This window comes from Megascapheus bottae, chromosome 14 (assembly GCF_031878675.1).
Source record: "Megascapheus bottae isolate mThoBot1 chromosome 14, mThoBot2.hap1, whole genome shotgun sequence".
In the NCBI taxonomy this organism is placed as follows: domain Eukaryota; kingdom Metazoa; phylum Chordata; class Mammalia; order Rodentia; family Geomyidae; genus Megascapheus; species Megascapheus bottae.
The window spans coordinates 30,792,613-30,899,966 of record NC_143522.1 but is presented as its reverse complement, the minus strand read 5'-3'; the positions used below and the strand labels follow the sequence as shown (position 1 = coordinate 30,899,966).

At 50.3% G+C, this 107,354-nt stretch overlaps 2 protein-coding genes and 1 non-coding gene across 5 annotated transcripts; 1 reads left to right on the top strand and 2 right to left on the bottom strand.

The window, feature by feature from the left end:
• Window positions 1–24,995: 24,995 nt before the first annotated feature.
• Window positions 24,996–27,552, top strand: Ankrd9 (ankyrin repeat domain 9). 3 transcript variants are annotated; one of them, XM_090345431.1, is made up of 3 exons: window positions 24,996–25,105; window positions 25,955–26,035; window positions 26,441–27,552. In XM_090345431.1, the coding sequence occupies exon 3, from the start codon at window positions 26,519–26,521 to the stop codon at window positions 27,470–27,472; it is 954 nt and encodes a 317-aa protein (XP_090201557.1). In that variant the 5' UTR covers window positions 24,996–25,105; window positions 25,955–26,035; window positions 26,441–26,518; the 3' UTR covers window positions 27,473–27,552. The 3 variants fall into 3 exon arrangements, with proteins under 3 accessions (XP_090201557.1, XP_090201555.1, XP_090201556.1); XM_090345429.1 differs by having other exon boundaries at window positions 25,799–26,035; XM_090345430.1 differs by lacking the exon at window positions 24,996–25,105 and having other exon boundaries at window positions 25,252–26,035.
• Window positions 27,553–34,198: 6,646 nt separating this feature from the next.
• On the bottom strand, window positions 34,199–103,568 carry Tecpr2 (tectonin beta-propeller repeat containing 2). The gene is made up of 20 exons (XM_090344872.1): window positions 103,458–103,568; window positions 100,728–101,017; window positions 91,424–91,552; window positions 90,635–90,766; window positions 88,399–88,556; window positions 81,575–81,887; window positions 77,062–77,194; window positions 75,602–75,919; window positions 70,823–71,790; window positions 69,166–69,349; window positions 66,487–66,660; window positions 63,499–63,679; window positions 61,954–62,095; window positions 58,560–58,800; window positions 57,154–57,243; window positions 55,943–56,176; window positions 48,846–48,994; window positions 35,630–35,771; window positions 35,302–35,451; window positions 34,199–34,460 (listed from the first exon to the last, which is right to left on the bottom strand). The coding sequence occupies exons 2-20, from the start codon at window positions 100,944–100,946 to the stop codon at window positions 34,306–34,308; spliced, it is 4,212 nt and encodes a 1,403-aa protein (XP_090200998.1). The 5' UTR covers window positions 100,947–101,017; window positions 103,458–103,568; the 3' UTR covers window positions 34,199–34,305.
• LOC150054936 (small nucleolar RNA SNORA40) lies at window positions 47,924–48,049 on the bottom strand. Its single transcript, XR_016537724.1, has one exon. It is a non-coding gene; the product is annotated as a small nucleolar RNA SNORA40 (small nucleolar RNA).
• Window positions 103,569–107,354: the final 3,786 nt, after the last annotated feature.

Sequence of the window (107,354 nt, the reverse complement as noted above, 5' to 3'; positions counted from 1 at the left end):
GGGGCCGGCCGCGCGCCCCGCCCCTGCCCGGGCCCCCGCCCGTCCCGCCGCGCGCCCGCGGCCCCCGCCCCGCGCCCGCAGGCCGTGCGGGGCGGCCCCGCCTCGCCGCTCGGATCGCCCCACGCGGGCCTGGGAGCCGCGGGCCCGGGCGGAACTACTTTCCCCGCGCGGAGGGGTACGGCGGGCTGACGGAGCCGTACAGAGACCGAAAACTAATTGGGAGGCACTAATTGTGCCGCCCGCGTCCCCCGGGGCCCGGCGGGCCGGGGCCGCGGGGACGGCGCCCCCGGGGACGCGGGCGGCCGCGCCGGCGCTAATTGGGTGGGGTGGGTGGGGGGCGCGGGACCCGGGGGGGGCGGGCGTGGAGGAGCCCGGGACCCGGGCGGGGCGGGGGGGGGGGGCGCGGGACCCGGGGGGGGGCGGGCGTGGAGGAGCCCGGGACCCGGGCGGGGCGGGGGGGGGGGGCGCGGGACCCGGGGGGGGGGCGGGCGGGGAGGGGCGCGGGACCCGGGCGGGGCGGGCGGAGGGGGCGCGGGACCCGGGCGGGGCGGGCGGGGGGGGGGGGAAGGACTCCGCCCCGGCCCCACCGGGGACCGAGGTCGGCGGGCCGCGCGGCCTGGGCACAGGGGCTCCGGCGACCCCCGGGGGGCGCTGCTGCGCCCCCTGCGCCCCTCCGCAGACCCCCGAGCGCTGGAAGTGAATTTCTCTTGTTAAAGCACGGGAAGGCTTTTTTCATGGAAGTTCCTTCAGCCCCGGGCGTCTCGCGCGGGGCAGTTTACACCCGCCCAGGATGTAGCTGTCGACACGAATTGATCTGGAGCGTTAGGGGTTTAAAGCCTGAATAAAAGGAGCGGGACTTTGTCCCGGAAGGCGCCGCCTGGGCGCTGCATTCCTGTCACCCCCACAGAAGGGACGTCCTGGGTCAGCCTGAGCTACCTCGTAGAGTGTCTCGGAAATGGAAGAAGGTAGAGAGAGGAGGGAAGAAGAGAGGACTCGGAAAGGCCCCCCCTCTTTTGTTCCTGCGAGCTGGCCAGGGCCGCCTTCCAGGCAGGCTGTGAGCGAGGAGGTGAAGGAAGCCCTCGCTCCTGTCCACACTGAAAAGATGAGCAGCGCACCAGGTGTGAAGGTGGCAGCAGACCTGGGTCACCCCTCTCCACGCACCAAACGCCCAAGCTGAAGGCCACCCCTGAAAACGAGCAAGACAGCCCAGAGCCTCCCCAGCAGGGCTGGACTCAGGGCCTGGGCTCTCAGCTTCCATGGAGCTCCAGGCCAGCCTGGGCTCTGTCTCGCTCGTGAACATGGAGGACCAGGCCTGTCTTTCCCACCCCGTAACCCAGACCTCAAATTCCAGTTAGGTCGTGAGTGCCTCACTGGGTCCTTCCACGCCAGACCCTACTCTGGTGTGACTCAAAAGCCATGTGGACACCATATTGACTGCAGCCTCAAGCCAGAAAAGAGGAGTGACAGGTGCTTCCAGGTTTGGTAGATTTTTTGTGCTTGGTTTTGTTGTGGGCCTTGAACTCTGGGTCTGGCGCTGTCCCTGAGCTCTTCACCTCAAGGCTAGTGCTCTGCCACTTGAGCAACGGCGCCACTTCCAGTTTTTTGGTGGTTAATTAGAAATAAGAGTCTCATGGAGCCAGGTACAGTGACTCACGCCTATAATCCTAGCTACTCAGGTGGCTGAGATCTGAGAATCACAGTTCAAACCCAGCCTGGACATAAAAGTCCTCAGGACTCTCTTCTCCAGTTAACCACCAGAAAACTGGAAGTGGCACTGTGGTTCAAGTGCTAGAGCAGTAGCCTTAAGCTGAAGAGCTCAGGGATAGTACCCAGGCCCAGAGTTCAAGCCCCATGACCACCAGGCGGCTGGTAGGTATTTTTAAAGTCCATCTTCAGGCTCAGATCAAGGTTCAGAGCCGGCCCAGGCACTTTTAAAAGGACCTGACACTGTTCAATTAACCTCTAGAAAAGGGAAAGTGGGGCTTGGCTCAAGGGTAGGGTGGTAGCCTTGAGCTGAAGAGCTCAGCAACAATGCCCAGGCCCAGGGGTAGGACAGTAGCCCTGAGCTGGGACAGTTCAAGCTGAGTTCAAGCCCCATGACCGCCCCCCGCCCCCCCACACGCACACACAAAGCTGGAAATGGTGTTGTGGCTCAAGTGGTTGCGCTCTAGCCTTGAGAAACCTCAAGGATAGCACTCAGGCCTTGAATTCAAGCCTCAGGACTGGCACACACACAAAAATTATATATATGGACAGGGCTGGAAGTCCTTGGCCTAGTGGCAGTACACTCACGTAGCATGCACGAAGCCATGGGTTTGATCCCCAGAACCACGTGCAGAGAAAAAACTGAAAGTGGTGCAGGGGCTCAAGTGCTAGCCTTGAGCAAGAAGCGTCTAAGGCCCAAGCCCTGCATTCAAGCCCCAGGACAGCAGAATCCTCATCATTCAATATTTTGATTATTACCTTATAATACCGTGTGTATGTGCGTGTGTGTGTGTGTGTGTGTGTGCCTGCTTTAAGCCAAAACTCCACTTCTGGTTTTCTGGTGTTTAATTGGAGATGAGTCTCACAGATTTTCGTGCCTAGGCTGGCTTTGAATGGTGATCTTCAGATCCCAGCCTCCAAAATAGCTAGGATTATAGGCGTGAGCCACCAATCCCTGGCTAAGGTTCATTTCTCTGATGAGTCCCCAAACCTAGAGATTTCCCTGCCCTAGCCAGCATGCCTCAGCCCTTCACATTGGCTGATACTGAGCTAGTATTTTCTTTCTTTCTTTTTTTAATGCCAATCCTGGGACTTGAATTCAGGGCCTGAGTGTCCCTGAGATTCTTTTTCTCAAGGCTATCCCTCTACCACTGGAGCCACAGCCCCACTTCCCGTTTTCTAGTGGTTAATTAGAGATAAGAGTCTCACAGGGCTGGGAGTTTGGCCTAGTAGTAGAGTGCTTGCCTCGCATGCACCAAGACCCAGGTTTGATTCCTCAGTACCACATATACAGAAAAAGCCAGAAGTGGTGCTGTGGCTCAAGTGGTAGAGCTCTAGCCTTGAGAAAGCCTAAGGACAGTGCTCAGGCCCTGAGCCCAACCCCGGGACTGGCAAAAAAAAAAAGCCTGAGAGATTTTACTGCATGGACTGGTTTTGAACCGCAATCCTCAGATCTCAGCCTCCTGAGTAGCCACGATTACAGGGGCAAGCCACTGCACCCAGCCCCCCCCCCCCCCACCAGCTTGGGCCAGTAATTTCTAAACAAAGGGGCAATGGCTCCGGTACACCCTGCTGAGGCCTTGGCTCCGCCTCTCCTCCTCCAGGAAAGTCTCTCCTCACCCTCCCACAGGGCTTTGCCCCACCCCAGTCTTCCTGCTGCCCAGTCTATGGTCAGTTACTGGGCAGACCACTCCTCCCAGGGACTCCTTCACTTCTCTGGCCTTTAGCACCCCAGGTCCAGCTCTCCTACCCGCCAGAGCCCCACCTCCCCCACACACATGGTCTCCTTTGTAATCTCCACACACTTCCAGCCTATAATTACTACATTCCTGCTTGACCTTCCCTGCCTTCCATCTGTGCTTAAAGCATAGCAAGTGCTCATTAAATAATGTTAAGTGAGGAATGAAGGGATAGGAAGCCAGGTGGCAGGGAGGGAGGCTGCTGTAGGGAGTGGGGTAGAGGGGCCCCGTGAAACAAGTGGGGTCTGACTTGTCTTCCTCCCTGAAGAACACCCATCACCCATCCTCCTTGTGGCTGGCTCCTACTTTCTTGCTAGCATGTGACCCAGGACTGGCCAGCTAGAGCCCCAGCTGCAGGGACTGGTCAGGAATGCACACAGGGTCAACCCAGGCCGAGCAAAACCCATCCCCCAACTGGTGAGACTCTCAGGAGCGCCTCTGCCTTCCTCAGAGGGGGAGCACCCGCCAGGAGACTCTAGGGCAGGTTCTGAAGCCAGCTGCCAGGGCTGGCGGCTTCCATAGAGCAGCTGAGAAAGGGTCTTCATTCTGTACCCCAGCCCGGGATGCCCTCTTCCCACTACCAGGAAGAACAGGAGGCCAGGCCGGGGGGAGCAAGCTGAAGCTCCATAAGTGTAGTCACTTCCTGTTGAAGGACCCCGAAAGCAGGCTGGAAATCTGGCCTTCAGATGGACTGAGTTTCTGTTACCACAGGATTCGAAATGAAACAAACAATTGGACATCTGCCTCACGAACAGGGAGCGGACAAGCAGACATGAAAAAGCTGATGTTTCATCTGGAAAATGTCGAATGCTAGCAGACATCTTTACTATCTGGTTCTGTCTTGAACACTGAAATACAGATTATTAAAAAAAAAATAGTCACTGGCCGGCGAGCATGGCCTAGTGGTAGAGTGCTTGCCTAGCATGCACAGAGCCCTGGGTTTGATGCCTTGGTACCACATACACAGAAAAAGCAGAAAGTGGTGCTGTGGCTCAAGTGATAGAGCTCTAGCCTTGAGAAAAGCCCAAGGACAGTGCTCAGGCCCTGAGTTCAAGCCCCAGGACTGGCAAAAGGAAAGAAAGGAGGGAAGGTACATAGGCCACATCAGCAAACATTACCAGCCAGCTTTCTAGATACTTTTAGATAAGGAAACGCAGGCCCCTAGAGGTAAACGAAGCTGCCCTGGTGAGTGGAGGCGCATGGTGGGTGTGAGCCTGACTAGGCGGCCTCCTGCCCAGGCCGAGCCATCCCACACACGCTGGGCAGCACAGGGAGAGCCAGGAGGCCTATAGAAGGGTTTTTTTTCCCTCTGGCCAGTCCTGGGTCTTGAACTCAGGGCCAGGGAATTGTCCTTGAGTCTTCTCAAAGCTAGCGCTCCACCATTTGAGCCACACCACCACTCTCTGCTTTTTCTATGTGGTCCTGAGAAATGAAACCCAGGACTTCATACCTACCAGGCAAGCACTCTACCGTTAGGCGAGCCTCCCGGCCTATAGCATGTCTTGTGCGCATCTGGACACTAGACACAGCAGTGACCATTAGCGTTGTTGCTTTTCTTTTTTTTTTTGCCAGTCCTGGCCATGAACTCAGGGCCTGAGCACTGTCCTTGGGCTTCTCAAGGCCAGAGCTCTACCATTTGAGCCACAGCACCACTTCTGGCCTTTTCTATGTATGTGGTCCTGAGGAATTGAACCTGGGTCTTGGTGCATGCGAGGCAAGCACTCTACCACTAGGCTAGGCATGCTCCGGCCCTGTTGCTATTTATTGTTGTTAGGTGATGTGTTAGAAAAGTATGCTTGAGGGTGGGGGGGTGCGCCTCAAGTGGTTCAAACCTGCCTAGAAGCCATGGTCCACAACAGCCTGCAGAGCAGCTGCTGCTGCAACTCAGAAACTCTGACGCCAGATGGAGAGGGCCAGTACAGGTGGACACTGCTGCACAGAGAGGACCCCAGGGCCTTCTTCCCTGCCTTCCTGTGTGTGTGTGTGTGTGTGTGTGTGTGTGTGTGTGTGTGTGTGTGTGTGTGTGTGTGTGTGTGTGTGTGTTGCTCCTAGGACTGGAGATCAGGGCCAGGCCCTTCCACTTCAACCACAGTGCCACTTCTGGCTTTTCCTGAGTTTACTGGAGATAAGAATCTCAGGATTACAGGCGTGGCTACCAGAACTTGGCTACACATGAACTTTCCTAAGACATTAAGACATGGCATGGAGACATGGCTAAAAGGCCACCCCTGCTTCCCAGTAGCTCTGGACACACAGCCTGCTGCCCTCCCAAACCTGCAGCGCCTCAGAAAGGGTGATCTTTTTTTTTTTTTTCCCCCAGTCCTGGGTCTAAAAATCATGGCCTAAGCAATTATCCTTTGGCTTTCTCAAGGCTAGCACTCTACCACTTGAGCCACAGCACCACTTCTGCCTTTTTCTGTGTATGTGGTACTGAGAAATCGAACCTAGGGCTTCATGCGTGGTAGGCAAGCCCTCTACCATTAGGCCAGGCTCCTGGCCTGGGGGCTGGTCCTTTTCCATCTAGAAACTGCCTTCCTCGGGTGAGAGTGGGGCTCAGTGGTAGAGTACTTGCCTAACGTGTTCAGTTCCTCAGGACCACATACACAGAAAAGGCCAGAAGTAGTTTTATGAAATATATGTGGAAGACAGTGGATTCAGGAGCGCCGGGACTCATGTGACTTGGATGGCGCTGGTGAGAGCAGTGCCAACACTGGTTTTGGAACTCCGCTGCCAGCTCGCCGTTTCCAGGCAAAGGCATGGAGGGAAAGGTCAGCGCACGAAGGACCTCAAGCAGTGTACAGGACTCTGACAGGCTAGATGCCCCCTGCCCTCTGGACACGGGGCATCTGTGCTCTGCGGGCAGATTGCCACAGGGGTAGCTGAGGCTGTGGCACTGCTGGGGCTTCTCGTGGTCCCTGCGGCCCCTGTCCCTTCAGCTGAGGCGACCTCCTTGCGAATGCAGAGACCAGCATCTCCACCTCGTTTCCTTTTTCTCTCTCCCTTTTTGGGAGACAGAAATTAAAGATAAGACATGAAAACTGCTGGCCACTGAAATGAAATTTCACTGAAGCATCGGAAAGGTTTAGTTACTGGTGTGCTGGGTGCCAGTACAGGGACTTAAACTCAGGGCCTCAGGCTCATCCTGAGTCCTCTTGCTCAGGCCCCTGAGCCACACCTCCCTCCATGTCCAGCTTTTTGCTGATTGGACATAAAAGTCCTTCCATTCGTCTGCTTGGCCTGACTTAAAAACCTCACTTATCAGATCTCAGACTCCTAGGTAGCTAGGCACCAAACCAAAAGATTTTTTTTTAATTCCTAGGACTTGAACGCTGTCCCCCAGGCCTCTCTGTGCAGCAATCTAGCTCTTGAGCTGCAACACTACTTCTGGCTTTTTCTGAGTAGTTTATTGAAGTCTCATGGGCTTTCCTATCTGGGCTGGCTTTGAACTGTGATCCTTCTACCTTAGCTGCCTGAATAGCTAGGACTGCAGGTGCAGGTCATCGGCATCCAACTTTCAAAAGCAGACGTTTTGTATTATTTCTTTATTTTTGCCAGTCCTGGGCTTGAGCTCAGGGCCTGAGCACTGTCCTTGGGCTTTCTCAATGCTAGAACTCTACCACTTGAGCCTCAGCACCACTTCTGGCTTTTTCCTATGTATGTGGTACCGAGGAATCGAACCCGGGTCTTCATGCATGCTAGGCAAGCACTCTACCACTAGGCCAAACTTCCAGCCTATTATTTTTTTCTTTTAAATTAACTGTTATGGGGCCAGCCTGGTGGAGCTGCCCTGGCCACATGCCAGGCCGCCAAGCGTGTGCACATCAAGACGATGCCCACAGCCACCTACCGACTGCTCCAAGGCCAGCAGCAACCCATGTACCTGTGACGACCCTGCCACCCACCCCACCACTGTGCCACAGCCCCCTCTCAGCCAGCTGGGACCCCAACAATTCTCCACGCTAATAATAATTTTTAATATAAAACAATGAAAAGTTTGCCAGGCCAAAAAAAATAACTTATTATAAAAGTGACATAGCCATACCTAAGTCAAGGGATGGTGGATATTTCTTTTTAGACAATGTCACTCCTTCCCTGTTGTCTCTGTGTTCTCTTCCTACCCTACCCATAAGGTGCAGAGTTCATTTAAATGTAGTGTCTAGTGAGTACCGTGGCTGCTTTTGTCTTCCCCTTGTAAAAGCAGACTTAAACATGCAGAAGGATCAGTGAACCGGAAGATAAGACAATGCAAATTAATGAGCCTGAGGACCAAAAAGGGGGTAAGGGAAGATTTACAGGTGCTGGGGGGCCGGGAGTGTGGCCTAGTGGTGGAGGGGCTTGCCTCACACATGCAGACGTGTTAGATTCCTCGGTACCACGTGCATAGGAAAAAAAAAAATGCTGGACTTGGTACTGTGGCTTAAATAGCAGAGCTCTAGCCTTGAGAAAGCCCCAGGACTGGCAAAAAAATAAAATAAAATAAAAAAGATGGTGTGTGGCTTTTTTGAGACCCTACCTTCAAATTTTCTTTCTTTCTCTCTTTTTTTGTGGGTCACGGGGCTTGAATTCTGGGCCTGGGTACTGTCCCTGAGCTCTTCAGCTCAAGGCTACTGCTCTACCCCTTGAGCCAAGGGCCACTTCTGCCATCCTCAGATCAAAGCCTCCTCATTAGCTAGGATTATAAGTGTGAGTCACTGCACTGGGCTCGGCTCCTCCCAACATTTTTTTTAGTTAGCAGAAGCTGTCCGGGAGTTCAGCCTAGTAGTAGAGTGCTTTCCTAGCACCCATGAAGACCAGGGTTCAATTCTTTAGTACCACATACATAGGAAAAGTCAGAAGTGGTACTGAGGCTCAAGTGGTAGAGCTCTAGCCTTGAGAAAGCCCAAGGACAGTGTCCAGGCCCTGAGCTCAATTCCCAGGACTGGCAAAAAAAAAAAAAAAAAAAAAAGTTTGCAGAAGCTGGGCCCCAGTGGCTCATGCCTATAATCCTACCTGCTCAGGAGGCTGAGATCTGAGAATGGAAGTTTGAAGCTGGCTCTGGTAGAAAAGTCTGTGACACTTATTTTCAGTTAACCACCAGAAAAGTGGGATGTGGAGCTGTGGCAGATGGTAGAAAGCTGACCTTGAGTAAGAAACTCGGGGACTGACCCCAGGCCCTGAGTTCAAGCCCCACAAGCTGAAGCGGGAGGGGGAAGAAGGAAGAGAAGTGTGTGGAGGTGGGGTAGCCAGGGTCAGAGCATCCCACCAGCCCTGTGACTGGACTGCATTCCATGGGCCAGCCCCACGTTCCCCAGGCATCTCATCCCAGAACCTGGCTGCCATGTGCCTGCCCTGCGTTCACCGTCCTTCAGGAGGAAACCAGCTTCCTGCTTCCCATCTCTCCTCCAGGAACAGCCAGTGTCCCGGAGGGCCACGGCTCCCCAGGGCCCCAGCTTTGGAATGAGACACCCCCCACCCCCACCCAGAAGCTGCCAGTGTGGTTCAGAAATCCCAGGGGACTTCAGAGACGTTTCTCCTCCATAATCAACAGCATGTGCATCTAGTAATACAGCAGTCTGGAGCACACACGAAGCTCACACTCACAGCAGGACTCTGGTGGTTCACAACTGTAAACCTGTTCTCAGGACCTGGGATCTGAGAATGAAGGTTTGAAGTCCAAGACTTTCCTATCTTCAGACAACCAGAAACATGCTGGAAGCGTGGGGCGTGGCTTACGTGGTGGAGCTGGGAGTGAAGGAGAGAATGAGCCCCCGAGTTCAAGCTTCAGTACTGGCAAAAAGAAAAGAAAAACACACATGACTTTCACAAAAATTTAAAAGACAGGGCTGGGAAGGTAGCCTACTGGTAAGAGTGCCTAGCCCGCATGATGCCTGATTTTGATTCCACAGTACCACATACACAGAAAAAGCTGGAAGTGGTGCTGTGGCTCAAGTGGTAGAGCTCGAGCCTTGAGAAAGCTCAAGGACAGTGCTCAGGCCCTAAGCTCAAGCCCTAGAACTGAAAAAAAAAAAAAAAAAAAAAAAAAGGAACTAAGCCAAAAGGCAAACAGTCCCATAGTGAAAAGCAAAATGGCACCCTTCACACCTGGCTGGTTGTCCTCCTCTCCAAGGATACACAACCAGCTACTTTTACTTAGCTTCCTCACACCCTTCCAGGTCCTCACTCAGCTTGCTTGCTCATGGATGGAGCTCGACCACGTTTTTGATGGGTCATTAGAGATTAGCCTTGTTTCCGCAATCCTTTCACTCAGCCTTTCAGGATTAACAGAGGTCAGAGGTCAGTTGCCACACTGGGACTAGGGTTGTTGTTTTCGGTTGTTTTGGTGGTTGTGGGACTTGAACTCAGGGCCTGGGCGCTGTCCCTCAGCTCTTCTGCTCAAGGCTAGTGCTTTTCCATTTGAGCCACAGCTCCACTTTTGGGTTTCTAATGGTTAACTGGAGATAAGAGTGTCACAAACTCTCATGCCCAGCCTGGCTTTGAACCTTGATCCTCAGAGTTCAGCCTCCTGCGTAGCTAGGAAAAAGGTGCGAGCCACCAGCACCTGACCAAAACCACACCTAAGAAATCCGGGACAAGCTGGGCATGGCGGCTCATGCCTGTCATCCTGCCTGCTCAGGAGGTAGGATCTGAGGATGGCAGTTCAAAGCCAGCCCAGGCAGTAAAAGCCAAGAGCCTCTTGTCTCCAACCACAGAAAACCAGGAGTGGCCCTGTGGCTCTGGGGTCAGGTGGCAGCCTTGAGCTGAGGAGCTCAGGGACAGCGCCCAGCCCAGAGTTCAAGTCCCAGGACCAACAGCAACAGAAAGGGCCGGGGGAGTTTGGCGTGGCGGCAGAGGCTTTTCCTCCTGTGCGCGGGGGCAGGGCTCTTGACTCCTGGTGCCACAGTGGTGCTGGTGGGGCTGTGGCTCAAGTGGCGGGGGGGTAGGTGGGTTCACTACCGAATAGGATTCTTCTCCATGTGTAGGGGCTCACTCGTGGGGTGGCGGGGCCGGACCTCGGGGTGCAGGTTTGCGAGGCCCAGGCACACCGCTGAGGCAGGGCTGTTACTCTCCGTGGTTGGCCAGCTCTGTCCACCGCGTGGAGGTGGGTTTAGCCGTGGAATTCCAGGTTCCTCCCTCCCCCCTCCGGCGCAGGGCTCCTGGGGCACAGGCCTCCCCCGGCGCCGGGCTCCTCGGGGCGCAGGGCTCCTGGGGCACAGGCCTCCCCCGGGCGCCGGGCTCCTCCGGGCCAGGCCTCCTCCCGCCGCGGACCAGCCCAGAGCAGAGGTGGACAGGCCGCCGCGGGCCTCCTGGCTTGGCGCCCTGGCGACCCCCGTGCTGCTGGGGCCTTCCCCGAGCTCCCGAGGGGCCCTGGCTGGAACCCACCACGTCTGCGTGGGGGCGCGGGACTCTCCTGCCCGGTCCTGCCCCGCCTGCCCAGCCCGCCCCGCCGCCGGCCCGGGAGCCCAGGAGCCTTCGGGAGCCCGGGAGCCTTCGGGAGCCCGGGAGCCTTTGGGAGTTCGGGAGCTTGGGAGCCTTCGGGAGCCTTCGGGAGCCCGGGAGCCTTCGAGACCCTTCGGGAGTTCGAGAGCCTTCGGGAGCCTTCGGGAGTTCGGGAGCCTTCGGGAGTTCGGGAGCCTTCGGGAGCCTTCGAGAGCCTTCGGGAGCCTTTGGGAGCCTTCGGGAGTTCGGGAGCCTTCGGGAGTTCGGGAGCCTTCAGGAGCCTTCGGGAGCCTTCGAGAGCCTTCGGGAGCCTTCGGGAGTTCGGGAGCCTTCGGGAGTTCGGGAGCCTTCAGGAGCCTTCGGGAGCCTTCGGGAGCCTTCGGGAGCCTTCGGGAGTTCGGGAGCCTTCGGGAGTTCGGGAGCCTTCGGGAGCCTTCGGGAGTTCGGGAGCCTTCGGGAGTCTTCGGGAGTTCGGGAGCCTTCGAGAGCCTTCGGGAGCCTTTGGGAGCCTTCGGGAGTTCGGGAGCCTTCGGGAGTTCGGGAGCCTTCAGGAGCCTTCGGGAGCCTTCGGGAGCCTTCGGGAGCCTTCGGGAGTTCGGGAGCCTTCGAGAGCCTTCGGGAGCCTTTGGGAGCCTTCGGGAGTTCGGGAGCCTTCGGGAGTTCGGGAGCCTTCAGGAGCCTTCGGGAGCCTTCGAGAGCCTTCGGGAGCCTTCGGGAGTTCGGGAGCCTTCGGGAGTTCGGGAGCCTTCGGGAGCCTTCGGGAGTTCGGGAGCCTTCGGGAGTCTTCGGGAGTTCGGGAGCCTTCGAGAGCCTTCGGGAGCCTTCGGGAGTCTTCGGGAGTTCGGGAGCCTTCGGGAGTTCGGGATCCTTCGGGAGCCTTCGAGAGCCTTCGGGAGCCTTCGGGAGCCTTCGAGAGCCTTCGGGAGTTCGGGAGCCTTCAGGAGCCTTCAGGAGCCTTCGGGAGCCTTCGGGAGCCTTAGGGAGCCTTCGGGAATTCGGGAGCCTTCGGGAGTTCGGGAGCCTTCGGGAGTCTTCGGGAGTTCGGGAGCCTTCGAGAGCCTTCGGGAGCCTTCGGGAGTTCGGGAGCCTTCGGGAGTTCGGGAGCCTTCGGGAGCCTTCGGGAGTTCGGGATCCTTCGGGAGCCTTCGAGAGCCTTCGGGAGCCTTCGGGAGCCTTCGAGAGCCTTCGGGAGTTCGGGATCCTTCGGGAGCCTTCGAGAGCCTTCGGGAGCCTTCGAGAGCCTTCGGGAGTTCGGGAGCCTTCAGGAGCCTTCAGGAGCCTTCGGGAGCCTTCGGGAGCCTTCGGGAGCCTTCGGGAGCCTTCGGGAATTCGGGAGCCTTCGGGAGTTCGGGAGCCTTCGGGAGCCTTCAGGAGCCTTCGGGAGCCTTCGGGAGTTCGGGATCCTTCGGGAGTTCGGGAGCCTTCGGGAGCCCGGGAGCCTTCGGGAGTTCGGGAGCCTTCGGGAGCCCGGGAGCCTTCGGGAGTTCGGGAGCCTTCGAGAGCCTTCGGGAGTTCGGGAGCCTTCAGGAGCCTTCGGGAGCCCGGGAGCCTTCGGGAGTTCGGGAGCCTTCGGGAGTTCGGGAGCCTTTGAGAGCCTTCGGGAGCCCGGGAGCCCTCGGGAGCCTTCGGGAACCCTTCCCCACGCCTCCCCGGCCCCACGCGGGCCCCCAGCCGCCGCGGGCCTCCGCCGCTTCGTCCCCAGGCGCTGGGCAGACGGGGCTGACGGAGCTGGGGCCCTCGAGACCCGCCCCGAGGCTGCTCTGACGGCACCGGTTTGCTCGCCTTGCTCGCCGGGCTCCCCACCCGGTGGAGGGCGGGGGCCGGGCCGGGTCGGGGCGCTCCGGGGCCGCGCGTGCCCGGCTCCCGGGGCAGCTCCGCGGCCGCTCACCTCGCCGCCCCCCCGGGGCGTGTCTGGTCCTGACCAGAACGAGGCCCGGGCCCAGGCCGACCCTGTCATCCTAGCTCGTCCACAGCGGGAAGTGGAGGTCCGCCTCCAGCGGTGGACACGGAGCCTGGAGGGACAGGAGAGGAACGGCGGCCCCAGAACCAGCACCAAAGAAGGGGGGAGAGGAGCAGGGGGAGGGAGGGGAGGAATGGAAGAGGGGGTGGAGGAAGGGAAGGGAGAGGGAGAGAGGGAGGCTGGAGGAGGAGGAGCGGAGAAAAGGAGGAAATGGTGGCCACCCCAAAGGTGAAGAACAGCCCTGTGATCTCAGTAGCGACAGCTCCAGAGAGATCTTGGGCCAGCGAGGCTAGTGTGGGGAAACTGAGGCTCCGGCAGGGGCAGGGGCGGGAGCAGGGCCGGCTGAGTGTCCTCCCCTGAAACCTCCGGGCGCCGAGCCGAGGCCCGCTGGCGGCCGGGGGGTCACTGCGCCTGCGCGTCCCGCCCTCCTCCGCTGGGGAATGGGTCCTCACTACAGCGCGCGTGCGCGTCCCGCCCGCCTCGGCTGGGGAATGGGTCCCCACTGCAGCGCGCGTGCGCGTCCGCGGTGGCATGGGTCCCCTCTGCAGCGCGCGTGCGCGTCCCGCCCTCCTCCGCTGGGGAATGGGTCCTCACTGCAGCGCGCGTGCGCGTCCCGCCCGCCTCCGCTGGGGAATGGGTCCCCTCTGCAGCGCGCGTGCGCGTCCTGCCCGCCTCCGCTGGGGAATGGATCCCCTCTGCAGCGCGCGTGCGCGTCCCGCCCACCTCCGCTGGGGAACGGGTCCCCTCTGCAGCGCGCGTGCGCGTCCCGCCCTCCTCCGCTGGGGAATGGGTCCCCTCTGCAGCGCGCGTGCGCGTCCTGCGCGCCTCCGCTGGGGAATGGATCCCCTCTGCAGCGCGCGTGCGCGTCCCGCCCTCCTCCGCTGGGGAATGGGTCCTCACTGCAGCGCGTGTGTGGGGGGCGCCCTGCAGAGCGGCCGGGCCCCCCCTCCCCCGTGAGCATTCCTTCTCCTCCTCGGGGTCCGGAGCTGGCGACTGCGAGCCCGCAGGCCGCGGTCCTCCTGGGGTGCGGTCCGCCCGGGCCCCGGCCGGGAGGGAGGCCTCGCCGTGGCGCGCGCGCCTGGCGCACGCGAAGCCTTGCGCTCCTCTGCTCGGCACCACGAGCGCAGACCAGGCAGACGTGGCTGAGGCTCCCGTGGTGGAGCTCTAGCTTTGAGGAACCCCGGGACGGTGCCAGGCCCCGAGTTCAAGCCCAGACTGGCGGAACAGAACCCAAGTGCTTACAGAGGCGGAGCCGCGAGGCGGGGCGGGCCGCGCGCTCCAGGCCGGGGCTCTAGGGGGCCACCCCGAGGAGGAGGCACCCAGCTGTCTGCCAGGCCTGGGGTGCTTCCTGGAGAGTGGCGCCTTCCAGGGACGCAGGGGCTGGGGCACAGGGCTGGGCAAGCGGGTTAGACCGGCTTGGCTGGGCATGGCCTCTGGGTGGACTCCTGACTTGCCTCCACCCTTGAGGCCATACCTGGGCGTCAGCTCGGGTGAGACCTGCGTGGCACACAGGACCAAGGCCCCCCCCTCTCCCCACCCTAGTTCCCAGTCTGCCCTGCCTCAGTGGTCCCCTCTGCCCATGGTCTTCCCACAGCCAGGCTGCTCCATGGTGCCCACAGTGCTGCAGTCTCCTCCCTCCCCAAGCCATCTCCACAGCCCCTGGGGAGGGGACCCCCCTCCTGCTCAGCCTCCTCTCCCACATCCTCCCCAGTCTCAGGACAGCCTCCCTGCCCCAGTCACCTCTGGGATTAAAGTAGGGACTTGATCAGAGATCTGAGGATGGAAGTTTGAACCCAGGCAGGAAAGTTCCTGAGACTCATCTCCCACTAGCCATCAAAAAGCCAGAAGTGCAGCTGTGGCTCAAGTGGTAGAGTGCCCGCCTTGAGCACATCTCAGGGACAGTGCTCAGGACCCACACCTGAGTGCACACACAGAGATACTGATTGTGAATGTCTGGCCTGCCTGCTCACCTTCTCCCTCCTCAGGAGTCCAGGCCTGAGCCTGGGCAGTGCTGTGAGGGGAGGGGGGGAGGGTTCCTGCAGCCCTGGGGTGTCTGGGGGAGCAGAATCTCCCCAGGCTGCTCCAGTTGTGACGCTGCCTCCACTGAAGCTTCTGGGATCCTGGGTCAACCATGCTGAGCCACATCTAGCTTCCTGACTCACCAGAGCTGGTGGGGGTGTGTGTGTGTGTCTGTGTGTGTAAGCCAGGGCTGGGAGCATGGCTCAGTGTACAGTGCTCACCTAGAATGCTTGAAGCCCTGGGCTCTATTCCTCAGTACCACATACACAGAAAAAGCCAGAGGTGGTGCTGTGGTTAAGTGTTAGCGCTCTCGCCTTGAGTGAAGAGCTCGGGGGCAGCGCCCAGGCCCAGAGTCCAAGCCCCTTGACCAACAACAACAACAAAAAGAAACGGAGTGTGTGTGACTCACAGGGCAGTGCTCGTTTTCTTTTTGTTCGGTTGTGGGACGGTGTCCTGGGCTCTTCAGCTCAAGGCTGCCGCTCCACACCTTGAGCCACACTGCCCCTTCCGGTTGTCTAGTGGTTAGAGAGAAGAGTGTCACAGGACTTTTTAGTGCCTGGGCTGGCTTTGAACCTCGATCCTCGGATCTCAGCCTCCTGAGTAGCCAGGATGACAGGTGTGAGCCACTGCACCTGGCTTCCAGGGCTCTCCTTACTTTTATTTATTTATCTATTTATTTTGCCAGTCTTGGGGCTTAAACTCGGGGCCTAAGCGCTGTCCTTGGGCTTTCTGAAGGTTCTACCACTTGAGTCACAGTACCAATTCTGGCTTTTTTTCTATGTATATGGAACCAAGTAATGGAACCCTGGTCTTCCTGCGTGCTAGGCAAGCACTCTACCACTAGGCCAAACTCTGGCCCCTCTTTTTAAGGAGGCGCAGGGGAAAAAAAAGAAATCCCGGTGCAGAGTAGACCCTAGGATTCAGGCCCAATATCTTTTGGGGTGCAGAGGCCGACATTCTCATCCAGAGTCAACAGTGGCAAGAACAAAACACCTCTCCCAGAGAGAAAGGGGTGAGCCCCCCAAATCCCCACCCCCAGTCACACCTGGCCTCCTCTCCTGAGGCTCCAGGTTCCTAAAGACCGGTGCATGGCATGGCCAGGATCGCCTTCTCAGAAACACCTGTGGGCACAGGAAGGCAGCCCTCACTGCACCTGCCCCAGGAGACCACAGCACACCTCTGGACTGTCACCCATCGCCAAGGGGGTTCATTTGCCACCTGAGACCGACAAGCCCACGTCCCCCAGGAGGGCGAGAAATGGCGCCCCACCCCACTGAAGGGCAGCAAGTGCTCAGGCAGAGGCAGAGAGTGTGAGGACCTGTGCTGGAGCAGGCTCTTTCCTTGGTGAAGCACAGAGTGGAATTCAGCCTGGGTGGGGTCTTGCTGATGCCCCTGGGGTTAGAGGTAAAACATGGCTCCAGGAAAAAGCAGGACTTGTTGAAGGCCTGTTGCAGTGAAGCCTGAACAGATCGCCTGGTTCTGTGCAGTGCTGGGGACCTGAGAAGGAGGGCATGGTAACACCCACCGCTCTCGGGCTCCTGGGACATGCCTGGACACCCTCGGGACAGGGAGAAGGCGCAATAGGTCCAGCTTAATCCAGGATGCTGCTGCAGCTGGAGTCAGGGAAGCCAGAAAACCTGGCTCCTCACTTCCTGCGAGCCCCTCACCTCCAGCTTGGCCCTCTTCTTCCTGCCTAGCCCCTCACTTTTGGCTTAGCCCCCACTTAGTTTGAGCCCTCACCCTCCTCATTAAATAGAAGTGGATGAGCTCAACCTGCCTGTCCTGTCTATCCCGCCCACCTCACCCCTGCTCTGGGGCTGGGAGGAGATAAGGGGGGGATGCGGGGGAACAGGAGATGACAGGGGCTCACTTGGCTGTGGTCAACCTGGGGCCTCACTGATCCTGTGCAGGTCTTCAGGAAGCTGTCACAAGAGAGTTACCCAAATGGCAGGACCTGTGCATGTGTACTGCGTGTGGTTACTGAATCTTGACCATGGCCTTGTGCCCTTGCTTGGCTTTGGCTTTACCAAGCCACCACTTCCAGAATTTTTGTGTGTATTGGGGGGGTGGGGTTAAACTCTGGGCCTGGGAGTTGTCCCTGAGCTCTTCAGCTCAAGGCCACAGCCCCTCTTCTGGTTGTCTAGTGGTTAACTGGAGATACGAGTCTCGTAGTCTTTAGGGCCCGGGCTGGCTCTGAACCTCAATCCTCAGATCTCAGCCTCCTGAGTAACTAGGATTACAGGCGTGAGCCACGGCACCCGACCTCGTCCAGAATTTTGTCTCCCCAGGGCCAGCCTCCACCTTTCATCCTCGGATCAAGTGGGGAGGGTTGTAGGCTTGAGCCACTGCACCCAGTACAATGCACATGGCTCATTTTACAACAGGAACTCCTGCAAAGGGCACAGGTCAGCGGCACTAAGCACGCTCACATTGTTGTGCCCACGTTACCGTCATCCATCTCCAGAACTTTCTATGTCCTGCTGCCTGGAGTTCTGCTGGCCTACATCAACTGCTCCATTCCTGCTCCTAGCCAGTGGCAGCTGCAGCTGGGGAAGTGACCGGCCTGCTTTATTCTTTATGTCCTGGAATTTCCTTCCCTTGGCTTTAGTTTTTTTCTTTTGTGGGAGGGTTTGGTGCACAAGAGACGAAGATGCTTAGATTTTCCTGCTTAGGCTGGCTTTAAACCTCAGTCCTCAGCCTCCTGAGTAGCTTGGATGACAGCAGAGTCACTGGTGCTCAGTTCTCTCTCCTGGGGACAGCTAGGATTCAGCTCCTGGCTTCCCCAACCCTGACCTGTCCCAGGTGTCCTCTGGGCTTGGGTCAGCGTCTTCCTGCACCTGGCATCTGCTTCCCCAGTGGAGCCCTAGGCCCCTGGGTGCGTGCAGGGGGTCGGCCTTAATTACCCTGCACTAATTGCCCGCCTCACCTGCACAGCTGGGCCTGGGTCCCCTGGGCCAACTGTTTGTTTCTGGAAGTAGCTGCAGTCCCCACTTGGGAGAACGCTGGCTTTGGGGATGCACTTGTGACTTGAAGCACTGCTCATCATTCAAAGCTGCCCTCCCCCCACTCCCAGCAGGCTCCATCTCCATCTGTCCTGACCTAGATGTGAGGTGGCACCAAGCCGGGCTATTGAAGGCTCAGAAGGGTCTGTCTGAAAGGACTCCTCCTCCTCTTCCTCTTTTTTTTGGGTGAGTTTAAGGGCCTGAGCTCTGGCCTGGGCGTGGTTCGTGAGCACTTCAGCTCAAGGCTATCAGTCTACCATTTGAGATAAGAGTCTCTGGGATGTGCATGAGACTGGCCTTGAATCTTGATCCTCAGATCTCAGCCTCCTGAGTAGCCAGGGTGACCTGTAAATGACGACTTCAGGGTCTTCATCTTGCGCTCTAGCGTTCTGCCTGCCGCACATCAGGACAGCCATCTCCATGTTTAGTGTGTCCAGTTTTACACATCCTGATAATTATGGTTTGACTTTGTATTTCTTTTTTCTTTTCTTTTCTTTTTTTTTTTTTGCCAGTCCTGGGCTTGAGCTCAGGGCCTGAGCACTGTCCTTGGATTTTCTCAGGGCTAGAGCTCTACCACTTGAGCCTCAGCACCACTTCCAGCTTTTTCTATATATGTGGTACCACGGAATCGAACCCGGGTCTTTGTGCATGCTAGGCAAGCACTTTAACCACTAGGCCAAACTCCTGGCCCCTCTTTTTTTTTTTTTGGCGGGTTATGGGGCTTGAACTCTGAGCCTGAGCGCTGTCCCTGGGCTCTTCATCTCCAGGCTACCGCCCTATTTCTTCAGCCACAGCCCCACTTCCCATTTTCTAGTGGTTTACTGAAGATAAGAGTCTCAGTTCTTTTGTGCCCAGGCTGGCTTTGAGCCTTGATCCTGAGATCTCAGCCTCCTGAGCAGCTAGGATTACAGGTGAGAGCCACTGCGCATGGCTGACTTTGCATTTCTTTAATGGCTAATGATGCTGAACAGGTTTTCATGTGGGTTTTGACCACTGGAGGATCTTTTTTGGTAAAGTATGGATTTCGATGGGCACTGGTATCTCATGCCTGTATTCAGCTACTCAGAAGACGACAATCAGGATCACCATTCAAAGCCAGCCTGGCAAGAAAGTCTGTGAAATTCTCACCTCCTATAAGCCACCAAATAAATAAATAAGCTGGGCACAATGACCCATGCCTGTAACCCTAGCTACTCAGGAGGCTGAGATTTGAGGGTTATGGTTCAAAGCCAGCCCAGGCACAAAAGTCTGTGAGACTCTTCACTCTAATTAGAAAACTAGAAGTGCGGCTGTGGCTCTAGAGATAGGGCAGTAGCCTTGAGTCTGAAGAGCTAAGGGACATCCAGGCTCAGAGTTCAAGGCCCTCATCCACAAAATAAATAAATAAGCTGGAAGTGGAACTATGGCTCAAGGGGTAGAGCAGTAAGTAATCCTGAGCAAAGAGACTCAGGGACACCTTCAGAACCTAAGTCCAGGCCCTATGAAAGGCACCATTAAAAAAGTATATGTTTAGGGCTGGGAGTTTGGCCTAGTGGTTAAAGTGCTTGCCTAGCATGCATGAAGACCCGGGTTCGATTCCTCGGTACCACATACATAGAAAAAAGCCGGAAGTGGTGCTGAGGCTCAAGTGGTAGAGCTCTAGCCTTGAGAAAGTCCAAGGACAGTGCTCAGGCCCTGAGCTCAAGCCCAGGACTGGCCCATTCACCCGCTCCTGGGCTGGTCTCTGAGGACATGGGTCACTGGACGTCCCCCATGTCCCCTGCCTCGTAGCGGGGTGAGCAGGGAGGCAGGCATCCTGAGACATGGGTCACAGGGTATCCCCCATGTCCCCCATTCCCCTGCCTCGTGGTGGATGGTTTTGATTCAGCCAGGGCTGCTCGTCTCCGGCCTCCTGCCCCGGCTCAGCTCCCTGCTGGACGCGCACCACAGTGGCAGTGGGGGGATGGAGGCGCCCGGTGTCCCCGGTCCGGGCCGGGAGGGCACAGCAGGCCCCGGGAGACGACGGAGGATGAAGAGGAGGATGGAGGAGGATGGAAGAGGAGGAGAAGGATGGAGGAGGAGGATGGAGGAGGAGGAGAAGGAAAAGGAGGAAGAGGAAGAGGAGGAAGGAGGGGGAGGAGGAGGGGGGAGGAGGAGGATGGAGGAGGAGGAGGATGGAGCAGGAGGAGAAGGATGGAACAGGAGGAGGAGGAGGATGGAGGAGGATGGAGGAGGAGGAAGAGGAGGAGGAAGAGGGGAGGAGAGGAGGAGAAGGAGAAGGAGGAGGAGAAGGAGGAGGAGAAGGAGGAGGAGGAAGAGGATGGAGGAGGAGGAGGAGGAGGAGGATGGAGAAGAAGGAGGAGGATGGAGGAGGAGGAGGATGGAGGATGGAGGGGGAGGAGGAGGAGGAGGAGAAAGAAGAGGAGGCCAGGAGCTCCTCCACCACCCCACCCCAGGGGCCGGGGGAGCTCCGGGCTGCGCGCCCGCCGGTGGCCACCAGAGGGCGGGCTGGGCCACCATCGCCCTCCCGCCTGCGGGGACCCTCAGTCACCGGCATTGACGGGCAACTCCTTCTTCCAGGACCGCTGGGAGGGGAGGACCGCGGAGAGGGGAGGACCTCGGAGAGGGGAGCACCGTGGGGAGGAGAGGAGGGTGGGGAGGGGAGGACCGCGGGGTGGGAAGGAGAGTGGGGAGGGGACGGCTTGGAGGACAAGGGAGGCCCTGTCTCACCTCCGTTATGGAAGCCGTGCCAGTCAGGGTTCTCAAAAGAACCAGAAGCTAGCCGGGTGCCAGCCTCGAGCAAAAGATGCGGAACACGCCCGCCCGGTGGCTCATCCCGTCATCCTGAGGTCCCCAGGCCCGGCGGGTCCTCGGAGCACGGTCTGTGGCAGGAATCATCTCCATGACAGGGTCAAGTTCCTGTCTGCAGTGTTGCTGGGACACCTTACCTTCCCAGGGCTGTGGAGAGCGAAGGGGCGCTGGTCTACTGTGTGGGGTGTCTCCTAATGAGGAGATTGTTTCCATCCATGGACCAGCTCCAACCCACCTACAGAAAAAAGAGCATTTACCAAGTCACGGCTTTAACAGGGGTCAGGGCCAGAGCCTTCTAGGAATTATTCCAGGACCCAGGGCAGGGCAGCTGGCGCACGTTGGGACAAGGGCTGCAGGCTGCAGGTTTACACAGTGCTGTCCACGGCTGGGTGAGGTACTGGTGGCTCTCACCTGTAATCCTAGTGACTGGTTCAAAGCCAGTAAAGACCTTGAGACTCTTACCTCCAATCAACCCCTAGAAAACTGGAAGTGGCGCTGTGGCATGAGGGGGAGGGCGGTGTCCTTGAGCTGAAGAGCCCAGGGACAACACCCAGGCCCAGAGTTCAAGTTCTACAACCATCACCACCAACAACAAAAAAGAAAAAAAAAAAGAGGGCCGGGAGTTTGGCCTAGTGGTAGAGTGCTTGCCTAGCATGCACAAAGACCCAGGTTCGCTTCCTCGGTACTATATACCTAGAAAAAGCCAGAAGTGGTGCTGAGGCTCAAGTGGTAGAGCTCTAGCTTTGAGAAAGCCCAAGGACAGTGCTCAGGCCCTGAGCTCAAGCCCAGGACTGGAAAAAAAAAAAAAAAGAGCAGGAGCTTCCTCTGCCATTTCAGGCCTCATCTCTACTAGCCTTCTCCAGGCAGTGCTCCTACAGGCCTGGGTCCTTCACCTGCAGTGATGCCACCTGTCTCTGCGTGCCTGCGTGTGTGCGTGCGTTTCTGTAAGTGTGCATGTGCACACACTTGCACTCATGGCTCAGAGCACATGTGGGCCTGCTCATGTGTACCTCTGTCTTGCCCTCCAGCCTCCCTCCTCCCTCCACAGCTCTCCTGCCCCTCTCTCCAAACTGACTCTTTCCTCTGGTCCATGACCTTTGGCAGAGAACTCTGTGTTCTCCTGCCCCTGCCGGCTGGTGGCACCATCGCAGCTGACCAATCTCGCCTCCCAGCCACCTTTGCTTCCAGGAACCCGGAGTCTTCTTCACCTCCCAGGGTCTGTTTCCTTTGCTGGGGGCCTCCTTGCTTCTCCTCCTTGCTGCTGTCCCTTGCTTTGAGTACCTTCTTTATGTCCAGGACCTCACCTGCTAATCAGCCTTCTCCTCACATCCAGTTGCCATGGACACCTCTTGGCCATTGCCAGACGTGCAGGTGCTCAGTGTGGACTTGCACAGGCACTCAGGCAGCTCCTCCATCATCCTACAGAGAGCCAAGAAAACGTCTGCTGAGAGCCTTCCCAGCTCTAGGGCTGAGGGTCCAGAGACCCCTCTGAACCTGCAGACCCCTGCCCCACCCACTCCACCCTCCCTGAGTACCTGTGCACACAGACCTTTGCCCTTGCCCTCACAAGGGACAAGCTCTCCAGGGAAGGGGATAATGAGCTTAGTTCTAGCACACTAGGATCAAAGGTCACATTCTGTCCCTAGGAAAAAGAACCTCTCCCCTCTCCATCCCAGCCTGAACCCTGAAGCCTCTCTAGGAATCCAAATTCACTGAGGGCCCTTCTCCCCCATGGCTGCCCCCAGTGCCCTGGGCAGCAAGCAGCAACATGGCCTATGATGCGCTGGGAGGAGCTATGACCTGTCCTGGGCACTGCGGTCCAAGGCAGAGACCAGTCTATGACCCCACACAGAAGCAGGGGCTTGGAGACTTACTTCTTAGGGTTCCAGGGCTGGAGAAGGAGGGCCAAGGGCAGGGCAGCTCTTTTCAACAGGAGGGGAGGATCGTTGCTTGTGTGCTCTTCCACCTTCTCTCATGGCTGCAGGGGAAGGGAACAGCCATGGAAAGGGAATGCTGGAGGCCTCAGGTGGCTTGAGCAGCAGGCACTCCACCAGTACGCCCTCCACAGGATGCCGTGCAGGCCTGCAGGCTCTCAAGGGCCATTTTCCTTATCCTTTCCCACCACATGCAGAGGTTTCCAGAATAGGGAAGCTAGGAGAAACCGTAGAGAATCGAAGGCCTTAAAGGGGAGGACCAGATTGAGGTCCCGAGTTCAAACCTAGTAGCTCAAAATAGACAAATATCACTACCTTACATATGTAACTGTAGCCCTCAGTAATCACCTTGTCAATAAAATTAAAAAATATATGGGTCTGGGAGTTTGGTCTAGTGGTAAAGTGCTTGTGTAGCATCACAAAAACCGGGTTTGATTCCTTGGTACCACATACATAGAACATGCCAGTAGTGACGCCATGGCTCGAGTGGTAGAGTACTAGCCTTGGGAAAATCCAAAGACAGTGCCCAGGCCCTGAGTTCAAGCCCAGGACTGGCAAAACAAACAAACAAACAAACAAGCAAATAAATAAAAGTGAACAGTGGCTCAATGTCTGTAATCCTAACTACTCAGGAGACTGACATCTGAGGATCTCAGTTCAAAGCCAGCCTGGGCACAAAAGTCCCTGAAACTCATCTCCAATTAACTACCAGAAAACTGGGCTGTGGCTTACATGGAAGAACCATAACCTTGAGCTGAAAGAGCTCAGGGACAGATCCCAGAGCTTAAGCCCCATGACGACAAAAAAAGTGAATAAATAGTAATAGGGGGAAGAGACATGTCGAAAGACAGGCCCAGTGCCGTCTGAGCATCCTGTTTCCAAACTTCCTCTAAGAGTTGGTCACTTGCAAGATGAGCCTGTACTAAGGTGATCAGGGCTGCTGGGGTTCTGTAGGCACCTGGCACTTCTAACAGGCAACCCAGGCCTCATGAATACTTGCTCCTCTGCCCTGAGGTGACCTGGACTGTCCCCTCTCCAAGCTTCAGAAGCTCTTCTGCTTCCCGGGGCTAGGGGATGGCCTGCTTGGGGTATACATGTGTACTGGGGAGTAGAGGTGCATGGAGTTGGGGACAGATGCCTGCTCAGTTCTCCCCCTGGGGCCCAGAGCTAACTCCCCCAACCCCTACCCTGAGGAGGCAGCGGGGAGGACGCAGAGGATGCAGGGCACAGCTGTGTGCATGCACACATGTCTGCCCTGTGCCCCAGCCCCTTTGCTGGGAAGAAAGCAGGAGGCTGGAAGCTGCAGCCTGGCTGGTCCTGGCTGAGAAGGTGGCTGGGCATTCTGGGTAGGAAACCTGGAAGACTCTGCCAGGGATGTGGAGGGGTTTCACCGTGCAGACACTACTGGCCTCTGGTGAGTGGGGGATTTTAGTGGAAAGGCAGATCTGGGAGGAAGGTAAAAATAGACCCATAATTCCTAGCCACTGCAATGTGATAATGCATATCAATGCTTCTGGAATGCACTCAGGCTCCTGAGTCCCCAAGGCCATGACCCTAAACCTCAGCCTCCATGTGAGGCTGGCTGGACCCAGCTCAATTCGTGTGTCTGAAGAACAGCAGAGGAGATGTTTGGCTTCCTTGCTGGCTCATCTCTCTCAGAGGCCACCTCCACCTGAGGTGGGATTTCCTGGTGGGTGAATGGGGAAGGGGGTCACAATCCCCTGGGGCCGGTGGTGGAAGGAAGTCAATGCTTATTTTTGTGCTGACACTGGGGCCTGAATGCTATGCAGAGCCACAGCCTCACTTCCAGCTTTCCCGTGATTAACTGAAGATGAGTTTCAAGGACTTTCAACTAGGATCCTCGGATCTCAGCCTCCCAAGGCGCTGTGATGAAGGCATGCAATCAAGGGTGCGGCCTGGGAGGACCAATGCACGCCCACAAACAGCTCCTGTCCACCCTTCCATTCCTGGGAGCCGACGCGGAGCAGAGGCCAGCCATGTCCAGGCGGCGAGGTGGGACCTCGGGGACCCAGGTCCTGCCCGTGGCCCCCCACGTGCTCCTGTGTTAACAGCCACGGCCGCCCTTGTTCCTCAAGGTCACGGGGGTCAGGATGGAGGCGCCCAGCCGCCCAGCCCCTGGATCGGGGCGGTCCCGACGCGGAGCCCCGCCCCTCGAGGCCCCGCCCCTCTCCACACCCCCACAAGTTTCTCCGAAGTTTTCCGCGGGTCCCGCTGTGCGCCCCGCCCTCCGGCTCGTGACGTAGCAATGGTGCAGCGAGGCGGCCAATGGGCAGCGGCGGGGACCGGCGGCGCGGGCCAATGGCGATGGCTGACGGTCCCGCGGTCTGTCTGGCCCGGGCCGCACTGCGCCGCCCGCCTGCTGCCGGCGCCGGCACCGCCGCCCTGCGATCCGACTGCGGCGGCTCAGAGCGCGGCTGCGGCGGGTGCCGGCGGCGGCCACCCGCTCCCGGCCGACTGTCGGGGCCTCGCGTGCTGCGGCCTCAGCGGGGACAGGGACGTCCGGCCCCCGCCACCCCCAGGGTGAGTCCCCGGCTCGCAGCCCCGGCCCGGGGCGCCGCCCCCTGCGAGCTGGCGCCGGCCAGGGCGGCCCGGGCCGCGGCGGCCACGGCGTCCCCGCGTCGGGTCGGGCCGTGCCCGCCGGGAGGGCACCGGGAGGAGCCGGCGGGCGGCCCGGGAGCGCTGCCCTTGTTGGCCCCACCCCCCGTCTCCGAGCCGCGGCCCGGACCGCCCAGTGACGTGGGGCGGCCGAACTTTACGTAACCCGCCCGGCGTCCCACCGGTGCCCGCTCAGCACACCTGGGGTGCGGGGCTTGGGCCGCATCCCGCCTCACCGTGTCCACCCGTGGAGCCTCGTAACCCCGCGTGGCCGGGGCCCGCGTGGGTGGGTGGGGCCTGCCAGCCGCCCTAGGCCCCTGGTGGCCAGAGGGACCCTCGCTGAAGGCAGGAGGGCACGCGGCCCGGGGTCGGAGGCCGGGGCTCAGGCCGTGCGCACACCGGGTTTGGAAGGAGCCCCAGGGCTGTGGGTCCCGGCCGCACCGTGAACTTGGTGACTGACCTTGGACAACTTGTCCTTCTGTTGGAGAATGGGATGGCGAAACAGTACCCAAGTCCAGAGAAGTTGGAGACGTGCTCGGGTGCAAGGACTGCAGACTGTCCCCTCGCAGACGCGGCGACCCAGCTGCAGACTGACCTCAGCCTCCTGTCTCCTCGCAGGAGCGCTGGGGAGGACAGATGAGGCCGGGGGCCACTCCCCGACGGGGCAGCCAACTTGTCTGTGGATGAAAGGCCCGGGCCACGCCCTCCTCGCCCTGCCTGGGCTCCTGGCAGCCCCAGCCAGCCACCGCCAGCCACGGTCCACTCTTCTTGCAGACGGAGAAGCCGAGGTTCCTGGAGGGAAAGTGACAACCGACTTCCTCGGACCCAGGTGACTCATCTCGCCACAGGAACCAGGTAGGTCCGGGTCTGGATCCCCCCGCCGCCCCCCCAGATCTCCACTTACCCAGAAAGAGGCCCCAGGAGCCCCCAGGAGTGGTCGGGGCCCAGGTGGACGGGCAAGCATGGGGTGGAGAATGGATCTGGCTCAGACTGCGGTCTGGCCTGGGTCTTCCTACCCTTTACGTGATCATTCTCCCCACGAGGTTGGGCAGATCTGGCCCAGGCGTGAGCAGCCCTTCCAGCGGGCTGCGGGGCCGTGGAGGTCAGTACACAGGCTTCTCAGGCCGCAGTGCCGGAGCGAGCCAGGCACCCGCGTCGGGAAGGTCAGGTGCAGCCACGTCTCCCGGGCCTAGGAGACGCGGCTGGCCAGGTCTCCGCACCGCGTCGAGGCTCTAATCCCAGCCATTCCTCCATCCGCAGGTTGGTCCCCCCCTCCGCCCCGCAGTGGCCGGGGCCCATGTCGTGAGGTCGCGAGGTCGCGAGGCGCCTGTGGTCAGCATGCCGTGGGACGCGCGCCTCGGGGGTGGCGCCCACGACGGGCCTGAGGGCCCGGGCGCCGCCCGCTCGCGGGCGCAGAAGCAGTGCCGGAAGTCGTCCTTCGCCTTCTACCAGGCGGTGCGCGACCTGCTTCCGGTGTGGCTGCTGGAGGACATGCGCGCCAGCGAGGCCTTCCACTGGGACGAGCGCGGGCGCGCGGCCGCCTACTCGCCGTCGGAGGCGCTGCTCTACGCGCTCGTGCACGACCACCAGGCGTACGCGCACTACCTGCTGGCCACGTTCCCGCGGCGCGCGCTCGCCCCGCCCAGCGCGGGCTTCCGCTGCTGCGCGGCGCCCGGCCCGCACGTGGCCCTGGCCGTGCGCTACAACCGCGTGGGCATCCTGCGGCGCATCCTGCGCGCCGTGCGCGACCTCCCGGCCGAGGAGCGCGCGCGGCTGCTGGACCGGCGCGGCTGCAGCCGCGTGGAGGGCGGCGGCACGGCGCTGCACGTGGCCTGCGAGCTGGCGCGGCCCGAGTGCCTCTTCCTGCTGCTGGGCCACGGCGCCTCGCCGGGCCTGCGCGACGGCGGCGGCCTCACGCCGCTCGAGCTGCTGCTCCGCCACCTGGGCCGCGACGCCGGCCCGGCGGCCCCCGCCTCGCCCGGGGCGGCCGCCGCCGGCCCCGGGGAGCCGCGCCAGCGCCGCCTGCTGCTGCTCGACCTGCTGGCGCTCTACACCCCGGCGGGCGCCGCGGGGCCCGCGCGCTCCGAGCTGCTGGGCGACCGGCCGCGCTGGCAGCGGCTGCTGGGCGAGGACAAGTTCCAGTGGCTGGCGGGCTTGGCGCCTCCCTCGCTCTTCGCGCGCGCCATGCAGGTGCTGGTCACCGCCATCTCCCCGGGCCGGTTCCCCGAGGCCCTGGACGAGCTGCCCCTGCCGCCCTTCCTGCAGCCCTTGGACCTCACGGGCAAGGGCTAGGCCCAGGGCCGCCCTCGGCGGGACTGGGGACGGGGCTATTTTTCTGAGCGTTGTACCTGGCACTTTACATACACTGACCTCCGTGCAGAAGGCCCTGTCTCGTGTGTTCATGCACCAGGGCGGGGGCAGGCCAGCAGGCTTCAAGCCCCGGGTGTTCTGGGTCCTGCTGGGCTCAGCTCCCCGGGCTCCTGGCGGGGGAGGGGGTGGGGCCAGCAGGGAGTCCTGACCCAGCTCAGTGGCCGCATCCAGTGTCCCGCCGTGATCTGGAGGGCGCGGGAGGCATCCCAGAGCCGTGACGGCTGAGCCCAGCCGGATCCGCGCAGGCACAGGGGTGGGGACTGACGTGTTCAAGCCCTGGGACAGAATGTGCAGAGGACAGGCCCGGGGTTCTGGTGGCCAACTTCTTGGGGTTTGGACGTGGTCCTGGCCAGCTGGCAGTGGCAGCGCGGGGCGATGTGACCTGCACTGTGCCTCCGGGTTCCCAGCCCCTCGTTGGCCGAGAGCGCCATGGTCACTGTGGCTTCCTACCCAGGCCTGGGTCGTCCCCGCCTGCCTTTTTTGTTACTTAGAGCAGACAGCCGTAGGTTCTGGACTCTTGTTCAGCACTGCCACCGCACTAGGGTAGCCAGCATACCCCCTCACTGGGGTTAGGTGCCTGGGCTCCACTGGGCTGCCCACCCTGGTGTTAGCTGGCGCCATCTGCATCAACGAGCAGGATTCTATTTATTTACTTATTTATTTACTTGTGATCACTCATGGGGCTTGAACTCGGCCTGGGTGCTGTCCCTGAGCTCTTCAGCTCAAGGCTACTGCCCTACCCCTTGAACCACAGCCCTGCTTCCCCCTTTTCTAGATAAATTAGAGATAAGAGTCTCAAGTTCTTTAGTGTTCGGGCTGACTTTGAACTGCAGGCCTCATAGCTCAGCCCCCTGAGTAGCTAGGATTACAGGCCTGAGCCACCATCTCTGGCGTGAGCAGGTTCCTTGCCCAGATGGACACGTGTTAATGATCATGATGCCATTCTGCAGGTACCTGGCTGAGGAGCCTCAGGACCGGGGAGGGTGTCCAGGCAGGGAATTCTGCTGGACCATGAAATTCAACCTCGTGGGCCTGAGTTGGAGGGCCTTGATGTTCTGTCAGGAACCGAGGCCAGCTGTCCGCCTGCTGTCTACTCTGTGTCCAGTGTCGTAGAGGGTGGTGTGCATAGGGGCAGGAAGAGCCTTTGGGTGCCTAGTGCAGGGTCTAAGGTGCTTGGCCACACGAGGGGGGCAGGGGAAGGCCTGCCTCTGGTTTGGAGAGGCATTGGTGGCCTGTGGAACTCAGGCTGGACACCCGCTGGGGGTCTTTTCATTTCCTGTTGCCCATCCCCACCCAGGTCTGGGGGCTGCTTTTCCTCCCCTTTAGCTACTCCTTTACTGACATCCTCCCTTGGGCTGCCTGGCTTGGGGGAGCTGCTGGTTTCTTCAGGGCACCTGCAGCCCCACTGGACCACTGGGGAGCCAAGCCTGGGACTTGAGACAGGTGCAGGGGAGGCTTAGCCAGCGGGTTTTAGTTCCAAGTGGGTAAGGGCAGAGGAAAGGCCACCTACAGCACCAGTCTTGGGTGGCAGTAGCTGGGGCAGACAGGATGGGGCACAGGGAAATTCAATCCCAGGCCTAGAGGGCAGAGGCTAGTCAGCATCTGTAGTGCAGGATGCATAGCTGGGCCGCTTACCCAGTCCCCCGGCATGCCTTGCCCCAGAGGGCCTGACGTGCAGCAGGCAGATAAGCAGGGCCTGTTCTATCATGTGGCTGCTGCTGGGCCAAGGAAGGCTTATCTGTCTCCTGGGCCCTCCAACCTCTGGAAGGGCCTAATTGTGGTACCTTAGCAGTTGTGCCATCCCAGTTGCTGTTATTGCCCAACCCTGTAGGACTCAGGCAGAGTCAGAAAAGGACTGTGAGGGCCACGGTTGGCCAGGCCAGAACTGGTGTCCCTTGGCAAAACCTGCTTTGGCGTTCTCAAAGCCACACTGCTTAGGACAAGCTGCTGCCTCTGGGGAAGAGAAATTGGTTCACTTGTTCAGTCCATGGGTCCTGAACTCTACAGCTAAGAATCCATCGAGCAGAATCTGTACTGCAGTGCCTGTGAGGGAGGATTAATAGGTTGGCCCCTGCCTCGGCATCCAGGGACACCTGCCCTGGGTAGAGCCAGGAGAGCGGCCATGACCCCTGCTCTGGCCATGGCGATGGGACCTGCCTGCCTGCCTGGCTGCACAGGTTCTCCCCTCTGGCTTGTGTCTACTTTGCACATGATTGCTCCCCAGCTGTCCTGGGATCTCCCCCAGTCTCACCAGCTTCACAACACAGCTAGGTGCCCTTTCTAGGTCACTTGGCCAGGCCCAGCTCACTTGTCCCGCAAGTTGGGAAACTGGTCTTAGGGTAGCACTGAGTGCTCAAGCTGTTTCAAAAACATCTCGCTGGAGCTGGGTGGGTGTGAGAGTATGTGTCAATACAGCCCTTGGGATCCAGAGGCAGGAGGGTTGAGAGTTTGAGGCCAGCCTGGGCTACAAAGCAAGGCTGTCTCAGAGAAACAAAACAAAAAGTGAGCAGTTGGTCATGATGCATGCCCCTAAGCAGTGCCTGCCTGTCTGCCCCGTTAAACACCTGGGGCATGACTCAGATGTGAGGAAGAGAGGCACTGCTTCTGTAGCTTGGTGAGTTATGGCCAGCGTCTGCTCATGTGTCACCACCAAGATCTTTTTCTTTTTCTTTTTTGGTCATGGGATTTGAACTCTAGGCCCGAGTGCTGTGCTTGAGCTCTTCAGCTCAAGGCTACCACCCTACCTCTTGAGCCATAGCACCTCTTCCAGTTTTCTGGTGATTAACTGGAGATAGAGTCTCATGACATTTTAATGCCTGGGCTAGCTTTGAACCATGATCCTCAAATCTCAGCCTCTCACGTACCCAGGATTACAGGCGTGAGCCACTGCGCCCGACTCATCCCAAGATTTCTTTGCAATGCATTTCCCACTTAGAAGTGCTCTGGGGCAGTGGGAGGGCAGGGCAGGAGACTGGGCTGCACTGCTTTCCTTGGGCAGCCGTGGGGCATGGGACTCAGTGCCCACCCCAGGGGCTGGCTAGCTGCTGATGCTCACACCCATACAACCACTGCCAGCCCTTGAGTGTATTCTGCACCAAAACCTGCCCTTTCTCTCAATTCTTTCCTCCTTTCCCATTCCTGTTTGTCAGCTGTGGAGCTTGAACGTAGGGTGTGCGTGCCGCCCCTGAGCTTTTGCTCAAGGGTAGCATGCCACTACTTTGAGCTACAGCGCCACTTCCAGTTTTCAGGTGGTTGACTGGTGATGAGTCTCACAGACTTTTTTTTTCTGCTGGCGTTAGCTTTGAACTGTGATTCTCAGCTCTCAGCCTCCTGAGTGGTTAGGATTGTAGGCGTGAGTCATATATGTAAGGCAAGTGCACTGCTTGAGCCATCCCCGCAGTCCCCCCCTTTTTTATGACAGTCTCTTGATCTTCTTGCCTTCACCTTCTGTGAAGGTAGATTACATGTTTTCACTACCATGCCTGACTCTAAACACGTTTTTCTAGTATGTGTACTTTTACATGTGTTAAATCAGACTCCTTTTACAATTCAGTTTTTGGTTGGAGCCCCAGGCCTTTCATGTGCCATGCAAACAAGCTACTTTCTGCCCCACAATTATTTTGAAACTTGCTCTAAGATATTTCTGTAAAAATCACTTTGTAAATGTGATTATTATTTTTTGCCAGTCCTGGGGCTTGAGCTCAGGGCCTGGGCACTGTCCTTGGGCTTTTCTCAAGGCTAGAGCTCTTCCACTTGAGCCACAGCACCACTTCTGGCCTTTTCTATGTATATGTGGTACTGAGGAATTGAACGTGGGTCTTTGTACATTTGGCAAGCATTCTACCACTAGGCCACGCTCCTGGCGCTGTAAATGTGATTTTAAGAAGCTTGGGTGTTCATTTTGTAATTCTTGATTCAATAGTGTTGATATTGGGAAGGTTTAATGTGACTAAAAATGTAAATTGCATTTATTTTTAGAATAAATATTTTCACGGCTCAAAATTAGGAGACTAAAAAAAACATATGCTTAGAGTGTTAACACCACCTTGTCCCATGTGGAGAGCTTTTTTTTTGTTTTTGTTTTTTTTGGTCAGTCATGGGGCTTGAACTCTGGGTCTGGGTGCAGTCCCTGAGCTCTTCAGCTCAAGGCTAGTGCTCTACCACTTTGAGGTACAGCACCACTTCCGGTTTTCTGATGGTTAATTGGGGATAAGAGTCTGACAGACTTTCATGCCTGGGCTGGCTTTGAACTACAATACTCAGATCTCAGCCTCCTGAGTGGCTAGGGTTTCAGGCGTGAGCCACTGTGCCCAGCGCTTTTTTTACAATTTAAATGTCCATTACTGGGATTGAACTCAGGGCCTCCAGCTGGGCAGGTGTTGTAACCATATGAGCCTCCCCCTGCCCTTTGCTTGTGCCTTATGAGATCAGGTCCTGAAACTGCCTCTGCCTCCCTGTATTACTGCTGCATTACAGGTGCGTGCCGCCACTCCCAGCCCTGCTTTTGCCCTTGAGAGCAGAACACAAGGAGCCCTCTCTGCCAGGCACTGCCTCCTTCTCTGCTGTACAAAACAACTGTGACCCCTGCTGAGATTACAAGTGGGCCCCACCACAAGGCCTATAAATGTGCACTTGGCAGTAGCAACTGCAGATCAGGTGTGTATTCAAGTTCACATGGCCCTTCCCAGTGCCAAGTTGTTTTAGTGCTTCAAGTATATATACTTCTGGGGCCCAGAGTCTGGCCTAGTGGTAGAGTGCTTGCCTAGCATGCATGAAGACCTGGGTTCGATTCCTCAGTACCACGTACATAAAAAAATCTGGAAATGGTGCTATGGCTCAAGTGGTGGAGCTCTAGCCTTGAGAAAAGTCCAAGGACAATGTTCAGGCCCTGAGTTCAAGCCCCACCACTGGCAACAAACATATATTTCTGCCACCATTTAGATCTGTTTGAGGACAGAATTCCAGAAGAGGCTTTGCAATGTGAAACAGCCGGTGGCCCTGCCACTGGCCGCTCCTCCTGGGGTGCCGGGCCTGCCAACGCTTGAATACTTTCACGAGGCCCTTTCATCTCCCGTGCCAGTCGTGTGTTACAACATCCCTCTCCTGGCCTGGGCTAGTTCTTACAGGGAACGCCCAGCATTGAAGTCTCACTTCCTGCAACTTCTTGTAATCACCTCCTTTTTGATCTGTTGGGGTTTTGTCCGGAGCTTTGCTCATGCTACGCCAGCATTTCTGCACTGAGGTACAGCTGCAGCCCTAGGTGGTTCTGAAGAAATTAAATCTGCATGGACTTTCTTCACTGGCCTTTTTGAGTCTAGAAAACCTTCTTTGCTGTCCATTTGTTATTTTTGCAATAGAAGTAAACAGTGGTACGGGAAGCTGGTGGCTCATGTGTGTAATCCTAGCTACTCAGGAGGCTCAGATCTGAGGAGGGAGTTTCAAAGACAGCCTAGGCAGGAGAGTTTGTGAGACTCATCTCCAATTAAACACCAGAAAACTGGAAGTAGAGCTGTGGCTCAAAGTGGCAGAATGCTAGTCTGGAGCAGAAAAGCTGAGGAACAGTGTAGTGTCAGGCCCTAAATTCAAACCCCATCACACACACACACACACACACACACAGAGTGAACAGTGGTCACGTGAGTGGTGGGTTTGGGATGCCATGTTCTGCAGACTTCAGGGCCCTTCCAGAAAGGTCTGGGCCATACCTGATTCACCTCCCCTGCTGGGACTACTGTCACCGCCCTGGCTAGCCCTCACCTGGCTTGTGGGGTGGCATCAGCACAAGTCTGCAATCCTAGAGTTTCCAGTGTGACTCAACCCCCTGGCCACCGGGGCCAGGCCCCAGGAAGGATGTGAAATTGCAGATGCAGCAGTGACCTGGGCATTTGTGGGCACTGCCATGATTTGAAGATTTCCTTACTGTGTTCACAAGAAAACCATGCCAGTGGGAATGGCAGGCGTGTTTCCTTAAGTCTGATGCGTTGGCAGGAGTGTAAAAGACTCTTCCTTTCTCCTCTCGTTCTGTCTTGCTGCTTCCAGCCTGGATGTGACACCTCTTGTCAGGTTGTTCTCCATGACCCTGAGGTGAGTTGGGTCTAGTGTTAGTTTTCAGAAGGGCATTCTGGCATATGGTTTTGTCTGGCACAGCTCCTGGGCTCCGGGAGGCCCTGGTCAGCTCAAACATTGGACTCACCACATTTGCAAAAGCCTAGTTTATTGCACAGTCTCAAAGCACAACTAGAAGTTTAAACCAGAAGGAAAATCCTACAGAGCACTGGAGCTAAGTCTACTTTAAAAGTATCCACTAGGCTTGGGTTGGATTGCACTATTGCCCCATAGGCTTAAGAGGGCTGCTGTCTGAGGAGCTTGACAAGGCACAGCATTTACAGAAAAGGCAAGGCCGGCCGGCCGCCTCTGCTGTCACTGACGCGTACAAAAGGGTTCTATGAAAGTGTGAGGCTCAGGGGGGTCAGCACTCATTCTCCTCGTCTCCCGGGGCGTGGGTCCCGCACACGGGCTTGGTCATTGCCTAGTGGCCGGACCAGGCTGGGTAGTGTCCTGGAGCTGCCCGCGGATGAGGTATCATGTGGGTTTGTACTGCCACAAACAAAAAAGGCAGTCCTTGGAACCGCCCGCGCGCCCGTCTGTCTGTCCGCCCGCCCGCCCGTCCGTCCGGGTGCGTGCCGCCGGGGCTGGCTTCGGCGGTGTGGACGGGGAGGTGAGGCGCCGGGCCGGCCACGCCCGGACCTGGCCCCTCAGATGACCTCCCACTCGTCCTCCAGGTCCTCGGGGGGAGGCGCGGCCGCCGGGCCGCCCTTCGGGGCGCCGCGCGCGTGGCCGAAGGTCTTCGTGAGCCTCTGCAGGAGGAAGCCCGGGGGGCCCACGGCCCAGAGCTCGTCCGCGGACGTCACTGCAGGGACACGGGCGCCACGGCCGTCAGCCACGCGGCCGGGAAGGGACAAGGCCACCCCCACTGTGTGCTCACGCCACCTGCTTCCTTACCCCTGTTGTCACCGTGTGAGTGTGTGACCGTGTGTGTGTGTGTGGGCGGAGGGGGGGAATCTACCGTGAGCATCCACACGTGCGCAGTGTCCTCCCCCGTCTCCCGTGAGCGTCCACACATGCGCAATGTCCTCCCCTCCTCTCCCGTGAGTGTCCACACATGCGCAGTGTCCTCCCCTCACTCCCGTGAGTGTCCACACATGCGCAGTGTCCTCCCCTCCGCTCCCCTGAGTGTCCACACATGCGCAATGTCCTCCCCTCCTCTCCCGTGAGTGTCCACACATGCGCAGTGTCCTCCCCTCACTCCCGTGAGTGTCCACACATGCGCAGTGTCCTCCCCTCCGCTCCCCTGAGTGTCCACACATGCGCAGTGTCCTCCCCTCCGCTCCCCTGTGAGTGTCCACACATGCGCGGTGTCCTCCCCTCCTCTCCCGTGAGTGTCTACACATGTGCAGTTCTCCCCTCCTCTCCCCTGAGTGTCCACACATGCGCAGTGTCCTCCCCTCCGCTCCCCTGTGTGTCCACACATGCGCAGTGTCCTCCCCTCCTCTCCCCTGTGAGCGTCCACACATGCGCAGTGTCCTCCCCTCCTCTCCCCTGTGAGCATGCGTCTTCCCTGTGCTCGTCACTTTACAGCCCAGGGCATCACACTTGGTTCCACCAGGGGACTCTGGCAGAGCCTGAGTGTCCTGCTTTTCTCAGGCTGGACTCATCCCTGGCTCTGGTGCCCGCCATGCCCCAGCACCTGCCTGTGACACAGGACACGCATCCGGGAATCTTCTTCCAGTAGTCCCCCGCAGGATTTTTGTCTGTGATACCATAGCGGCGGGCGAGGTCGCCGTTTGGACACCGGGCCCACACCGTCCTGGTGCTCAGTGCCAGCTGGCAGGCTTGCAACCCTGCGGGAACAGTGGGTAATCTGCTCAGCCCCCAAGCTCGTGGAGCTCCGTCAGGGCCTCCTGTGGGCACGGAGCCCATGCCAGACTGGCATGGCCAGGAGTGCGCGAGGCTGAAGGACGGCCATGCCGCTGACAGAGCACTGAGGATGGGAGCTGGATCGTGCACCTGCTTTCTTACCTGGCACATGCTCCCAGTCTGTCCCCACAGGCATCTCCTCGGTGATTCCGGCTCGGACATACACATTCCATCTGCTATCCAGTGCCCACAGCATCTGGTCATTGGGGCTGCAGTGGACACTGACCAAGGTGACCCCAGCAGGCTGGAAGCAGAGAGGGCAGCTCAGTACAGCCAGGCTTACCAGCCTCTGGTGATGGCAGCTGGCCCTACCTATGCCCTAGCTGCAGGCGACAGTCATCTCTGCAGCCCTGCCGGTGAGAGCTGGACAATGGGGCTTCCATGCTGGCCTGCCTGCTCTTCAGGAGGTCTTTGTCCATACTCCTGACTCCTTTTACACCTTCTTCAGGAGACGTGCCTTCAGTGCCCTGTCTGCTGTCCAGTCTGTCCCCCAGCTGTCCACTGTATGCTGGATGAATTCTTGAACTAGACTGGAGAGCAGCCTGGGGATTGGACCGGGCACTCGCTGTTGATACCTTTGCTCTGGTCTTCCGTGTCCCTGCTCCTTCGGTGCTCTCAGGTGCCCACAGTGAGTGCCTGTTATAATGCAGGTGCCCCATCCCTGGTGCTGCCACCCCAGCCCCACATCACTCCAGGCACCTGTGCAAAAGGCTCCAAGAGGGCTTGCAGAACACATGTTGGGAGTAGAGGCTGCAGGCCCTGCTGAAGGCCCGAGGAGTGACCTGTGGAGTGGGACTCTCAGAGCAGTGCCTGACCAGCCGCAGCAGTCCGGCTGACAGTACAGCCAGCATGAGCAGCAGCTGACCCAGGGGCTGGGCTGGACCAGGCTGAAACTGACTGGCATTCTTTTCAAGAGACGAACATGAAGTGCTGCCAGGAGTTTGGCCTAGTGGTACAGCGCTTGCCTAGCAAGCATGAAGAGCTGGGTTCCACTTCTTGGTACCACATACATAGAAAAAGCCAGAAGTGGTGCTGTGGTTCAAGTGGTAGAGCTCTAGCCTTGAGAAAGCCCAAGGACAGTGCTCAGGCCCTGAGCTCAAGTCCCAGGACTGGCAAAGAAAAAGTGCTTACAGAGCTGAGGAGCTGGGGAGGTAGGGGTGGGCAATGAGCACTCCAGGCTGGGGCTTTATGCCTGCTAGGCCTTTGGGACTAGGCTGGCCAGATGTCTGTGAAGTAGCTTAGCAGGCCAGAAATACTAAGAACCCCAGGACAGCAAAGCAAATGACTTACTCATTGAACTTCCTTAGGAGGAGAACAGGCAAGTGTGTGTGTGTGTGGGGGGGGGGGGAGACAGGGAGCTCTGCTGAGCCTGTTTGGAGTAAGAGCCCAGCGTGTCTTTTAAAAATAGGTTGTGACAGGCGACAGAGGGCTTATGCATGTAAACCTAGCTACTTAGGAGGCTGAGATCTGAAGACTGTGTTTCAGAGCCAGCTGAGGCACGAAAACTGGAAGTGGTGCTGTGGCTCAAGTGGTAGAGTGCTAGCCTTGAGCACGAAGAGGCTTAGGGACAGCACCTAGGCCCTGAGCTCAAGCTCCAGGACTTGGCGGGGGGGGGGGGGGGGGGGGGGGGAGAGGGGACATAGGTTGTGGAGTATCCTCCCTTTCTGGGAGTTGCTAGCGAGTTAGACATCAAGGTCTTTGATGTTCCAGATCAAAGAGGCACTGGTGAAGTGTGAAGTTTCTGGAGCGAGCGGCTGCTGTAGCACTGTCAGTCGCTGCAGTGTGCACTGCATGTGATCAGCAGGATTGAGTCAAGCTTTCTTCCAAGCCATGGCTGCTACAGGGAGGACAGTGTTCTTTTTTTTTTATCATCCAGAGATTAGGGTTTGAACTCAGGCCTGGGCCCAGTCCCTGAGCTTCTTTTGCTCAAGGCTAGTACTCTATCACTTCAGCCATGGCGCCACTTCTGGCTTTTTGCTTATGTGGTCCTGAGGAATTGAACCCAAAGCTTCATGCATGCTAGGCAAGCACTGTACCACTAAGCCACCTTCCCAGCCCAGCAAGTCCCATTTAAACACTACCCTGTCTGCAGAGCTAGGGCTCTCGGCTATCTGCAACTCCTTCACTTCCCGGTTTACTCATGGCCACGCAGCTGCACTGATGCTTCTCTGCATGCTGGAGGCATGCGTCACCTTCACGTGACTCCACCTGGGGTTCGCGGCAATCTCTCCAGGCTGGAGGCATAACCAGGCGGGAAGCCCTTGCCTAACCTGTGGGAGACTCCGTTCCATCCCAGCACCACCATGCCAACACAGATGAAGAGTCTGGTGGAGCAGATATGTCAAGTCCGTTACATCATGCCAGGACTTCATTTTTGTTTAACCCTCTAGTCCTGGGGCTTGAACTCAGGGCCTGAGCACTGTCTTTGGGCTTTTTCCTCAAGGCTAGCACTCCACCATTTGAGCCACAGCGCCATTTCTGGCTTTTTCTATGTATGTGGTACCGAGGAATCAAACCCAGGTCTTTGTGCATGCTAGGCAAGCACTCTACCACTAGGCCACACTCCTGGCCCATGACTACATTCTTTTTAACTTTTTTTTTTTTTGTCAGTGCTGGGGCTTGAACTCAGGACCTGAGCACTGTCCTTGGGCTTTCATAGCACCACTTTGGGCTTTTCTATGTATGTGGTACTGAGGAATCAAACCCAGGTCTTAGTGCATTGCTAAGCAAGCACTCTACCACTAGGCAAAACTCCCGGCCCCCCGTGACTATATTCTTGAAGGGAAGTTTTCTTTCCAATTCATATGGACAAGTATTTTTTGAGGGGCCAGGAATTGGCCTAGTGGTAGAGTGCTTGCCTAGCATGCATGAAGCCCTGGGTTCGATTCCTCCGCACCACATACACAGAAAAAGCCAGAAGTGGCGCTGTGGCTCAAGTGGCAGAGCACTAGCTTTGGGCAAAGTGTCCAAGGACAGTGCCCAGGCCCTGAGTTCAAGCCCCTGGCAAAAAAAAAATAAAGATGTTATTTTTGAAAGAGTAATTTAGTTTTTCAAGATCTGTTGGGAAAGTAGGAAAAGCCAATGAACATTTATTGTGAATTTTCTTTGTCAGGCATTTCAAATACATTATTGAACACCCTCCCTCAGTTTACTACAGAAAATTTCAAGCACGCAGTAAAGTTAAAGGGAATACTCATATCTTGTACTGTCTCTATATCACAGCCTGGAGATGCACCCTTAGGTCTTCCTGGTTCACACAGTGGAGCCAGGTTGCATGGCAGCAGTCTGCCCTCTACACTTCACAGTGCCTTCCCCAGAGGGCCCCTGGGCCAAGGATGGCTGCCTGTTTAGGATCTAGTCTTCCCTTCCATCCTCTCAGCTGTGACCTTCCTCCCAGAAGCAAAAGTGTGGGTGGACACTTAATATGCCACCACACTGCTTGCATATGCGTGCACGGCGGCTTGTTCATGTCTGTAATCCTAGCTACTCAGGAGACTGGGATCTCAGGATCCTGGTCAAAGCCAGTCCGGGAACTAAAGTCTATGAGATTCTTATCTCCAATTAACCACCAGAAAACTAGAAGTGGTGCTGTGGCTCAAGGGTAGAGCACTAGCCTTGAGCTGAAGAGCTCAAGGACAGTGCCCAGGCCCAGAGTTCAAGCCTCATGACAAAAGAAACAAAAACAAAACTAAAAAGCATGTCACCTACCCTACCTCTGGAGCTGCTGTTTTCTGGCCTCATATCCTGCTGGCCCTTGTCCGGGGCACTGGGCTGGGTGACAGTTTGTAACTAGTAGGTCAGGGCAGCTCTGCTGCCCCCAAGCCTCTGCATGGTGGACACTTGTGAAGCATCTGCGTTTTGTCATTAAGGAAAAAGCCAACAAGTATGAAAAAAGAGTTTCTCTTGTGAGTCCCCAGTCCAGAATGTCACCAAGCTCCTAGATGTGGCAGTCCTGAGACCTTGGTGCTCCTGAGAATGGAGATGAGGCCACCCCAGCCATGCACTGCCTAAGCCCACTCTACTGCTCCATTGCACCCAGACCTCCCTAGCCACTTCATCTAGTAATTTTTGTCTTGGTCTTGGTGAGAAGCACCACACAGGAAACTGCAGCTCAGGAGCTGGAGCTGGGGACAGTTCTTGGTGCTGGAGACAGCAGGATGAAGAGGCGCTCCTGTGCTGCACTGCTGGCATCACACCACCACCACCACCACCACCACCACCACCACCACCACTCACGGCTCCAGCTCTACCCAGGGCCCTCCCCCCTCTTTCCTATTGGCTGTCATGGGCCAGGCCCCTCTATTACCTCCTGATGTACAACTCACCAGCTCTCCAAGTCCTTACCTCACTGAGCTCTCCCTTCGCCTTTGCTGTAACTGCAGGCATGTTCTAGCAATCCTCTTTCAGGTCGATTGCTCCTTCCCTGCCTAGCAGATGACCTGACTGCTCCACAGCTTCTGATCAGGCCCCTTCCCTGCCATCAGAGCAGGGCCGTCCACCTGGGACCTACTTTCAGCTTTGTAGTAGCTTTCAAGTCGACAAGTCACCCGGACTTACTGTGCTGCCTGCCACTCAGGCTCCTCCCTTCCTCCCCCCACCCTTCACCTTCTTTCTTCTCCTGCCACCTTTGGGCTTCTGTGTTAGTACTTCTCCAGGAAGAGCGTTCTGGTACCTTCTTGCTCCAGTGGCTCTACTGCACCCTGACTGAGCTCTAAAATCACAGGAAGAGCATCTCTGGATAGCACAGTTTGTCCTGTGTCTCTATGACCATGTCCCTCAGTGTCTCTTGCACAGCAGGCTTTGAAGGACAAGGGCTGAGTTCTGCTGTGGCTATGGTACCTGCTTGCCCTCCAGACCAAGGAGCCTGCTTTCCTCCCCTATAGAAAAAGGTGGCTAGCAACATGCTTCTTCAAGTCTCCCAGAGCTTTTCAATGCTTTGGTGGCTGTGAGTGCAGAGGAGGAGGGGGCCTTCAGAGATTCTCATCACTCAAGCACACTACTGAGAGATCAGAGGGTGACATGGAGCAGAAAGTTGCACACTGATGCACAAAAGATGGGTCCTTTGGGACCAGTAGTGTGGCCTAGCGGTACAGGGTCTGCCTGGCATGCCTGAAGCCCTGGGTCTGATTCCTGGGTACCACATACACAGAAAAAGCCAGAATGGTGCTGTGGCTCAAGTGGTAGAGCTCTAGCCTTGAAGAAGTCCCAGGACAGTGCCCAAGCCCTGAGTTCAAGCCCTAGGACTGGCAAAAAAATAAAATAAAAATAAAACAAACAAATCAAAACAAAAGATGGGTCCTCTGCCAGGCACTGTTGTGCATGCCTACAGGCCTAGCACTTTGGAGCCAGAAGCAGAATTGCTTGAACCTAGGAGCTCCAGGCTAGCCTGGGCTACATAGCAAAACACCATTTAAGAAAAAATAGGTTTTGTTTTTGTTTTTTGTGGGTCATGGGGCTTGAACTTAGCCTGGGCACTGTCTCCTGAGCTCTTCAGCTCAAGGCTACCTCCCTACCCTTGAGCCAAGCCCCAATTCTATTTTCTAGAGGTTAACTGGAGAGTCTCAGGGTCCTTTTGTGTCCAGGCTGGCTTTGAACCTCGATCCTCAGATCTCAGCCTTCCCAGTAGCTGGGATTACAGGCGTGAGCCACTGCACTCAGGGGAAAAAAAAAAGTTTTAATGTTCCTTACCCCTGGTCCCCGCTTCCCTGACAGTACTCTTGAGAGCTTATCACTCGGCATTTTTTTATTCTTTGCCAGTTCTAGAGCTTGAACTCAGGGCCTGAGCACTGTCCTTGGGCTTTTTCTTCAAGACTAGCACTCTGCCATGTGAGCCACAGTACCACTTCTGTTTTTTTTCTATGTATGTGGTACGGAAAAATGGAACCAGGATCTTCGTGCATGCTAGACAAGCACTATACCACTAGCCAAACTTGCAGCCCTCGTTTGGCATTTCTATGTGTACTATGTATTTTCATGTTCTGAGTACTGTATTTTTTCTTGTTCCTATAACCCTAAAACACCTACAGCAGCTTGCCAGCTCTATCAGCCTCAGTCCCACAGTTCTGCTAGGCAAAGCCTGTTGTCTAGCAGAGAGAATGACCCCTGGATAGGCAATGGTGCCAGACCAGAGAGAAGTTGGCTGGATGCAGGTGGCATAGCATGTAGGCTGAGCACTGGGGTGAGGGGGAAGCAGGGCCTACTTAGGTGGTAGTAGAGGTGGGTCCCCCAAAAGAAGAGTTGGCCATGGGGGGTATAGTGCTTGAGGATTGTCAGCTCTGTGAAAAACCACATCGCTGTGGTACCTTCAGAATACAGACAGAAAATCCTCTGACACAGCAAACTCCAGTCCTGTAAACTGCTAAACAAAACTAAAAATACTTCTTCCAAATCCTCCCAAACATTAGCAAGTCTGAAAACTGAGTCATTTGTTTTGAGTACTTTGTTGAAATTTCACCCCAAAGCTTCTTCAAGAGGGAGGTTTTGCCAGAGAAGAGAAAACAAAAATAGAGGAATTGCTGCTAGTTTAAGAAGGTTTTTGCAGTGTTATTTCATGTGCCCTGTGGCAGCCAATCTGTGAGTGTGATGTGTGTGTCCTGTGTCCTGCGTGCAGACACAGCCGCCTGTGTAGGGGCGGGAGCACATGCTGTGAAGGACGAGTGTGACCTGGGTGTCCTGTGTCCTGGCACAGCCGCCTGCGTGGGAGTGGGAAGAGATGACGTGAAGGACCAGCGTGACCTGCGGGTCCCATGTCTTGTGTGCCGGCACAGCCGCTTGCACGGAGGAGATGGACTGAAGGGGAAGGTTCTCTGTTGTGCCATCCTGCTGTCCTGCTTTACTTCCTCATGTGTGGAGGCTATCAAGCTCCCTAGTATTTCAAATCCTTAACTGAGTCATCTCTCTGCATACTCCTGGGCGTGCTATTTTCAGGACCCGCTGTAGAAACTTCCCATGGGCTTTACCCTAATATACCTCTGTGAGGTGACCCTTGACACGCTCTCCTCTATTTCCCTCAGAGCTCCTGAGGTGCAAGTCCAAGGCACAAGACCACAGGAGGGAGCCGAGTCAGATGTTAGAACCTGCTGTGCCTTCTCTCTGCCCTGGGCTAGAGATAATGCCTCGGGCAACTTTCTAAAGAAACCCTGGAGGGGGCTCTGCCATGACAGAGAGGCAGGTAGAGCTGGAAGAGTGGCTAGAAGCACTGAGGCCGGCACAGGGGCATGACCACCTCTCAGCTTAGCATGTAAGGCAGCTGGTCGCCAGGGAGCCACTCAGGGACTGTGGAGGTCCAATGTGAGTGCAGCCTCACAGCGAGGGTTGCGATGTTGGAAAAGTTGCTCAAGGGTTCTGAGAAACACCCTTCCTTATACAGTGGGGAGGAGTCTCTCTGACTTTTCCACTTCCTATGGCAAGAACAGGATTAAGGACAGGGCAGAGCTTGGAAACATGCAGTTGGGAGGCAGGCACACTCATGTGGGCACACTCACGTGGGCACATGCACGTACAGCCCCTCCTTCACCAACTGGAAAAGCATTGTGCATCTACAAACTCTGCAACCAATACCAAAGCTAAGGGAATGAGGGAACGTGGCTCTACTCAATACAACTACTTCAAATAGTTGAAGCTTAGAAGCCCACTTAGCAGTCACTACTTGATTCAGAGCGTGGCTCTGAGGTCCTTTCGTGAGAATCTGTTCTATGTTGGCCAGTTTCCTGGAAAAAGCTGTTGATCACCATGGGCAATTAAAGCTTTCTTTTTCCTTTTTGGTGTTGTTTCTGGCAGGTCACTCTAGAATCTTGATGGACACAGTTCTCGCTGTAGCACTACTGCCAGGTATCCACAAGCTCCCTACCCCAGGCAGAAGCCAGGGCAGCCCGCCCCACGGCACTGGGTTTACGAGCCTACTTCCCACCCCAGTCCTCTGGGCTAACAAGAGATGGCAGTGTTGAAGACCTTTCTGCCCAGGCTGGCTTTGAACTCCTGAGTAGCTAGGATTACAGGTGTGAGTCATTTTTTTTTTTTGGTTGGTCGTGGCAGTACTCATCCTGGACACAGTTAAATATGATATCAAAAGCACAAAAAAACAAGTAACAAAATAATCTGTACTGCATAAAAATTCAAGGCTTCTGTGCATCAAAGGATATTCAAAAGACACATGAACAGGGGAGGAGAAAATATTTTTGAACCATAGAGCTGATAATGTCCTAGTATCCACAATATAAAAAGAACTCTAAAAACTCAAAAGTTAAGAAATAATTCATGGGGCCAGGATATTGGCTTAGTGGTAGAGTGCTTGCCTAGCATGCACCAAGGCCTGGGTTCGATTCCTCGGTACCACATAGGTAGAAAAAGCTGGAAGTGGTGCTGTGGGTAGAGTGGTAGAGCTCTAGCCTAAAGAAAGCCCAAGGACATTGCTTAGGTGAAGAAGAAGAAGAAGAAGAAGAAGAAGAAGAAGAAGAAGAAGAAGAAGAAGAAGAGGAGGAGGAGGAGGAGGAGGAGGAGGAGGAGGAGGAGGAGGAGGAGGAGGAGGAGGAGGAGGAGGAAGAAGAGGAGGAGGAGGAGGAAATAATCCAATAAAAATAAGTAAAGTGGGGGCCGGGAGTTTGGCCTAGTGGTAGAGTGCTTGCCTAGCATGCACAAAGACCCGGGTTCGATCCTTGGTACCACATACATAGCAAAAAGCCGGAAGTGGTGCTGAGGCTCAAGTGGTAGAGCTCTAGCCTTGAGAAAGTCCAAGGACAGTGCTCAGGCCTTGAGCCCAAGCCCAGGACTGGCAGAAACAAACAAACAAACATGTAAAAAGATGCTTAATATCATAAGTCCTTAAGTAAATGCAACAAAAACCATAAGGCAACACCACTCCACAACTATGAAATGATAGAATGAAAAAACCCAATAAATCAGACAAAATATTTTAGAGTTTGAGAATACAGAAAAATCGGGAGCCATATACATGTAAAGTGGCTGTCACTACAGAAAATAGTCTGCAGTTCCTTAGAGGTTAAAGCCTCTTTAATCACTAGATGACTCTGCAATTCTTTTTTTTTTGGGGGGGGAGGTTGGTAGGTCATAGGGCTTGGACTCTGGGCTTGGGTGTTATCCCTGAGTTCTTTAGCTCTAGGCTACCGCCCAACCCTTTGAGCCACCGGTTTTCTGGTGGTTCACTGGTGGTTCACTGGAGATTAGAGTCTCTCAGACTTTAGTGTCTGGGCTGGCTCTGAACTTTGATCCTCAGCTCTCAGCTTCCTGAGTAACTAGGGATTATAGATGTGAGCACCACACCTGGCTTTGACTCTGCAATTCTGATGGGTAGATGCCCAATGGGATGGAAACATCCTTCCCACGATTCTCGCGCGCACACACACACACACACACACACACACACACAGAGTAACCACAAAGGAGAAACAATTTAAGTCTACCAACTAATGAATGAATAAAATAATGCACAGCCTCTCAACGGAATGATGTTCCATTGTAAAAAGGAATGAAAACTGATAAACACTGTATTATGGAACTCTGGAAACAAGATACTAAGTGAAAGAGGTCAGACAAAAAAGCCGCATACTGGGGCCTGGAGTTTGGCCTAGTGGTAGAGTGCTTGCCTAGCATGTACAATGACCCAGGTTTGATTCCTCAATACCACATACATAGAAAAGCCGTAAATGGTGCTGTGGCTCAAGCCTTGAGAAATCCCAAGGACAATGCTCAGGCCCTGAGTTCAAGCCCCAGGACTGGCAAAAAAAAAAAAAAAAAAAAAAAAAAAAAAAAGCCACATATTGTATGATTCTATTTATAGGGAATTGACAGAAGGCGAAAAGAATCTATAGAATTAGGGTCAGGTCAGCAGCTGTGATGGGATGAGGGGTAAGGGTTTATGGAAGAAAAGGGAATAACTGCTAATTTCAAGGTGATAAAAATGGACTGGACTTAGATGGTAGTGATTATTCTATAAAAGGATTAGTTTTATATTTGACTATAAATTTATATTTAATTATAATGTTGTTTTTCAGTTTTGCCAGTCATTTTGGAGGTAAGAGTTCAACAAACTTTTCTCCCCAGGCTGACCTTTGAATAGGGATCTTCCAGACCTCAGCCTCCTGAGTTGCTACAAATATAGGTGCAACCCCTCAGTGCTTGGCTGTGAACTAAGATTCTTTTTTTTTTTTTTTTTTGCCAGTCCTGGGCTTGAGCTCAGGGCCTGAGCACTGTCCTTGGGCTTTCCTCAAGGCTAGAGCTCTACCCTGAGCCACAGCACCACTTCCGGCTTTTTTTCTATGTATGTGGTACCGAGGAATTGAACCCGGGGGTCTTCGTGCATGCTAGGCAAGCACTCTACCATTAGGCCAAACTCCCAGCCTTGAACTAAGATTCTTATATAAAACCATTAGAAGGAGAAAAAAAAAAGAAGAATGTATTGACAGTAATAGACCAAAAGAATTTACTTAGGTATAGGCAACAAGAGACAGTGAAACCAACAGGGATGGAAGGGTCTGCTTTTCACTATCACTGTACAGAATGGCCATACTCAAGGTCTGTGATAAAGTATTCCTCTTTTTTTTTTTTTTTTGGCCAGTCCTGGGCTTGAGCTCAGGGCCTGAGCACTGTCCTTGGACTTTCTGAAGGCTAGAGCTCTACCACTTGAGCCTCAGCACCACTTCCAGCTTTTTTCTATGTATGTGGTATTGAGGAATCGAGCCCGGGTCCTCATGCATGCTAGGCAAGCACCTTAACCACTAGGCCAAACTCCCGGCCCAAAGTATTCCTCTTTATGTGGACTGCTCCCACAGTCTATTGTTAGTTCTCACCAAGTGCAGAGAAAAAAATGGAGCAGTGTTGCAGCTCATGGCATATACCTTGTGTCTACATGGTGCTGTGCAACTAACAACACTCTTGCCAGCTGCAAAGGGGAAGCCCGCTGCTGAGGTGCACAAATGGCTGGACTCCTGACTAGCCTCCCGGTACAGGCTGTTGGTCACCTCACCCTGAGGGGACAGGACACCCAAACACACACAGCTTCCCCCAGGAACTTCCCCAGACTCCTGCTTTCCCCCTGCCCCACTGCTGCCTCTGCGTATGGTAACTTCAAGTATTTTCCAACAAAGTCACAAGACAGAGATTAGCATAAATTTGAGCAAAAAACTCCTTAGAAAAGTTGCTGCCTCTAACTATAAATTTTAATAGAAATATGTGGGCCGGGAGTTTAGCCTAGTGGTTAAAGTGCTTGCCTAGCATGCATGAAGACCAGGGTTCAATTCCTTGGTACCACATACATAGCAAAAAGCCAGGAATGATTCTGTGGCTCAAGTGGTAGAGCTCTAGCCTTGAGAAAGCCCAAGGATAGTGCCAGGCCCTGAGTTCAAGGCCCAGGACTGGCAAAAAAAAATTAATAGAAATATGTGTTGCACAGGAAGTAAACCCATAAGTCCTACAGAATTGTCAGATAACAATGTAAACTAAAATCTGACAGGAATAGGGACAGGAAGACTTTAAAAGGAAATTCCTAGCTCAGGAAGTAGACCTTGTTTTGCTAGACAAGCACTCTACAATGGTGCAGAATATAGTTCCCTCCCCAAGCCTGCCCCTAGCCAACCTAAAACTTGCAATGCAACTCTAATGTAGCTCTCAAATTCTGTGTGTGTGCGCGCGTGGACGGATCCTGGGACTTGAACTCAGGGAGTAGTGCTGTTCTAAGCTGTTTTGCTCAAGGCTAGCACTTGAGATACAGCTTCACTTCCAGCTGTTTCAGTGGTTAACTAGAGGTATGAGTCTCCTGGATACTCTTGTCAGAGCTGGCTCCAAACTACAATCATCAGATTTCAGTCGCCTGAGTAGCTAGGATACGGGGGCCCAACTTCTATTTATTTGTTTTTGTAAGTAAAATAACAAAGACTTACTGAAAAAGATAAGCACAGGTCCCATTGGAAGGGGAGTACCGAGGAAGGGTACCACTTGGGGTTTGTTAATAAACTATGTGGCTCTGAAGATCATTGCACAGCTATTCTACTCAGGCCCCATCAGACTCAAAGGCTCCCTGTGGATGAACTTGAAGCTCTTAAAATAAAGGCACTCACAAAATACTTATAATAGGTATCTCCATGACATTTTATGTGACTTTTATTTTTTTATATACTTTTGAAGGTGTATATTGAACTCAGGGCCTTGTGCTTTCATTTGGCCTTTTTTCCCCATATTTTTAAATTGGAATTAACAGAAGGATTACACTTATATTCTCCAGATAGAAGAAACATTACTTCACAAACACTGATACCCCTTCTCATGTTATTGTCCCCTTTTCCCTCCTCTCCCCCCTCCCTTTTTTTAGCTTTTACATCAACTTTATTCTCAGAGCCAACCTGTGAGTTAACAAACCCCCACACTGCCAACTATTGTAGGAATCCTTTTCTTTCTTATATGTACCAAAATCTCATATTCAGCAATGAGTTCTGGGTTGCAAAAGAGTATTTACTGTTTGCACCTGTCTGTAATCATTTGGCTTTTTTATTAAAGACTGGCATAAGAGTCACATGGACTTTCCTTCCCTGGCTGGCTAAAAACCTCAATCCTCAGGCCAGGAGCATAGCTTAGTGGTAGAGTACTTGCCTAGCATGCACAAAGCCCTGGGTTCGATTCCCCAGTACCACATACTCAGAAAAAGCCAGAAGTGGTTCTGCGGCACAAATGGCAGACGACTATCCTTGACCAAAAAGTGTCCAAGGACAGTGCCCAGGCACTGAGTTCAAGCCCCAGGAGTGGCAAAAAAAAGAACTCAACCTCAAATCTCATCCTGAGTAACAAGGATTATAGCACCCAGCTTGATTTTTTTTTAAAAAAATGTTCAATTTCTAAAATGTCAAAAACAATTTTTTTTCTTTTTCTTTTCTTGTTGGTCCTGGGGCTTGAACTCTGGGCCTAGACCCTGTCTCTGATCTCTTCAGCTCAAGGCTACCGCCCTACCCCTTGAGCCACAGCGCAACTTCTGGTTTTCTGGTGGTTAACTAGAGATAAGAGTCTCACAGACTTTAGTGCCAGGGCTGGCTTTGAACCTCGATCCTCAGATCTCAGCCTCCTGAGTAGCTAGGATTACAATCGTGAGCCACAGTGCCTAGCAGAAACAAAATATTTTTGTTTTCAGTGTTGTCTCAAATCATCCTTAATTATGTGTGTATCTCTAAACTTCATATAAAATTCCAAATATTGGATGGCAGTGATAGAAAGACATTGATTGTGGATACAAGTGCCAGGAGGCCAATGGGACCAGCTCGTGTCCTAAAAGCTTGTCTTGCTAAAGAGCAAGATTCTACAAGATAACTTGGTTTACCTGGACAGGTGGCTCAATCATAATCCAGGCTGGAAGCATCAGGCTGGGATTCAGAGGCTGGGTTCCCACACGGAAGTAAACTCCACCCTTGGAATCACACGCCCAGATGTGCTGGTTTCCACATGCCAAGCTTATTAATTTTATGGCTCCTGTAGAGACAGAGGAAACACACACACACACACACACACACACACACACACACACACACACACACACACACATTGCAATTAGTTTTGTGGAATGACTCACTCATCTGTCCTTTAGCCTATGAACTTGATCTTATACCTTAGAGGAAGACAGGAAGCTATACTTGCAATTGAACTCTGGTGCATTTACCCTTCCCAGTGAGTCCTTTGATAGCCAGTGTGGAAACCTGGGGTTTGGGGAATAGTCACCAGGCAGCCAACACAACGCCCCAAGCTACAGCATGGGGATAAAGATCTGGGTATGGGTCCCAGCATGACTTCATTCCACATGTACCTGTTGCCACTTAATTTTGGATTTTTGGAGAGGGAACCCATGTTTACTGGTGGAATTAAGATGAACACAATCTCTTAAAGAAAGTATTTTCCTGGCCTAGTGGTAGAGTGCTTGCTTAGCACGCACGAAGACCCGGGTTTGATTCCTCAGTACCATATACACAGAAAAAGCCAGAAATGGTGCTGTGGCTCAAGTGGCGGAGTGCTAGCCTTGAGGAAAAAGCCCAAGGACAGTGCTCAGGCCCTGAGTTCAAGCTCCGGGACGGGCTCAATTCTACTCCTCAAACCATTTTTAGGTGCAGTGCACACGCCTATCATTCCAGCTACTCAGAAGGTATAGGCAGGGGGCCAGGAGTTTGGCCTAGTGGTTAAAGTGCTTGCCTAGCATGCATGAAGACCCGGGTTCGATTCCTCGGTACCACATACATAGAAAAAAGCCGGAAGTGGTGCTGAGGCTCAAGTGGTAGACCTCTAGCCTTGAGAAAGTCCAAGGACAGTGCTCAGGCCCTGAGCTCAAGCCCACGACTGGAGAAAAAAAAAAAAAAAAAAAAAAAAGAAAAGAAGGTATAGGCAGGAAGATCTTCAGTTCAAGACCAGTCCAGGCACGAATACTGAGCCTGTTCCAAGATGAAAATACAAAAAAACGAAGGGTATGGCTAGAGTACTTGGCTCAGAATGCCTAAGGCCCTACTTTCACTCCCCAGTTTGAAAAAAATCTTTGATTTTTACAAAAAGCAAAGGATAACTTTGATAACAGCATGATAATATATATAAGACCTAGAGAAAGTGGCTCTGTGTGTGGCTCAAGTGGTAAGGGGGTAACCTTCAGTTGAAAAGCTCAGGGCCAGAGTTCAAGTCCCACAACTGACAAAAAAAAAAAAAAATTATGCATAAGACCTGGAATATTGGGGCTGGGAGTTTGGCCTAGTGCCTAGTGGTAGAGTGCTTGCCAAGCATGCACGAAGCCCTGGGTTCAATTCCAGTACCACATACATGGGAAAAGCAAGAAGTGGTGCTGTGGCTCAAACAGCAAGGCGCTAGCCTTGAACACTTAAAAACTGTTCAAGGACAGTGCCCAGGTCCTGAGATCAAGCTCCAGGACTGGCAAAAAAAAAAAAAAAAGGGCCAGGAGCTTGGCTTAGAGGTAGAGTGCTTGCCCAACATGCATGAAGACTCGGGTTCAATTCCTCAGTACACATACATAGAAAAAAGCCAGAAGCGATGGTGAGGCTCAGGTGATGGAGCTCTAGCCTTGAGAAAGTCCAAGGACAGCGCTCAGGCCCTGAGCCCAAGCCCAGGACTGGAGAAAAAATAATAATATTTTCCTTATTTCTATGTGTGTGTGTGTGTGTGTGTGTATGTGTGTGTGTGTGTTCGCCAGTTCTGGGGTTTAAACTCAGGGCCTGGGAGCTGTCTGTGAACGTTGCTCACAGCTAAGGCTCAACCACTGGAGTCACAATTCCTTTTCTGGTTTTTAGTTTAGTTTTGTTTTCTGAAGTTAACTGGAGATAAGACTCTCACAGACTCAGTTTTCTAACTGAGATCTTTAGATCTCAGCCTCCTGGGTAGCTAGGCTACAGGTATGAGCCACCAGCTCCTAGCAAGAACGTTCTTTTCTTAGTTTTGTTTTTCCCTTTGTTAATTAAGCTGGTTGTAGGGGGAAAGGAAATGAGAGGTAGAAAGCACCTCAAAAATCGTATTTGGAAACAGTCTAATAAAAAGTGCCACTGTCAGTGTTTACTACATGACACCAGGCAAACTTTAAGCAGACTTACTTAGCCTCACAAAGAGATTTGCCCAGGTTCACAATGTTAGATGCTCAGCCAGGAGGCAGAGGAAAAAGAATCAGATGATCTGTGCAGCTTGGTAGATAGCATAATCCATAGTCTGAATTCTAGTACCTTTGGGGTCTGAACTCAAAACTCCCCACTTGAGGGACAAGGAGTTTGGCCTAGCAGTGGAGTGCTTGTCTAGCGTGCGTAAAGCCCCGAGTTCAATTCCTTGGTTACCACATATACAGTAAAAGGCAAAAGTAGTACTGTGGCTCAAGTGGCAGAGCACTAGCCTTGAGAAAGCTCAAGGACAGTGCTCAGGCTCTCAGTTCAAGGCCCAGGACTGGCAAAAACCAAACTAAACCAAACCAAACCAAACCAACAACAACAAAAAAAACCCCACTAACAACAAACATTCTGTACTTGCTTGGTGGGAGCCATATCTCTAGTCCAGTTGTTTAGCTGGAGATGTAGTTTGGTGAACTTTTTTTTTACTGGGCTGGCTTCTAAGTATGATCCTGATTTAAGCCTTCTGTGCAGTAAGGATTATGGGAGTGAGCCACAAGCACTGTGCTCAAATCTAGTTTTGATAAATTAAACCATAGAAGCAATTCAATCCACAAAGCCAATCCCTCTTTCCCTATCAGTGCTCTGTGCTCTCAGGTTATCCCTGCACTGGCTTCTGCCGTGTAAAGTTAGGCCCGTCTGCTCTGGAGGCTTATATTCACAGAGTAGAAGTGCATCCACTCCAGTGTGAGAGGGCTTTCACTACACATCACGCCTTTCGCTGCCAAGTATTGTTATGGAAACACCATAGTGAGTTTCTGCATTTACTAGTGGGTATTAGGGCCATTTCCACCTTTTGCTATTAGGAGTGAAGTTGCTATAATTTTGTTTTTTTCCTGGCACTGGACATGAACTCAGGGCCTGGGTGCTGTCCCTTAGCTTTTTCATTCAAGGCTAATGCTCTACCACCTGAGCTATAGTTCCATTTCTGGCTTCTTGGTAGGAATTTGGAGATTAGAGTCTTATGGACTTTCCTGCCCAGGCTGGCTTTGGATGAGTAAAACCTTGGGATCCTTGGTGCTCTCTTGGGTAGGCAGTGGTGACCAGTTCTAGAGAGCAGAAGCGATCATCTGTCATTTGGAACCAAACCAGAAGAGTGCTAGCACATGGGCTTTATAGCACTTCTGTCCTGCATGGAGTAGGAGGTGACATGTCCAGGTCAGTGCTGCATTACCATTACAGAGGCCCACCACCCTCAACGCACAGAGTGCCTGCGCTGTGGGGGAAGGGAAAGCTGGCATCCCATGAAGCTGCTGATGTGGGAGCTTTCTGTAACACAAAACCCAGCCTACATAGCCTGCCTTCCCTGCTTTGATTTTGTTTCTCCCATTAACAAAAGTTTTAATGAATAACAATGTAGTCCTAAGGCACTGAGATTACTGCACATTATAATCCTGCTTATCACCTAAGGCATATACTGACACTGAATATTTATAACGTTGTGTCCAGATGAATTGAACTACAAATTACATTAGTATGCTGAACAGTCCAGTGCCTGACATAATGTGTATTTATGCATACTGGGAAACACAGTCTTAGGAGCTTCTTAAATTATCTGTTAAATAATGCACATTTTTCTTCCCAAGCAGGACTATAATAAATCTGATAAGAAACTGTATAATCTTAAAGACTGAGTTCAGCAACCAATCATCTAAGAATTCTCTTGTCAGGCACAGTGGTCACACCTATCACCAGTGATTGAGAGCTAATGATACAAACAAGGCCAGCCCTGGCAAAAATGAAGTTTGCCAAGACAAACAGCTGACCTCAATCTTGTGACTCTCCCATCTTATTCTCCATAGCACTGGGGTTATAGTAATGCACCAGGAAGCCAAGATTTATGTTAACCTTAAGGAGGCAAATGATTGGCACTGGGGTGCACAAGAAGTACCTGAACCCCTACTTTACACAAACATCTGGCCCACATGCTTTTCCACAGGGACCACAGATCACATCTGGAGAGGGCCTGACAGCAGAACGCTGGGGTCCTTGCCTGGATGACAGGAGCAAAAGCTCTAGCATAGTGAAGGTGCCACATGGCAAGGACCAGCTCCCCTCCTCATCACTCACTTGACTACAGCCCTGCCCCAGCAGGAGTCTGTGGACTCTGGGCTTGCTACATTCTTAGAAAGTGGAGAAAATAGCACAAGAAGTCCATCCATCATTTCAGCATCAACAAGAAAACTCTGTAATTTTTTTTCCCCAGTCCTTGGGCTTGAGCTCAGGGCCTGAGCACTGTCCTTGGGCTTTTTCCTCAAGGCTGGCATTCTACCACTTGAGCCACAGCCCACTTTTGCTTTTCTATGTATGCAGTACCGAGGAATTGAACCTGGGTCTTTATGCATGCTAGGCAAGCACTCTACCACTAGGCCAAACTCCTAGGCTGCCCTCCCCCCCCGCATTTTTGTTTTAAAAGTGGACAAATCTAAAGCACAGAGCAGGGAAAAAGAACAGAATGGGGTGTTAGGATGCTTGAGCTGGAGCCTTGCTGAGAGGCCAGTGCACGGAGGTAACTTGTTCAGTACAGAAGAGGTCAGGCAGGCAGGCCTCCATCTCTTCTTGACTCTTCTCCTTTTTTGTTTTTTAGGACCAGTTCTGGGACTTGAACTAGGCCTGGGTGCTATCCCTGAGGATTTTTTTTTTTTTTCTTGCCAGTCCTGGGGCTTGAATCCAGGGCCTGAGCACTGTGCTTAGGCTTTTTTCCTCAAGGCTCTACCACTTGAGCCACAGCACCACTTCCGGCTTTTCTATGTATATGGTACTGAGGAATCAAATCCACTATTCATGAATGCTAGGCAAGCCCTCTACCACTAGGCCACATTCCCGGCTTCTCCTGAGGCTTTTTTGCTCAAGGTTAGTGTTCTACCATTGAACCACAGCTCTTCTTCTAGCTTTTTGGCGGTTAATTGGAGATAAGATCTCATAGTTTTCTACCTGGGCTGGCTTTACGAGCCTCAGACCTCGGCCTCCTGAGCAGCTAGGACTACAGATGTTAGCCACTGGCATCTGGATAACTTTTCTCCTCCTATTTTTTGTGAACATATGTGACTGAGTTCTTTTCTTGGGGGGGGCTGGGGGGTTGAACTCGGGGCCTGGGCATTGTCCTTGCATTCTTTAGCTCCAGGCTAGTGCTCTACTACTTGAGCCACAGCACCACTTCTGGTTTTCTGGTGGTTTAACTGGAGATGAGTCTCATGGACTTTCATGCCTGGGCTGGCCATGAACTGAGCTCTTCAGATCTCAGCCTCTCAGATGCTAGGGTTAGAGGCGTGAATCACCAGCACCTGCCTGTGACTGAGTTCTTATACACTAAATATTTGTCCAATTCCAGTCCACAAAACATTGACTGTAGGAAATGGAAAGACTTAGAAAAAATCATATTAAGTGAAGTAAGCCAGACTCAAAGGAACTTAGGCTCAATGGTTTCCCTCATTCGTCATAATCAGTAGAAACCTTGGGCTCTACTAGCAGAGATCTGCAATAGAGCAAAATCTTGATACACAAGGCCATATAGTATGAAGCTAATTGAAAGGACCTCCAGGATATTGAAACAAAAGCCATATAACGAATGATTGTTGTCCTTAGTGTACTATGATGTCTCTCATCTCCTTTGCTGTCCCTTGGGTATCTCATATTGTTATAGTATCTCACTTTGTTATCTGATATATTGAATTTATTTGTATTTGGTTATTTGAAATTTGATAGGGAAGGGGGGAAAACCAAGGCGGGTGGGGGGGTGGGTAATGGGTACCAAGACATGTGAAAGGGTATCAATGTATGTGAATTAATGCACCTTCTATCTGGCAAATATCATGTAACCCTTTTATTAATTACAATAAAAAATTTAAAAAAAAAACAAAAAACAAAAAGCATTGTCAGTATACAAGGAAACTGCAGCTAGAAGTCTCTCCAGAGAGTACTTCTGGGAGTTCAAGGCTCACCCAGATTCCTGGAAACTCCCAGTTTGTGCTCTGCCTGAGACACTTGTGCTTCTGGGCCAATCAAGAAATAACTCCAAGAATAATGTCATGTGGGCTTCTTCCAGTACTTCATACAGAAGGAATAAATACTTCATAGGGTCTCTATACTTTGGGTAGTTCGGAGTCAAGCAGTCGGTAGCAGCACATTACCTGCCTGAATGGAAGCTTACACCTCACACGTTGTGCACCACCTCCTATGCTTAGCGCTCTTCCTGGGGTTGAGGAGGCAGAGACATGCCCTATCTGCTCTGGGGCACACAGCCTTTTCCCACTGAAAGGTCGTGGAGTGCTTCTCCGTATTTACGAAGAGTGACAGAGGCAGCTGCACACCTATAGTACTATTTCTTTTTTCTTTTTTTTTTGCCAGTACTGGGCTTGAACTCAGGGCCTGGGCACTGTCCTTGGTCATTTTTTGCTCAAGGCTAGCACTTGACGGCTTGTGCTACTGTGCCACTTCTGGCCTTTTCTGTGTATGTGGTTCCAGGGAATAGAAATCAGGGCTTCTTGCACGTTAGGGGAGCACTTTATCTTTAGGCCACGTTCCAAGCCCTACAGTACTATTTCAAGCAATGCTAGGAGGGCAAGTTCTTTTCTTTTCTTTCTTTTTTTTTTTGGCAATTACTTAACACACTATAACTCTTCAGGTTCTGAAAACCTGCAGACTGTGGGCAATGGGCAGACTGAAACTTCTTATAAACCCAAGGAACAACTAACAGTCATCAGCCAAAAATTCACCCATTCAGCTACATCCTGTCTTGATCTTATGGCAGACAAGACTGCAGTCACAGGAGACACTGTACCTAGTTGGGAGAGGTCCAGCTTCGTCCAGTGCATGCCTGTAGGGCAGCTCTTAGACAGTGTCCTGATAAACACCTGTCCCAGGCAATCCAAGGCCCACAGTGCATCCTGGCAGGCGGCGTAGGCCCTCATCTCGGCGTCAGGGGGCAGCTGCACCGTGGAGGGGCGGCACTGTGGGCTCTGGGCGCTGATGCTGCACAGGTCCTTGCTGCTCTGGCACAGCCACAAGGAGCTTCCTGTGGAAAAGGTTCATACATGTGACCACTTGCTGTCTGCCCCAAGGCAGCCTTTGCCTTCAGGGAGAAACCTGACACCTGGCTGTATACGCTGGCTCACTAACCCAAACCACACAGACAGGAGGGCAGGAGCTGCCAGGTACTTCGAAGTTACAGGGAAACACCACAACCAGCACTTAAGATGAAGGCTGAGACATCTTTTTTTTTTTGGTCATGGGACTTGAACTCTGAGCCTGGGTGTTGTCCCTGAGCTATTCAGCTCAAGGTTATCACCCTACCCCTTGAGCCAAAGCACCACCACCACTTCCACTGCCACCACTTCCACTTCCGGTTTTCTATTGGTTAACTGGAAATAAGAATCTCACAGATTTTCATGCCCAGGCTGGCTTTGAACATCAGATCCTTTGATCCTCAGATCTCAGCCTCCTGAGTAGATAGGATTACAGGTGTGGACCACCAAGACTGGCTGACATTTTTAGAAATGGAAAGAAAGCAGAGCTTATGAGCCTCCATGAAGCTACGATAGAGGCCTAACATCTTTGGGCTAGGAGGTCTTTTCTCTCCCTCTCCATCTCCCTCTCTCTCTGTTGGTTGTAGGGCTTGAACTCAAGGCCTGGGCACTGTCCTAGAATTCTCACACTCCAAGCTGCACTTTGAGCCCCAGTTCCACCTCTGGTGTTTAGGTGGGTAATTGGAGATAAAGAGTCTCAGACTTTCCGGCCTAGGAGTCACAATCTTCAGATGTCAGCCTGTGAGTAGCTAGGATTATAGGCATGAGCCACCAGCCCCAGGCCCAGAGCTGCCTCTTCACCTCTCCATCGCCTATCTGGCTTCAGGCCCTCAGCTCAGCCATATGGTCTGTCTGTTGGTCAACAACATTGCCACAGCCCCACTAGGCCATAGTCAGAAAGTGGCCTGAACCTGATTTTAACTGCTAATCCTCATGCTAGGTTTCTCAAGCAGGTGAACTGACTGACCATCCTTGGTGGGTGCAGTGGAAGCCAACACAAAGGCCCACTTTGTTGCAGAAGCTGTCCCCCGGAGAACAACGCTGTTCCAGTAAGTACCTGCAAAGAATAAGTAGGAAGACTGCGTTAAAGGAAGAAAACACTTCAATGTTTCAGCTACTTTACTTTTTAGTACGAGGTTGTGAACTGCAGGCCTCCAGCCTGGCTTTTTGCAGGTTGTTTTGGAGGTGGAACATTATAAACTGTGATTCGATTACGGTCACACCGCACTGGCATCCGATAGTCTTGGATCTTGCTTTTTTTCATATTTTTTATTGTAATTAATAGAAGGGTTTCATTATATTCCCATTATATTTTACTGTTCTTAACTAAGATGGATAAGCCAGCACAGCCTGCTATTCTTTTCTCTGACCATTGTCAAGTAGAGCTACATCCTGCCAATAGAACTCTGGGGAGGTCACACAGAGAAGAGAGCTGGAGGAAACTCAACAGTGGTCATAGTTATTCTCTTCCCCTCCCCAGCCTCTCTCTTTCTCTTTTTGGTTGGTCATGGGGCTTGAACTCCATTTATTTCCCTTATATCTCAATAGATTCTCATAAGAAACTGATTACATACTGTCCAGACACTGAGTCTTAGGAATAGGCTATTGAAGAAAAGAGAACATAATTTAAAGAGCAGATTACTTTTCTCACAGACACACAGTCCTACCACGGTGCTAATTATATCACCTCTTCAAGTTGAGATCTTTTTTTTTTTAAATTGGGATTCTCAGATGTCAGCCTCCTGAGCAGCTAGGATTACAGGCATAAGCCACTGGTGCCTGGCCTTCAAGATGAGAGCTTAAGACTATTCATTAAATGTGTGTGAGGCCTCAGCATAGCAATTAAAATAATTTTTTTTTTTGGTCTGTCGTGGGGTTTGAACTCAGAGCCTAGGTGCTGTTTTTTGCTCAAGGTTAACACTCTTAGCCACAATGCCACTTCTGTTTTTTTTTTTTTTCGGGGGTGAGGGGGAAATTAAATGGAAATAACGAGTTTCAAAGACTTTCCTGCCTAGCTGGCTTGGAACCACAATCCTCAGATCTCAGCCTCCTGCATAGCTAGGATTTTAGATGAGCCATTGGTACAAATTAAAAAGATAAATTAAAAAAAAAAAAATCAAGCCAATATATTGGGGCCGGGAGTTTGGCCTACTGGTCGAGTGCCTGCCTAGCATGCACGAACACCCAGGTTCGATTCCTCAGTACCACATACATAGAAAAGGGCTGGAAGTGGTGCTGTGGCTCAAGTGGCAGAGCTCTAGTCTTCAGAAAATCCCAAGGACAGTGCTCAGGCCCTGAGCTCAAGCCCAGGACTGGCAAAAAAAAAAATAAATAAAAATCACACCAATATAAAAACAAGTATAATCTACTCACCTATAAGGCTCCCCCTGGCAACATGGAATTCATTCTTGCCTGAGGAGATCCAGACGCCACTGTTGTTGACCCCCAGCAGGCTGGGCTGGCACTGAAGCTGCTGGGACCAGAAGGCCATGCGCAGTTTATCTGCTACCTTTTCCACAGGCACTTGGGCTGCGGTGGCCACAGAGTGTGTGGCATGGATGATGGTCTGGAATAAGCTGCACTGGTCAAACACCACGTAGTCTGTGATGCTCACCTATGGGGAGGAATATCAGAACCCACTGTCAGTACAGTTTCAGGAGCCCACCTGCTTCCAGGGCAGGTTCCACGGAACCACAGCCACGAGATTACTTAGTGTACACACACACCTGCACAGGGACTGCAGAGCTAGCAGAACTACTGCTACTATTTTTCCAAAGGTCAGATGTAAAGGAAAATGCCATTTCATTTTACATACTTTTATGTTAAGTGGATCTGTAGAAACAAACAACAGTACCCTTTCACATTCTGTCCAAGAAGCCTTTATTCTACTCAGATTGAGAATAAATAATTTTGCTTTTATTTTTCTGTCAGTTGTGGGACTTGAACTCTGGGCCTGGGGACTGTCCCTGACTCTTCAGCTCAAGGCTACTGTCCTACCGCTTGAGCCATAGCACCACTTCCAGTTTTCTGGTGGTTAATTGGAGATAAGAGTCTCATGGACTTTAGTGCCAAGGCTGGCTTTAAACTTCAATCCTCAGATCTCAGCCTCCTGAGTCGCTAGGATTACAGGCATGAGCCACCGTGCCCAGCTTTAATTTTGCTTTTAAATTCAGGTATGTCCAATAGACAATGGCATATAAGACAGAATCATGAGTTTTAAAAAGTATGCCAGTCTGGTGATGAAATAATTTTGCTGTCACCAGGGACTACTAACAACTGTGCCAGGCCACCAGCTTAGACCAGAATGATTTCAGGCATCTAGAAGGCACTTAGCTGCCCTGCAGTGACTTGCCTTGGAGACATTCCTGAAAAGCAACTGTACACACACCTCCAGAGACATCTGACATAGCAATCATCTCCTTTAGGGAAAACTTGTTCTTGCTGGGTAGCTGAAACTCAAGAGTTCATTATGAGACAGATCAAAGCCTGACTCTGTAAAACTTTCATACCTTTCCAAGCTGCGTTAAATTATAAAGAATAAAACCAGCAAAAATGCCCTGTTTCTACATCACATTTCTAGGATATACACAAGGAGATGCTGAGTGAACATGGTATCATGTCTTGTAGGAAACTTAATTCATAACAGAGCAAACAAACAAAAAAGAAAATTACTGTAAGACTCCTTTATGACACATGCACTAGTGTCCTTCCTTGTCTGTGGAAAGATGCTGGCTGGCTCTGCCTATAGGTGCTGTAGGAAGTTTCTACCACACCAGCCCCTGCTTGAGTTCTTGGTCAGTGTGGCTCCTGTGGGACACAGACCCTCCCAAGGTGCAAATGCAGTGTGTGATAGGTAGATGGGAGCTTTCTACTGCAAACATTCCTCTCATCAGGGCAGCAATGATTTTGCCAAAGCTACAGGCAAATGCACAGATTTGATCCCAAACACTCAAGGTAAGCACCCAAGAGGGTTGCCAATTGAAAGAGAAAGAAAAGGTTTAGCAGCAAAATAGTAACGCTGACTCCAGTTCTACAAAGTCAGAGTCTCAGAGTCTCTAAAATAACTTCCAAGTAACTCAAGACGGTTGTATCAAGTTATATTTCTCTTAAGGTAATGCTCTGAAAACTACAGGAAAATCATATTGAGTTTTCTTTATGCTACTTTAAAAACAGAATTTAGTATATACATACATACGTACACATATAAACTGTGTTTGCATGTATGTATGGTTTTAAGTATAGAACATGCATTTTAAAATTACTTTTTCTTGTATTAAATATTACCAAATATCTAGAATATTAACTCAGAGACACAGTGCATAGTCATCAAGGAGCAAACCTGAATTACTTTCCTGCCTTTTTTTTTTTTTTTTTTTTTTGCCAGTCCTGGGCTTGAGCTCTACCACTTGAGCCTCAGCACCACTTCCAACTTTTTTCTATGTATGTGGTACCGAGGAATCAAACCCGGGTCTTCATGCATGCTAGGCAAGCACTTTAACCACTAGGCCAAACTCCCGGCCCCCTGCTTTTTTTTTTTTTGCCAGTCTTAGGGCTTGAACTCAGGGCCTGAGCACTGCCGTTGGACGTTTCTTTTTTTTTTTTTTTTTGCCAGTCCTGGGCTTAAGCTCAGGGCCTGAGCATTGTCTTTGGACTTTCTCAAGGCTAGAGCTCTACCACTTGAGCCTCAGCACCACTTCCAGCTTTTTTCTATGTATGTGGTACTGAGGAATCGAACCTGGGTCTTCATGCATGCTAGGCAAGCACTTTAACCACTAGGCCAAACTCCCGGCCCCTGCCGTTGGACTTTCTCAAGCTAGAGCTCTACCACTTGAACCACAGCACCACTTTTGGCTTTTTCTGTGTATATGGTAATCAAGGAATCGAACCCAGGGCTTTGTGCATGCGAGACAAGCACTCTACCAGTATGCCAAACTCCTAGATCCATTTTCCTGCATTTTCATCTGAAAGATTTTAGTCAAAACAAGCCTGAGCAAGGCAGGTCAGAGCCAATGGAGACATAAGATGCAAGACGCTGCTCATCCCACGTGTGCCAGAGCAGCCTTCGCCCAGGGTGGGAGACTGAGGAGCGAGGTTAACACCACATGGTACCAAGCAGATTATGTGGGACCCCTCTGGCGATCCCACCCCAGGCCACGCTTACCCAGAGGCACCACACAGAAAGACAATGGGACTAGGCCTCTCATTTCTCACAGCACTGCTCCTCTCTGGGGAATTCGCCTTGCTTTGTTAAAATGCCATTTATTTGGAGGCCTTTCAGGCACCCAAAGCTGAATGAATTTTAATTGTGGGTTGGGTTTCCAAGCCTATTGTCTAGGCCCTTTTCTTAGCACATCTGTACAGATTTAAACATCATTATTACCCCTATCTTCAAATGGGTGTCACTGGTTTACCTAGCCTATAATGACGCATGTCTAAATAACACCCAAATAAATAAATAACGTCTGTATTATTTATGCAAGAAACTTTTACCAAGTTATTTCCTATGATGAAAAGTCCTTGAGCCATAGTTCCACATCTTGCTTTTTTGGTAGTTAATTGGAGATAAGTTTCACACACTTTCCCTCCCCGGCTGGCTTCAAACCTTGGTCTTCAGATCTCAGCCTCTTGAGCAGCTATAAGCCCTTGGCATTTTTAATACACTCAAATATAGTAAAGAGGAACAGTATTAACATAATACAATTCCTTAAGGAAAAGAGAGCGGGTAGGAAGAGAGGAGATTTCCACGGCAGGGAGCCCCTGCACTTACCTGCCACCAGTGGTCATCATCCCCTTGGGGCTTCTTTGGAACCACTCCAGTTCTGAACCACAGCTTACCATGGACATCCAGGGCCCAGAGCGTGTGCTGGTCCCCAAGCGTAATACAGACGGGCTCCAAAGCTTGCCTTTCACTAAAAATGAGCAGGAGCACACCAGAGTCAGTCCCCTCAGTAGGTCACCTCCCCGAGAGTCTCTGGGGAGGCTTGGTGTGGAGAAGAAATATTCCCCTACCCACAGGAGAGGACCATCAAGTGCCAAGAAAGGAGATATGAGTTTGAGACACAGTTGTGCAATATAAACTGTCCAGACACATGGCAGATTCTGAAAGACATACTGAAGGCCCAGAATAATGGGAGCAAGAGAAAACCACCTAAGGCCCATGAGCCACTCCATCGTTCCCTCTTTCCCCAAGGAAGTGACTATAAATAACCCCACAAGCCAGGCTGTGTTGTGCAGGTGTCCCTGAATAGACACGACCCTCTCTGTTGGGTCTGTCCCTCCCCTCTCCCATCCCCAAGGGATGTCCCTGTCAGCTCTGAGGCTTGGCTGTGGCTTCCTCTGGCATGCTGCCACCCTAATCCCTGCAGGCAGTCAAGCTCCTGGTCCCACATGCTCTGTGCTTCGTTTAGAATGCTGGGTCCTAAGTGGTATTTGTTGGTTATGTGGCTCTCCATAGATTGGCAGCGGATGAGAGAAGGGCTGGCTCTTGACCACTGAACACCCAAGTCCCAGATGCTCCCAGGTGTTCTCTGACTGCTCACTGGCTGGCTAAATGCATTCTAATCTGATTTTTCTTTTTTTCCAGTCCTGGGGTTTAAACACTGTCTTTGGACACTTTTTGCTCAAGGCTAGCACTCTCCCACTTGAGCCACAGCAGCTTTTTCTGTGTATGTGGTTCTGGGGAATTGAACCCAGGGCTTCGTGCATGCGAGTTGAGCACATTACCAGTAGGCCACACTCCAGGTCTGCTCCAGGTCCCCTAATCTAATTTTTCTAAGGAAAAAGGAAATTTGATCTCAGAACCTGTAACTCACTTCTGAATTTTTCTAAGTAGTTTTTTGGAGGTAAGAATCTCATGGACTTTTCTGTTCTGGCTGGCTTTGAATTGCGATCCTCAGATATCAGCCTCCTGCGTAGCTAGGAGTGCAGGTGTGTGTCACTGGCTTAAGGATTGATTTTGAATGGTAAAAAGAAGGTTAATGAGTTACAAGTTCTGAGATCAATTTTCATTGATGAGATGAAGATACATTAACTATTTTTTCTGTTGGACTATACTGTCATAGATTTTGAACAGGTCTGCGCCGAGGCACCATGAGAAGTCTTGGATGCTCGGGGTCACACAGAAGAGCTATGCTTTTCAAAGTGAGCTCTGACCCTGACACTCGTTCTGCTGGCAGAGGAGGGCACAGTGTCTCTAGGACCAGACTGCTGACACCTTGGGAGAACTCTTCTCAACAGAAGACCTTCAAGTGTCTGGTGAAGAGGCACATGGATAAAAACACAGGAGGGGGCACATGGTGCCACCCTGCCATACCTGACGATGTCACATTTCCACTGCTCGCCTTCAGGACAGAAGCTGCTCACACCCTCCCGATACAGGAGGGCCCTCTGTTCCGTCAGCGCCCACACCACACTGTTCCGGGTGGTGATCTGGGAGAGTGGGTAGGGACAGTCCACCTTCACAGCACGGGCACAGGGGCGGTCCACACTCAGACCTGAGGCCAGAGGGGGAGGAAATCAAAGGCTCACCATCAGCACTTCTTTTTTGCCAGTCCTGGGCTTGAGCTCACAGCCTGAGCACTGTGCTTGGGCTTTATTCCCCTCAAGGCTAGTGCTCTACCACTTGATCCATAGCACCACTTCTGGCTTTTTTCTATATATGTGGTATCCAGGACTTGAACTCAGGTCTTTGTGCATGCCAGGCAAGGATTCTAGCACTAGGCCACACTCCTGGCCTGGCCCTGTGTATGTATTTTTATTGTTTAGAACTTTGCTATGTCCCTTCATAATAAAATTCTTTTTTTTTTTTTTTTTCCAGTCCTGGGCTTGAGCTCAGGGCCTGAGCACTGTCCTTGGACTTTCTCAAGGCTAGAGAGCTCTACCACTTGAGCCTCAGCACCACTTCCGGCTTTTTTCTATGTATGTGGTACCAAGGAATTGAACCCAGGTCTTCATGCATGCTAGGCAAGCACTAGGCCAAACACCCAGCCCTGAATTCCTTTTCTATTTAAGGTTCAGTCAACAAAAAAAGGGTAAATTTCACTTCAATATTACAATCTATATGAGACTGTCTTAGACATTTTTGGGGAATTAAAGGAGTATCATCCAAAGTGGATTAAAGTTCAGAGGGAACTCTGAAACTGGAAGATTAAGAGAGGACAGCCCTCGCTGGCTGAGTCCACTGGGACAGCATTCTGCGAGGAAGCTGTGATGCCCAGGTTCCTGCTCCTAGATCCGCTAGTCCTCTTCTGCAGAGCAGCTCTAAGGACTGGCTCCTTTCTTCTGGGCTTCATCAAATGAAATCTGAGGGCCGCCACAATGCAAGACTGTGGAAGGACCAGAACTCCTGGACTCTTTCCCTCACTTCTTTGTGGCATCTCAATAATGTATGTCTATGAGCTCAATGGATTCTTTTCTTTCCTTCCTTCCTTCTTTCCTTCCTCTCTCTCTCCCTCCCTCTCTCTCTCTCTCTCTCTCTCTCTCTCTCTCTTTCTTTCCTTGTTGGTAGTGGGGTTTGAACTCTAGGCACTGTCCCTGAGCTCTTTAGCTCAAGGCTAGAACTCTACCACTTGAGCCACAGCACCACTTCCAGTTTTCTTGCAGTTAACTGGAGATAAGTGACTCATGAACTTTCATGCCCAGGCTGGCTATGAACCAAAATCCTTGAATCTCAGCCTCCTGAGTAGCTAGAAGTCAGGCGTGAGCCACTGGGTGCCTGGCTTCAAAGGATACCTTTAAGGGAGCTGGCAAAGCAAGACTGCGTCAGCCTGCAATTAGGTCTTAGTGCTATAATTACAAAAGACATCCATAACCGGTTACAAGGGAAAAAAAAAGCATCCATGGTAAACTATAGATGGTTCTCATCTATTGGAGGTCCTGTTCAAACTCGTGTGCCACCCTGGAGGCTGTACTCCACGGGTCCACTGACATGGTGATTGCTCGCTACTACTGACGGGTCACAGGAGGGAACCTGCTCCCCGCCGCCCCCCCCCCCCCCCTGCCTCATGCCAAGACCCAAACTGAAGTGTCCTGGAAGCTAGCTAGATATGCAAGGGAGCTGCCAGAGCTATTTTCAGTGGATGGAAGACACAGAACTGGGCTGGAGGCCAGCACTAGCAAATGGTCATGAGGCAGGCATGGCTGCCCTCGGGGCTGGAAGTTCCTCCAAACCTGGGAAGAAGTCAGAGAGCCAAGGCTTCAATCTCAAGGGCCATTCCAGTGATGGGTCATATGAGAAACTGTTCTCTGAATCAGCAATATTAAATGGCTGGAAGATGGATTTTTTTTTTGGGGGGGTGGGCCTTGAACTTGCTGTCCCTGAGCTCTTCAAGCTTAAGGCTACTGCCCTACCCTTGAGCCAAGCCCCACTTCTGTCTGTTTTGTAGAGATTAATTAGAGATAAGAATCTCAGGTCCTTTTGTGCCCGGGCTGGCTTTGAACCATGATCCTGAGATCTCAGCCTCCTGGGTAGCTAGGATGACAGGTGTGGGCCAGGCGCTGGCTCTGGAAGATGGATTTTTATATAAACCCAATATATGGCCACCAGACAATTGGAACAGAACTTCCAAGTCCTGATGGATCACACTACTGACAGCAAACTACTTCCCATGTGTGCACAGTAAATAAATACTGATTCATTATAGTTTATTTTTAAAAACCAAGTCCCACTGTGCCACTTCCAGCAGCTAAAGGTTTCCCTAAGGGAAGTTTGAAGTTTCCTAGGACAAGCTGAAGTGCTATTTAAGAAAATTATGTTCACTGAACCCACATGTAAACAAATGCATTAAGAGTTGAACTTTGGCTTGGCTGGCAAAAAAAAAAAAAAAAAATCCAGCTAAGTGCTGGTGACTCACGCCTGTAATCCTAACTACTCAGGAGGCTAAGATCTGAGGATCGCAATTCAAAGCCAGTCCAGGCATAAAAACTCTGTGAGACTCTTATCTCTAATTAACCCGCAGAAGGACAGCACCCACGCCCACAGTTCAAGCCCCATGACGGACCAAAAAAACAATCCAGTTACTTAGGCCTCCAAGGGAAATGATTCTAATATCATTTCTTTATTATGATTATTTTAGGGTTGAATTCAGGGTCTTATGATTGCTAGGCAAGTAGTGCTCTACCACTTGGGTTACACTTCCAGATCCCTATCATTTCCATTCTTCTGTCCTCAAAGCCTCTACGTTGCAGGGATAGGAAATTGACTGTTAGCTGTGCGGAGAGTAAGATTCTTCTTTGTACCCTATGCTCTGCTAGCAGAGCAGGGGTGGTTAGAGGCAAAGCTGCATGGTGGGGCTGACACTACCTGTCTGGAGGTACAGGTCGCCATTGGTTCTGATGATCCAGGCTGTGTCATCACTCAAGGCCACAAACACTGCCTGAGGCAAGGCTTCATACCAATGTCGCTTCCCCTTAATGGTGACCTTTCCACAAGCGAAAGCACGGTTAGATTTCTGTTCAATCTTCCAGAGAAGAGCTCCTGTGGTATTAAAAATTCCATTTATTGCCCACAAAGATCAAAATTACCTATGCAGACACATTGTTCTAGGCACTGTTAGGGTCAAATTCCTTAAATGTACTCTGTTGCTTTCTTGGCACTATGCCAAGGTTTGAACTTTAGGCCAGCACCAAGAAACTGTGCGAATTTGGGCATTGGGTCCCTTCATGTATCCAGGCGTCACTGTCTCCATCTTCTGGGCTGATGGAAAGGCAGAAGGCAAAAAGAGTCATGACCCAGCATGCTGGGAAGAGCAGCAACGATAAAATCAACCTGATGAGTGCCCAGATAGACACTGTGTGACTCAGTGCTTGCCTAAGGCCTGGCTAGGGACTCAAAAGAAGGAACTACTTCTGGACCAGCTAAACAGAAGAGCAGTGTCTAAACTAGGTGGAGTTCAGACAAACAAGTGAAGGAGGGGAGGCAAGAAGAGCACGGAAGAGCAACCACCTTGACTGACATGAGTGAGCTAGACCACAGGGCTAGCTGAGGGGCCATGCCTGCACACCCCCTCCCCCTGAACAAGACATACTGCAAGGGTTCTGAGAACCCTGCAGACATGAATCCTGAGGGACACCTCCACTGAGAATGTGAAATGTCACTGAGACAGAGCTGCAAACAGAGCAAAAAGGGACCAATGAAACAGTAGGGGAAAGATGAAGTAATTAAGACAATCAAGAGCAAACCAAAGTTTCCAAGTACCTAGGGAGATGAACCCTAGTAAAAAAGGTAGAAACAGAAAAGAAAAAACATGAAGTATCACACAGTAATGGAGGGTTATTATCTCTATAGCTCAGCTTGTCTCCAGGGAGCAGCAAAAAGAAAGAAAACAAAATAGGGACTGGGAGTGTGGCCTAGTGGTAGAGTGCTTGCCTAGCATTCACGAAGCCCTGGGTTCAGTTCCTTCGTACCACATACACAAAAAAAGCCAGAAATGGCACTGTGGCTCAAGTGGCAGAGTCCTAGCCTTGAGGAAAAAGTGTGCAAGGACAATGCCCAGGACCTGCCAAAAAAAGAAAAAAGAAAAAAGGAAACAAAATAATCCTAAAAAACTAGTACTTTATTTTTTGGTTGGTTGTAGGGCTTGAACTCTGGGCCTGGATGTTGTCTCTGAGCTCTTTAGCTCAAGGCTACCCACCTACCCCTACTGCCACAGCCCCACTTCCACTTTTCTACTGGTTAATTGGAGATAAAAGTCTCACAGTTTTTAGTGCCCATTCTGGCTTTGAACTACAATCCTCAGATCTCAGTCTCCTGAGTAGCTAGAATTATAGGCGTGAGCTACCGTGCCCAGATTACTTTTTTTTTTTGTCAGTGGTAGGGCTTGAACTCTGGGTCTGGGCACTGTCCCTGAGCTCTTCAGCTCAAGGCTACCACTCTACCACTTGTACCACAGGGCCACTTCTGGTTTTCTGATGGTTAACTAGAGATAAGAGTCTTATGGACTTCAATGCCTGAGTTGGCTTTGAACTGGGATCCTCAGATCTCAGCCTCCTGAGTAGTTAGGATCATTGGCATGAACCCAATGGTTCCCAGCAAGATTTTGGGTTTTCATTTCCCTTTTTACCCAATGCTGGAGGTGGGAACCAGGGCCTTGTGCAAACTAGGCAAGCATTCTGGTTTCTTGTTAGCACATTGAACAGAAGTTAGACGAGGCTGAATCTTGGCTCTGGATCTGTCTTTTGAAACTTCACTGTGAACTTTTAATTCACACTCAGTCACCATGTAAAATACTAGTTTTGTGATACTGACAAGTAGAAATACATGTAATTTTTTGTTTGTTTTGCCAGTCCCGGGGCTTGAACTCAGGTCTGGCCACTGTTTTTGAGCTTTCTCAAAGCTAGTGCACAATCACCTTAGCTACAGTGCCACTTCTGGCTTTTTCTGTGTATGTAGTACTGAGGAATCAAACCCAGGGCTTCATGCATGCTGGGCAAGCACTCTACCACTAGGCCAAACTCCTGGCCCTACATGTAGTTTTTATAGGGACTAAATATGTTGATAATGCCTAAAAACCTTCAAAACCTAAATTATTCATAAGCTTAAAAAATATGTTCAAGTGATATCACCGCAGTTAATTAAAAAACAGAAGTAGTGGTACATGCCAGGAAGCCCAGATACTTGGAAGGCACAAGTAGAAAGATCTATGTCCAAGGAAAGCCCAGGAAGAAGCTTAGAGACAAACTAAAACAAAAAGGCTTGGATGTGTGGCTCATGTGGTCAAGTGCTTGCCTAGCAACTAATGAAAGACACTGAGTTTAATCTACACTACCATCAAACCAAGACAAAACACAACAAAAACTAAAATAAATAGAACAAAAACTAGATACCTCTAGTTGAGTATCTATCATAATATTAGTTAATATGAAAGGAAAGGACTCCTAATCATTGAAGAACTTCCCCCAACCCACCAGATGGCCTGTGTGCTGATGGCAGAGACCACCTGATAGGAGATGGGAATAGGAGCAGGAAGCCAAGGAGGCAAACCTGAAGGGGAGACTGCCACCTGCTGGACAGCATCTTCAAACTTCTGCCAGCGCAGCCCAGCTCCAGGCAGTGCACTGCAGAACAGGCCACCTTTGTAGTCCAGGCACCAGATATACTTCTCGGATACTGCCAAGCTGAGTATGCCATAGCCAGGACCTGAATAGCCCATCCAGCTCTCTGCAAACTAACAAGGAGAGTGGTGAGTTCTACAGCAAGCGGCAAAGATGCATTTGTCATACTACTGTCAACAAGAAAAGTGGGAAAACAGTTAAAATGACACAGCTGAACAGATTGTTGAGAAGCCTTGCTGAGATCCCCCTACCCCTCACCTTTTATTCTATCTCCAAGATAGTAGCTGTGGTTCCTGGAAATGGCTGTGCTAAGCCTGGATAACATTTTTTGCATGGTAATATTCTTCCAAAGTAGTGCTCAAAGCATACATTGGTTGGTCTTTATCATTAATCTTTTTTTTTTTTAATTTTCTTTTCTTTTTTATATTTATTTTATTTTGTGGGTCGTGGGGCTTGAACTCTGAGCCTGGGTGCTATCCCTGAGCTCTTCAGCCCAAGGCTACCTCCCTACCCCTTAAGCCTCAGCCCCACTTCCTGTTTTCTAGAGGTTAATTGGAAATAGTCTCAGGTCCTTTTGTGCCCAGTCAAGCTTTGAACCAAGATCCTCAGATCTTAGTCCCCTGATTCAGGTATGAGCCAATACGCCCAGCTTCTTCCTGAGTTTTTAAGCTTGTGCTCATATACTGCATTGTACCTGATTTCTAACCTGATCCTTAGATCTCAGCCTCTTGAGTAGCTAGGATTACAGGCATGAGCTAAGGGCATCTGGTTCACTTCCAGCTTTTTGATGGTTAATTGGAGATAAGATTCTCATAGACGTTTTATTTTTGGCCAGTCCTGGATCCTTCCCCTCCTCCCCCAACTCCCCTATCATGGGACTTGAACTCTGAGCCTGAGCACTATCCCTACCCCTTGAGCCACAGCACCACTTCCAGTTTTCTGGTTGTTAGTTAGCTGGCCAGGAACTGTGATCCTCAGATCCCAGCCTCCTGAGTAGCTAGGATTACAGGCCTGAGCCACCGCGCTGGGCTCAGCCCTGGATCTTGAACTGTCCCTAGACATTTTTTTTGTTCAAGGCTAGCGCTCTACCATCTGAACCACAGCTCCACTTCTAGCCTTTCTGGTGGTTAACTGGATATATGAGTTTCACAGACTTTCCTGCCCAGGCTGACTTCCAACCGTGATCCTCAGACCTCGGTCTCCTGAGTAGCTAGAACTTCATGTGTGAGCCCTTGACACCTAGCACTAGGATTCTTTTAACAACAAAAAAAATCAAAGCTAAATATACTTTAACAAATTTCTAGAAGGGAAAATAAAATCAACATATTTACACAAATAAAGAAGTGAAGTGTTTCAAAGAAAATGGTACTCACCCCTTTCAATCTGTCTTTGCTCACTGTGGCAACCTTTCCCCCCAACCCCAAAAACTCCACAAAATGCTGAAATTTTCAGCTGCCTGAAGCAGGACAGGAATGTTTCACATAAGGAGGAAAAGAATTGCCCTTGCCCAGGATTCTCCTTAAGGAAAACAAAAACAAACAAAAAACTCCCCAAAACGAACAACCTTAGTTATGCCTCCCACATACCTGGTCTGACTTGAGCAGTATGGTGTCATCTGCACCCGACTGGCCCAGGTCCTGTGGAGAGTGACTAGTGCCAAGCTCTGCCATGCTTGTCTCTGAGGATGAAGACGGGAGCCCCTGAGCATAGATGTCTTCATCATCACTGGATGCCAAGGCCTGGTCCTGGGAAGGCTGCTCCAGCCAAGGCTCATGGGTGCTGGCCACCAAAGCAGAGGTCACTTCACATTCCAGAGTCGATGCTGCTTTCTGGGCTGAGTCCTCATCAGGGACCGAATGCCAGGAATTTGAGCTAAAGAGGCCAGAGATGCCCACCTCAGCCATGGCAACCCAGTCTTGGGTGGCCTCCTCAGTACTGTCTCCACTGGCGTGGGCCCCAAGTGACCACTGCTCATCACCTGGAAGCCAGCTGAGACATGAAGGCACCATGCATGAGTCCAGGAGTGGAGCCTCAGAAGTGCTTTGGGGTTCACTGGGCTCTATCCTCTCTACCTCATGTGCTTCGGCAGAGCTGTTTGGGTCTCCAAGGGGCAACTGTATGTGGCTTGCTGCATTGTCTGCAGGACCAGGATCCTCTTCCAGTCTGGTGATGTCACCAGTGGCCACACCTTCCTTCAGAAACGAGGGTAAACACAACACTCCATCGATTGGCCTTGCTTCACATGTGTGAAGATGCTGTGTGGTCTCAGTTGCAGCATCGTATTCTTCACGTATCATATCAGGGACACATTCTGGCACCTCCAGCACACTGAATGCATCAGGATCATTGTTTTCCTGCGAGACACCATTCACCACACCTCTGAAAGAACCTTCTTGCTCAGGAGACTCTGTGCTCAGCTGATCCATGCTGCTGCTCAGAACACTGGAGGTCACGGACAGCAGGTCTGTGTGCAGGGACTGTGGACTGTCAGCAGGAAATTCGGAGCAAGGGGTCGAGTCCACAGAACTGTGACAGGTGTGCTTGCTTCCACCATCTAAATTAAAATGAGAACATTAAAGTAAGACATGACTCTACATAAATGACAAGACTACTTTTAAAAATAACTATTATTTTTTAGCTTAAGAAGAAAAAATTTCTGGTATTAAGGTTTGAACTTAAAAGCATCACATTTTCTAGGCAAGTGCTCTTAACACGTGAGGCACTCTGCCAGACACCTCCCTCCCCATTTTTTCATTTTGGTCATGGGACTTAAACTCTAGGCCTGGGTGCTGTCTCTGAGCTCTTCAGCTCAAGGCTACTGCTCTACCCCTTGAGCCTCAGCACCACTTCCCATTTTCTAGAGGTTAATTGGAGATAAGAATCTCAGGTCCTTTTGTGCCCGGGCTGGCTTTAAACCTCGATCCTCAGATCTTAGCCTCCTAAGTAGCTAGGACTATAGGTGTAAGCCAAAGGCACCCAGCTTCAGCTCATTTTTATGTTCATTATTTTGAAGGTAAGGTCTCTCTCTATGCCTCTCTTTATGGGCTTACCTAGAGTAGTCATCTTTTGTTACTGGAATGAGAAGCATGAATCACAGTCTTTTGTGATTCCCTGAAGCTTAGGATGACAGATACGCACTACTGTCTACAGTTACTGGATGAGATGAAGACTCAGACTTTTATGATCTGGTCAGTCTTGAACCACAATCTTTCAATCTCTGCTAAGATCACAGTTTGAATCACCACACATAGCTTGCACTGCTTTTCTTTGTTTTTTTTTTTTTTTTTGTTGTTGTTGTTGTTTGGTTCTTTTTGACAGCCCTGGGGCTTGAACTCAGGGTCTAAACACTGTCCTTGGGCTTTTTCCTCAAAGGTGGCATTCTGCCACTTGAGCCACAGCCCCACTTCCAGCTTTTTTCTATGTATGTGGTACCAAGGAATTGAACCCGGGTCTTCGTGCATGGTAGGCAAGCACTGTACTACTAGTAGGCCAAATTCCTGGCCCCTGCACTGGGTATTTTTGATAGGGCCTTGCCTCTTGAGCAGGCATATGCCTGGACCGAAACCCACCTCTTTTTCACTTCCTGCTAAGGTTGAGATGGCACACGGGAGCCACTGGGCCTGGCGTCAGGTTAGAAAGCTCTGGCCAGCACAGAGGATCCACGGGTATGTAACGACCAACACGCTTCTAACCAGGATTCTTCTAATTTCAGCCTCTCTAACCAGGATTATTGCTACTTGATTGGCACCTGTCCGAAAAAAAGACTTTTCTATCTTACATGCGCTTTTTACTTTGAAAAAGATATTTTAAATGAAGGAGGTAAAGAAGGAATCTCTTAAATACAAACTATCCCAATAAAGGGTGGTTTTATATGAATGCCAGGCAAGCACTCTACCACTAAACCACACCCCAAGCTTTCATTCTTTTTAATACATAAATTCAAAATGTTGGCTTATTCGTGTATTGTATTTACTAGACCACAGAGTCCATAAACATGGATTTGGAAAGTTATAAGACTTCCACTGGTATATACATGGCATCTTTATTTGTGGCAGTCCTGGGTCTTGAACTCAGAGCCTGAACACTATCCTTGGGCTTTCTCAAGGCTAGAGCTCTATCACTTGAGCCACAGCACCACTTCTGGCTATTTCTATCTATGTGGTACCGAGGAATCGAACCTGGGTCTTAGTGCATGCTAGGCAAGCACTCTACCACTAGGCCCAACTCCCTGCCAACATGGGACATTTTTGTGTTGACATGTTGGCATTTCAACTTTTTTTTTTTGCCAGTCCTGGGACTTTAACTCAGAGCCTGAACACTGTCGTTGGGCTTTTCCTCAAGGATAGGACTCTACTACTTGAGCCACAGCACCACTTCCAGCTTTTTCTACATATGTGGTACCAAAGAATCAAACCTGGGTTTTCGTGCATGCTAGGCAAGCACTCTGTCTCTAGGCCAAACTCCCGGCCTGAACTTTTCATTTTGTCCGTCGTGGAGCTTGGACTCTGGGCCTGAGCACTGTCCCTAAGTTCTTCAGCTCAAGGATACTGCCCTACCCTTGAGCCAAGCCCCATTTCCAGTTTTCTAGACGTTAATTGGAGGTAAGAGTCTCAGGTCCTTTTGTGCCCGGGCTGGCTTTGAATCATGATCCTCAGATCTCAGCCTCCTGGGTAACCAGGATTATAGGCGTGAGCCTATAATGCTACAACTGGCAGCATTTGAACTTTTTAAATTTTTTACTCTTCTTTTCACTAGCTACAGGAGTATTGAAGGAAATTAGGTATCAGATTCCTAAATGTTTTTTCTCACATCCTTGATGATTGAACTCAGGGCCTTGCCCTTGCTGAGCATGCACTCCTAAGAATTCTAATAATTAAAAAAATTGGTCTGCGACCCAGTTGAACATGCCCTTTTGTTGCTATTGCACTTCCTTAGCATTTCTTGAGTGAGGCCTCTGAACCAGTAGGTGTAAATGGTACTTGCATCCATATATTTTTTTTCAGACATGTGCCAATCAAGTAGCAATAATCCTGGTTAGAGAGGCTGAAATTAGAAGAATCCTGGTTAGAAGCGAGCTAGTCGTTACATACCCGTGGATCCTCTGTGCTGGCCAGAGCTTTCTAACCTGATGCCAGGCCCAGTGGCTCCCGTGTGCCATCTCAACCTTAGCAGGAAGTGAAAAAGAGGTGGGTTTCGGTCCAGGCATATGCCTGCTCAAGAGGCAAGGCCCTATCAAAAATACCCAGTGCAGGGGCCAGGAATTTGGCCTAGTAGTACAGTGCCTGCCTACCATGCACGAAGACCCGGGTTCAATTCCTTGGTACCACATACATAGAAAAAAGCTGGAAGTGGTGCTGTGACTCAAGTGGTAGAGCACTAGCCTTGAGAAAGTCCAAGGACAGTGCTCAGGCCCTGAGTTCAAGCTCCAGTACTGGCAAAAATAAATAAATAAATAAAATAAATTCAAGAAGCAAGGCTCATTCACATTCTTTTGGTGGTTGTGCAGATTGAACTCCAGGCTTCATGTTTGCAAAGTGGGCACTCTACACACAGCCCATTTTTACACTGGCTATGTCAAAGGAAAAGAAAAATAGAAGTGGTGCTGTGGCTCCAGTGGAAGAGATCTAGCCTTGAGGAAAGCCCAAGGACAGCGCAAAAAAAGACTGGCAAAAAAGAAAAAGAAAACACTGGACGTAGTGCTGTAGCTCAAGTGGTAGAGTGCTAGCCATGAGCAGAAGCAGCTCAGGACCAATTCCCAGGCCCTGAGTTCAAGCCACAGGAGACTATATCGGGTGCTGGTGGCTCAAGCCTGTGATTCTAGCTACTTAGGAGGCTGATCTGAAGGTGGTGGTTCAAAGACAGCCCTGGCACGAAAACTCTATGAGATTCTTATCTCTAATTTACCACCAGAAAACAGGAAGTGGCACTGTGGCTCAAAAAGTAGAGTGGTACCCTTGAACTGAAGAGCTCAGGGATAATGCCCAGGCCTAGAGTTCAAGCCCCACGACCAACAAAAACAAAAAAAACAAAAATGCCAGGACTGGGGGGAAAAAAAAGGAGAAGAAAAATGAACTCAGACTACAAGCAGGGCATAACACACAGACAAAATGTTCTGCAATGGTTCAAACCTTACAAAGATGCTTTGTGTGTGTCTGTATGTTCTTGTTGGTTGGTGATACATTTCACAGTGAAACTCCTCTGCAAGGAATGTGTTCATTTTCTGAAGGCCTCTGCTTTTCTCGAGAGTGGGCAAGTGGCTACTCAGGGAGAAGAAGCAGCCATCCTACCTGGGCACCTGTATCTGTCTATCTCTAAAGGGTCGAGTCAAGCCACCCAAGTCAACAGATACTCAGCCATGAGACTACCTGTCCTCCTCTTCCTCTTCTTTTTCACTTTGATAGGTTTCACAATAAGTTCCTGGTCAAAATCTTCTGAGCTGATGACACTGAACCTCTGTGAGGAGGGCTGGCTGTCTTTGCCCAGCTCGGGGCCTGGCTGGAAACCAGGTGGCAGGAGCCCTGAACCACTGTCGGTGGAGTTGAGTGAACTGCTTCTGCTTCGAGGCTCACTGGCCACAGAAGAGCCTCGAAGTCTTGTCTCAGACACTGCGGCCCCCAGTGGCTTCTCCAGACGCTGTATGTGTGCTTGCTCTGAACATCGTGATGTCTCCAGACCATCTCTCACTGAGGAAGAAGAATTCAGATTCACTACTGATTGTCCTAGAGAAAGTCAGTGCGAGCCGTACAGTGGCTCATGCCTGTAATCCTAGTCACTCAGGAGGCTGAGATCTGAGGATCAAGGTTCAAAGCCAGCCAGGCACAAAAGGACCTCAGACTCTTATCTCCAGTTAACCTCTAGAAAATGGGAAATGGGGCTTGGCCTACGGAGTAGGGTGGTAGTCTTGAGCTGAAGAGCTCAGGGACAATGCCCAGGTCCAGGGCTAGGACAGTAGCCTTGAGCTAAAGAGCTGAGGGACAGTGCCCAGGCCAGAGTTCAAGCCCCATGACGCACCAAAAAAAAAAAAAAAAAAAAAAAAAAAAACTTTGGCTAGGGATACAGTTCAGTGAGTGGCATGTATAATAAGGCCTTTGATTTAATACCCCACATTGAAAATCTAGCAAACAAACAAAAAACCAGAAAAACTATGCATGGTAGTGCATACTTGTAATTCTAGCACTCCAAAAGCTAAAAGCACAGGATGGTGAACCAGCCTGGGCTACACAGTAGACCCTCTCCAAAAACAAACAAGCAAAAAGCCAATCTAAATAACAAAAAAAAATGGGTCCATGTGAATTATAGAACAAAAGTCAAAACTACCAATATCTCACAAGAAAGACAGATGTGAGTTTCACATGTTCTGAAGTCTTAGGCAAATCTGTCTTTGGAGCAGTCACCCACATACTGACTCAGTCAGTTACTTTCCTACAGGGAAACAGCCACACCAATTGTGAGAAGCCTGACATACATATAACCCTTCAGGTAGGTAACTTCTAGGCAAAGTGTTGTAAACATGACAAGAAGTCTCCAAATATCCCTTGCCAATATCCTCCTTATAAAAGGCAAAATCTTGGGCCAGGAGTTTGGTCTAGTGGTTAAAGTGCTTGCCTAGCATGCATGAAGACCCGGGTTCGATTCCTCGGTACCACATACATAGAAAAAAGCTGGAAATGGTGCTGAGGCTCAAGTGGTAGAGCTCTAGCCTTGAGAAAGTCCAAGGACAGTGCTCAGGCCCTGAGCTCAAGCCCAGGACTGGCACAAAAAAAAAAAAAAAAAAAAAAAAAAAAAGGCAATATCAAACACAGTGCTATTTAGAATGGATACAAACCTATGGATGCTAGTCCTTCTGGCCTGCTTGAAATCCTTATAATGTTCCTATCTCCCTTTAAGAAAAAGATTTCATTTTCTGTGCAGGAAACAGACACAATATCACCAGATCCTTCCAAACCAGCAATTGTGGCCTATAAAGATAAAGAAATAAAAACATGAAACCAGGCAATAGTAACAGTTGAAACTACAAAAAAACAAAACAAAACAAAAAAAACCTATGTAAGACTGCAACATATCAGCTGGGCACAGTGGCTCACGCCTGTAATCCTCGCTACCCAGGAGGCTGAGCTCTGAGGATCCAGGTTCAAAGCCAGCCCAGACACTATAGAACATGAGACTCTTATCTTCAATTAACCTCTAGAAAATGGGAAATAGGGCTTGGCTCACGGGGTAGGGCAACAGCTTTGAGCTGAAGATCTCGGGGACAACACTCAAGCCCAGAGTTCAAGCTCCATGACCCACCCCACCCCCCTCCAAAAAAAAGATTGCAACAAATCAGGTGGAAGCTAGACTTTGTCACAACCTTCTGCAATGTCTTCAGGGTAGGTCTACAGTCAGGCACTACTGGGCAGGGTGACTAGAGTTGTACTAAGGAAGCTGAGTGTCACGCTCTACTATCTGGCAGAGCCTCTCCCATCTTTTACTACTTCCTGATCTGGGCCTCAGTATGCCCTGGAAGAAAGGACAGGGCAGGGCCTCAGCCCCTTACCTCTGGCTCCACCATACCTTACATGAACACAATGTGCCAGTCCAGACCCCAGCCACCTTCCTCCGTGACCCACATGTGGCATGTGCTTTTTGCTCTATCCTGACACCTTTTCTATCCTCGCTCACTGGGGGAGTTCCAAGTTCATCAGGAAGAACTCTCCGACAAACTCTTCTTTGGCAATGCACAGGAGTGCCAGGAGTTCCCAGTACTGTGTGCCATTTTCCACGTGGCATGTCTCTCCTATGCTGGGCCCCTTGCCATGTGCTCTCCTGCAGGATTAGACTAGTGCCTACAGCTCACTGTTTCTGAACAATATGAAAGGGGAGGGAAGAGGCCCCTATCTGACAAATGGCAGCACACAAGATGTCCTGAGCCCATATGGCCCAGAAACAATTCTTATTTTTTAGCCAATAGTGGGAACAAGAGACCAGTTCACTGTAGAAGGTAGAGCCAAGTTCTCTACTAATCTTTAGGTAGTCTGACAAATGGCTAGAACAGAACATTAGTTTTCTTTTGTTTTTCTTCCAGTCCTGGGGCTTGAACTCAGGGCCTGGGCACTGTCCTTAAGCTTTCTGAAGGCTAGTACTCTACCACATGAGCCACAGCACCACTTCTGGCCTTTTCTGTGTATATGGTACCAAAGGTTCAAACCCAAGGCTTCGTTCATGCTAGGCAAGCACTCTACCACTAGCCACACTCCCAGCTCTAGAACATTAGTTTCAGAAAGCTGTCAATCATAGTGCCCTGAGGTACAGGCTCTAACAGCAGCTGGCAGCATCTGTTCACAGATAGCTGGTGACCGGACCTCTGTGCCTATGGAATGAAGTTACTCAATCTACTGAGGGAAGCACTGGGGAAGTACTCAGACGAAAATGACTTGATGCCACTAATTAGCAAGTGCAAAGGACCTGGTTAAGAGGAAAAGTTCTCTATCAAAAGTGGGAAAAAGTATAAAAAAGTATCTTTTGAAATGTCTCTCACCAAGAAAGGGAACACAAGACCCTAAGGTTAATCCTTCTAATCAAATATTCCTTCCACTCTGGCATTCTACATTAAGGAAATCAAGCTCAGGCTCAGGCTCAAACAGAAGAGAGATTCTTGAATTTTTTTTTTTTTTTTTAAAGACTGGAGATGGAACCAAGGGCCTTAGCAACAGTTAATGAGATTCTATCTCAATCAACAGACTAGGCATGGTACACTTCTATGATTCTAACTACAGTGGAAACAGGAAGATCGAAGTTGGAGGCTGTCCTAAGGCAAAAACTTGAGACCCTATCAAACTTCTATCTAAAACTAAACTGGCTAAGGGTATGTTCAAGTAACTGAGCACCTGCCTAGTAAGCACACGCCCTGAGTTCAAGCCCAGTACTACCAAAGAAGGAATGAATACATTAAATAAAGTGCTTGTGCTTGTCATAGTCTTAGCTTTTTTTTCTTTCTTTTTTCTTTTGGCCAGTCCTGGGGCTTGAACTGAGGGTCTGAGCACTGTCCTTGGGCTTTCTCAAGGCAAGAGCTCTACCACTTGAACTACAATATCATTTACGGCTTTTTCTATGTATGTGGTACCAAGGAATTGAACCCAGGTCTTTGTGTGTGCTAGGCAAGTACTCTACCACTAGGCCAAACTCCCAGCCCCATAGTCCTAGCTTTGCCAAGAAATTAGGTAGAATGTGTGTGTGTATGGGGGGAGGTTGTGTGTTTGTTTGTTTGGGGTTTTTTTTGGCCAGTCATGGGGCCTGAACTCTAGGCCTGGGTGCTGTTCCTGAGCTCTTCAGCTCAAGGCTAGGCTTTACCAGATTCAGCCACTTGAATCACAGCACCACTTCCAGTTTTCTGATAGTTAATTGGAGATAAGAGTCACAGACTTGGCTGGGCTTTGGCCTAGTGGTAGAGTGCTTGCCTATCCGGGTTTGATTCCTTGGTTCCACATACAGAGAAAAAAGTGGTACTGAGGCTCAAATGGTAGAGCTCTAGCCTTGAGAAAGTCCAAGGACAGTGCTCAGGCCCTGAGATCAAGCCCCAGAACTGACAAAAAAAAAAAAAAAAAAAAGTCACAGACTTTCATCCCTGGGTTGCCCTTGAACTGTGACCCTCAGATCTCAGCCTCCAGAGTAGCTAGGATTACAGCCCAACCTATTTTTTGTTGTTTGTTTTTTCTATTTGAGCAAAAAATGGTGAACGTTCTTTCTCTTTTGTGGAGGTTAGGGTACTGGGGGTTGAACTCAGGAAGCCTACTGGCCTTTGTGTTTTCTGACTGCCAAATTTTTTGAGCACAGTCAATGACAACTGAATCATGGCAGAAACAGTAACTCCTGGAGTAACCATCCTAGGCCCAAATAGAGAAAGCTAGATTATTTTGGTTCTTTTCTACATTTTCTGTCTTTCTTTTTTTTGCCAGTCCTGGCTTGAACTCAGGGCCTAAGCACTGTCCTTGGGCTTTTTCAAGGCTAGAGCTCTACTACTTGAGCCACAGCACCACTTCCAGATTTTTCTTTCCTTTCTTTTTTTGGGGGGAGAGGAGACATCATGGGACTTGAACTCTGGGCCTGGGCGCTGTCTCTGAGCTCTTCAACTCAAGGCTTCCACCCTATCCCTCAGCCACAGCCCCACTTCCCCTTTTCTAGAGATTAATTGGAGATAAGAGTCTCACAAACTTTCATGCCCAGGCTGGCTTTGAACTATGATCCTCAGATCTCAGCCTCCTGGATAACTAGAATGATAGGATTATAGGTGTGAGCTACCAGTACCCGGCTTTATTTTATTTTTTTTAATTTTTTTTTTGTGCTAGTATTGGGGCTTGAACTCATGGCCTACATGCTGTCCCTTAGCTTCTACACGCAAGGCTAATGTTCTAGCACTTGAACCAAATAGCTCTACTTCCAGCTTTTGGTGGTTGATTGGAGATTACCAGTCAGATAGACTCTCAGTGCTCTACCCAGTCATTGGATGAGATGAAGTCTCTCAAACTTTTTCCCAGGCTGGCCACAACCTAGCTAGGACTATAGGCTTGAGCTCCTGTGCCTTGTACCAAACCAGTGATACAGGCATAGCTGGAAATACCAGTTAAGTAGGTTTTAATGACACATATAACATGAAAACCTTTACTTTCTCAAGTGAGACTCTGCCACAGGATTATAGAACCTCTTATATTTAAATAGCCACCAGAAAAACTAGAAGTGGCGCTGTGGCCCAAGTGGGAGAGCGCTAACCTGGAGCTGAAGAGCTCAGGGACAGGGCCCAGGCCCAGAGTTCAAGCCCCACAACCAACAAAAAAAAACCCCAAACAAACAAAAAACAAAACAAAAAGGAATACTCAAATAGAGGACTCCATCCCATCTCTGCCTATCCAGTAGCTGCCATTATAGGCTTGAACCACTATGCCCAACAGAAGCAGATTACTTTTGAAATCTACAGAAATGTCAAAGCCTTCATTTGATTTTTTTTTTTTTTGGGGGGGGGTGGTGGTGGTGGAATCATGGGGCTTTAACTCTGGCCTGGGCTCTGTCCCTGAGTGCTTAAGCTCAAGGCTACCTCCCTACTCTTGAGCCACAGTCCCAATTCCCAGTTTCTAGTGATTAATTAGAGATAAGAGTCTCAGGCTGGCTTTGCAGTGCCTGGGTTGGCTTTGAACCATGATCCTCAAATCTCAGCCCCCCTTGTAGCTAGAATTACAGATATAAGCCCGGCCCCTTTGATTTTTTTGGCTCAAAGGAAACTGGAAAGCACTGGCTTTGATACGGCTCTCACCATTCTTAGAGCCCAGGGCAGAGCATCCTTGCGCCCTCTGGATCCCTTCATGTACCTGGTTGATGGTGTCCAGAAGATAGATGCTGTACTCATTCCAACTCAATACCCAGCCTTCTCGAAAGAAACAGGAAACAAGCCCCAGGTGTTTCTCAGGTGAGCCACAACTCCCTCTGTCAGAGGATTCCAGCCTTGGGTAGAGTTCAAAAGGCGTGATTCCTCCAGCAAAGACATCCTTTAGGATAAATGTAGCTTGGACAGAGCCATAGACATCAGCTTTCCACAGCCGGAGGCCAGGCCGGGACGCATACAAGGTTAGATCACTCTGCTTACACAGTCCTGGTATAAAACAAGCACCAAATTTTCCAGTACTAAAATTGAAACAAAGAAGAAAAAAAAAACAGGCTTGAACTAATTTAAAGTGATATCGTTGTTAATCCCTGTATCAACTATAGGAATGCATAGGTTAAGCAGAGCCTGACTTCGGACTCCAGTACTACCAAATAAAGTTTTAGCAAACATCAATTGTTTTCCACCTGTTCTACTGTTTACAACTACCACTACCACCCCTCCTGCCTTACCCTGGGCACCCTGAACACACTTCCTGGTCTCCTGGGAAATCACTGAGTACCTGTGCATAGATCTTTATTTTTCCTTTAACCCTCATAACTCCATGAGGCAGATGTTTTATTTTTTTTGTCAGTCCTGGGGCTGGACTCCCCTGGGCTTGGGCACTGTCTCTGAGCTTTTGTGCTCAAGGCTGACACTCTGAATACTTGGGCAATAGCTCCACTTCACCTTTTTGATCACTAACTGGAAATAAGAGTCTCATGGACTTTCCTTGCCCAGGCTGGCTTCAAACCTCGACCCTCAGATCTCAGCCTCCTGAGTAGGTAGGATTATAGGCAGGAGCCACTGGTATCCAGCAATAGAAACTATTGCATTTCAGTTTTACAGAAGAGGAAACTGACGCAAGAAGGTGTCAGGGCCAGGGCTGTCTCTGCTAGTTCTGCTCTGAAATTCTGTTCCTTCCAACATCTGATTGCCATGATCACTTCAACTTCCTCAATCTTTCCACCAAGAGGAACAGCCACTCATCTATACTTGCTACTCTTTGAGGAACCCCCAACTCCATCCAGAACACCACAGTCCCTTCCAGTTCCCAGGCTTGATGTTGTTTTGTTTTATGAAATTTCTGACATATGCAAAAGAATATATGTAATAAGAGTTATGAAGTCTAGTGGACTAACCCCCCGGCTGCAGAAACCCATCTTCCATCTTAAGAGCAGTAGCTGGCCTGCAGGTCCCCGCTATGCTCCTGTCTCTGTCTCCCACCGTCCTGATGACCACTGAACTGAACTGCATCATACTTCCTTGCCTTTCCTGATGATTCATTCACATATCTGTGTGTTCCTAAACCCTAAATAATTTAGTGTTCTCTCTCTCTTTTTTTGTCGGAAATAATTTAGTGCTGTTTCTCTTTCTTTTTTATGTCAGTCGTGGGGCTTGAACCTTGGGCCTGGGCGCCGTCCCTGAGCTCTACAGCTCAAGGCTGCCGCACCAACTCTGGGGCTAGGCATTGTCACTGAGCCCTTCAGCTCAAGGCTACTTGACCTGCTCCTTAAGCCACAGCCCCACTTCTGGTTTTCTGGTGGTTAGTTGGAGATAAGAGTCTCACAGTCTTTAGTGTCCAGGCTCGCTTTAAACCATGATCATCAGATTTCAGCCTCCTGAGTAGCTAGGTTTACAGACTTGAGCCACTGGGCCTGGCCTGTCTTTCTCTCTCTCTCTCTCTCTCTTTTTTTTTTGCCAGTCCTGTGGCTTGAGCTCAGGGCCTGAGCAATGTCCTTGGACTTTCTCAAGGCAAACACTCTACCACTTGAGCCACAGCACCACTTCTGGCTTTTTATATGTATGTGGGGTGCCGAGGAATCGAACCTGGGTCTTGGTGCATGCTAGGCAAGCACTCTTACCACTAGGCCAAATTCCCAGCCCTTGTCTCTTATTTTTTTTTTTTTTTTTTGCCAGTCCTGGGCTTGAGCTCAGGGCCTGAGCACTGTCCTTGGACTTTCTCAAGGCTAGAGCTCTACCACTTGAGCCTCAGCTCCACTTCTGGCTTTTTTTCTATGTATGTGGTACCGAGGAATCGAACCCGGGTCTTCATGCATGCTAGGCAAGCACTTTAACCACTAGGCCAAACTCCCGGCCTTGTCTCTTATTTTTATCTAAAAAAAATAGTATGTATAATCACTAGGCCAAACTCCCAGCCCTTGTCTCTTATTTTTATCTAAAAAAATAGTATGTATGATGCAATTTGTATACTTTTGCAACCTTTTTTTCACTTAACATTAAGTTTTCAAGATTATCCTTGATTTAAAAAAAAAAAAGAAGAAGAAGAAGCAGCCATAGCTAGGTGCAATGGCTCACACCTGTAATCCCAGCTACGAAAGGGATCTGAGGATCATGGTTCAGTGCCATCTTGGGCAGGAAAGTCTGTGAGACTCCTATCTCCAATTAACCACCCGAAAATCAGAAGTGGAGCCATGGCTCAAAGTGGTAGAGCACTGACCTTGATCAAAAGAGCTCAGGGACAGTGCCCACCCAGGCCCCTGAATTCAGGCCCCACGAGTGACCCCCGTCCCACCCTCCCCCCAAAAAAGACAATTGCAAACTTCCGTCAGTGTGTTGATCCCAGTCTCTACTCCCCAGCAATCTGACTTCTCACTCTTTCACATCTTTCTCAATGCAGATTTCTACTTTAAGCATTTCTGCTTACTCCTACACTTTGTTGTTTTCTAAACTATTTCTCAAGGTGTAGACAGTATATTGGCTTTAGAGTAAGACCTGGGCTCAGTTCCATCCTGACATTTCAGAAGTGTGAGGTGTGCGGTTACTTCACCTTCTAAGATCCTATTTGCTAAGCTGTAGAAGTGTAACAGCTCCATCGCTGAAGCTGAAGAGCAAATGGAAAGGCTACATAAAGCACTACCAGCAGTGCTGTGACACTCCAGGTCCCTGCAGAGGAGCTGCTGTATTCCTGTGGATTCCCCACAGCATTCTCAGCATCTACCATCCCTGCACACAGCTGCCCTCACTGTCCCTAGGGCCAGCTTCTCAGAGTCTCCCAAGTAGTTATTTGGGGATGGGGTCTCTACATGTTAATGTCCCACTAGACTCCTTGGGTGCTAAGATAACTAAATCCCAGGATGGTATCATATATCAGCTCTAGCTCTGGAAAAAAGTTCAAGAGACTAGCTAAGAATGTTCTGGTAGCAAAGAGCTTTCTAGGACACCTCTAATAGGACACTTGGGTCTGATGACTGTCCATGGGGGGCATTGTTTTGGGGGAAATCCTCTAGACAGAGGTTCCCAAAGAGTTCCAACAAGGCGAGCTGTAGCCTCCTCCTGCGTTTCCTAACAAGTCAGGCCTACCCTGTGAGCCCCACTGTTTCCTGTGGTGCACCCTGAGTCCATTTTAGTGTCCCACCAAAGCTACCACATCTGTTCCCTTTTGTGACTTCCCACCTTGCTGGGATAAAGGGATTTTCAGCTTTCATCTCTCTCTGAGCTGCTGCCCAGTGCTCCAGATGCTCCCACATGATCACCTCGGCATCGGTATATCCAAAACCCACCTCCCCATAGCCACACCTCACACCTCCCATCTTCTCTCTCTCCTCCTCTTCTTTCTTCTTCCTTTTTCAAAATTTTTTTATTGTAATTAGTAGAAGGGTTACATTATATTCGCCAGATAGAAGGTACATTACTTCACAAATTGCTACCCTTTCTCATGTTTTTGTCCCCATTTCCCTTCCCCTACCCATTTTTTTTTTTGTCATGGGACTTGAACTCTGGGCCTAGGTGGTGTCCCTGAGCTCTTCAGCTCAAGGCTACTGCCCTACCTCTTGAGCCACAGTGCCACTTCTGGTTTTCTGGTGGTTAACTGGAGATAAGAGTCTCAATGACTTTAGTTCTTGGGCTGGCTTTGAACCTCAATGCTCAGATCTCATCCTCCAGAGTTGCTAGGATTATAGGCGTGACCCACTGTGACCAGTTCTTTTTTTTGGCCAGTTGTAGGACTAGTATTCAGGGCCTGAGCACTGTTCTTGGGCTTTCTCAAGGCTAATATTCTACCACTTAAGCCACAGCACCATTTCTGGATTTTTGGGTACATTGTGGCACTTAGGAATCAAACCCAGGGCTTTGTGCATGCTAGGCAGGCACTGTACCAACTAGGCCATGCTCTTGGCATCTTGTCTCATCTTCACTTCCAATCTCCCCCATTTAGTTGCATTAACGAAGAAAATAGGAATTCAAGCTCTAGTACAGACAAAAAAAACACAGAAAGACAGACAGACAACAGGAATCTTGTTTCTCTCTTTTCCTCCCTGCCTACTATATCCAATCCATTATTCAGCCTTGTCCTACTGTACCTCCCCATATGCCTTCCCATCTTTTTTTTTTTTTTTGTCAGTAGTGGGGCTTGAACCCTGGGCCTGGGTGCTGTCCCTAAGCTCTTCAGCTCCAGGCTAGCGCTCTACCACTTGAGCCACAAGCATCATTTTCTGCCTTCCAGTCTTCATGGCATTGACCCCAAAACAGCCTCTCCCTACCCCCTCCTGTGGTCTCCACACAGAATCAGGGTAAGCTATGAAATACACCTGTTTGTCTCCTGCCTAGGCTTTCACAATGCCTAGGATCATCAAGATAACAGCAACCTCCCCACTAGTTCATTCTATTCTAGTGCCCTGACATACCCACTTTTCTGCCATCCTGGTCACTTCTGGCTCCTTGGACATCTAAGCCAGGTCTTAGTGGGGGTCTTGGCATCTGCTGTTCTCTGGGTTTGCCATGCCCTCCTGCCAGCTCTCTCCATTTTAGGTTTCAGCTCAAACATCACAGTCCAGGAGGCTTTCCCCAGCCATTCTATCTACAAAAAGGTCCCAGCCTCACTCTGTACTGCTCTGTAGCTGTACTGCTTCCTTTATAACATGTACTATAGCCTCTCCTTACATTTTGCTGCCTGGCCATCTCTGTCTCAGGACAGGGCCTGCCTGACTTAAGGCCCTGTGGTTCTTGACCTGTCTTACTACCACCGAACACACAACTGTCCCTTCCTAATACCTGCTGATGAAAGACTGCTCCCAAGCACAGGCATGGCCCCTGTAACTTGAAAATACCATTGGAAGCTGCCTATGATAGAGAAACAGCCCATCACTTGATCCTGTGTTGCCTCTATGCTCCAAGCTTCTTCCCTCTAGGAAAGGAAACACATTCATTTATTTCTGCATCCTGACCCTCCTAATGCGGGCAAAAGACAAGATGCCCATGAGAGGTTTACCATCAAAACTACCTATGTCACCACACAGCTGGAGGCTAGGTTTGAAAGGCAGCTGGGTACAGGATTGAAACCAAACTAGCCAGCTCTGTTTGTGTGTGTGTTAGTCCTAGGGCCTGAACTCAAGCTATTCCTGAGCTTCTTTTTGCTCAAGGTTAAGAGTACTCCCACCTGAGCCACAGCTCCACTTCTGGCTTTTTTGGCAAGTTATTAGAGGCAAGAGTTTTGTGGTCTTTCCTGCCCAGTCTGGCTTAAAAGTGCAATCCTCAGATTCCAGCTGCCTGAGTAGCTAGCAGTATAGGCCTGAGCTATTGGTACCTGACACAAACTAGCTTTTGACTCTCTTTAGACCCTGATGTCCTTCCTGAGACACAGGCAAGCACCAGCAGATGAGCCAGGACCTAATGCCAGGCTCGTAGGAAGAATGTTGCAGAGAAAGTCAGAATTCATTTCTGTGGAACCCTCACAAACCCTACTGAGGTTTCTAGGGCCAACAGGGAGATTCTGGTCATGAAAAGGCCAGACTGCTAGTATCTGGCAGAATTAAATGGAAGGCGAAGGGGAGGTATGAGAAGATCTCTTTAGAGCTAAAGGCCCACAGTGCAAAACAGAACAGACTTCTACTGTGCTTCTGCAAAGCAGGGTACAGAAGAGTGGCCTGTTAGAGTGCCCGAAAAAGCTTGCTGTATTCTCCTGACTTCACCCAAGCCTTCCAGCTGTCACAGATGGCACCACCACTGCTAAGAACTGACACATGTCTGCCAGTCTCCCCATTCTCCAGAGTCTGCCGCAAACCATGCTCTAATGGTTGGTCTGCTGCCAACCTGCCTGGTTCTCTGCAGGCAGTAGTACCTCTTTACTGAGAGGAAAGAAGGACGCCCACCAGCCAGCTGACAACCAGCCTGTGTCAGTGTCCTAGTCCCCCATGCCCATCTGGGCTCCTCCCTCTCCTCCTTCTCACCAGCGTAACTTCTCTGCTTCCTCTTTCCTCACCCCTCCCACACAACCTGTCTGCAGAGTGCTTTGGGCTGGGATGAAGAAGGTGAATGCAAGTCACATATGCATTCCACCTGACCCTTGTGCACCTAGCTGGTATGGTAGAGGCTGGCTGGTCATCGAAATGGGACACTCTCTCAACCAGGACCTCCCCATTTCTGGCTACTGCCACTCAACATGCAGGGCCATGATGAATTCTGGAAGGACAACTGTCAGCCAGGGCTCATGCAGCCCTGCTGGCCATGCCAAGGCTGCCATAGTACATGACAGGTGGGCAGCCATGGCACAAGGCAGTTATATAACTGAGTCCCTGGGGCAATGCAGGCAGAGCTGGACTCAACACACCTCACACTGACACAGAGTAGCTCACCCACAGCTCCCTGAACTCCTCCTTAATCAACGCATCTCATGAGGTGCCTAAGTAAGCTCAGGCCCCAGGGAGCCCCAGGACAAGTGGGTATCCACATCTGTCACACAGAAAATCCAGAACTTAGAGCCATTTCTGTGACAAGGCCCAACACTAAGAGCAAAGGAGTCTTTATGAAATGTACCTTTTTCTTGGCTGGGTTCCAATCTGCTTGACAGACTTTTCTTCTGTGTAGAAGAGTAGACTTCTCTGCAAGGTAGAGACAAGCAACACCTTCTGGCTGTAATCCAGCTGCACAATGGAGGATGGCTCTTCTAACACCAAGTACGAGTTGCAGATCCCCTGTGAGAGCACAGAGACCTCAGGTCAGTGTTGCGTGGTGGGAGACCTGTCTAACAAGCTAAAAAGTATGTTTTAATTTCTTCAGATTTGGCTATGTCCTCATTGATAATAGCAACTGTTAACATATATTTCATGCCACATACTTGGAAAGAAACATTTTTTTTTTTTTGCCAGTCCTGGGCTTGAGCTCAGGGCCTGAGCACTGTCCTTGGACTTTCTCAAGGCTAGCACTCTACCACTTGAGCCTCAGCACCATTTCTGGCTTTTGTCTATGTATGTGGTACCAAGGAATCGAACCCGGGTCTTCGTGCATGCTAGGCAAGCACTTTAACCACTAGGCCAAACTCCCGGCCCAAGAAACATTTAAGCAAAGTATAAGGGAGGAAATGTCCTCATTGATAATAGCAACTGTTAACATATATTTCATGCCACATACTTGGAAAGAAACATTTAAGCAAAGTATAAGGGAGGAAACCTGTACTCTCAGGAAGCAGAGACAGAAGGATTGCCATTTGAGGTTCGCCTGGGCAAGACCAGCAAGAGCCAGACCCGATTGAAAAAGAAGCTGGACGAGGTGTATCATGTACTCAGCAACTTGAGTGATGAAAGCAGAAAGACTGTAGTCATATGCAAAAATGTGAACAAAAAAGAGCTGAAAAATGAACTAAAGGGTCAGGGTTTGGCCCAGTGGTAGAGTGCTTGCCTAGCATGCACGAAGGCCCTTTCCTTGGTACCACTTATATAGAAAAAGCTCAAGTGGTAGAGCTCTACCCTTGAGAAAGTCCAAGTGCTCAGGCCCTGCATTCAACCCCAGAACTGGGGGGGAAAAAAAAAAAAAGGAAAGAAAAAGAAAAAGAGAAAAGAACTGAAGCAAAAAAGAGCTGGTGAGGGCTGGGAGTTTGGCCTAGTGGTAGATTACTTGCCTAGCATGCATGAAGACCTGGGTTAGATTCCTTGGCACCACATAGAGAAAGAATAAAAGCTGGAAGTGGTGCTGAGGCTCAAGTGGTAGATTTCTAGACTTGAGAAAAATTCAAGGATGTTGTTCAGGCCCTGCGTTCAAGCCCAGGACTGGCAAAAAAAAAAAAAAAAAAAAAAAAAAAAAAAAAAAAGTGGGGGGGGGGGCCTGGGAGTTTGGCCTAGTGGTAGAGTGCTTGCCTAGCATGCATGAAGACCCGGGTTCAATACCTCGGTACCACATACATAGAAAAAGCCGGAAATGGTGCTGAGGCTCAAGTGGTAGAGCTCTAGCCTTGAGAAAGTCCAAGGACAGTGCTCAGGCCCTGAGCTCAAGCCCAGGACTGGCAAAAAAAAAAAAAAAAAAAAAAGAGCTGGGTGTATGGTTCAAGGGCTAGTAAGAGGTCCTAAGTTCAAACCCTAGGACTGCCCTGCCAACTCCCTACATCAAAAAAAAAAAAAAAAGAAAAAGGAGAAAGCCGGGTGGTGGCTCACACCTGTAAATCTAGCTACTCAGAAGGCTGAGGATCACAGTTCAAAGCCAGTTCAGGCACTAAAGTACATGAGACTTTTTTTTTTTTTTTTTTTTTTTTGTGGGTCATGGGGCTTGAACTGAGCTGTCCCTGAGCTCTTCAGCTCAAGGCTACCACCCTACCCTTGAGCCAACCTCCACTTCCTGTTTTCTAGTGGTTAACTGGAGATAAGAGTCTCAGGTCCTTTTGTTTCTGGGCTGGCTTTGAATCTTTATCCTCAGATCTCAGCTTCCTGAATAGCTAGGATTACAAGCTTATGAGACTCTTACAGGCATGAGTCACTGCGTCCCATTATAATTTTTTCTATTACATTAGAAATAGCCAATAGCCAGATGCAGTTGCTCACTCCTGAAATCCTAGCTACTCAGGAGGCTGAGATCTAAGGATCATGGTTCAAAGCCAGCCCAGGCACAAAAGGACCTGGGACTCTTATCTCCAATTAACTTCTAGAAACAGGAAGTGGGGCTTATCTCAAGGGTGGGGCAGTAGCCTTGAGATGAAGAGCTCAGGGACAGCGCCCAGGCCAAGTTCAAGCCCCATGAACCCCCCCCCCAAAATAGCCAACAATATTTCTGAAAATAATTTTACCTGATCTAAGTCCAGAGAAGAATAAACGATTTTCCCTTTGTCATCTCCTGAGAATAACTTCATTCCATTGGGGCTCCAAGCCAGAGCTGTAATGCTATGTTTGTGAAAACCGGTGACATCAAATCTTCGAAGCTATGAATACACAATCAAAGCACACAAGGAAGAGAATTATGCAGTGACTGGGGCTATGTGGGCATCACTTATTTATGGAGAGCCAATCTTTCATACAAAACCCAGTACAAGGCTACATTTGTCTGTTCACATTGAAAACTCAGAGAAGTAAGGCCTAGTGGTGCATTTCTGCACTCAGGAGGCTAATGTAGGAAGACTCACTGGGCCACTGAGCAAGATCCTATCTCAAACAACAAACACAAGTACCTGTCTCCCTGGCTCTGTGAAAAGTACAAATAGGAAGATTGATGTCCTGGGCTAGCCCAGTTATAAATTCAAATCCCCTATTTGAAAAACAGCTGAAGTACTGAGAATGTGGCCCAAGCATTAGCATGCCTACCTAGAAAAGGCAAGGCCCTAATTTCAAATCATAGTACCACCAAAAAAATATAAAGCAACAAGAACAAACCTCATAAGAACACAGTAAGAGGGTATTAAGCAAATTTGAGAACATTCCTGTGTGCTTCATGCCACACCGGAACAGAAATGTCACACAGCTATAAACAGCACAGTGTTCTGCTAAGAATAAGTTTTCTAGGCAGATGAGGAGTTCTCATTTGTAAAATCCATGAAGAATCTGTCAAGAAATGAAGAAATACTAATGGAATGAATACCTACTTGTTTATTTCTCCCTGGCAATGAAGACACAAGTTGAAAAATTGCAACCTTCCCCGAGGCTGTGCCAGCTGCCACCAGGTCATCAAAGCAGCTCAGCAGCTTCACCACAGTGATAGACTCCGTCTTCCCCTGAGACAGGAAATGTGGAAAACAAATTATCTGTAAGCAGACACACTTAAAATAAGTAGCAAGAAAAATATAACCAAAGGAGTCCATACATTTATGTTCCTACTGGAAATGTATTCAAGTCAGAAAGATATGTAAACCTCTTAAAATCTTATTTTCTTTTCTAGGATCCCTGACCCTGCTTTTTTTGGGGGGGTGAGGCGGAGGAGGCCCGGCATGGGGCTTGAACTCTGGGCCTGAACACTGTCCCTGAGTTCTTCAGCTCAAGGCTAACACTCTACCCCTTGAGCCACAGCACCACTTTTGGCTTTCTGGTGGTTAATTGGAGATAAGAGTTTCACAGCCTTTGAACTATGGTCCTCAGATCTCAGCCTCCTAAGTAGCTAGGATAACAATCATGAGCCGGCAGGAGCCCAGCTAAGTCTGTAAGATTCTATCCAATTAACCACAAGAAAACTAGAAGTGGAGCTGTGACTCAAATGATATAATGCTAGCCTTGAGCAAACAAAGCTCATGGAGGCTCACGCCAGTAATCCTAACTACTAAGAAGGCTGAGATCTGAGGATCATGTGGTTCAGAAGCCAGCTTGGACACTAAAGGCCTTTTGTTGTTGTCGTCGTCGACGTCATCGTGGTCAGTTATGAGACTTCAACTGTGAGCCTGAGCATTGTCCCTGAGCTCTTTAGCTCAAAGGCACCCCGTCCTGCTACTTGAGCCACAGTGCCTGTCTGGTTTTCTGGTGGTTAATTGGTGATAAGCAGATTTTTTTTTAATAGTCGGGGTAATGCATAGAGGGGTTATAGTTACATTCGCCAGGGAGTAGCTGTATTACTTTCTCATAGCCTTTTTTAGTGCCCAGGCTGGCTTTGAACCATGATCCCTCACATCTCAGCCTCCTGAGTAGCTGCACCCAGCTTTTTTTTGGGGGGGGGGGCGGGGGGCTTGAGCCACAGCATTACTTCCTGCTTTCTCTATGTATATGGTACCAAGGAATCGAACCCTGGTCTGGTGCACACTAGGCAAGCACTCTACCACTAGGCCAAACTCCTGGCCCCTAAAGTCCGTAAGACTTTCATCTCCAATTAACCACCAGAAAACCAGAAGTGGCACTGTGGCTCAAGGGTTAGCCTTGAGCTGAAGATCTCCAAGACAATGCCCAGGCCCAGAATTCAAGTCCCACAACCTATTAAAGAAAATAAAAAATAAAAAAACTCAGGGGCAGTGCCCAAGCCCTGAGTTCAAGCCCCATGACCAACAAAAAGAAAAAAAAAAAAAAGAAAAAGTAGCTGTGAAGGCTTCTAAGAATTTTAAAACTATGATACTTTTTAGCTTCAGATACTTTTGGTTTAAGTTTTCTCTCTATTGATAGTTACCTTTTAAAAATGTTCTTGCCAGAGCTCGGTAAGTGGCTCACACCTGTAATCCTAACCACTCAGGAGGCTGAGATCTGAGGATCAGGGTTCAAAGCCAGTTGGGGTACTAGAGATCATGAGACTCTTATCTTCAGTTAATCATCAGAAAACCGAAGTGGCTCTGTGGCTCAAGGGGTAGGGCAGCAGTCTTGAGCTAAAGAGCTCAGGGACAATGCCCTGGTCCAGAAGAAAAAATGTTGCTCTCCTCCACATCTTTTTTTTTTTTTTTTTTTTTTTTTTTTTTGCCAGGCTTGAGCTTGGGCTCAGGGCCTGAGCACTGTCCTTGGAATTTCTCAAGGCTAGAGCTCTACCACTTGAGCCTCAGCACCACTTCCAGCTTTTTTATATGCACATGGTATTGAGGAATCGAACCCGGGTATTCGTGCATGCTAGGCAAGCACTCCACCACTAGGCCAAACTCCCGGCCCCTCCACATCTTCTTTTGTTGTTTGTTTTGCTTTCTCTTTTTGCTTTTGCCAGTCACAGGGCTTGAACTCAGGGTCTGAGCACTGTCCCTGAGCTTTCTTAAGGCTAGGGCTCTACCACTTGAGCCATAGCACCACTTCTGGCTTTTTCTATGTATGTCCAAGTCACTGAACCAGGGTTTTCATGCATGCTAGGCAAGCACTCTTACCACTAGGTCAAATTCCTGCGTCCCCTATTCTTTTTTTTTTTTGTTGGTCGTGGAACTTGAACTCTGGGTCTGGGTACTGTCCTTCAGCTCAAGGCTACTGCCCTACTTCTTGAGCCACAGCGCCACTTCCACCTTTTTTTTTTGGCCAGTCCTGGGTTTGAGCTCAGGACCTGAACACTGTCCTTAGACATTCTCAAGGCTAGAGCTCAGGACCTGAGCACTGTCCTTGGACTTTCTCAAGGCTAGAGCTCTACCACTTGAGCCTCAGCACCATTTCTGGCTTTTTTCTATGTATATGGTACTAAGGAATCGAACCCAGGTCTTCATGCATGCTAGGCAAGCACTCTACCACTAGGCCAAACTCCCAGCCCCCACCCTTTTGTTTTTTAAGCAGATTTTAAGACTTGTTTTAAATAGTGGGTTCATCATTTGATTTTGTGTGTGTTTGCTGGTCCTGGTGCTTCAACTCAGGGCCTGTGTTGTCCCTGAGCTTATTTTGCTAAAGGATAGCATTCTACTACTTGAGCCACAGCTCCACTTCCAGGTTTTTCCTAGTTAATTGGAGGTAAGAGTTTCAAAGACTTTCCTACCCTGTCTGGCTCTGAACCATGATCCTTGGATCTCAGCCTCCTGCGTAGCTGAGATCATAGGTGTCGGTTGGTACTGGCTGAATATTGGCTTATTCTCTTTGAATGGGCCATACTTTCATGTTTCTTGGTCTTGCAATTTTCTTGTCATTGTTGAAAACAACATTTGGATCTACTAAGACAATAATTTGGAAAATCAGATTCTGTACAACTGCTTTGACCTTGCTTAGACATATGGCATTTTAAATTCTGGTACAGAATACCCTCCATACTTGCCATAGCAAGTAAGATGCTCTAGCTGTGCAAACTAAAGCAGGCCGCCGTCCTGGTTCTCTGAAAGCTGAGCTGCAGGAATGAGGCATGCACAGGAAAAAACGCCCACAGCAAGAGGAGGTGGTGGTGACAGAGCTAACTTTCATCTGATACTTGGCAGCTTTCGGGCATTTTCATAAGTTATAAATACATCTGCTGTTACACTGGGATACAGAGGTTTGGACCTTAATCTCTAAGATGGAAGAGATGCATCTTGTTAGTGTTATCAGTCAGGAGTTTCTGATATTCATAATAAGGAGTGAGATGCTGAAAGTTGCCAACAGTTTAGACTATTACTGCTTAGTAAGGACTAATTAATCATGACTATTAACAGTAAGCAGCTATTCTAAGGCCAGGTTATTTCGGTTCACGCCTGTAATCCTACTTAGAAGGTTGAGTCTGAGATCACAGTTTGAAGTCACCTAGGCCTAAAAACTTTGAGACTTTTATTTCCAGCTAATCAGAAGTGGAGGTGTAGCTCAAGTGTTAGAGCACCAACTTCAAGTAAAAAAGCCAAGTGAGGAAGAGCATGATGCCTGGAGTTCAAGCCCCAGTACCAAAAAAAAAAAAAAAAAGATGTTAAGTGGCTTTCTAGACAAGCACCTGGTATCATCTACCTGCTTTAGGCACCTTAGCAGGCCATGTTCCCTTTATACCCTGGATAAAACTCCATCAGGACAATGGGCTCTTTGTGAGTATATTCATGAGAACCATGAAGTTTGACAAAGCTTTCTTCATGAGTTTCTTCTGGTAGCTTAATCTTCCACTAACTGCTAGCATTCCAAGTAACTAGTAGATTTGAAATATTTGTGAAGACTAAATAAGAATTTATAGACTGTTTCACTAATTTTCTTCTTCAGCAACAAAGAACCTGCTGATGAACTCAAGATTTTACAAAGGCAGTTACTCTCCTGAAGTAATTTTCCTATCTCCACAGCAAAATGGAGTCAATAATGAAGCCCTGAGTTAAAGGAAGGCGCCTAGGCCTGGAAACTGTACACTAGAGGATCTAAATATGCCAGTCAGCACAAGTCTGGCAATAAAGCCACAAATGTTATACTAAGCTGGACCCAGAGTCAAGGGAAGGTATAGTGGTCCTTAATACCCATTTTATCTCCCAGTCAGCTCCCGGTATTTACAAAAACAAAAAAACAAAAACAACAACAAAAAAAAAGGTTCAAAGAGATATGGTGAGCATGGCCTTTAAGGTTTTTAACAACTGGGAGGAACAGAAAAAAACTGATAAGGTTGCCCATAACGGGAAAAATTGCCAGCTCCTGGAAGCAGCCCTCCGGGCTCTTCAAAGAGGCACCCAACATACACCAAGGAAGAGGCACCCAGCATACAGTGGCAAGGAAGGCCACTGGGCAAGAGCTTGCCTTTCTACTTGTTTCCTTTCTTTTGGACATGGGAGCCAGTTGTTCATTGTTACCTGAGTATTCCAGCCCGTCCTTTCCTTCCCAGATCTCAGTGGTGGGTGTAGAAGGCCTTCTTACTTGCTCTGCAACTACCCAGATAGAATAGATAACCTTCCTTTTACATTCCTTTTTAATCTTATCCTACTGTCCCATATCTAAGACTCCCTCAGCCCCTTACAGCCCTTTTCCTTCTCCCCCAATTTTGCCTGAGGATCAACTCTTTCTCAAGACCCTTAATCTAAGTGGACAGGCCCTCATCAGGGTCTGCTGACTGCTCCCACTGCAGTTTAACTCAATGGACAGCCACTGTGGTTTCTTCTGTCAAAAGTGAACTCCTGCTCTTGCCCCTTCTATACTGATGATGACTCCAAGTTATGCCTGCTCGTCTCTCAAACTACCAAGGTAAAGCTGTCTTGCATCCCTGAAGATGAGACCCCTACCTCTTATGCATATGCATGTTCACTAACATGGAACTGTTATTGTTGCCGTCTGGACGGACAGCATCCCTGCCTTCTACCCTCAATGTCGACACCCCTTGTAAGCAGAAAGTAGTCAGAAAGAGTCAGTACCCTTTACAACTATCAGAAAGCGGGAATGTTAGGTCCACCTGGAAAAAACAACTTCTTCCCTTGGCTCTCTCCCCCTGCACCTTGGAAATCCCTGCCCATCATCTGTAACTCTGGCAACTGGCATGCCTGGGGCAGTGGGAGGTCCCCCAGTCTGAGTTATTTCCCTACATCCACTTGCACTATGGCCACACCCCTACTCCTAAATAATCTCTCACTTCCTGCACTAACTGCTCTTGCTCTCCCAACTCCATCTTGGGTGGCAGGAGGTCTGCTCTTTCCTCACACAGTAAACCCTCTTCTCTTGAACTGTGTGGAGCTTCCTTTCAGCACACCTTACAATTACAATTCTCCCCTCCTCCTCGCCATCTGCCTCTCCTCCTCCTCTACTTCCTTTTAATGCTAGAGGTTAAACCCAGTGCCCAAGGCATGTTAGGCAAGTGCTCCACTGCTGAGCTGTGCCTCACCCTCCGGTAACTACATGAAATGAGAAGGATCCAGTTTCACTTTGATTCATGATGTTATTGGGAAATAACCTGGCAGTTATTTCCATAGGAAAGCCAAGGAAAGGCATTAGGCAACTGCACCTTTGGCTCAAAGTTGAGATAAAAGCTCTAATGTCTATATCACTTTAGAAAATACATTTAAGCCAATGAGATGTGCATAACATTCTGAAGCATTACCCTTTTTTTTTTTTGCCAGTCCTGGGGCTTGAAATCAGGGTCTGGGCACTGTCCTTGGGCTTTCTCAAGACTAAAGCTCTATTACTTAAGCCATAGCACCTCTTCTGGATTTTTCTGTGTATGCGAACTGAAGAAGCAAACCCAGAGCTTCGTGCATGCTAGGCAAGCACTCTACAACTAGGCCAAACTCCTGGCCCTTCTTCTTTACTTTTATCTTGCTTTATTAAAAAAAAAAAAAAAATTGGTGCCAGTGCTGGGGCTTGAATTTAGAGCCTGAGCACTGTCCCTGAGTTTTTATATACAAGGCTACTGTTGTACCACTTGAGCCACAGCTCTACTTCTAGCTTTTTGGTGGTTAATTGAGATAAAAGTCTTACAGATTTTCCTGCTCAAGCTGGCTTTGATCGCAATCCTCAGATCTCAGCTCCCTGAGTAGCTAGGATTACAGGTGTAAGGTACCTGGGCCCAGCTTGTTTATAATATTTTAGCACAAAGACATAACTTTCTCTGAACATTGAAAACATATTGAAACAAACTCCAGGAAATGCAAACATTTTGTTGTTGTTGTTGTTGTTAAAAATATATGGGTAGAGGCCGGGAGTTTTGCCCAGTGGTTAAAGTGCTTGCCTAGCATACATGAAGACCCGGGTTCGATTCCTCGGTACCACATACATAGAAAAAAGCCGGAAGTGGTGCTGAAGCTCAAGTGGTAGAGCTCTAGCCTTGAGAAAGTCCAAGGACAGTGCTCAGGCCCTGAGCCGAAGCCCAGGACTGGCATATATATATATATATATATATATATATGGGTATATATATATATATATATGGGTAGAGCCAAGATCTGAGTATCTCGGTTCAAAGCCAATCTGGGCATAAAAGTCCCTGAGACTCTTAACTGCAGGAAACCAGAAGTGGTACTATGGCCTTGAGCTAAATAGCTAAGGGTTCAATAAAGAGTTCAAGAAAGGAAAAGAAAAAATATATTGGTGGAGGTACCAACATGGAGGGACCCAGGGTGAGCAGCAGTGGTGCTCACTAGACAATGTCTTGCAAATACACACACAGGATAGGAACGTAGGCTAGTGGTAGAACGCTCAGCTAGCATCCATGAAGCCCTGGGATCAATTCCTGTGCACCACATACACACAAAAGGCCAGATATGGCGCTGTGGCTCAGGTGGCAAAGGGCTAGCCTTGAGCAAAAAGCTCCCAAGGACAGTGTCCAGGCCCTGAGTTCAAGCCCCATGACTGACAAAAAAAAAAAAAAAAGAAAAGAAAATGACCTATATAATTACACAATTTGTGGCTGAGGATGGGAAAGAAAAACAAGGAGAAAGGGAAAGGGTGACTTTGCTAAAACGAAATGTAATCTATACTTAACTTATGTAACTGTAACCATCTGTACTACATCTATATATGTGTATATACATATGTATCGTTATATATTTTAAATATTTATGTATACAGACACATATGTATATGCATATATATAATCTTTCATACATGGATTTATCAAAGGGTAAACTATGTACTCAATAAACATAATGAGTGGGCTACAGTTCACAAGTATTTCTTGCCAGCCATCCCACCACTATAAAACATCCCTAGCAACACCTACAACAAAGACACCTGAGTCAGGGCAGAACACAACCGGTCAGGTTATCTGTGCTATAGAAGTAACCTTATTTTAGATGTGCATAATCTGGCAATTTCCCAATATAATTTTTAGTTGTTGGTGGTTATGGGGCTTACACTCTGGGCTTGTGCCCTGGCCCTAAGCAATTGAGCTCAAAGCTAGTGCTCTACCACTCTGAGCCAGGGCTCCACTTATGGTTTTCTGGGGGCTGATTGGGAGATAAGAGTCTCATAGACTTTGGTGCCGGGGCTGGCTTCAAGCTACAATCCTCAGATCGTAGCCTCCTGAGTAGTTAGGATGATGGACATGAACCTCTAGTGCCCAGCTTAATTTTTTCTTTTTTGCTGGTACCCAGCTTGAGCTCAGGGCCTGAGCCCTGTCTGTGAACTTTCTCAAGGCCGGAGCTCTACCTCTTGAGCCTCAGCACCACTTCTGGCTTTTTTCTATGCATGTGGTACTGAGGAATCGAACCCGTGTCTTCATGCATGCTAGGCAAGCACTCTACCACTAGGCCAAACTCCCGGGCCCTTAATTATTTTTTATAGTAATTTCAAGACAAACTGGGCACAGTGGCTCACGCCTGCAATCCTAACTACCAAGATCTGAGGATCGAGGTTCATAGCCAGCCCGGGCACAAAAGACTGAGAGACTCTTTTTTTTTTTTTTTTGTGGGTCAATGGGGCTTGAACTTGGCCTGAGCACTGTCTTTGGGCTTTTCAGCTCAAGGCTACGCCTTATCCTTGAGCCAAGCCCCACTTCTGTTTTGTAGAGGTTAATTGGAGATAAGAGTCTCAGGTCCTTTTGTGCCTGGGCTGGCTTTGAACTTTGATCCTCAGATCTCAGTCTCCTGAGTAGCTAGGATTATAGGCATGAGCCAATGGTGCTAAGACTGAGAGACTCTTATCTCTAATTAACCACTAGAAAATGGGAAGTAGGGCTGTGGCTCCAGAGGTGGGGTGGTAGCCTTGAGCTAAAGAGCTCAAGGACAACGCCCAGGCCTAGAGTTCAAGCCTCATGACCCACTAAAATAAATAAATAAATAAATAAATAATTTCAAGACAGTAACTAGACATCCTTCAAGTTAATCAAGGTGGGGCTGGGAGCATGGCCTACTGGGAGTGTACTTGCCTAGCATGCATAAATCCCTGAGTTCGATTCCCTGTTACCACATATATAAGAAAAAAGAAAAAAAGGAAGTGGTCCAGCTCAAGAAAAAAAAAGTTAATCGAGGCACTTTAAGAGTCAGGGGGGCCGGGAGTTTGGCCTAGTGGTAGAGTGCTTGCCTAGCATGCACAAAGACCCAGGTTCGATTCCTCGGTACCATATATATACAAAAAGCCAGAAGTGGTACTGTGGCTCAAGTGGGAGAGCTCTAGTCTTGAGAAAGCCCAAGAATAGAGCTGAGGCCCTGATTTTAAGCCCCCAGACTGGCAAAAAAAGAAACAAAATCTTTATTTTTTTTTTCTTTATTCTTGGGGCTTGAACTAGGCATTGTCCTTGAGCTCTTCAATTCAAGGCTAGTGTTCTACAACTTGACCCACAGCACCACTTCCAGTTTTCTGGCAGTTAATCAGAGATAAAGAGTTTCATGGACTTTTTGTGCCCAGGTTGACTTTAAACCAAGATCCTCAGATCTCAGCCTCTTGAGTAACTAGGATTACAGACATGAGCCACCAGTGCCTGGCTCTAAAGTTTTCTTGTAACTGTTAATTAAACATCATAGAATGTCAAGTAATAGGATTTTTGGAGACATGGAAAAAAGTTGAAACTTTACTTGTATTTCAGTTAAAAATGGCTTTAAAGCATTGCTTGGGTAAGTGATGAAACATATCATATGTAGAAAATCAGAGATGTATTACCCTATTCTACAATACAAATGTGCTAAACATGAAGCATGGTTTAGGCATGCTACGACTCAAAGAGCAACTCACCTCAAAGTTGTACTTTTTCATCTGGTTGAGGTGCCGGCAATACAGATAGAGCATGCCAATGCTGCTGCCCACCGCAATATAGTCCTCGTTGGTGTCCAGAGCTGTGAGGTAGACCACAATGGAACGGAAGCCTTTCTGGATCTTTGTGGGAATGGCATTGAGCAGATAGTATAGTGGGCAGAACTCTCTGAATGTAACAGGCTCTGGTATGGATGCCATGACCAAAGTTTCCACAGATGTTCCTCAGGCAGGCAAAGGAATGTTTACTTCTCATGGAGGAGAATCTGGGGCTACAGAATAAGAACCAGTATCATATAATAATATGTACAGATATAAGTAAATATAATATGTCATAGTATGGACTGTTATTACACTAAACTGAATGTCTAGTCATGTCAAAAAGAAGTAATGTGGGCTGGGAGCAAGCACGGCCTACTGGTAGAGTGCTGCCTAGCATGCGTGAAGCCCTGGGTTCGATTTCTCAGAACCACATACATAAGAAGAGCTAGAGTGGCGCTGTGGCTCAAGTGGCAGAGCACTAGCCTTGAGCAAAAAGTGTCTGAGAACAGTGCCCAGACCCTGAGTTCAAGCCCCATGACTGGGAAAAAAAAAAAAAAGTAATGTCTAATAGTGGAATATTGGAAACATGGCATAGCTGGTGTGGTAAAACGTCTGCTTAGCAATGAGAGCTCTGAGACCAAACCCCAATACTGCCAAAAAGAAAGAAAATACTGGAGGGGCTAGGAGTTTGGTTTATTGGTAGAGTGCTTGCCTAGCATGCAGGAAGACCTGAGTTCGATTCCTCGGTACCACATACATAGAAAAGCCGGAAGTGGTGCTGTGGCTCAAATGGTAGAGTGCTAGCCTTGAGAAAGCCCAAGGACAGTGCTCAGGTCCTGAGTCCAAGCCCCAGGACTGGCCCAAAAAAAAAAGAAAGAAAGAAAAGAAAAATAGTGGAATAGAACTTTCAGGAAGGATAGAATTACAGCACAAAGAAAGAAAGAAAGCTGGACATCAATGGCTCATGCCTATAATCCTAGCTACTCAGGAGGCCAAGATCTGAGGAATGCAGTTCAAAACCAGCCCAGGCAGAAAAATCTGTGAGACTCTTATCTCCAATTAACGACCAGAAAGACAAAACCAGAAATGGTGTTATGGCTCAAAGTGGTAGAGCACTAAGCTTTGAGTTAAAAACCTTTGGGACAGTGCACAGGCCCTAAGTTCATGCACCATACTGACCAAAAGGAAAGAGAAGGTGGAGGAAGAGGAGGAGGAAGAAGAGGAAGAGGAGGAGGAGGAGGAGGAGAAGGAAGAGGTGGTGGTGTTGGGGTAGTGGTGGTGGAGGTGGAAGAAGTGGTAAGTAAATGAAGCTGGGTGCCAGTGGCTCACAGCTATAACCCTATTCAGGAGGCTGAGATCTGAGGACCAAGGTTCAAAGCCAGTCCCAGCAGGGAAGTCCATGAGATTCTTTTTTTCCCTTTTTTTTTGGGGGGGGGGGCAGTTCTAGGGCTTGAACTCAGGGCCTGGGCACTGTCCTTGTACACTTTTTGCTCCAGGCTAGCACTATGCCACTTGAGCCACAGCACCACTTCCGGCTTTTTCTTTGTATGTGGTACTGAGGAAATGAACCTAGGACTTCATGCTGTGAGGCAAGCAAGCATTCTACTGCTAGGCTATGCTCCCAGCTAAGTCTATGAGGTTCTTTTTTTTTGGGGGGAGGGGAGTTCATGGGGCTTGAACTCTGGGTCTGGGCCCTGTCCCTGAGCTCTTCAGCTCAGGGCTACCTCCCTACCCTTGAGCCAAGCCCCACTTCCCATTTTCCAGGAGTTAAATGGAGATAAGAATCTCAGGTCCTTTTGTACCTGTGCTGGCTTTGAACCTTGATCCTCAGATCTCAGCCTCCTGAGTAGCTAGGATTACAGGCCACTGCACCTCACATCTATGAGATTCTTATTTCCAATAAACTACCTAGAAAAAGCCAGAAGTGGTGCTGTGGCTGAAGTGGTAGAGTGCTAACCTTGAACACAAAGAGGCTCAGGGATAGCTTCCAAGCCCTAAGTTCAAGTGCCAAGATGAGGGGGGAAAAAAAAGAAGAAAGAAGAGAAAAAAGAAAGTAAATAAGGTGTTACTAAATATCACTTTAGAGTGTTATAATTCAAAATGCACTTCAGAAGGCACTTGTCTCTATAATTTATGTCGGAATACTATGGAAGAAAACGTAGGAAAGGGCCGGGAGTTTGGCCTAGTGGTAGAGTGCTTGCCTAGCATGCACGAAGACCCAGGTTCGATTCCTTGGTACCACATACTTAGAAAAAGCTGGAAGTGGTGCTGAGGCTCAAGTGGTAGAGCTCTAGCCTTGAGAAAATCCAAGGACAGCGTTCAGGCCCTGAGTTCAATCCCCAGGACTGGCAAAAAAAAAAAAAAAGAGAGAAAACGTACGAAAAAACCAGGCGCAATGGCTCTCGCCTGTAATCCTAGCTACTCAGGAGGCTGAGATATGAGGATCGATGCTAAAAGCCAGCCCAACACTAAAGACCATGAGCCTTGAGCCTTGAGCTTAAGAGCTCAGGGACAGCGTCAAAACCCAGGGTTCAAACTCTATGACCGACAAAAAGAAAAAAAAAAAGGAAAGAAAAGAAAAAAGTAGGAAAAGTTTAACTTCTCTTATGACCTAATCAGCCAGGCAAGTAACATGATAAAGAAACACAAAACCACCAAGTAAGTCATTACGTGTTAATCCACTGGTCTTGATGAGAAGAGGATGAGATTAGCATGGATGAGAGGGCCTGGGGAAGACTTCGCTGGACACATCCTGAAGAATGAAGCTCACCAGGTTGCGCAGCATCTGGAAGAGCAACAGAAAAGTTGCTGCACACTAGCAGAGTGTGTTCACCCCAAAGCAGAGATGTTCATGCTGTGGCAACCAGCTGGTGATGAATGAGGCAGGTCCCTACTGTGCACAGCTGCCTCACTGTGCAAAGTCCAGTTACCCAGCACCCCCACACAGGCCTCTTCAGGGCCCCATGCCTCTGTGCATGAGTGATACCAGGCTTCCCTTGCCTAGCATACTGCGTTTCACCAAGAGCTCTCTTGCTCCTTTAAACCTTGCCCTATCTGGAAAATGAGGTGGTATCATCCCCAGTACCGAGGGCCAGAGGGTCATGAGATGTGTTCAAAACAAACACTTGGTCAGGTGTTGGTAGTTCAAGTCTATAATTCTAGCTACTTAGGAGGCTGAGATCTGAGGATTGAGGTTCAAAGCCAACTCAGGCAGAAAAGTCCAAGAGACTCTTTTCTCCAACTAGCCACCAGAAACTGCAAGTGGCACTGTGGCTCAATGTGATAGAGTGCTAGCCTTAAGCAAAAAGAGCTCTGGGACAGCACCCAGTCGAGTTCAAGCCCCATGACTAACAAAAATTAAAAAAAACACCTAAAAACCTACATCACATATGTATTGCACAGAATGAATGGGCAATGTCTAGAAAATACAACCTTCTATCTTTATAACTTTTACAAAGCTGCTTGGCCCACTCTGTCCAATCCAGAAAAAGAGCATCACCCCCCACCCTCAAGTGCTTCTCTTCTGTCCACTCAGCCACTCCTGACCATTTTACTCCCTAATACAACTCGCATACACCCTAAAGTCCTTTCACTTACACTTCATAACGCTGCCATCTGCCTGCCTCCTAGTCCCTGCTCATGCACTGGGCAAACAGGGATTTCCCACTGTGCAAAGCTGACTGGTCAGTCCTCACCCAGCTAGCACTCTTCAGTGGCCCCAACCTCCCCAGGCTACACCCTAGGCACCACTGGATTACAAGAACCTTGTGGCCTCATCTGCTCCTCTGTAGCCCCAGGATCTGTAAGGTAACCCTGCCATAGTGAACTATTTCTAACTGTAATACCCTTGTTTCCTCACCTCCTGGTCTTCACACACTCAATACTTCATCTCTGTTAGCCACTTATCTTAGTCCATTTGCTGTTGTCGTAACTAAATAGCATAGAATGATCTATACAGAATAAGGGTTTCAATGGCAGGAAAGTTCAAGGTCAGGCAGCCAAGTCTAATGAGTCTCTTCTTGCTGGTGCAGAATCTGAAAAGTTCCAAGGCCATGCAAGGTAAGAAAAGCAAGTGTAACACTTCAAATTTTTCTCTTCTTCCTCTTCCTCCACTTTTTTTTTTTTTTTTTTTGCCAGTCCTAGGGCTTGAACTCAGGGCCTGGGTACTATCTCTGAACCTCTTTTGTACTCAAAGCTAGAGCTCTGCTATTAGAGCCACAACACAACTTTTGGCTTTTTCTGAGTAGTTTATTAGACATAAAGGACTCACAAACTTTTCTACCTAGGCTGGCTTTGAACTCCAATTCTCAAATTTGCCTCCTTAACAGCTTGAGCCACAGGCCCAGCTTACTTCAGGTTTTTTTTCCTGCTCATGCAATGCATTAATACAATTATGGGGCCCTCAAGACCTTATCAATCCTAATTTGAGAGGAATCTCAAAGGTTCCACCTCCAAATACAAGGACTAAGTTTCCAAATGTGTGAATTCTGGTGGACACACCCAAATCACAGCTGAACTTTCCAAGGTCAGTGGAAGTATCAAATATTTTGAAACGTCAGTAAATGTTATTTCCTCCTTCAAAGTATTTTCTTCCTAGAGGCGGACTGTAATGCCAGCACTCACTGTTCTTGAGCTTTGTTACTCAAGGTTTGCACTCAAGGCTGCACTTAAACTACAGCTTCATTTCCAGCTTTTGATGGTTAATTGAACATAAGTCTCATGGACTTTCCTGCCTAGGCTGGCCTTGAACTATCTATCTATCTATATATTTTATTTTATTTTTTTGCCAGTCTTGGGGACTGAACTCAGGGCCTGAGCACTGTCCTTGGGTTTTCTCAAGACTAGCACTAGTGGAGCCATAGCACCACTTCTGGCTTTTTTCTTTCTGTGGATGTGGTACTAAAGAACTGAACCCAGGGCTTCATGCATGTTAGGCAAGCACTCTACCACTAGGCCACACTCCTGATCCTTGATCCTTAGCTCTCACTCCAGTAGCTCAGATCTGTAATCCTAACTACTCTGGAGGGTGAGAGATAAGGATCATGGATCAAAACCAGCCCAGACAGCAAAGTCTGTGACATTCTTGTCTCCAATTAACCACCAAGAAGCTACAAGAAGAAATGTGGCTCAAGTGGTAGAGTGCCAGCCTTCAGTGAAAAAAAAAAAAAGACAATAACCCAAGTTCAAGCCCCAATATCAGCAAACTCACACAGCCCCACCCCCCCCACCTCTCCATAATTGACACCAAAGTCTATTTTCATGTAGTGTATGACCATTTCCTGATCTGTTCCTCATCTTTACAAGTTCAGTCAATTATTCTGCCTAATGCAGACTTCCAAGCTCCAGCAGCCATCTCTGGAGATGCATAATGAAATGAGATTCCCCTCCAAACTTCATGTGTAACTTCTCTTTAAAAAAAAACAAACACAAAAAACTGAAGACAAAGGCAGTAAGAGCCAGTCTTCCACTCAAAAAGACAATGTAGTTACAAAATAACTGAAACTACAAAGAGCTTCTCACCAGCCCTTCCGGTAGAAGGCTAGTCCTACTCCAGATTCCCCACCACTGGTTTCCAAGTCAGTCCTGAAAACCTCAGCAGTGTTCCTACCATGGGATTCTCAGGCTTGAAAGCTCCAAAGCCAGACCATGATCTGACAATTGGGTCTGTAGGAGAAAGCACCCCTAGGACTTTAGCAACACAATGAACCCCCATACCTGCTGAATGAAAACACAGGATGTTGTCAGGTTACCAAAAACTAAAAATGTGGGTGGGGGGGCGGGAAACGGGGACAAAAACGTGAGCAAGGGTATCAATGTGTGAGAATGTAACTGTAACCCCGACAATGAAAAAAATAAAAATGTGTATCAACGTGCATCACAACGTTAAAAGGCCCGCAGCGTCGGCGGACCCCAGGACCCACCAGTAACAAGCAGATTCTGCCCGAGCCTGGAATCCGGGTGTGAGCGTTTCCCAGAACTCCCGTCCTTTAAAGTTTCCAAACGCTGCTTACAGTGGTACACCACCCCAGCGGGTGAAAAAAAGGGGGGGTGCACCCAGGAAAGCACCCCACAGCCTACTAGGTACAAGGGCGACAGAAGAGCATTCCTAAACCTCGTGAAAAGGACAAAGAACGGGGAGGAGGAAGCTAAGGACAGCAGGGGACCTGGAAGCCGTAGGGGCGGGAGCGGGGAGCCCCGGCCGGCGTGCCTTCCCCGGGCTCCACTACACAGCGCGGACCCACTTCCTCCTGTCCTCCCCGGACGTGGGAGCTGCCGTCGCCTGCGTCCCAGGGATGAGGACTCAAGCTCCGGGGCCGCGGCGGGCGCCTGGGCGGAGCGGCGCTGGCCTAGGGCGCCCCGTCCCTCAGCCTCACCGAAGTCCGGGGCCGCTCGCGGGACGCGGGGACGGGGTGGAGAGGGTCGGGCGCGCACGGCACCGGCGGGGACGAGGCTCAGGCGCCCGGAGCGCGGGCCAGCGGGGACGCCACGGGTGGGGCCGGGGAGGGGAAGGCGAGGCGGGCCGCTGGGCGCTCAGCGAGGCCGGGCTACGGACCCGGACTCGGTTCC

Bases quoted from the DNA above. Each gene is read 5' to 3' on its own strand.
- Ankrd9 (XM_090345431.1), top strand. From the start codon at position 26,519: ATGCCGTGGGACGCGCGCCTCGGGGGTGGCGCCCACGACGGGCCTGAG.
- Tecpr2 (XM_090344872.1), bottom strand. From the start codon at position 100,946: ATGGCATCCATACCAGAGCCTGTTACATTCAGAGAGTTCTGCCCACTA. The intron at 90,767-91,423 runs GTAGGTATTCAT...GTGTATTCATAG, and splicing joins TGCCAGGGAGAAATAAACAA to CTTCGAAGATTTGATGTCAC. The intron at 81,888-88,398 runs GTACATTTCATA...TTTCAATTTTAG, and splicing joins GGAACCCAGCCAAGAAAAAG to TACTGGAAAATTTGGTGCTT.